The following is a 122,712-nucleotide window of genomic DNA, read 5'->3' on the forward strand; positions in this document are numbered from 1 at the left end:
GCAATATCAAAAAGCATACTCTCTCGTTGATTCTGTTTGCTCGTGCTGTTTGTAACCATCCATCAGCAAAAGTTGCTGAGGTCGTTTTTGATTTCCGTAAACGACACAGCCTATAGCCCTGTAAGTACTTCGTGTTGTCTCAATGGTTCCAGAAGGAGCGACAACAAATCTTGCAAATCAATGGTATCATTTGGCTTGCGCCCTTTCTTGTGACCGTGGCTGCGGTGGCGTCTTTGAGATGCCGGAGATAGCTAAAAACATTGACGTTAGCAGTTCTTGGTTAGAAAGACTGCCACCGTCTGTTGTTTTGTCATTACATCCATATGACGTCTTTAAAACAAGCCATTTAAAATATCAGTAATATGCTAATGTTCTAATCAATTATTGGACATCCATGAGTGCATTATCATGTTTTATAGACCTGAGACACTGATATTAACCGAGGTCAGTGGTCGAGGTCAATTTTATCAATTTTGTGGGTCCATAAAACATGATATTGCTCGAATTGTGGCCAATAATTGTTTTATTTCATAATTTAGAAAGAAAAAAAATATTTCAAATTCAACAGTAATTGAATCAGATGTAAAGGAGAGACAAAAGAGATTATGCAGAAGCCTTGCGTTATGCTCTCTCTGATTGGCTGAAAATGTTTCTCTCCTTTGAGTCCATTGGCTTAATCAACCAGGGTACCGTGTTTTAAGGAAGGTCATGTGACCGTTTCTCATCCAATGAAAATACAGAATAATCTGATGCTTATATCGGAAAATGAGTGAGTGATATGGCTTTTCAACCGCTTTCAACATTTGTATTATGGTGCATCAACTTATCGTCGGAGGAAAACTTAGATTGATGCTCGTCGTTGATAAATAGATAAGTACGATAAATGATTCAATCACGATTAGGTCTACTATATCTGCTATTTCTTCTGCTGAATTAACGCTGATAATAACTTGACAAAACGGTGTCTGTACATTTATTTGGTACGTGTACGACATTTCCAGACTCACATGGATGAATGATGGAGAAAAAAGGTAATTATCCTGGTCGATCTTGCGCCATTGGCTATATAAGCACTGTGCAACAGTTACGTGAAGACGCTGAAGATAAATTGTCTGCAAATGCGTTTACATAGTTTTCCAAGCCAGACTGATAGTGTTAAAGAGATCACTTATGTTTGGATCAATGTGTGGTGCCAGACAATACACACATAAGACGTGACAGCTCTACCACAATATGATGCATTAATAACGAAAGGTGCGTTTGTTCAGGTTGAATATATTTGTAGAATTACGCATAGACGTATCCAAGACAGAAATATCACACATCTTTTATCCCAATGTGCTCTATCCATAATGGAAAAAGTTTAAGTTTAGGACTCTTGCTGAGTATAATTTTCATGCTGTCTTTTGGGTGTAGTTAATAACAACAACAACAACAACAATAATAATAATCATAATATTAATAATAATAATAATAATGTTTTGTGCACTTTTGCACACATTAATTTGTCTAATGATCCCCCTGTGTAACACATCAAGACATGATGAAAACAAGGCATTCCACAGTTTTCGTAAACGAGCCAAGGATGTGGACATAATCTCAATATCAATATTGAATTTGTTGATGAATCTGCACTGCTGGGCGGTACAGAGATGAGTGCCAACCAAGCGAAGTGCCATATCAAATCAGTCCAGACTCAAGGACAGGCTATCTGAACGACCACTGCATCGAGTTTATGTGCAGTGTGTTGAGAAGGTAAGCAACCCTGCGAAGTCCTTCCCTTGGATGAAGTCGGCTGGCCTGAAAAGTGAAACAGAAGGCTTTCTGTTTGCAGCTCAGGACCAGTCACTTCCCACTCGAAATCGTCAATGTGTGATTTTGCATCAAAATGTAAATATGAAATGTAGATGATGCAATGAGTGAGTGAGTGAGTGAGTGAGTGAGTGAGGTTTAACGCCGCTTTTAACAGTATTCCATATATATCGCGGCGTGGGAGGAAAGCCCGAAGTGATGCAGGACTCAGAAGTATACAAGCCACGCTGATGGTAATGCGCTGCGCAACATGTGAGTTTCACAGTACCATCTCATCCAACCAGGTTCCCGTTCGCTGCCTGGTAAAGAGAGACAAATTTCGAACAAAGCAACTACCCAAAGAAACATTAATCAGAAGTGAAAGGATCGAAGTCATAGAAAGCATTGCTTATCTTGATTTGTTCGTTTTGCGTTGGACCAGGTGCCCCGGGGAATATAATGTTCTCTTAAACACTTACCAAACAACCAGTGCTCGTACATACAGATGGTCCGTAGGGTGAAATCATACAATTGAAAAAAACATGTTGTTTGACTTGCCTGTGCACGATTACAATGTAGACAAACGACAGGGGGAATTATAACTTGTGTTCCCCAATTACCTCATGGGTATAGAGCTTGTTAACACTTACATCATGAAATGTTTTGCACTTCCCAGGCCATTAACGCGTGGATATTGATGAAGCCTTACTAAAGCTTTCCTTGATTTTTCAGGGGAACAATTGGCTTCCCTTTGCATGTGTTTGTGACGGGTGCCACCGGTGGGGCAGGATACGCTCATCTTTCGAACAACTGGTATCATAGCTATTTGATGGTGATTCATAAACACATGCTCATGATATAGTCGGAATCGTATACTCGACTCTGCTTTGTGGAGAGATTACTATTGGAGTGAGTGAGTGAGTGAGTGAGTTGTGTTTAACGCCGCTTTTAACAGTATTCCAGTTATATCGCGGCGTGTCAGCTTAATGTGGGAGGAAAGCCCGAAGTGATGCAGGTCTCAGACGTTTATCACTTCGGTGAAACCCACGAGCACGGGTATGGTGCTGACAAACCTAGAAACATAATTGGGGCGAACCGGGATTCGAACCCACAATCATAGGTTTCTGGCGTGCCCAAGGGACGCAACTCTGCACAGCGAATCGCGGCGCCTTAGACGACTGGGCCACCCGTGCCCCCGATTACTATTGAATATAGTACGTGTTGGATCGCTTTATTAGGGGAGCTTCTTCGAACAATCAGTCCAGTAGATACTAATCGTCGTGGGTTGAAGGAATATCTCAGATTTTTTCAGCTATTCAGAAATATTGTATTGACAGATCGGTACCATGAGAAAAACCAGGATACTAACCTGTACGACACTTTCCATATAAATAATATAATAGATTATATCGACCTTCATTGGAGGGAAGGTTTACATTTAGTCTGCACAAGCTCTGTGGTCTATCCATATAGGTTTCACAGCTACGACAAATGGAATCTGTTGCGGCGGATAATCAAGACTGGCTATTCTCTTGCAATGACTTTTATATTTATATATGTATACAACTGAAAGCGTCCTGTTGAAGTGGAGACAAGTGATTGAAAAGCTTTTGATTATTAATAAATTCAAAGACTTTTTAAACAATCCTGCTTCAGTCGGAATAAAGTGACTAATATATTGGAATAACCCGTTGACACTCATTTACATTTCAGATGGACATAATCCTTTAAATTTGAAATAAAGTAAATCGTGTTAAGTAGCGGTCTTTCTCTCCACTCCGCTAAAAGTATCACCACAAATGACCACTGTGCACTAGCAGTTCACGCCAGGGAAAGACGATTTAGCAATTATACAGCTTTTCGTGTTATTTCCGTCAAAGACTAAGTGGTCAACTCACTGCCTAGACCTCCTGAGTTCAGATAAGTCTCGTCAGTATTTAAGCAAAATAACGACAGTATTTAAGCAAAATAACGACAGTATTTAAGCAAAATAACGACAGTATTTCAGCAAAGTAACGACAGTATTTCAGCAAAATAACGACAGTATTTTTGCAAAATAACGACAGTATTTCAGCAAAGTAACGACAGTATTTCAGCAAAGTAACGACAGTATTTCAGCAAAATAGCGACAGTATTTCAGCAAAATAACGACAGTATTTCAGCAAAACAACGACAGTATTTCAGCAAAATAACGACAGTATTTCAGCAAAATAACGACAAAAGCAAATTTCTGTGCGAGAGATAATTTTATTCGTATGTGTACAACAGTACATCATCATTGTTGTTAAAACATGATAAATGAAGAATTGAAGATTTAATCAAGATTTTATTTTCATTGCAATTGGCTATAGGCCTCAACAATTATCATCTTTTTTGACAATATAATGGGATCAATAACTTACAGTACATCTACCTACTACATGATACTCCAACAATATTTTTCAAACTCCAGAAAACCGTTGAGTGTATTGAAGTTAAGCTTGAATATTACAACAAAACAATTTAAACAAACCACACATTCCTCATAAATATATTGTCCTAATGGAACGTGATAATGGGACACAAAGTCTTTAGACCCGTGAAGATCCGGGGTAGAATAGGTCTTCAGCAACCAATCCTTGCCATTAAAGGTGACTATGCTTGTCGTAAGAGGCGACTAACGGGACCGGATGGTAAGGCTCACTGACTTGGTTGATGCATGTCATCGTATACCAATTGCGTGGATCGATGATCATGATGTCAATCACTGGATTGTCTGGTTCAGACTCGATTATTTACAGACCGCCGTCATGTAGCTGGAATATTGCTGAGTGCGGCGTTAAACAACAAATAAACCAACAAAGTCCTTAGTGCTAAGACCTTAGTGCAACGACCTTGTGTACTAGTAATCTTGGCCCTGCACTTATTGGATAAGCATTGTCATATAAGATGTACTTACAACGGCACCGGCTACGGAGTCTTCTAATGAAAATAACCATCGTGAATGATCTTCCTGTCTCAGAAGGCAATGAGTGATAAGCTTTGTGAACCAGTTCCCCTGCGTGTTCAGATTAGTGCTGATGTTTGTGAAGGATCTGTAGGGCTCTTCATGTGCTCGCATCCGGTGCCAGGTCAGAGTGTTCTGTGAAGATGATTTGACACATTCTCATTAGTTCCAAAAGGTCGCTCTTTTGAGACAGTCATCAAGGCACGCATATGACCCGGATGTTTTATAGTAAATCAGCCTTGGTTCACTTGATGCCTGGCCGCCTCCGTGGTCTAGTGGTAGAGCGTCCGCCCGGAGAGCGGAAGGTCCGGGGTTCGATCCCCGGCCGCGTCATACCAGAAGACGTTAAAAGATGGTACTTGTTGTTACCCTGTCTGGCGCTCGGCAAGAAGGGGCTAAAACAAGGACTGGTCGGCTCGGAGTCAGTATACTGTGTCTGAGTGGGGTATTCATGTTAAACTGCGGCATAGTATCTCAGTGAGCTAGCACTATAAATCGGCATCAGTCCGGACTAGTACAAGCAGCCACACACACACGCACACACGTACATGCACGTCGCTATATAAGTGCAATAATCATGAACGCGACGTTAAACCCAATTTCACCTCACCTCACATGATGCCTTGCGGTCACCAGTTTCATGTTTGCACGTCGCTACATAAGTGCAATGATCTGGACACGACGTTAAATCCCATTTCTCTGACGCCCTTTGCAATTCTTCTTATAACATAGAGGTTGTAGCTGTATAATTGTTTTAGTTTATCAAGAGTTGGACATGTTTAATAATATTTAGGAAGTACATGTTATCCGGGGTAGAATAGGTCTTCAGCAACCCATGCTTGACGTAAAAGGCGACTATGCTTGTCGTAAAAGCCGACTAACGGGGTCGGGTGGTCAGGCTCGCTGACTTGGTTCATGCATGTCATCGATCCCAATTGCGTGGATCGATGCTCATGACATTAATCACTGGATTGTCTGGTCCAGACTCGATTATTTACAGACCGCCGTCTTATAGCTGGAATATTGTTGAGTGCGGCGTTAAACAACAAACCAACCCTCAAATATGAGTAGAATGGCACTCGAGACAAAAGTGGAATTCAGTCTCTATATATGGCACAATACAAAAGGGACATAGGCGTTTTGGCCTTGGTATTTTATAATGCTTCTACCAATAAATTATGACTAAAACAGCTAACCTAACAAGTGTTGTTTGGCAGATGGCTTCATCAATACAATTGGTCAGATGTTCATAATTAAATCTTTTCTTGACAGAGCTACAATATTCCAGCTTAGAATAACATGTGACGTCTGCATGTTAATAGTCGAGGCTGGACAATGATTGATTGACACGTTATCAACCATTTACATATAATATTATTATTCTATATTACATCCATTTTAATAAACTGAAACTAGCAACTTCTAAGTATTAAATGCATTTTTATGATATATATGTACACCGTATTTTCACGTCTCGACAGTAATTTCCCACAGGAAGGCGAGGTGTCCGGATTAACGATGTCCGGTTGAACGAGGTTCAACTGTACAGATATGATTTATTTTTTTCGGGGTGGGGGGTGGGGGGGGGGGGGGGTGGGGGGGGGGGGGGGGGGGGGGCATATGAATCATAATTATTTCATGATAATGTTTGCTTTTCACGAGCGAGTTTCATAATATAAAGAAGGATGATAAGCGTACGAACGTAAAGATAAGCGACAAAACACTTTCCATAATACTAAAATATCCAAGCTGCTATTCAATCCTTAATGCAGAACAAACTAATATAATTCTCCTGTCTCGCCAGGTTGTTAGCCGCGTTGTAAATAATCTGGGTTTTTTCTCTCGCCTTCACTAACATACTTTCAATGTATTAATAATTAAAACCGACAAATCCCTTTTCCATAATCACATTTAGTTTCTGTCTCTGAATCAGGAGCAGGTTTATGAATCATTATCATACAGTAATCACAGCAAAAAAAGAGCAAGTTTCCGTTCTCCGGAAACCCTCCGGATACCTTCCCACCTTGGATCCGGCCCGGAAACCTTCCAGAAACCTTCCATAAAAAATGTCGAAATTTGGGGGGTGCATTTTGTTCAATTAAGTGTGAAACATATAAAAAAATGTGTCTGAAAATTACCAAGAAAATTGAAGGGTGCTGAAGGTATCTGGAAGGTTTCCGGAAGGTATCCGAGCCGGATCCAAAGTGGGAAGGTATCCGGAAGTTTCCGGAGAACGGAAAGCTGCACTTTTTTTGCTGTGAATTACACCAGATTTGGCACCCGTCACAAACGCACCCAAGACAAATGCACCGGACATCATTTTTGTCACTTCTATGTGAACACAATGTCCTCCACATTTCTACCATAATAATAATAAAGCGATCAAACACTTTCCATATCCAATAGACATCTCTGCATAAAGCAGAGTCGATTGTACAATTCCGACTATATCATGAACATATGTTTATGAATCCCTTCAAGTGATGATACCTGTTGTTCGAAAGGTTAGCGTATCCTGCCCCACCGGTGGCACCCATCACAAACACATGCAAAGGGAAGTCAATTATTCACCTGAAAAATCACGGAAAGCTTTAGTAAGGCTTCATCATTATTCAAGCGTTAATGGCCCGAGAAGAGCGAAACATTTGATGATGAAAGTGTTAACAAGCTCTGTACCCATGAGGTAATTGGGGAACACAAGTTATAATTCCCCCGTCGTAAGTCTACAATGTATGTAACCAACGACCGCGCCATTGTTTCGTTCATCAAAATTAAATCATATATGTCGCCACGCCCCTTAAGCGGTAGGCCTCGGTAAGCGCCCGTGCCCCATCCCCGACCGATCAGCTGTTCTCCATCTTCAACTGGTCAGATGCTGTCCCCATCGACGACTAGAAAAAATACCCCGGGAAAGCCATACCATAATCGCGAGAGCTGTGGGTACAAGTGGTCCAGGCCCGTGAAGAACCCGGGTAGAATAGGTCTTCAGCAACCCATGATTGCCCTAAAAGGCACGTATGCTTGTCGTAAGAGGCGACTAACGGGATCGGGTGGTCAGGCTCGATGACTTGGTTGATTCACGTCATCGTATCCCATTTGCGTGGATCGATGCTCATGATGTCGGTCACTGGATTGTCTGGTCCAAACTCGATTATTTACTGACCGCCGTCTTATAGCCATAATATTGCTGAGTTTGGCGTTAAACAGCATGAAACAAGCAAACAAACAAACAAGCGGTCCACAGTGCATGGTGGCGTCCGATAGGCGTGACCTGTGGTCAAGGTTCGATTCGCAAAGATATTGATCCTCGTTTTTAAAATTCTGTGACAATATAGTCAGCTACGCTTTCCAACAATAATAGCAATCATGGTATCTAACAGAGAAAAACATTGATGACCTTTGTGGTTAGTTGAGTCAATATGGAAGCGTGTGTTTCAACGCTGATTACATTCTTAAAGCATGAAGGAATCTGTGAAAGATAGACAGTTAATGTACCAATAAGATATGTGGGAGCGGGACATGTTGGAAATCTCGTCAGACAAATGTGTCCCATTGATCAGTTTGTTCATGTGATTCGAGTGACGTCCACTGAAAGATTAAACTATCTCGCTTCCCATCGCCACTCCAATCATTTCATAATTGAAAATTGATAAAGAAATTATTTACGTTGTTTGTGTTAACAGGTCCGCTTTGTTATCGCTGGAGTACCTAGCTGTAAACTTAAACAAAATGTGGATAACAAAGGGAGTGGGTGAGTTGTGTTTACGCACCTTTGAGCAATAATTCAGTTCAATAACGGCGGCCACGTTATGATGCCAATGTGGAACAATTCTAACCAGTCCACAGCAACCGACATGGATCAGGTGACCAAATGGATCTGGTGATCAGGCCCGGGGGCATGGCTGAAAACGTATCATCGTACCCCGATGGCGTGAATCGTTGCTCATAATATCGATCACTGGATTATCTGGTCCAGGCTCGGTTATTTCCATGCCGCCGTCATATAGCTGGAATATGCTGCAAATACGCTGCAAATTAATGCGTGAGGAAAGTCAACGGTGACTCAGGTCAAGTTCGTTTACCATTTTGAAGCCCAGGAACACTGGTATTGTGCAACAGAGATCAAAGATCAAAATCGGTGTGAATCTGAAGTTCAACCTCGGAGCCATCGGAACGAAGAAGTGACGTCACTCTACCAAAGACAAAGAAAGCAATGACATCTACAGTGAACTAGGGGCGGTCGGGTAGCCTGGTAGCCTGGCGTTCGCTCGTCACGCCGAAGACCCGGGTTCGATTCCCGACATGGGTACAATGTGTGAAGCCCATTTCTGGTGTCCCCACCCCCCGCCTTGAGATTGCTGGAATATTGCTAAAAGCGGCGTAAAACCGTACTCACTCACTCACTCACTACAGTGAACTGTAGGCACGATGAGCAAGCCACACCAATTTTGTATACGAATATAGAAATGATCAGACTTCGATTTTCGAGACAATCCCTCGGCATGACTGTCTATCCCACCCAGTTTAGTAGTCTCATTGGAACGCAAGGGGATTCTGCGACAGACTTGGTGCCTAAGAAGGGCTAATTAGATCACGTGGCCAGTTTCGGTGAATTGGTTGATTGTATGTTTGCGTGATTGCGTGTTTGCGTGAATCAGTAGTCATACATCACTGGCTTTACTGGATGACAGCGCGGTCGCCAATTGTCACCAACAGGGTATAGGTGAGGTGAAATGGGGTTTAACGTCGCGTCCAAGATTATTGCACTTATATAGCGACGTGCATGTACGTGTGTGTGTGGCTGCTTGTACTAGTCCGACTGATGCCGATTTATAGTGCTAGCACACTGAGATACCATGCCGCAGTTTAACATGAATACCCCACTCAGACACAGTATACTGACTCCGAGCCGACCAGTCCTTGTTTTAGCCCCTTAATGCCGAGCGCCAGACAGGGTAACAACAAGTACCATCTTTTAACGTCTTTTGGTATGACGCGGCTGGGGATCGAACCCCGGACCTTCCGCTCCCCGGGCGGACGCTCTACCATTAGACCACGGAGGCGGTCCAACAGGGTATATGTTGCCCTATTGTATAGTATTGTATTGTAGTGTATAGAGATCAGCTTGTGAGTGAGACTGGAGTGAGTGAGTAATTTGGGTTTAACGCCAGTATAAACAGTTATATCGCGGCGTGTCATCTTAATGCGGGAGGAAAGCCCCAAGTGATGCAGGTTTCAGACGCCAGTCGTCTCTTACGACAAGCATAGTCGCTTTTACGGCAAGCATGGGTTGCTAAAGACCTATTCTACCCCGGATCTTTACAGGTTCACTAGATTTGGAAGTCTCTGTTAGAAGCAACGCACCTTTAAATCCTAGAAAAGGTATCTATTCCCGATCTTGTAATTTCGCGTCTCCCACACAGTCTGGCCTATAAAATGAACTGCCGTCATTGTCGTTTCTCATTGCATGGAATAAAATGAGGCCGGTGTCTTGAGGATATAGTCCTGATTAATCCCTAAAACTAATAACAGTTGGATCTGTGACACCACTGTAGTCACATATATGTATCAACCGATATTGTGTCAACATATTCGTCTGTATTGTCTTTCTGACAGCAGTCAGTTTGTCAATAGCGGAGATGTACAGGTTTATTTTTACAGGTTTAATGTCAGAGTGGTAATTCATCAATTGATTTACCTTTAAGCTGAATAATTGGAGCTTCTAAATTGATAACCTGCCAGTGAAGATATTACTAAAGCTCAATCATCCTCCTGTACAGGGCATAGTAATACAATCGCGGGTTTTACATTAATCAAATACCTGCATCAGTGATACGTCTTGTGGACGTATAGTGAGTGAGTGAGTTGGGTTTAACGCCCCTTTTAACAGTATTTCAGTTATATCGCGGCGTGTCAGCTTAATGTGGAAGGAAAGCCCGAAGTGATGCAGGTCTCAGACGTTTACTACTTCGGTGAAACCCACAAGCACGGGTATGGTGCTGACAAACCTAGAAACATAATCGGGGCGAACCGGGATTCGAACTCACAATCATAGGTTGCTGGCGTGCCCAAGGGACGCAACTCTGCACAGCGAATCGCGGCGCCTTAGACGACTGGGCCACCCGTGCCCCCTATTAGTGTGTGGAAGGTTTTTTTTCCTTACTTATTAGGGTAAAGAAAACAAATCAGTCATATCTCAAACTTTACTTTTTATTTGTTGTTATGGTTATCACATCCAAAGGAAACTTCAGTTCCAAGGTTTAATTCAACTCTAAAAACCATCTACAATGATACACTGAAAACTATCAGTATTTATCGCAATAGTTGCTTGCAATATCAATAGTAATCGCAATAGTTTCTTTCAATATCAATATTTATCGCAATTGTGATTTCCAGTCCAATAGTCACCCCTACTGTGTAAACGTATATCGTCATAGTAGCCTGAAACTATCCACGGTCATTGTCATTGTCATTGTCAACCACCTCGTTGTGCACATCGTTGTACTGATGATTTCAGAAAACGCCATGTGAGGTGAGGTGAAATGGGGTTTAACGTCGCGTCCAAGATTATTGCACTTATATAGCGACGTGCATGCACGTGTATGTGTGTGTGTGGCTGCTTGTACTAATCCGGACTGATGCCGATTTATAGTGCTAGCTCACTGAGATACCATATCGCAGTTTAACATGAATACCCCACTCAGACACAGTATACTGACTCCGAGCCGACCAGTCCTTGTTTTAGCCCCTTAATGCCGAGCGCCGTAACAACAAGTACCATCTCTTAACGTCTTTTGGTGTGACGCGGCTGGGGATCGAACCCCGGACCTTCCGCTCTCCAGGCGGACGCTCTACCATTAGACCACGGAGGCGGTCAGAACGCCAAGTGATGAGGTTATATTTATTAGCTGGATATACGCTGAGTACGTTATTGCAATGATAAAGATTTGTGTTGGTGATTTATTCGACCATTTATCACAGGAATTTACAATGGAACCTTGTTATGCCAAGATGTATTTTCTGGACATGTCTTATTACCCGACGTAATTTAAAGGTCCTTGGGTTATCTGGAGAGTGTCCAGTGACACATTCATTCCGCCTAGATGAATTATTTCTAATCCAGAGACTGGCCAATTCTTCAATACCTTTATTCAAGACAATTACCAAATATGTCCTGTGAATGATAGATGCTACTAGAGTGTTTGAAATAGAAATGGTGAAATGGGGTTTAACGTCGCGTCCAAGATCATTGCACTTATATAGCGACGTGCTTGCACGTGTGTGTGTGGCTGCTTGCACTAGTCCGGACTGATGCCGATTTATAGTGCTAGCCCACTGAGATACCATGCCGCAGTTTAACATGAATACCCCACCCAGACACAGTGTACTAACTCGAGCCGACCAGTCCTTGTTTTAGCTCCTAAATGCCGAGCGCCAGACAGGGTAACAACAAGTACCATCTCTTAACGTCTTTTGGTATGTCGCGGCCGGGGATCGAACCCCGGACCTTCCGCTCTCCGGGCGGACGCTCTACCTCTAGGCCACGGAGGCGGTCGTGTGAAATAGAAGTGCTAACTGGACCAAACAAGATGATGCAGTATTTAATCCTTGATATCAGGACTCATTGCGGTTTGATACTAGATGTCGCTGTTCTCCACTATTAAACATGTTCCTCATCTTAAATACCATGTAAACTTTATGTTTGTGTTCCATATGTTTTACCCATTGTCAATGTACACTTAATAATTATATAATAATGTGGATATTTATAATGCGCCAAATTCACATCCTAAAGCATGTTCAAAGAGCTATATTATTAACATGGTCAATGGATGAGTGCGTACTCGATTTTTACTCTCAGCTCCCTGAGGAGTATCCAAGCCATGCCGTCTGTGAGGTGCTAGAAGGTAAGCAGTCATATAAAGATCCCATCCTACCGGGTACCCATTCACTGCTGGGTGAACAGAAGCAAATTTCGAACAAAGTCACATGACTAAAGAGACACCATATGTGCCACGAACGTAGTGTGCTTCGGTCTGGGGTAGGATCGAAGCCCTAGAAACTCTCATAAACCAAGCTGCCGAACGCGACCAACTATGCTTAACTCGCGATTCGCGATCTATGCGCCGTACACAGCATCGCATGTAACCACGTGAATTGTAACAGAAACTGTGCTGCGTTGCAATATTACGGTGGAGACAGGAGTGTTTGTTAGCGCCAATCCTTTTCTCGCCACCCGAGCTTCACTGATACAATGCATGGATCCAGTTCAATTTGTTATGTTGCCTTCGTCATTTCCCAGAAATTGATAGCTGTTATGAGATAATGTTGGGCTGACGTACAGAATTTAAAAAATTCACACCAGCGGATGATCACGCCGTACACAATATCTGCTTGACCAGATTCAAAAGGTCCTAGAAGGGAAAGAAATAATGACACTTATATGAATGTATCAGTAAAAAATCAATGGCGACACCAGATGTTCTCGAAAAGAGCAAACTTGTCCTGCTCTACCGGTGGTACCCTAACCAGGAGAGTTCGTGATAAGGTGAGTGAGTGAGTGAGTGAGTGAGTGAGTGATTTGGGTTTTACGCCCCTTTTAAAAGTATTCCAGTTATATCACGGCGTGTCAGCTTAATGTGGGAGGAAAGCCCGAAGTGATGCAGGTCTCAGACGTTTACCACTTCGGTGAAACCCACGAGCACGGGTATGGTGCTGACAAACCTAGAAACATAATCGGGGCGAACCGGGATTCGAACCCACAATCATGTTTCTGGCGTGCCCAAGGGACGCAACTCTGCACAGCGAATCGCGGCGCCTTAGACGACTGGGCCACCCGTCCCCCTCGTGATAAGGTCATTGCATAGGGTAACATCCCGAAGAATATTGACAGGCAACGTGTTATATTTAGTAAATTCGTCTCAATGTCAACCATTTAATTTCTGAAATTACTTATCCAGGCATTTGATATCAAATCCAAGATTGAAAATCTTAGTTGTAGTAAAATGTGTCTTTCCTTGAAATTTGAATAAAATGTACATGCTCTAAAGAACCCATGTAAGATAGAAATATCGACGCTATAAGCTTGAGCTGATGCCATATTGCCTGACATGAAGGTGACTAGGTTCTCGATTAGAAAATCGAAATCATCCCTCTGGTGCTGCAGCTTAGTACAGAGGTTGCCATCATTTTGAGATCTACTTTCCTCCTGGAAAATCCATCCGCCCTCAAGGGACAGACCGTCCGCCCGAACAATCCCTCACAGCCTCTTATGTTTGACCCATCCGACGTTACATACAACTAAGTTCCATTAGATGGAACCGTTATTGTTCTGCCAAAAGAATCTTTGAGGTTTTTTGTTTTGTTTTTAGAAACCGCAGAAACGAGCTGTATTCTTTTGTCTGATCTGCAAAAGAAGGACACTTTATTTTTTTCTTCTAAAAATGGGGCAAATCTACAAAATTAATACAATTGTACAAACAGAGGCTTAAAAAATCAAATTGCTCCCTCTCTCAATGGCAGACGCTCCCTCACCCAAGACAAAATGTCAGGCAACCTAACACAGACACTATTTCAATTTACAGCGCAGCTACCGCGTAAAATCTGACACATTAACTTTTCTCAAATTGCTTTCAGTGTCGCCGATTAATTCAGGTTTATGTTTCTATCTTATACATTTGATAGTAAATACGGAGATTTCTATTTCAAGATTAAAAATCATGTCATAAATCAGAGATACAAGACACGGAAAGCATAAGTAGATGTCCTTTAAGTACTCTGCCTGTCATAAACATACACGTCTATATTTGACATGACCAGACCAAAATAGTCATTTAATATCCTTACTATTTAAATAATTCATGTTTTCAATCTCACAGAGCATCAAAAGGTACTCCCCTATAAGCTACACGCGATATGATTACATTTATTTCGTTTCCGTTGGTTTAATCGTTTCTACATTTACACTAAAAAGGGATAAATCAATCGCTTTAAAACGGGATTGTCATGACAGGTTTGTAACCACATCTACAGACATGAATATATAAACATCAGTCCTTTAAACCTAGAAACAGGAGGTTTGCTGTGCAGTAAACATGTCTAGCTTGGCTTCGATCGCATGAATCATAGGCAACGGGAACTGCAATAGACTGAAATAAAAAATCCAACTGGTTTTTTTCTCAGACTCATTATTGATTATTTGCTCGGGTTTTGATATGTATGCTACACAACACTACGTGTCAAACTATCGCTTGCCCTTAATTATTACATAACCTGTTGTGATTTGTATAGAATGTAACAAAGACACCAGTGCTTAATACACCAGTGTTTTATATTTTATAGCAGATCGATGATGTTTCATTATTCTGGGCGAGATTTTAACTCTAGAACAGGGACAGAACCCGACTTTGTGGAAGACGACATTTTGGATTATCTTGAAGGTCGTGATAACTCGTCTGGGATTTCTTGATAGATCATTTTGATTTACAGAGATACTCTGCTGATAATATTTTGAAAATGTTTGGTAAATGTTTCTTAACATTTCTTCGCTGTCTTAAATAGTCAATTTAGTATGAATGGTCGTTGTGGCAGTGACGCTACAGAGGCAAGCTTAAATGACTATATTATTTCCACCGTACATTTGTTTGACCTCTGTAAAACATAAAACATAGATACACGTTACGAGTCGCAACATTTTCCATTAGCAATGTCTTTACGTACTGTTCATTCAGACATCGATGGTTATGATGACATCTTATGCAAGACTTAGTACATTTGGATTCAAATGGATAACTGATAAAGAAGAAATATTTCTTTGTAACGTATCTTCAGAAAAGTTTTATCGCTTGTTGAAAAAACAGTTGATGCCGTATGCACAAATATTGATGAAAGTATCGAGTTTATTAGAGAGGCACTCTCCTATGCTGATGACGAAATGAAGGAAGTAGTTCACATTGATGAGACAACACAACAATGGTTTGATTGGGAATGTCAGTTACTTACAAAATTGATATGTACATGCCTCAACAAATTCAGAAGAGATAAAGATTGACAGTCGTTAAGGGAATATACAAGATCTAGAGATCTTAACAAAACCACGTGCAGGAAAAGAAGATTATATTTCTTGAAAAGAAAAAAAACATATTTGGAAGATAACATTAAGTCGTCGAAAGAATTTTGGACAACCCTCGGAAAGCTAAATCCACAATATGAGTTTTAAAAAAATATTGAAATTGATGGAGCACAGGTCTGGGTTCATGCTGAATACAGAACTATTGAACTGGTCCACGTATATGCTTGTAAACGCATCCTTAGTGTAAAATAACTGTTGATCGAGTGTTATGGTATACCGAGTGTTGTGGTATATCGAGTGTTATGGTATATGATGAATGTCGACGTGTACCACTTTACATATTTCAACATGTTAGAATTCTCAAGTATTGGTTCAAGATTCTTAAAATGCCTATTAATAGGTTACCAAGAAAATGTTATAATATGATGTTATTGTATAATAACATGGAATAACATGGAATTCGCACTTGGGTATATGACGTAAAGTCGTCATTAAATGAATGCGGCTCTGTATATGTTTGGTATAATCAATGTGTATTAAACAATCCAGATTCGCATTTAATATCTACAGGCCAAAGACTTAAGGATATTTACTTACAAAAATGGTCATCGCATGTATTCAGTTAAAAAAAATGCAATTATTTCGAACTTTTTAAGACAACTATTTCCCCAGAATACTAATATTTGTTTGGTATCAATTTTAAAAGATTTAGAATAAGTTTTGCACAATTTAGATGCAGCTCTCATAGACTTAGGATCGAAGTTGGCATACATAGAAACAGAGCCAGAGAATTAAGAATATGTGAGCAATGTGGTTCAAATGCGAGTGAAGATGAGTTTCATTTTCTTCTAGTCTGTCCAAATTACGACCATCTAAGAAGTAAATATATTGAACTGCCTTTTTATGTACATCCCACTTAACAAAAATTTATATCGATCATGTCATCAACCGATAAAGATATTCTAAAAAACTATCAATGTTCATTTATCATGGTAATTAGAATATGACCTGTTAAACATCTGTAACCACTCCCGAAAACAGAATTGTACTATGGGCCTGAGGCCTTCCAGTGTGGAATAAAACTTATCCTCCCAGTGTTTGATTCGCTGTTAAATCTCATTATCCCTGTACACAGTTTATCTACAAAGTAAGCGTTGGCAAACAACATCCCTTCAGAGATACTGAGCGTGCCTCTGTGCCTTCTGTAGTGATCAAACTTAAAATACAGTAAACTACGGTTATAACGAACACGCTTATAACGAACTGACGGATATAACGAACTACTTTTTTGGTCCCGACTATTTGCTGTAGTTATGCTGTATATATGCTTATAACGAACTACGGTTAAAACGAACTAAAATTAGTAGTCCCTTTGAGTTCGTTATAACCGTACTTTACAGTACACGGAAAGACAAAAGAAAGTAACCACTTGATTTTGGAAGTGATAACTTTTACACTGTTAAGATTTTGTTTGTTGATCCCTTTTACTTGCTTTTCTCTTTGTTCCTGACCATATTCAACAAATAAAATGTGTTCACAAAGCTTTATTTCTACCAATTATATTTACTGTACTCTAAACAGTACCACGCTTGCCGTAAAAGGAGACTATGCTTGTCGTAAAAGGCGACTAACGGGATCGGATGGTCAGGCTCGCTGACTTGGTTGATGCATGTCACCGTACCCCATTGCGTCGATCGATGTCTATGATGTCAGTCACTGGATTGTCTGGTCCAGACTCGATTATTTACAGGCCGCCGTCGTATAGCTTGAATATTGCTGAGTGTGGCGTTAAACAACACACAATCAAACTTTTGAGCAATGTGATTGGCTCAATAATATATTGTGTGATTTGATTGTCTGACACGTTACGACGTCACTCCTTTGTATTTATTTATAATATTTATTTGCCATACATGTACTATCACTATGGCAATCGCCATGGTCAGAGTGTACCGTAATGACACAAAAACAAACAGTTTTTTGGGTCAAAAATGTACTTCCGTATTTTACTTTGAACAAAGATTAGGTATGAATCACAAACATTACTTTTGTCTTCATCTTTTATGTTCAGTTGAATCGTAGTCTAGCCGCCAACACCAGACTATAAATAAACAACTTTGTGATGGCTTCGCTGGTGTATTTTAGAGTGATATTTGTGTACATCGTTGTTTCACAGGACCGTTAAAATTGCATCCTCTTTCGTTCACCAGTTCAATGACCTATGGTCGTTACTCCAATCTACAAGAGGTCATTTGGTAGGATTCACCGGAGCTTTCCATCATCAGGAAGACGATGGCTTGTTACAAGACAATGGCATGCATGCTTTACGACCGAAGACTGTCAAAGTAGCAACAGCAGCAGACTCATTACACAATGGAAATGTCATTGACATTATACAACAGGTCATTCCGTCTGGATATCCTATGTAATTTATGGACTTAAAGAAATGAACCGACGTTTTAACAAAGCCATGCTTTCTAGGATAAATAAGACTGTACATATTGGTCAATGCAATTAAGCTTGATCATTTATAAAGTGGAGGGCGGCTTTTCTCCGAAGGGCACAATACGCCATGTAGAGTTGTACACCGGAATCTGATGATAGTTGATTTCGAAGGGCCAATTCGCCCGGATTAAAATCCAAAGTCACTAATGTTCGTAGGTTTCACGGGGCGGTTGGGTAGCCTAGTGTTAAAACGTTAGCTCGTCACGCCGAAAACCCGAGTACATGAGTACAATGTGTGAAGCCTATTTCTGGTGTCCCCCACCGTGATATTGCTGGAATATTACTAAACGTGTCTTAAAACCAGACTCACTCACTCACTCACTCGTAGGTTTCACGACATCATAATATCAATCACTTTTTCTATGGTCCAAACTAGACGTTTTACAAGCGATGACATAGTTCGATATAGTTCAAATAAAACGATTTAAACGACAAACAAAACAAAATACAATTATAAAGGCACTCACTGGCGCACAAACTACTTTTAAGCTATATAGCCGTTTATAAAGCGACCCCACGTATAAGGCAACCCCCTCCCTGTAGAAGCCTTTAAAATCGATGCTAATTTATATGCCCTGTCTATAACGCGAATCGGAATGAAGCACGTCACCAGCGCATACTCAATACCTACATTTGCAAAAAAACTTGGTCAATACAAATAAAATTTGAGATAAAACAACACTAGACATGATGATTTACCGATTAAGTTGTATTTCGTGTTCTGATAGGCATTGTTTTGTATGCAGAAATTAAATTACCGTGTGTATTTTCTCGTAAACAAAGCCGGAAGTAGCAATCAGCTGTAGGTTACACACAACCAAATGTTTTCCCATAGACTTCTATGGTAACGTTATATCTTTTAAAAAAATAACTAGGCATTCAACAGCCATTACATTTACATATATGCACAATCTGGCCTTAAGGCTGCAATAAAAACACAAATTTTGGCCAGGTCAGCCAGCTCCTTTTCCGAGTACAGGAAGCTGAACACACCAACCCCAGTTCCGCACCAAATGTCGCCTACTGGAAAATATCTCTGCTCACATAAAGCACAAGTCATCTTGTTAAAAAAGTCAGCACCAAATATTAAAAAATATGGGCAGTTTTAATTACTGGATGGATGTACATTTAAAAGACATAAAAATCTTACACAATATCATCCAATCACAGCCTGCAGATGTCTCTTGATCTGCACTGTCACAACCAGTTCTGATTTAGTGTAGTAGAACCTGTACACACTTTTCTCGGAATCTACCGGTGATTCGGTTAATAATTTACCCAACTTTAAAGAATTGTGATACAATGATCGAAAGAATTGTATCTGAAACTGTTATTTTATCAGGAATAATTTATTCCACACGTAGTTTAATATTTTGCTGTTGCTATTTGTAAAAGCATTGATGTATGAGTATACTATTTGTATGGCAGCATAATATCATCAACATGATGTTATAAAGATACCAGTGACAATGGCAACCTTCCTGTCATTCTACTTAACTTAAGAAACGGCGAAGATTTTGTCTTAACGAATTATGCAAGGTTTTCATCATTAAATTGCTGTATCCTGGCCACTTGGAGAATAGACCCGTGAAGATTCCGGGGTAGAATAGGTCTTCAGCAACCCTTAAAAGCAAGCCGTAAAAGTCGACAATGCTTGTCGTAAAAGGCGACTAACGGGGTCGGGGGTCAGGCTCGCTGACTTGGTTGATACATGTCATCGATGCCAATTGCATGGATCGATGCTCATGATGTCAATGATTGGATTGTCTGGTCCAGACTCGATTATTTTACAGACTGCCGTCAAATAGCTGGGATATTGCTGAGTGCGGCGTTAACAACAAACAAAGAAACTTGGAGAATATCCTGACTGGAATTCCTCGTCGTATATATGCAGAATCATCAGATTTGAACTTACTTCCTTCACGTTTACTTGCATAGTGGATAGAGGGTCTGCCCGGAGGTTGACCCCCTTACTTCCTAAATGCAAACGGTTGTAAAACACGGTACTTGTAAAACGTCAGCATTGTATCTTAGTTGTCACTATTAAACCGGCATATATCTAGGCTAGTACAAGCAGTCACACACACACGCACGCACGCACGCACGCACGCACGCACGCGCGTACAGAGCAATAATATTGAACGCGAAGTTAAACTCACTTCAATAAATTAGGTGAAATTGGGTTTAACGTCGCGTCCAAGATTATTGCACTTATATAGCGACGTGCATGTACGTGTGTGTGTTTGTGAGGCTGCTTCTACTAGTCCGGACTGATGCCGATTTATAGTGCTAGCTCACTGAGATACCATGCCGCAGTTTAACATGAATACCCCGCTCAGACACAGTATACTGACTCCGAGCCGACCAGTCCTTGTTGTAGCCCCTTAATGCCGAGCGCCAGACAGGGTAACAACAAGTACCATCTTTTAACGTCTTTTGGTATGACGCGGCCGGGGATCGAACCCCGGACCTTCCGCTCTCCGGGCGAACGCTCTACCACAAGACCACGGAGGCGGTCCTCACTTCAATAAGGAAGCAGATTTCGTTGTTTCGCTTGTTCTGCTTAAACAGAACTTAAAGGCAACCCTTTGGTACCATCTGCGCAGGCCACTCATCTTACTTCTTTCTTGGGGTCTGCTTCACAAGACACTACAGCTGTCTACCTCACTAATTGCATCAATTATCGAACATTATGTTCGTCTACAGGCGGTAATAGGCTGTGTCATTAATCTCCTACGAGCCCATGGCTATACAATGTAATGCGCGTCTTGAATAAGTCTTTAGGGTGCCTATTTCTGACACCAGTGCCATTGACAACTCTGAACTGACGAAAACAGCGTATTCTGTAAATGTATTTAGTAAAAGGTTCAAAGAACTGAAAGGTCCAATTGAATCTAAGTATTGTCGGTACAGATTGAAAAATCAATGTAAATGAGTGCATCATGACCTTAAGGAAGGAACGCAATGCTCCTGCCCAGCACAATTTGATACAAATCTCAAGCAAAAGCTCTCTAAACGGTAAAAGTTATCTCATCACTATTTAACTTGGGATTCGCGAACATCCGTTGATATATGATGAAAAGAAGCAAAAAGAAGAAAACAAAGTCTAATAGTGAAACTAAAGGTCGACATTCTTACAAACTGAATTATGGAAGCATAGTTGTGAACGAAAGGTGACTCTTATGTTTGCATAGATTGGGGTATGCATCTAAACCGGTCTCAAAGACACTTACAGGGGAGTCGTACATGTGATGGGGTTCTGTGCCTGTCCCTTTAGTTACTAAACGGGGGCATGGGTGGCCCAGTCGTCTAAGGCGCCGCGACTCGCTGTGCAGAGTTGCGTCCCTTGGGCACGCCAGAACCCTATGATTGTGGGTTCGAATCCCGGTTCGCCCCGATTATGTTTCTAGGTTTGTCAGCACCATACCCGTGCTCGTGGGTTTCACCGAAGTGGTAAACGTCTAAGACCTGCATCACTTGGGGCTTTCCTCCCACATTAAGCTGACACGCCGTGATATAACTGGAATACTGTTAAAAGGGGCGTTAAACCCAACTCACTCACTCACTCACTTAGTTACTAAACCCCAGTGGGGATGCCGGGTTAGAATTGGTCCCCGGAAACCTGTGCTTGTACGAACTAATAGGTCAAGTGGTCAGCCTCGGTGACTTTCGTGTCATCGTACCCCGACGGCATAGGACAATAATAACATCAGCCATGGAGGTGAGGTGAATGCGGTTTAACGTCGCGTCCAAGCTTAAGATTATTGTACTTTTATAGCGACGTGCATGCATGTGTGTGTATGTGTGTTTGTGTGTGTGTGTGTGTGTGTGTGTGGCTGCTTGAACTAGTCCGGACTGATGCCGATTTATAGTGTTAGCACACTGAGATACCATGCCGCAGTTTAACATGAATATCCCGCTCAGACACAGTATACTGACTCCGAGCCGACCAGTTCTTGTTAAAGCCCTTTAACGCCGAACGCCAGACAGGGTAACAACAAGTACCATCTTTTAACGTATTTTGGTATGACGCGGCCGGGAATCAAACCCCGGCCCTTCCGCTCTCCGGGCGGACGCTCTACCACTAGACCACGGAGGCGTCAGCCATCGAGAGTCTGGTTCACGCATATTATTGAATATTGCTCAGTACGGCATCATATAACAGAGATTGATGTCCCAGGGTGAGGGGACATCAAAACAAAACAGAAATAGGGAAAAACACCAGTTCATGTTTTTCTCATCCTATGTAAATAGAATGTTGACAGTGTTCTACAAAATGCATCCATTTGTTCAGAGAAACAGAAGTAGAGCGTCTGACATGGGAGTCTGGCAATACTGGGTCAATGCACGACGAGTGTTTCCACGGGGCCATTATCGACTCCATTTCATGAATGGCCTCCTCTGACAAATACCAACCTCCTCAGCAGATGAAGTGAGCCTGACTCGTACACCATCCCTTTATCCATTTGGAGTAGTGCTCGTGATGCTGACAACTGGACTCTATGGTCCAGACATTGTATACATGCAGCCGTCGTATTGATGGGGGCTGCTTTAGGCAACAAACAAACATTATGTATTACCCATTTATTATAAAAGTTGTGTGTGTACCTGTGCCAACCAGAACAGCAGGTGTGCTTACCCTGTTCGCGAACAACTGGTGTCATCACTGATTTCCAGTGATCCATTCATCACTTTTTTTTTCATCCCTATTTTGGATAATACGTACAGTAGACTCTGTTTCGACAGACTGATTTTTCTCTGGCGTTAACGTTTGGGCTCGGATCTTCCAGTTAACACACAGCTCATAGTGTTTTACCGAACACTGAATATATCTTCATTTCCTTCAACATCTCGGCATGTCGGCAGGGGTAGGAAAGTGATGCAGGTTTATGACGTTTACCACTCTTGTGATTCCACGAGAACATATAGGTAAGAGACAAACGTAGAAGATCTTATTCAGGTTTATAAATACGGTTATCAAAACCATGTTGCTGAAACATTTGAGGTGCTAGGGTCCTTTGGGGGTTGCCTCCCATTAGTCATACGCCCCATTAGTCATACGGGTTAAAACAACATATGGTATGGTTGAGTGCACCAACAACTACCTTTGTAATACCCACAATTAAAGTGGAATGATCCAAGAAACACAAATTACAAATTTTAATGCTTTTAATAATCTTTTAAACTCCTCAGCATAGCATATAAATTCATCACAGCACATAACATCATCAATGACCTATAATTTGCAGTTTCACATTTAGTGGTCAGTTGGATAAAGATAACCAGCAGCATCCAGAAACTGAACACAGTTTTTCTGACCTACTTGGAGTTGGTCCCACAATCTGATGAGTCGATTTTCCTTCTCGCGATACACTCGCTTTCTGCCTTAGGGAGCAGCACCAAAGTCAATTTGACGCATCTTGGCAGATTCAGACTTCTCAATCTGCTTGATCAGTTCAACAAAACGATAAATGTTTGGATGATGATGTGGCAGAGACTTGTTCAGTCGGTAGTGGAAGCCTTCCAGATTATTGTTCGTACAAGGTCCAATGTTTCGGTGGTGATTCCATAGAGGGATTGGGAATCTAGCATCATCATCAACCCAAGTTGTTACAATATAATCATTAAATCTCTGAGTGTAGTTCTGGCGTATCGTCCATGGCGTCGACCCAGGCATCTTGGACATCAGCTTCCGGTAACAGAGCCAGGAATGGGCTAGACTTGTCGGATTCCGATGTTTAATTGTTTCAACGATTAAGCATCAGATTGTCGTGGTCTAACCTAGCCTCACGTTGACGGAGTTGAGTAATAATGGAATATTTTGTTCTTAACGCCATCAACAAACACGTGTGTAATTTGAGCAAAGTGAAGCCAGAGAAACAAAACATTCTGAGAACTTTATTTTCTTTCTCTACACAAGTAACTACCAAGGCATCGTCTGTCTTCAATCACTTTCAACACTTTCTTGACTGACAAGATGCGGTTTTTAAGTTCAGGCACAACTGCAATAATCTCATCACTGTCACAAATAACTACATAAGGGAGAGGAAACTTCACGTTCTTTATTTGAAACAACTATTTCTGCTTTTTTGATTTACCAGATCCGATACAGTAAACTACGTTTATAACGAACACGCTTATAACGAACTGACGGATATGACGAACTTATTTTTTTGTCCCGACAACGGCTGTATATATTCTATACATATGATTATAACGAACTGCGGTTATAACGAACTACAATTATGGCTTTGAGTTCGTTATAACCGTAGTTTACTGTTCTAATATTATTTTTAACTGCAAATAAATGGCAACACTAATCATGTGACGGGTGCCACCGATGGGGCAGGATACGCTCACCTTTTCGAACACCTAGTGTCCTCACCAGTTTGTAGTGATTAATAATTCTTATAAATATGGAAATGGTTTTGTCACTTTTTTTTAAAAAAAATCAAAGACGAAGCTAATCAAGTACACATGGCACATTATTGTTCTGTTTGTTTATTGTTTAACGTCGCACTCAGCAATATTCTAGCTATATGACTGCGGTCTGTAGATAATCGAGTCTGGACCAGACAATCCAGTGATTGACATTATGAGCATCGATCCACGCATTTGGGATGAGATGACATGCATCAACCAATCAGCGAGCATGACAACCCGATCCCGTTAGTCGCCTCTTACGACAAGCATAGTCCCCTTTTACGATAAGCATACTCACCTTTTACGGCAAGCATGGGTTGCTGAAGACCTATTCTACCCCGGATCTTCACGGATCACATGACACATTAAGCTAACTTTGTTTCATTCTGGTAGACAATGAAAAAAGCACATTAACAGGGATCTTCTATGTCCGCTTCAACTTAATTGACAATTACTCAGTTCTATAGCATTACCTCAGAATGCATGTCACATGTTATGTTTCAATTCCTGTCAGAGTTTATAAATGAAGAATTATTGTGGCGTCAGTCACATCGATGTCCTCGCCGCTGATCACCTTCATATATATAGTGTAGACACCCGGTGGTCCAACACCAAGGATAAGGCGCAACCTCATCCCCTGCAACTTCGCATCACACTGTTTAAACAACCTCTCTTTCAAGATGAAGACAGGTGACTCTCCCCTCCCCATATCCAGGTTCTGCTACACCAAATCAGAACCAGTCGTTCAACAAGCAGTTTTCGTGGCCTTCAGTGCAGATTGAATCAGCTGGCAGCTGTGATTGGATGATTTTGTTTTATTTTTTTATGTTTATTAAATGTACATCCATCCAGTAATTAAAACTGACCATGTTTTTCTAAATGTAGTGCTGTCTTTTTTAACACGATGACTGTGACCACAGATATTTTCAAGCAAGTTACATTTGGTGCGGAACTGGGTGTGGGTGTGCACACATGTACAGGTAATAGCTGTTGAATGCTTAGTTATTTAAAAAATATATATAACGTTACGATAGAAATCGATGGGACAACATTCGGTTGTGTGTAGCCTTGAGGGTGACTTGTGTACCCCATTGTGGTACTGCAATAATTCCCAAGCATGCCTGACTGTCGTCCACTGGTACCGAGACTTCTCCCAGTGTGTGCCCCAGCTCCTATTAAGGGCGCATCAGTAGGGGGTACCAAGACTTCTCCCGGTGTCTGCCCCAGCTCCTATTAAGGGCGCATCAGTAGGGGGTACCGAGACTTCTCCAGGTGTGCTCCCCAGCTCCTGTTAAGGTAGCATCAGTAGAGGGTACCGAGACTTCTCCCAGTGTGTGCCCCAGCTCCTATTAAGGGCGCATCAGTAGGGGGTACCGAGACTTCTCCCGGTGTCTGCCCCAGCTCCTATTAAGGGCGCATCAGTAGGGGGTACCGAGACTTCTCCCAGTGTGTGCCCCAGCTCCTATTAAGGGCGCAACAGTAGGGGCACCGAGTCTTCTCCCGGTGTGTGCCCCAGCTCCTATTAAGGGCGCATCAGTAGGGGGTACCGAGACTTCTCCCGGTGTGTGCCCCAGCTCCTATTAAGGGCGCATCAGTAGGGGCATCGAGACTTCTCCCGGTGTGTGCCCCAGCTCCTATTAAGGGCGCATCAGTAGGGGGCATCGAGACTTCTACCTGTGTGTGCCCCAGCTCCTATTAAGGGCGCATCAGTAGGGGGTACCGAGACTTCTCCCGGTGTGTGCCCCAGCTCCTATTAAGGGCGCATCAGTAGGGGGTACCGAGACTTCTCCCGGTGTGTGCCCCAGTTCCTATTAAGGGCGCATCAGTAGGGGCATCGAGACTTCTCCCGGTGTGTGCCCCAGCTCCTATTAAGGGCGCATCAGTAGGGGGCATCGAGACTTCTCCTGGTGTGTGGCCCAGCTCCTATTAAGGGCACATCAGTAGGGGGCACCGAGACTTCTCCCAATGTGTGCCCCAGCTCCTATTAAGGGCGCATCAGTAGGGGGTACCGAGACTTCTCCCGGTGTGTGCCCCAGCTCCTATTAAGGGCGCATCAATAGGGGCACCCAGACTTCTCCCGGTGTGTGCCCCAGCTCCTATTAAGGGCGCATCAGTAGGGGGCACCGAGACTTCTCCCGGTGTGTGCCCCAGCTCCTATTAAGGGCGCATCAGTAGGGGGTACCGAGACTTCTCCCGGTGTGTGCCCCAGCTCCTATTAAGGGCGCATCAATAGGGGCACCCAGACTTCTCCCGGTGTGTGCCCCAGCTCCTACTAAGGGCGCTTCAGTAGGGGGCACCGAGACTTCTCCCGGTGTGTGCCCCAGCTCCTATTAAGGGCGCATCAGTAGGGGGTACCGAGACTTCTCCCGGTGTGTGCCCATGCTCCTATTAAGGGCGCATCAATAGGGGCACCCAGACTTCTCCCGGTGTGTGCCCCAGCTCCTATTAAGGGCGCATCAGTAGGGGGTACCGAGACTTCTCCCGGTGTCTGCCCCAGTTCCTATTAAGGGCGCATCAGTAGGGGCATCGAGACTTCTCCCGGTGTGTGCCCCAGCTCCTATTAAGGGCGCATCAGTAGGGGGCATCGAGACTTCTCCTGGTGTGTGCCCCAGCTCCTATTAAGGGCACATCAGTAGGGGGTACCGAGACTTCTCCCAGTGTGTGCCCCAGCTCCTATTAAGGGCGCATCAGTAGGGGGTACCGAGACTTCTCCCGGTATGTGCCCCAGCTCCTATTAAGGGCGCATCAATAGGGGCACCCAGACTTCTCCCGGTGTGTGCCCCAGCTCCTACTAAGGGCGCATCAGTAGGGGGCACCGAGACTTCTCCCGGTGTGTGCCCCAGCTCCTACTAAGGGCGCATCAGTAGGGGGCACCGAGACTTCTCCCGGTGTGTGCCCCAGCTCCTACTAAGGGCGCTTCAGTAGGGGGTACCGAGACTTCTCCCGGTGTGTGCCCCAGCTCCTAAATAAGGGCGCATCAGTAATGGCGCATCAGTAAGCCCCCCCCCCCCCCCCCCCCCCCCCCCCCCCCCCCACCAGCTCCTATGAAGGGCGCATCAGTAGGGGGTACCGAGACTTCTACCGGTGTGTGCCCCAGCTCCTATTAAGGGCGCATCAGTAGGGGGCACCGAGTCTTCTACCGGTGTGTGCCCCAGCTCCTATTAAGGGCGCATCAGTAGGGGGCGCCGAGACGTATCCCGGTGTGTGCCCCAGCTCCTATTAAGGGCGCATCAGTAGGGGGCACCGAGACTTCTCCAGGTGTGTGCCCCAGCTCCTACTAAGGGCGCATCAGTAGGGGGCACCGAGACTTCTCCAGGTGTGTGCCCCAGCTCCTACTAAGGGCGCATCAGTAGGGGCACCCAGACTTCTCCCGGTGTGTGCCTCAGCTCCTATTAAGGGCGCATCAGTAGGGGCACCGAGTCTTCTACCGATGTGTGCCCCAGCTTCTTTTAAGGGCGCATCAGTAGGGGCATCGATACTTCTCCCGGTGCGTGCCCCAGCTCCTATTAAGGGCGCTTCAGTAGGGGGCACCGAGACTCTCCAGGTGTGTGCCCCAGCTCCTATTAAGGGCGCATCAGTAGGGGGCGCCGAGACTTCTCCCGGTGTGTGCCCCAGCTCCTATTAAGGGCGCATCAGTAGGGGGCGCCGAGACGTATCCCGGTGTGTGGCCCAGCTCCTATTAAGGGCGCATCAGTAGGGGACACCGAGACTTCTCCAGGTGTGTGCCCCAGCTCCTATTAAGGGCGCATCAGTAGGGGTCGCCGAGACGTATCCCGGTGTGTGGCCCAGCCCCTATTAAGGGCGCATCAGTAGGGGCATCGAGACTTCTCCAGGTGTGTGCCCCAGCTCCTATTAAGGGCGCATCAGTACGGGGTACCGAGACTTCTCCCGGTGTGTGCCCCAGTTCCTATTAAGGGCGCATCAGTAGGGGCATCGAGACTTCTCCCGGTGTGTGCCCCAGCTCCTATTAAGGGCGCATCAGTAGGGGGCATCGAGACTTCTCCTAGTGTGTGGCCCAGCTCCTATTAAGGGCACATCAGTAGGGGGTACCGAGACTTCTCCCAATGTGTGCCCCAGCTCCTATTAAGGGCGCATCAGTAGGGGGTACCGAGATTTCTCCCGGTGTGTGCCCCAGCTCCTATTAAGGGCGCATCAGTAGGGGGTACCAAGACTTCTCCCGGTGTGTGCCCCAGCTCCTATTAAGGGCGCATCAGTAGGGGGCATCGAGACTTCTCCTGGTGTGTGCCCCAGCTCCTATTAAGGGCACATCAGTAGGGGGTACCGAGACTTCTCCCAGTGTGTGCCCCAGCTCCTATTAAGGGCGCATCAGTAGGGGGTACCGAGACTTCTCCCGGTGTGTGCCCCAGCTCCTATTAAGGGCGCATCAATAGGGGCACCCAGACTTCTCCCGGTGTGTGCCCCAGCTCCTATTAAGGGCGCATCAGTAGGGGGCACCGAGACTTCTCCCGGTGTGTGCCCCAGCTCCTACTAAGGGCGCATCAGTAGGGGGCACCGAGACTTCTCCCGGTGTGTGCCCAAGCTCCTACTAAGGGCGCTTCAGTAGGGGGCACCGAGACTTCTCCCGGTGTGTGCCCCAGCTCCTACTAAGGGCGCATCAGTAGGGGGCACCGAGACTTCTCCCGGTGTGTGCCCAAGCTCCTACTAAGGGCGCTTCAGTAGGGGGCACCGAGACTTCTCCCGGTGTGTGCCCATGCTCCTACTAAGGGCGCATCAGTAGGGGGCACCGAGACTTCTCCAGGTGTGTGCCCCAGCTCCTACTAAGGGCGCATCAGTAGGGGCACCCAGACTTCTCCCGGTGTGTGCCTCAGCTCCTATTAAGGGCGCATCAGTAGGGGCACCGAGTCTTCTACCGATGTGTGCCCCAGCTCCTTTTAAGGGCGCATCAGTAGGGGCATCGATACTTCTCCCGGTGCGTGCCCCAGCTCCTATTAAGGGCGCTTCAGTAGGGGGCACCGAGACTCTCCAGGTGTGTGCCCCAGCTCCTATTAAGGGCGCATCAGTAGGGGGCGCCGAGACTTCTCCCGGTGTGTGCCCCAGCTCCTATTAAGGGCGCATCAGTAGGGGGCGCCGAGACGTATCCCGGTGTGTGGCCCAGCTCCTATTAAGGGCGCATCAGTAGGGGACACCGAGACTTCTCCAGGTGTGTGCCCCAGCTCCTATTAAGGGCGCATCAGTAGGGGTCGCCGAGACGTATCCCGGTGTGTGGCCCAGCCCCTATTAAGGGCGCATCAGTAGGGGCATCGAGACTTCTCCAGGTGTGTGCCCCAGCTCATATTAAGGGCGCATCAGTAGGGGGCGCCGAGACTTCTCCCGATGTGTGCCCCAGCTCCTATTAAGGGCGCATCAGTAGGGGATACCGAGACTTCTCCCGGTGTGTGCCCCAGCTCCTACTAAGGGCGCATCAGTAGGGGGCACCGAGACTTCTCCCGGTGTGTGCCCAAGCTCCTACTAAGGGCGCTTCAGTAGGGGGCACCGAGACTTCTCCCGGTGTGTGCCCCAGCTCCTACTAAGGGCGCATCAGTAGGGGGTACCGAGACTTCTCCCGGTGTGTGCCCCAGCTCCTAAATAAGGGCGCATCAGTAATGGCGCATCAGTAAGCCCCCCCCCCCCCCCCAGCTCCTATGAAGGGCGCATCAGTAGGGGGCACCGAGACTTCTCCAGGTGTGTGCCCCAGCTCTAATTAAGGGCGCATCAGTAGGGGGTACCAAGACTTCTCCCGGTGTGTGCCCCAGCTCCTATTAAGAGCGCATCAGTAGGGGGTACCGAGACTTCTACCGGTGTGTGCCCCAGCTCCTATTAAGGGCGCATCAGTAGGGGGCACCGAGTCTTCTACCGGTGTGTGCCCCAGCTCCTATTAAGGGCGCATCAGTAGGGGGCGCCGAGACGTATCCCGGTGTGTGCCCCAGCTCCTATTAAGGGCGCATCAGTAGGGGGCACCGAGACTTCTCCCGGTGTGTGCCCATGCTCCTACTAAGGGCGCATCAGTAGGGGGCACCGAGACTTCTCCAGGTGTGTGCCCCAGCTCCTACTAAGGGCGCATCAGTAGGGGCACCCAGACTTCTCCCGGTGTGTGCCTCAGCTCCTATTAAGGGCGCATCAGTAGGGGCACCGAGTCTTCTACCGATGTGTGCCCCAGCTCCTTTTAAGGGCGCATCAGTAGGGGCATCGATACTTCTCCCGGTGCGTGCCCCAGCTCCTATTAAGGGCGCTTCAGTAGGGGGCACCGAGACTCTCCAGGTGTGTGCCCCAGCTCCTATTAAGGGCGCATCAGTAGGGGGCGCCGAGACTTCTCCCGGTGTGTGCCCCAGCTCCTATTAAGGGCGCATCAGTAGGGGGCGCCGAGACGTATCCCGGTGTGTGGCCCAGCTCCTATTAAGGGCGCATCAGTAGGGGACACCGAGACTTCTCCAGGTGTGTGCCCCAGCTCCTATTAAGGGCGCATCAGTAGGGGTCGCCGAGACGTATCCCGGTGTGTGGCCCAGCCCCTATTAAGGGCGCATCAGTAGGGGCATCGAGACTTCTCCAGGTGTGTGCCCCAGCTCATATTAAGGGCGCATCAGTAGGGGGCGCCGAGACTTCTCCCGATGTGTGCCCCAGCTCCTATTAAGGGCGCATCAGTAGGGGATACCGAGACTTCTCCCGGTGTGTGCCCCTGCTCCTATTAAGGGCGCATCAGTAGGGGGCACCGAGTTTTCTACCGGTGTGTGCCCCAGCTCCTATTAAGGGCGCATCAGTAGGGGCATCGAGACTTCTCCCGGTGTGTGCCCCAGCTCCTATTAAGGGCGCATCAGTAGGGGCACCGAGTCTTCTACCGATGTGTGCCCCAGCTCCTATTAAGGGCGCATCAGTAGGGGCATCGATACTTCTCCCGGTGTGTGCCCCAGCTCCTATTAAGGGCGCTTCAGTAGGGGGCACCGAGACTCTCCAGGTGTGTGCCCCAGCTCCTATTAAGGGCGCATCAGTAGGGGGCACCGAGACTTCTCCCGATGTGTGCCCCAGCTCCTATTAAGGGCGCATCAGTTGGGGGCGCCGAGACGTATCCCGGTGTGTGGCCCAGCTCCTATTAAGGGCGCATCAGTAGGGGACACCGAGACTTCTCCCGGTGTGTGCCCCAGCTCCTATTAAGGGCGCATCAGTAGGGGTCGCCGAGACGTCTCCCGGTATGTTGCCCAGCCCCTATTAAGGGCGCATCAGTAGGGGCATCGAGACTTCTCCAGGTGTGTGCCCCAGCTCCTATTAAGGGCGCATCAGTAGGGGGCGCCGAGACTTCTCCCGGTGTGTGCCCCAGCTCCTATTAAGGGCGCATCAGTAGGGGAGCGGGGCCCAACCCACCATTCGTTGTCCACATGACTTTCCTCGACCACTCCCATCTCCAGGATTCGCTCCACCCACCACACCCACCCTGTTGTCGGACCCCCAGTATTGTGGTGTGCTGGGGGCAGGAGTGACATAAGAGGAGGTCGGAGGAAGGTGGACCTGCACGTGCCCTTTATTCATCAACCCGACTCTGTCCTCGGGGCGAGTTGACAAGCTCACGTAAGTGAACCTCGTTTATGTTGGCTCGAGCAGCGTCCGGTGGTAGTTGAGGACCTGACAAAATATAGATTGTTTTGTGTCAAGTCTTTGCATCAGTCCAAAATGCCATAAGTTCCTCGTGATACCCGAGTGCAAAATCGGCACATCCGGAAGCCCTCGTTAAATCTCCAACATCATCATCGTCATCATCCTCGTGATAAATTCTATCTCTTTAATATTTTGTAGTTCATCAAATCCCCTCACTGCATATAACACATTTCTTAGTTTACAACACAGTGAGCTAAATGACTGGCTGTCATTTTCACCTGTCTACGAATTTCATCAATAGTGTTACTAAAGTAAGAATAATGGCACTGTAAAAATATTTGAATGGATATCCAACTTGATCTTTATTTATAATTATGTGGATTTCAAACCGCACTGAGAGTTATAGGACAGGTTTTTTTATCTCAATATAACCAAAGATCACTGTAGAAAACACAATCTTGAATAATTCACGGTTGCCTGTTAAACTAACGCTTACCAATAATTTCGGTAATATAATTGCCTTTTTTAAATCAGTTTGTTTTCAAATAACCGCCGCAACGAATCAAGTCGCCTATCAAAGTCCGAATAGCTTCTGTCATAATGTTGGGCACGGGTGGCCCAGTCGTGTTAGGCGCCGCAATTCGCTGTGCAGAGTTCCGTCCCTTGGGCGCGCCTTATTTTCCTGTGGTCGCGGGTTCGAATCCAGGGTTGGCCCCAATTATATTTCTAAGTTTGTCAGCACCAAACCCATGCTCGTGAGTTTCACCAACATTGTTATCGTCACAGGCCTGCATCCCTTGCTTTTACTCCCACGTTAAGCTGACACGCCTTGATATAACTGGAATACTCACTTTAAACTGGCGTTAAACCCAAATCACTCACTCTGTCATTATCGATCTGTTTTTCAACTTATGACTCTGTCACTTTAGATGAATTTAGCAAGTCCCAAGATGCGCTAAAGAATGACAAGTCCCTAGATCCGGTCCAGATCTTACAGATTAATCATTTCAAGACTTATTGCTTTCAACTATTTTTACTCTGTTATATTTCGACAGCATTCAGTTTTAATCCCACTGCAAACAAAGAGGGACGTCAGTTCACCTGACAATAACAGCTCTATGTCTCTGACAAGGAAAACTCTAAGCTTCAATTTTAATTAATCGGCTATCCCTATGGACGTACATGGTTACGAGATGAAATACACGGTATAAAAGGCACATAATCCGTCTTGATTATCTGCCGAAACATATTCCATTCGGTGAAAAATTCAAAACAGCTGTCAAAATATTTCAATCAACAAAAACCTGACTTGGGAAGGGTTCTTCAAGGTTGATCATATTTGGACCTTAAATTCAATTACACAAACATTATTTTCGAAGAATTTATGTAGCCTTTGTCGACTTAAAAAAAGCGTTCGATTCTTTTAAGTGTCATAACAGCTGTTAAAGGCGAGTCGGTTGAAATGGGGATATGACAATGTTACAAGGAGTCTATGATTGAATAAATCAAGAAGTGGTGAACTATTTAAACCGAGTATTTATTAGTGGCTATGAAAAGGGTTTCGTCGCTTCTATTTCAATAGGGGCGGTCGGGTAGCCATGTGGTGAAAGCGTTCGCTCGTCACGCCGAAGACCCGGGTTCGATTCCCGACATGGGTACAATGTGTGAAGCCCATTTGTGGTGTCCCCCGCCGTGATATTGCTGGAATATTGCTAAAAGCGGCGTAAAACAATACCCACTCACTCACTCTATTTGAATAACCATCCGATTCAGTGGATGTCTGCACGACGGTTTGGGACAAAATAAAAATGACTTGTCTGTCGTCAGTTTATCCTTCATTTCAAGCCCGATTTCCAACCATTAATTTTTTGACATCTCGCAATCATGGCGAAACCTTTGTTGCAAGTTCCTTTTACATAACAAATAATCACGCCATGTTTTCCCTGTGATTCGTAAGGAATGCTTCTTCCAATGTGTTTGGCCTTGGCGTTTTTAATTCAAAGTCATCAGATGAAGCACGCGTTCATGTTTCGTTTTAAATGTGCTACGTAAGTGTCTCTAGAAGTACACGGTCTTCCAAATGAAGAACGTGAAGAGTTCTATGAGCTCTTTCAACGTAATATCTTATTCATTTCCTGCTGCTCCGACTGCTGTCGACATCTGTGCGATAACAATTACAGAAAGAAATAATCACGCATCTCTGAACAGATGAAACAAACTTGAATGATAAGAAAATTATATCTTGCTCTTTTCAATTCCTTCAATTCCATAACTCCGAGCAGAATCCCATTATCTTTTTATCAAAAATGAGAAAGTGATTTTCTTGTCGGAATATCTTTTCTGCCGGGAGGATGTTCGAGACATGGATAACCTACATGATTCATTTCAATGGTGAATGGTGAAGTTTTAGGCTAGATGTTTATTCCGTTGAGAAATATGTGTGCGAGTTGGGTTAAGTACAGTTTTGTATAGCTTGTTATCACGAGTGTATAACAATATTCCAGTTATATCGCGGCGTGTCAGCTTAATGTGGGAGGAAAGCCCGAAGTGATGCAGGTGTCAGACGTTTACCACTTCGGTGAAACCCACGAGCACGGGTATGGTGCTGATTAACCTAGTAACATAATCGGGGCGAACCGGGATTCGAACCCACAATCATAGGTTTCTGTCGTGCCCAGGGGACGCAACTCTGCACACCGAATCGCGGGGCCTTAGAGGCTTGGGCCACCCGTGTCCCCTTGGTTTCCACGACGTGTCATGTCAATGTGTGAGGAAAATCCTCGTGTTGTGCCAAGAATCAGAACGAGGGTGAATCTGGGATTTCAACTAACGAGCAACGGATCCTGGACGTTTAAGGGACGCAACTCTGCACACCACAATAGGAAACCAAATATCGAAGTCATGATAGTACACTAACGTGTGTGTGTGTGTGTGTGTGTGCGTGCGTGCGTGCGTGGGTGCGTACGTGCGTGCGTGCGTGCGTGCGTGCGTGCGTGCGTGCGTGCGTGCGTACGTGCGTGCGTGTGTGATTTATAGTGCTAGCTCACTGAGATACCATGCCGCAGTTTAACATGAATACCCCACTCAGATACAGTATACTGACTCCAAGCCGACCAATCCTTGTTTTTAGCCCAGACATGGTAACAACACGTACCAACTTTTAACGTCTTTTTTCGGCCAGGAATCGAACCCCGAACCTTGGGAATTGCGGTTTAGAACTGATCTCCAGAAACTTATGCGGTTCGTAAGGGACCGACCATTTCATATGATATCCAGGGGCTGGTGGCTGTGTGTGAGTGCGTGTGCGTGTACGTGTGCGTGTGCGTGTGCGTGTGCGTGTGCGTGTGTGTTTGTGTATGTGCGCACACTTTCTGGGATTTTATCGGAAAATATAATTCGTCCAAGAAAAATGCATTAAAAATTATCGGGTTGATGGAAAAAAGGAATGTGTCTGCCACAAAAATACATTGTTTTTAAATGGGTTTTTAAAATCACACAATATTCAATATACATTCAATGATCAAGGTGCGGTTGGGTAGCCTTGTGGTTAAAGCGTTCGCTCGTCACGCCGTCGGACCGGGTGTGGTTCCTGACCTGGGCACAATGTGTGAAGCCAAATTTCTGGTCCACAATTAGCAAGGTCCTACAAGGCGTTTTACCATTCAAACGTAACATACAGATATAACGACCAAGCGAGTTATCACTGCTGGGGTCAAGAGTTCTCACGTTGACACGTTCTCTGCATACCAATCAGTGAACTGTTGTTGGTTCAATTATTTTATTGCCTTTGAACTTCCTTAATGCCAGTTAACAGAGTAAACATATAAACTGTGTGTTGTTTTTAAGAAAACACTGTTTATTGTTTTCATTGCACTACTCGGCTATTTGCTGGTGGCTGGATTAAGGTAAGGATGTGTATCATTCCACTTGGGATGGGGTTGGGGGAGTCGCTTTGATATTGAGTCATTTACAGACCGCGGTCATACAACAGGAATAATACACAGGAGTGTGGCGTTAAACAACAAACAAACAAACAAATAAACAAAACTTCCAGTTTTAAACAAAGTACTGAGGCTAGCAAGATACATACTAAATATTGGTCGCGATCATACACAGTTATGTGACGCCTTGTATTCAGGTATGCAGTCGTTCAGGTATGGTGAGCGTGCGCGCTACCACGGATGTTATCGTAAAAAATAATTCGTCCAGAAAATGCTTAAAAATTAATTATGCTCGGGCTGTTGAAAAAAAAAAAAGAGTGAGTGAGTGAGTATGGTTTTACGCCGCTTTTAGCAATATTCCAGCAATATCACGGCGGGGGCCACCAGAAATGGGCTTCACACATTGTACCCATGTCGGGAATCGAACCCGGGTCTTCGGCGTGACGAGCGAACGCTTTCACCACATGGCTTCCCGACCGCCCCTATTCAAATAGAAGCGACGAAACCCTTTTCATAGCCACTAATAAATACTCGGTTTAAATAGTTCACCACTTCTTGGTTTATTCAATCATAGACTCCTTGTAACATTGTCATATCCCTCATGAGTGAGTGAGTGGGCTTCACACATTGTACCCATGTCGGGAATCGAACCCGGATATTCGGCGTGGAAAAAAAGTGTCTGCCACAATAAGATATTGTTACCAGATGTTTTCTTTAAAACACATATATATGCTCATCCAGTCTCCATACAAAATCACTGGATTGTCTGGTCCAGACTCGATTATTTACAGACCGCCGTCATACAGCTGGAATATTGCTGAGTGCGGCGTAAAACAACAATCCAACCAACCATACAAAGTCTAAGCCAGCCCCCAACCCCCTCTATAAAACAAACGTTCTGCAAATTGTGTAGAACCGCCGCCATAGAAGTGGAGTATGGTGGAGAGCGGCGCTAATAACACGCACGCACGCACGTACGCACGCACGCACGCACGCACGCACGCACGCACGCACGCACTTTTTAATATTCAAGTACAAAACGTACTGCCAATCATGGAACATAACAATAGGCATAACCCCAATTTAATCCCCAGGAATTCAATCACTGATTAATTCAAAGGAAGAGTTCCAAAATAATTCAAATCTGATGTGCAAATATAATTTTGTAAACCCGAACTTAAGATCAAATGCATAGAGTGCTGAAATCTTTAATCGTCCCAGGAAAATCGAAACTCAATTTTGGAACCTTCGGGAGGACCTCAGAAATTCCCTTAATTTTTAAATTGCATCAATAATTCGACAGTTTTTATTGAAGCTTCGTCATTCGACTAAATGCAAATGTCCGCCTGTCAGGGTAGTCACAGACTTGACACAGAATTCACTCATTTTGATGACATGTCATGATGGTTGTTTGCATTGCAAGAACTCAATCATCCATCACGTTTGAGCGGCGGGAGACGAGGATCTAAATTGATTAGTAAAAGGATTTTATTTTGCAGATGGTCGATTAGGGTCTTGAGGGGACCTCGCCTGTCATATTGAAGAATATTGAAGTTTGTACAACAGAATGCTTGTCGTAATTGGGAAGAGAATTTGCCGAAGTCATCAATGTTATTCGTTCTGTGTGCTATGTCGTATTTTTCTTCATATCGAATAATTAATTAACTTAGCCTCACTCATGTTTATAACCATACGTTTATGTCCGCTATCCAAAGTGTGCACTGAGGCCGTCTTCCTGCTGATAGGACCCGTGAAGATCCGGGGTAGAATAGGTCTTCAGCAACCCATGCTTGCCGTAAAAGGCGACTATGCTTGTCGTAAGAGGCGACGAACGGGATCGGGTGGTCAGGCTCGCTGACTTGGTTGATGCATGTCATCGATCCCATTTGCGTGGATCGATGCTCATGATATCAATCTCTGGATTGTCTGGTCAAGACTCGGTTACTTACATACCGCCGTCATATAGCTGGAATATTGCTGAGTGTGGCGTTAAACAACAAACCAACCAATCTTATGTTTATAAAGTTACCAAATGAGATAGATTCCACGCCTGCCGGTGTGCTCATTGCGTCACATCATTATCACCCCGGTTAATGGATGAGTGTGCACTCGAATTTCATTCTCAACTCCTTGAGGAGTATACAACCCGAACTGTGAATATTAAGGAATGTGGTCAGGCTGTAGTTAACTTTTTTTGACGGGGGGGGGGGGGGGGAAATAAGATTATTCATTTCTTATTCAAGTTAACTTTCACAAGGAAAAAGGTTTTCTACAAAAGGCATATGATGCGGCAACGCTCTCACTGCACGGCCAGATGTACGTATTTTACTGCCGCTTCTGCGAGTTTTAACAGCGGGCTCGTACACAGGGATCACGACGCTCTTCGGGGTTGCCTGGATCCGCTGGTTGAGATTGGCATCAAGGATTATATAACAAACTGGCTTACAAACTGTGTTGCTTTCTCTGAATAAGTTTACTTAGAGATAGGGAATGGTGTGTAGCGGTCAGCTATATGCGGCTATATGAAGGTGGCCTGTACATGTTTATTGGATTATGCCGTGAGTGAGTGAGTGAGTGAGTGAGTGAGTGTGAGAGTGAGTGAGTGAGTGAGTGAGTGAGTGAGTGAGTGAGTGAGTGAGTGAGTGAGTGAGTGAGTGAGTGAGTGAGCAAGCAAGCAAGCAAGCAAGCATGGTTTTTGGCCGCTTTTAGCAATATGGGCTTCACACATTGTACCCGTGTCGGTAATCCAAAGGGGGATTAACGCTTTAACCACTAGCCTACCCGACCGCCCCTGATTATACCATGAGTGACTGGTAACCACAGCAGCATGCAGTAATATGCCTACATGTAATGTGTCAAACCCGCACACTAAGACATGCTCAAACGCTCAATTATAACCCCGTTCAATGGATTTGTGTGCTCTCGATCAGCTCCATGGGAAGTATAAAACCCAAGCTACCTGGGAGGTACGAAACGGTTAACCGACATATTACCATCTCATCCTACCGGGTACCCATTCACTGCTGGGCTGGGTGAACCAAGGCATAAGTCACTTGTCTGGGGAGGCCCCACATGACACGGGGACACCAGAAATGGGCTTTGTACCCACATGAGGAACCTGGGCCTTCATCGTGACGGGTAAAGTTTTAACCACTAGGCTACCCCATCTTAACTGATGATGCGCTATTAAGAGTGAGTGAGTGAGTTGGGTTTAACGCCGCTTTTAACACTATTCCAGTTATATCGCGGCGTGTCAGCTTAATGTGGGAGGAAAGCCCGAAGTGATGCAGGTGTCAGACGTTTACCACTTCGGTGAAACCCACGAGCACGGGTATGGTGCTGACAAATCTAGAAACATAATCGGGGCGAACCGGGATTCGAACCCACAATCATAGGTTTCTGGCGTGCACAAGGGACGCGACTCTGCACAGCGAATCGCGGCGCCTTAGACGACTGGGGCACCCGTGCCCCCGCGTTATTAAGAAATAAACGACTCGTGGTCGTTGTTTATCGTACAATAAAACACTGCAGGGAGAATAAACCATGAGGACCGCAGCCTGCAGTGTTTTATTGTAGATAAACAACGACCGCGAGTCGTTTATTTCTTATATGAGATATCAACATTATATACATCCTCTTTAATAAATGTTTACCCATATTTTTAATAATGATAGACTTGAACAATAGAATTCGACCTCGGGAATGTCGAATTTTCTTGGAAGCTCATGATAAAGGATCCAAATGATCAGAAACAACAAGGAAATTGCCAGGGGTTCCCCCAGGAATAAGAAAGTAGTCCGTCATTGTTTACGTCATTTCAAGAATACGGTCTTGTGAAAAAAATCAAAAAGTCAAAAGTCAAATCGTGTCGTTCATACACTTGTCATATTTCTAAAATTAGTATAATTAATCCATAATTTTAGTGGTCATATTTCAATAATACGTTTTGTATTTTTCTCATACATCTAGCCCAACCTAATGATAAACCTAGATAATGTTAGTCAGTTGCTGCCCACGTAACTGACCGTCACAAACCAGTGACTACCGAAGTCAACCATGCTGCCACGCTAGGTTTTATCCCAGGGTGTAACATGCTGTGCATGGCCGGACGCACCATCATTATATATCAGATAGGAAGAAGAAGAAGAAGAAGAAGAAAATTATTTTATTTTCGTGTCACACACTGTACAGCAGTGACAATAAAAATACACAAATAGTGTGTACAGTGTCCGGCCATTATGGCCTACGAGACACGCAGGACGTCACATACATATGAGTAAAAATGAGAAATATCACAGTACATACATATACATAAAAATGAGTTATCACCAGTTATCACCGGTTATCACCAGTTATCAGAACATTCTGATACTAAGATACATGGAACTAGGCTGGTAGAGACAAAAGACACAGTTGTCTTCGCTCATACATGTGGTGAAGAAGCGCGGCTAGGGGTCTGACCACCTTATTGTTCCGCATAAAGAACACGGTCTGATCGGCAGCGGACATCTGTATAAAGTTTGGATTTGATTGAGAAGCTAAATTCAATAAATAGGTAGGAATATAAACCTTAAGGATATTACGAGGTCGATGCACTCCGTAACGAACGAATAATTGTTATTAATACACCAGGCATTAGGCAGATTTAGATTATAGCCTTGATCAGTATTAGGTAAGTAACACTTAAATTCACTTAATTCACTTGTACATTAACTGTTGATATGCCAAATGATAGATAAAGCCGCACATTACATAGCATGAGATAGAATACATAGTGGTAAATACCCGCGGGTAATCTCACGTAAATACCTTCTCATGCGAATATTGGCCATGCGACGTCCCTCATTTTGGTTAAGCATTTACGGCATTGAAATTATACAGTATGTTAAATACATTTGTATGTAAATACATAAGTGACGCTAGAATGCCGTAAATGTAAATGTTAACAGTTCCTGTATGAAATGTCTTTGCTAGAATAACATAAAATACCTCCCAGTCGTTTACTATACACAATCCGGTTTTTGTAATTGTATTACCATATTTATCAAAACATTCATGTCACAAGCAATACACGTTCTACAACACTGTCATCTGAACAATGGTGTATTATTGAATGTACTGTTTACGAAACATATGAGTGAGTTGGGTTAAACGCCGCTTTTAACAGTATTCCAGTTATATCACGGCGTGTCAGCTTAATGTGGGAAGAAAGTATGGGCGGCCATTCGGTCAAAAAATACAAAGTTGAAAAAAAGGACAAAAGTACGTAATTAAGGTCAAATATTACGAATAAAGAACTAAATGTTACTACTTAAGGTCAAAATACAATATTAATAGTCAAATGTTACGAAAAGGCGTCATAAGAAAAGAAAGAACAATGTGTACGAAAGAACGTCAGTGAGCACGAAAGGAAGTTTTCAATAAAAGAACGTCAGATGGCGCTGCAATTTGTAAAACATTCCGAGTTTTATCGGCTTGTTCCGCCGTGTATAGTATATGATAACTGCATGCCGAGGTGCACAATGTATTACGTCATTCCTCGTGCACGCAACAGAGCCTGACCACCCGGCCTGTCCTCATTTCGGTGTCGTGCCGGGTTAGCGAAAAAATTTCCCTAGTATCAGTAAAGCGAAAACTCTAGTTGGGGTATTTGTCCAACGAAAGCGAGAAATGAGTAATGGCTATAAAAACACCGATTTACCGTAGTTTAGATAAGCGCCCGTGCTGTTACAAACAGAGGAGAGGAGATTTACTAGAGAGGAGATTTCGTAAAAAAATAATACAGTTGGAGAGGAGAAGAGATGATCAGTTTCTTAATTGAACAAACAATTAGTTTCTTAGTTGATATGGGTTATGATACCGATGGGTTAAGAGGAGAGTCGTTTCTTAAGAATACATGCAGTATGTATTTGATGGTATATATAAAGATTGCAACTTATTTATCTAACCCGTGTGCGAAATACGCATCATTTCGCCTACACCTCATTTCGCCTACACCCTTATCAAAACAAATTTACAGCTGACTGCACATAAGTCAAGTGCTGTGTTACCTCTAAGATAATGAACTGACATCAAAGAAGGTTAAACAGACAAGACAATCCTGAAGCTTCATACATTGTTTAATAGCTGATATTTACATTATGCAGTAATAATAATAATGACTCATGATTACTGTAGCTTTAGTACATATACAACGGCATCAAGAAAATGCATTACAGTTAAACAGACAAGACAGTCTTGAAGCTTCATACATTGTTTAATAGCTGATATTTACATTATGCAGTAATAATAATAATGACTCATGATTACTGTAGCTTTAGTACATATCCAACGGCATCAAGAAATTGCATTACAGTTAAACAGACAAGACAATCTTGAAGCTTCATACATTGTTTAATAGCTGATATTTACATTATGCAGAAATAATAATAATGACTCATGATTACTGTAGCTTTAGTACATATACAACGGCATCAAGAAATTGCATTACAGTTTTTCTTCCACCAAGAAGCTGTGTCTTTAGTCTTTCAATTCTTTCGTCCCTTTGTCTGTCAACACGAGCTCGGGGTCTGCATGATCCTCCAGATCAATTTGTTTCCTGGAGCGTCTGTCTGCCTTTTCAATCTTCTTGATCTCCTCCAAGAACTGATAGATGTTAGGGTGAGATCGGGGCATTCTCTTTTTCAGTCCACAGTGGAACCCTTCCAGATGGTTGTTGGATCGGGGACCGGTGTTGTCGTGCTGGTTCCAAATATGGGAGAGGAATCTAGCGTCATCATCTACCCATGTTCTGGTGACATAGTCGTTAAAATCACCAATCTGTTGATCATCAGGTCCTTGCTCCATCACCTCAACCCATGCATTCTGTACCTGGTCAAGTGGGAGAAGTGGCAGGGCTGCGGCACGTCGAACATGGGACTGAATTGCTGGATTGTTCGTGTATTCTCGTACAAGACCTCTCTCAACTACCTGACGCCACAAAGCTTGTGAATAGTGAAACAGACAACCCCTCACATAACTATCAGGAAAAACCTCTGCAATGGCACTTATGACTGCTGACTCGTAATCAGTCTGAAACACCTCTGGAGAAAGTTCAGTACCAGTTCTGGTTCCTACTGTGTCCTTCAACAACCTAAATAGTCTAACATATGTCTGTTTGGTCTTGTTAGGAAGCAACGAAAAAGCAACAGGATACATTTTACCATTTACAAGACAATGAATAATATACACTTGGAGCCAAAAGCTAGGACAAACAAAAAAAGTACCATCCATAAACAAACTGTCAGAGTCACTCATGATTTCTAACATCTCAGTGGTAGCAAACACCAGTAGTCTGTCGTCTTCCCCGTCATTGATGCACAGAAAGTCTCTTCCATCTTCTGTCTGTGTCCAAGTTGACTGCTGCTCTGGTTTCTGGAACTTGTGGAATAGTCTTGGCTCTGTTTCTGTACAGGGAAGCTTGAACACTTGCAAAAGAAGGGGCAGTCGCAGCTACTTCTTCATCAAGTTGATCCAGTTCTGCGTTGTATATCTGCTGTACAGCAGAAATGTCGATCTGGACACGCTGCTTAAGTCGACCAATGAGTCTGATGTGTTCTTCATTATCTACAGGGGGGTGGCTGTGAGGAGTTGTAGACACGACGTGTTCTGCAATAGTGCTGCATCTACCATTGCAACCTGTGTGGACACACTTCCAGTGAACAGCAACTTGACGCTTGACATTCAGTCTGTATCTATAGCCTGCATAAAGTACTTGCTGGCCACGTCTTTGTGATGTTACAAACTCCGCTCTCTGAAGATTTGCCATTTTGATGCTGACCTGTAAGCTTACTTACTTTGGAGATTTAACGTGCGCTTTCCGACTGATGCGTAATTCGCACACGGGCCCGGCCAGGTCATTTAATGTGTTTCCGAAAGGGGCGAAAGTGGTGTGTGCAACCCAAGAGGGGGCTTTAGGGGTTGCTTTTATAGAATTTGGGAATTTTGAGATTTGGAATAGATGCCGATGGGGTTGGGGAGGAGAACTAAGGGAGCTGGGTATGGTGGATGTTTGTTTGTTTATGTAATTTTGATTTGGTAGATTATAGTGTTTTTAGATGCGTTTTATTAGTTCCGTTTTGATTCAGAATACGCCTAAGGCCTTGAAGTTTTCTAGTTTATTTTTTGGGGTTTAGTATTGCTTCTAGAGTGAGAGCCTTGTTTAGATTGAGGGTGGTTTGTAATGCGGTTCGATGTGTTAGGTAGTGTGTGCAGTGGATGAGTGCGTGTTCTGGGGTTTCTAGTTGTTTGCAGTGTGGGCAGTGGTTATTTAGGTTGGTGTGTCCTGTTTGGAGTTTAGTGATTACTCTGTCGATTTTTTTTGATGGATGGAGAATTTTTGGTTTGGTTAGTGGTTTGCTGAGTACTTTTTTGATTTGGCTATTTGAGTTTAGAAATAGGTTATGCCAATTTTTTGGTGATTTTTTGCTTGTTTACGCTTTTAATTTCTGATTTTGAGATGGGTAAGTTTAAGCTTATTTCTGGGAATTTGAGGGATAGTTTAGCTGCCTTATCGGCGTTTTCATTACCGTATATTCCTACGTGGGCGGGTATCCACAAGAAGGTTATTTGTTTGCCTGCCTTAGTTAGGTCGTTGGAGCTTTTAAGTATTTGATTTATTAATTTAGGTCGGTTTTTGGTATTTTTGTTTTGGAGGGCTTGTAGTCAACTTAGGGAGTCGGTAAGTATTAGGATTTTTTCGGGGGGGGTTTGGATTCTTGATTATGGAGGGCTGAGGCCATGCCCATTAGTTCTGCCGTGAATATTGATTGGTTGTTGACCTGTAAGCTGATAGGTCAGGTACATATATACCAATGCAATATTAACAACAATAACAGTTCAACATTTGAGCAGACATCTAATTTCCTTTAATTAAACCAATACTAAGAACTAACCAATTTGTAACAATTACAAACAATGTGAGAAGCGATGATAGGCTTCTTTACACCTTAATTATTAAATAAGATTTATTTACTAAACAAGATTTACTTGCACATTCAAAACAACTAAGGATTAACAGAATGACCATGTCAAACAAGAGTTGTGAGAAGTTGTCATAGGTTGTAAACACTTTACTTTGAACCTCTATGCCGCTTGGATTAGATTAGAGCTTGGATTAGTTAACAGCCTGAGATGGACAATGCCCATTCATATAATAGGGGTGAGGCAATTAAGCATTTGAATTATTGTAGGCGAAATGAGGGCAAGCCGACCACCCGATCCCGTTAGTCGCCCCTCAAGCAGAGTCTCCTCTTCTTCTGGCTCGATATAGTTTATCTGTATCCGTCTATTGAAAAGTTCCGTTGTGTAAACAGTCCAGAGGTGTGGCCCGGAAGGGCAACACGCGATACCTAGGCGGTTTATCTCCCTTAGACTGTCTGTTAAGTAGGTCATGTGGCAACTGTTGACTGTTGATGCATGACTCATTTCGTTGGATGTATATTGGAGAGGATAACTTGGACCTGGGTAAGTAAACCATTTACTTCAAATCCTTACCACTTCCCATGATTGTAATGATCAATATTAGTTGTAGTAGTAGTAACTGAAGTTGTGTATCGACGTGCACGAGAATGATCTCCAAGCCATAAGGATTTCTTTAAGCTGACGGGATTTTAAAGAGAATTCATTGGCAAAGGATATATAATGCCGTGTTGTGGGTTTCGCATGTTATTCTATACGTTGTAATTATCATCCCTGTGGGGTGGTCCATGATATAGACTAACATCTAGTCTCTGAAATGAACATATTGTACAGATTATTGTGTAAATTATCATAATAAACATATAATGAAAAAGAGCCCAGCGACTCTCTTCATTTTCAGCCTGATACTGCAGCAATCTAGACTTGCCAAACATTATAGACTTGCATGGGCTGTATTTGACATGTTTGTATCGGGGTTTGTAAGACGGACAATATATATAATGATCAAGTGCACGGAAAGTTTGTGACCTGATTTAAATGTGCCGACGCCCATCCCTGCCGTTTGTTTGCATTCTATGAAGCATGTATGCGCTTGAAAATACAACTACATCTCTACCCTCTCGTTTCTTGGGGGAAATAACTAGAACGATAAGGCAATGTGTACACGCACCCGAGGATTGGCGTCACAATCACAGGACGGACACCCAGGTAAAACAAATTTTGTTTCAAGTGATCTATTTCTTATACTAACTGGGTAGGTCAAAGGTAAAACGTGACCTCTCTTGGTCACACCCACTCTCGGTGAAGAAGGAACAAATAAGCGTTTCTAAAGGCTGTCATAAAGTTTCTGAACGTGTATTTTCTAGGAAGATACGGAACCGAGACCAGGCGGTGACTATAGCAGGCAATCTGACACGCAAAATGGCACACGGGGTGCCAGAAGCAATTTGAGTTGTGAAATATGAAAACACACGACAGTCAATACCTGAGAAAGTGAGTGAGTGAGTATGGTTTTACGCCGCTTTTAGCAATATTCCAGCAACATCACGGCGGGGGACACCAGAAATGGGCTTCACACATTGTACCCATGTCGGGAATCGAACCCGGGTCTTCGGCGTGACGAGCGAACGCTTTAACCAGGCTACCCGACCGCCCCTTATACCCGAGAAAGATAAGACGCGACATCGGTAATGATTTTTTAACTAGCTGGACGAACGCAACAGACACAGCGACGAGAGTTATATGGTTATATAGACGTTGTAACACTCTGAACAAGCCAGTAAAACAGTCTGGTGAAGTAAATCTATCATACACATAGCTATAAATTCATTAGCTTTATTTCCTCCAGCGGTTTACAACTTACGAAAGGCAAAAAAATCAACAAGCGTTAAAAGTTAATATTCTCCCATTAGATACACACGAGTTCACTCAGTCAAAGTCTTCCTTATTCCCCGCACTTGTGATTATTAATATGTATGTCATATAGAAAACAGAACCAATCGTAACCGTCAGTACTCCTATATTTGTTTGTTTGTTGTTTAACGCCGCACTCAGCAATATTCCAGCTATATGACGGCGGTTTGTAAATAATTAATTCTGGGCCAGACAATCCAGTGATTGACATCATGACCATTGACCAATTGGGATACGAGGACATGCATCAACCAAGTCAACCAGCCTGACCACCCGATCCGGTTAGTAGGGCTGCAACGATACACCTAGGTCACAATACGATACGTACCTCGATACTTACATCACGATTCGATACGTATCTCGATACGCTACGATACACATAGTGACAAGAGAAGACAAGAGATGAATGAATTAAACATAGTTTATTAAAAATTAAAAATTAAATGAAAGTGAATGAATGTTCATGAGTCATAAAATATATACTGTAATGAGTATTTTAACTTAATGAATCATCTGCTATTTCCATGTAATGGCTAGCAAACACAAAAGTTACAGTCCTACATATTTGTGAGTTGTGACTAGATGGTAGGAGTAAATACTAAAAGTACCAGTGTCCAGTAACTAATGATTTGCCATTTTCATGTATAAAGGCAAAAAAACAATTAAAAACAATTAGATCTATAGCAACAACCATGTTATACACCATTTGAAAGGTCTAATCCTAGTGTTTATAAATATGAAAGTTATGTTTATCACATTATTTAAATAATGCATTGAAAACTTAATTAAGTTCGTTGTAAATAAAAAAATTGTAAGCTAACACATTCATAACGTCCAGATTAAGGACCAAGGAAGCGACAATTTGACGATTTGGGGCAAATATAAGTTTCAAAAGATCTAAAGATTTTCATTGTTTACGTAATTGGAAAATTATTTTAAAAAGAATTATGAATAGTATCTGTTTTCACTCATTTCCAGATAACAGCGGCTGTCCGCTTAGTAACATGAAGAAATACCTCCGTTTTCGAAAGTTTCGTATGAATAACACGTTCGTCGGTGGCTGACATATCACACCTCGCTAGAAAGCTTGTTTTTTCATCTACACGCTCGTAACATTGCCTGGAGTCTTATCGTAGCTATAACATAAGATTTCATTGGATAAAAAATGGTTTCTAATGACGCTTTCTTGCCGAAATCTGCTACATGGTTCATGATTGGTCAAATTTGAGCACGTGACCTGAAGCAGGCAATCAAATTACAAATCCTGGTCAATTTCACATTTTTACCATGCCATGACAGATTAACATTACCAATATGAAAGAATCGGATGATCCTTAACTTCTTTTGAGTAGTATAATACGGATATTTTTAATAATTTTGTTTTTGTATTTATCATATATACATGTATAGCTGGTTGTCTGCCTGCCTGCCTTTCTGTTAAGAGTGACCCGTTGCCGTTGGCCCCATTTGTATTGATATTTACAACTGGTAGGTCTCGCTGTGGGAGTGAACCCATCAGATATCCTCATCTCAAACCATCTTTACGGATGATTGTACAGTGTTGTATTCGATGATATTTCTACTTTGAAAAACCGTTTCACGCTTAGCCAGTTTCCGTCATGCTCTGACGGACTCAGAGGTGGACATTTGTTCACACCAGAAAACATAACGGTTCAGTGGACTAATGTCTGGTCCACTTGTTACCTTCAAGTATATATCATTCACTGACCCCCCGAGTGTTTTACCCAAAGCTGGAATCCATTATTTCCCCAAATTGGTACATGGATGGTTGGTTGGTTGTATTATCTACGAGGTCGCTGTGACCTTTTCGTCTGTGGTTTATATGTAAGTGTAAGTTTGCAGTCGGGGTTAATGGATTTGGGCATGTCGACAAGGCGTCAGTGCATTTGCTGACGGGGTTAACCTGTTTGGAAATTTGGACATCGGAAGGTCCCTGGTTCGTATTGCACCGAGAGACTGGGATATTTTGTGTCATTATGTACTCTCTTTCGATTCAGATATTTAATTTCCCACTTACATTTTTTGGTTTGCTAACCATGGATGTATAACCTCAAATATACTCACGTAAATGAAGACAGGATTGACTTATAAATGGATTGATTCTTTCAATAGTGAGTGAGTAATTTGGCTTAACGCCGCTTTTAACAGTTTTCGAGTTATATATATCACGGCGTGTCAGCTTAATGTGGGAGGAAAGCCGTATAACCGTAGTTTTTATTTTACTTGTATATTATGATTGATAAACAAAGCCTTTTGTATTGTATCATCGATGTTTTTTAGATGTATCATCGATGTGGGTTCGAAGTAGTGTCGACATAGTGTTGATGTAGTGTCAGTGTAGTGTCCATGTTATTCTTTGAAACTGCCACACCCAATGTACTTATCACATTGCAAAGTTCGAAGTAAGAACAAAATACTCATAACAAGCATAAATCAAAATGTGATTATTTAACTCGGGATTCCATTGTCATAGCTTCCTCGAATCGGCAAGGTGAGGTGAGGTGAAATTGGGTTTAACTTCGCGTCCATGATTGTTGCACTTATATAGCGACGTGCATGTGCTTGTACTAGTCCGGACTGATGCCGATTTATAGTGCTAGCACACTGAGATACCATGCCGAACTTTAACATGAATACCCCACTCAGACAGGGTAACATCAAGTACCATCTTCTAACGTCTTTTGGTTGACGCGGCCGGGGATCGAACCCCGAACCTTTCTCTCCGGGCGGACGTTCTACCACTAGACCACGGAGGCGGTCCTCCCTCTCAATAAGGAAGCAGATTTCGTTGTTTCGCTTGTTCTGCACAAACAGAACTCAAAAGCATCCCCATGGTACCATCTGCACAGGCCACTGATCTTACTTCTTTCTTGGGGTCTGCTTCACAAGACACTACAGCTGTCTACCTCACTAATTGCATCAATTATCGAACATTATCAGAGCTCAAGATAAGCTTTTGGTGTTGTGGGTATTTTACCCATGCATTTTAAAATCATTGGGTATCAGTAATTCTATCTTCGTATTCAAATTTCTGTTATCCACTAGTTTTTACACATGTGGGAATTTAAGTTAAATATTTAAAAACACTATTCATCTAGTCCCTGCAAACTGGTGTCGTGTGGGTTCGAGAGCTTTATAGGACTCAAAAATACCACGATACTTCCACAAGAAAGTGTGATGGCAAATGATCATGATGTAACTGTCATCGTGGAGTTGCTGATTTGCTAATCGAATACGCAGGGTTACTTCACAATATTTTGATGATACGCACAAGTTTTATTTTTGTAGCGTATCTGTAATGTTCGTTGCGTATTTGATACGCTTGGATTATATTTTACTGTGTATTTCTGCATTTCTGATGCGTATTTCACGCAGATACGCAGCTTATCTGGAGCTCTGATTATCTTCGTCTACAGTGGCATGGGAGTTAACTGACTTTAAAAGGCCAGTTTCCACTTTTAAAGTCAGTTAACTCCCTTGCCTCGGGAAGATGGTAAGTGACGTGGCAACCCAAGACTCGTCCCCACATCGCTTGACTCCCATTCTTTGTCAGTAACCGTATACTTATCGTGATGTCACCATCATCTACGTAGTGAGTGAGTTAAGCGTTAAGCTTACTTACCTACTTATACTTGGAGATTTTACGTGCGCTTTCCGACTGAAGCGTATTTCGCACACGGAAGCGTTAAGCGGTTTAACGCCGCTCTTAACAGTATTCCAGTTGTATCATGGCGTGTCAGCTTAATGTGGGAGGAAAGCCCCAAGTGATGCAGGTCTTAGACGTTTACCACTTCGGTGAAACCCACGAGCACGGGTATGGTGCTGACAAACCTAGAAACAAAATCGGGGCGAACCGGGATTCGTACCCACTATCATAGGTTTCTGTCGTGCCCAAGGGACGCAACTCTGCACAGCGAATCGCGGCGCCTCAGACGACTGGGCCACCCGTGGCGCCATGATATACGACACCGTGCGTACCTATGCGTATCTCGATCATTCGACTATGACTTTGATGGTAGCCATTTTGTCCTTCAGCATGTTTTTTGTCACGTGTTCATACAATGGATCGGAAAATCTAGTATAAACTTAACTGTTTTAAGACTGCCATGCTTAAAACCTTTCTGATCGTAGAAAAGAACACTAAGCTGGTTGTCTTGGTTACTGCAACAAGCTTCGACTGGAAACGTCGACCCTTTGCTGTCCGACCTCGTGTTTCATCGTACCTGAACGACCATCAACCAACTGTAATGCACGTGTAATAAAAAGATCACTATCTAGATATTACGTGCAGTCGAAGAACCGATTCCACTTTTCCGCGAAGTATTAAGAAGCAGAGAGGTAATTATTTTGGATAAATACATGCTTAATACGCGTGTAGCCACTTACAAGGTTGTAAAATTAATAATATCTAGTGTAAATTTAATGAGAATTTTTGTACTGCGTGTCCTTATAAAATAATAATAATGTCTTTTTGCGTTTCAACTGATGTATTAAACCAGCTGGTATAAAGTCGGGTAACTATATCGTAAATAATGAACTCACTTCTCTCTTACGTACTGGTACTTTACAATAGAAGCTGAAGATCAACCACTTTTTCTGACGAGTGTTCTTTAGCATCTTCTGAGTGGTATGTTCTTATATGGAGTGGGCTGGATTATTAAGCAATTTTGGTCTACACACAAGATAGGATTTGAACCAACAGGCATTCCTTCCATATACTGACTCAAAATCCAGAATATCTCTACCAACCTCGTCGTGTTATTAATGTATGTTTAATTCTTAATTAAATTTTATTTTCTTCCAAGGACATGTTAGCCACGAAGAGGAAACGGTTGTGGATGGCACTGGTGGCTTTGTGTATGACTTCAATATTGACAACGTTCCAACTGAGCTACAGAAAGTCCCCTCCAAACAACATCCTGGAAATGCCCACCTTGAGCCGGCACCTCAGAGGATACAGCAATTCTGGGTAAATATATTCACCAGATTTTAAAGCGCGTGTAGAATGTGCAGCCAATGGCTCGAGTTTTGAATGTCTTCCATGTTCGTACTGAGACCGCCTCCATGGTGTAGTGGACAGTGGCCTTGTGGATTCTGGCCGGAGAGCCGAAGGTCAGTGGCCCCAGATCACGTCATACCAAAAGACGTTAAAAGATGGTGCTTGTTGTTACCCTGGCTAGCGCTCGGCTTTAAAGGGATAAAACATGGACTGGTCGGCTCGGAGCCAATATAGGGTATCCATGTTAAACTTAATATCTCAATGACGTTAACCCTGGTTAAATTCAAAATATGTATCTCCTAATAACCAGAAATGCAATGGGGTTTTTTCTCTCTATTTGCTGCAGCGGTCACACAACGAACCGATGGATCGTGCTGGCCCTCGACTCTGTGTATCAGACAGACGTGTCGTACCTTGATGACGTCACAGGTTGGAACATCGTCATATCAGGTTACCTGCCAAACCTGAACGGCTGCAGGTATGCAACCTTAATCAAAACCAGGCGTCAAATAACTGTCTATTGTCACTACAGATAATTAGATTTTGGCTGTGAATGGCATTTAGTTGTGGTACACACAATGAAGAGAATTAATGGATGTCAACCTCCCTTTTGATAAAGAAGTCGACATCCATAAATTCTCTTCCTTAATATTTAGATTGTATCTTGATAGCCAAGCTACTTTGTTTTCAACTGGAAGTTTTGCTTGTCTATTTGTTGTCTAACGCCACACTCAGCAATATTTCTGTTATATGACGGCGGTCTGTAAATAATCGAATTTGAACCAGACAATCCAGTGATTGACATCATGAGCATCGATCCACTTAACTTAGATACGATGACATCCATCAACCAAGTCAGCGAGCTAGACCTACCGATTCCGTTAGTCGCTTCTTACACATCTGGAAGTGATATTCTGGTCAGGTTCTTATATGAAATTAATTACCGAGTGTGGTTTTAGGTGGCGTTTCGCAATATTGCAGCAATATCACGTCAGGGAACGCCAGAAATGGGTTCCACACTTTGTACCATGTCAGGAATCAAACCCTAGCCGACTGCGTGACGGGCGAACGTTTTAACCGCTAGGCTACCCCACCGCCCCTTGATCGTGGACTGTATGATGTACTGTTCGTGATTTTAACAGACATATTCAGACAAATATATAATTAGAAAGAGTGCGATTTCTTTAACTTTAAGTTGGCATTTTATAATTTTGGCCCACATCTTGTTTGAAAGGATGAATTCCTGTGGGGGGTTTCAGCCTCACCACAAAGGTGTATTGGGGCAGCAGTTTCGACACACATAGGAATAATCAACTACAGGTTAAATTTGATACAATTAAGTGGCTCGTTATCATTCTAAAACACATTTTTCCCCTCAAGAAGGGAACTCTTTATAGTAAAGAATATTTCGACAGTTGGGTTCAACATATACTGAAATATGCTAAGCTTGCAACTCTGTAACATTAGTTTTCAGATTATCATTTCCTGGTTTCCATTGCAGGAAACCAAAGTGCATCTATATTCATCCCGGAAATATCCAGACTCTACCGTTCACCTCAGTTAAGCATGTGGGAGAAAAAGGCTACCCTCTGAAGAATATAGCCTACCTCTATGCCATGTCACAATCAGCGGAGGTTATCTACGATTTGGAATATGGTGTCAAACCCATCCTTCCAATGAACAACTTCATCTACATTGACCACACTCATGGCCTCATCTACACCGGCAACACCACATTCAACCACTACAGACATTTTGGTCAACCGTATTTGCATCCCTTGGGATTCCCGGAATCTGTTAACGCGACACAATCTAAACTGTTTGACCTGTGTTATGTCCCTACACCTCCAATACAACACGGCATCATTAGTGGTGAAACGCCTCTTTATCATGACCAGAGAGAAAAAATATTAAAAATCAGCAGAGAAAAGACACTGGATCTTCAGTTTGATACAATGGCACCTCCGGCATTTGTTCCTCCGGGTAGATTCTCTGCAGTCACAACCGGAAACACACTTTTTACTCGTAAAGCATTCTGGTTAATGCTACTTCCGTTTTCTGGAGATTCAGTGTTGGATGGTGTGGTACGAGGCTATTTGTCTCAGAGGTTTCTGTGGGAAACTGGTGATTATACTGGCCATATGGGCGACACGGCGAGAAGTGAGAGCTATATTAACTTACAAAATACAGATATATCAGTATCGAATAAAATCAAGATGTTGTTAGACGAATTAAAAAAGTGGAATTGTGATCCCAATCAACCTTTACCAGGATGTTTCGGAGATCTGTACAGACATATCGTTGAAAAAAAAATCTTATCTGAAGCCAATTTTGAAATAATGGAATCGTGGATACAGGATTTAGATAGAATAAATGTCCTTCCCGACTCGCAAAGAATAGATTTTAAGAAAGTTAAATATTCTGAAGGTCAGAACTGTACTAAGATGCACTTTGCACCAAGTCAACACAATCATAAGATATATAACCTGACGTCAATGTCCGTGGTTGTACAGCTACCCTGGGATAACAAGCCCATCTGTCCTGAAGTGGATGAAGTCAAAGAAGCGCTGAGAAGTAGAGCTCCCGCGAAGTACTTGTTCACAGATGTGCTGCTTATTGTGGTGATAAACTACCCACAACTTTACAAAACCACCAGGACAGTGGAGATCCTCTATAGGAGATACTTCCCCAATTTACTCTTCTGTGGTCCGAGTATGGAATCGTTCCACAAGGACAGCAATAGTGAGTTGTCCCATGTGGAAGGCTTAACTGAAGGATGGCATTACATGTATGGCTGTATTGCATATGCCATGAAGATGAACTACCGAGCGAAAGGCTATCTTCATATTGGCGATGACACGCTTCTGCAAATTTGGAATCTTCATAAACTCCCGCGAGATCACGTGTGGTTTAATGATGAACTACGAACCCTAAACAGGACTGTGCTTGACTCCCCCTGGCGGTGGTGGATTGAACCAGAGGGGAGGAAGAACTGTGAACGCGTGTTGGACGAGCTTAAGGGCATATCTCAACAAGGGGGAGAGGGTGCAGAACTTGCTAACATATTCTACACCAATTATGTTAAGAACAGAGAATCATTGGATATGTTGTTCGGATCTGCATGTGACTTCTATTATGTACCCCAGAGACTGAGGGACATGTATGTGTTTCTGGTCTCACTTCTGAGGAAGCACAGGGTTATTGTAGGGGTTGGAATCCCCACAGTTCTACAGGGGATGGACAGGCGTGAAAACGTCGAGTACATTCCTGGAAAGTTGATCTTTGGAGAAGATAGGGGTAGAATGCAGGAGGTATTCAGATCGGACGACTACTTCTTTCACCCTGTGAAATTTGCACGTTGGTTAAAATCTGACAAAGGAAGAACATTTTTCTGTGAGAACCTCCAGCCTCTGTTTGAAGGAAGTGTTGGCTTCTCAACGAACAGAACTAATACCTACTTTTAATGCGCAAATCAATACCTCGACTGACTTCCCTGTGTACAGAATCAATCCACACTTGCAATATGCATGTTAAAACCTCGATTGCAGATGTCGGAGATTAACCTTGGTCGCCACTGCACATTATTGCTCTCTTCACTTTGTTCGTGATCTGGACAATGTATATGAGTATCAACAATGTAACCAAATTATTGATAGCTTGTGTCTCTTTATCTGGACTAACATATAGTGTATGAAATCTTTTATTACGCAATTCAATTTTCTCCACTATGTTTTCCTGATGCTGACATACAGAGTGGAATAGAGCTGCAAAACATTTTTTTAATAATCTTCTTGGTTTTGGTTTCATAAAGGTACTCCTGCACCATGACTGTGCAGGAATATCTTTTATCAGTCACCATCTAATATTCTGGTGAGGCCGGGTGTTTTGTTAGACACAGATAACGATTCCAGTCACTGGCTCAAGATGTATTTTCCTGAATAAATTGTCTGTGGTAAAATGCTTGTTATGATTGTTTCGGATTGTTTCATATTGTTCCTGTTATTCCATTAAAGCAGAAAATTGAAAAGATTCCAATGGCTTGTTGATCGATGCTGGCGATTTCACGTAGATAAATTAAACAGATGCTACACATCATCCATACTCCATATTCCACATTGTACAACGTCTACACAACACATCAACTACACAACACATTCCACACTGTACAACGTCCACACAACACATCATCCGCACTCCATACTCGACAATGTACAACTACACAACACATCAACTACACAACACACTATCCACACTCCATATTCCACACTGTACAACGTCTACACAACACACCATCCACACTTCATACTCCACACTGTACAGCGTCTACACAACACACCATCCAGACTGTACAACGTCTACACAACACACCATCCACGCTCCATACTTCACATTGTACAACGTCTACACTACACACCATCCACACTCCTTACTCCACACTGTACAGCGTCTACACTACACACCATCCACACTCCATACTCCACACTGTACAACGTCTACAAAACACACCATCCATACTGTACAACGTCTACACTACACACTATCCAAACTCCATACTCCACACTGTACAGCGTCTACACTACACACCATCCACACTCCATACTCCACACTTTACAACGTCTACACTACACACCATCCACACTCCATACTGTACAACGTCTACACTACACACCATCCACACTGTACAACGTCTACACTATCCACACTCCATACTCCATACTCCACACTTTACAACGTCTACACTACACACCATCCACACTGTACAACGTCTACACAAAACACCATCCACACTGTACAACGTTTACACTACACACCATCCACACTGTACAACGTCTACACTACACACCATCCACACTCCATACTCCACACTGTACAGCGTCTACACAACACACCATCCACACTGTACAACGTCTACACAACACACCATCCACACTCCATACTCCACACTGTACAACGTCTACAAAACACACCATCCATACTGTACAACGTCTACACTACACACTATCCACACTCCATACTCCACACTGTACAGCGTCTACACTACACACCATCCACACTCCATACTCCACACTTTACAACGTCTACACTACACACCATCCACACTCCATACTCCACACTGTACAACGTCTACACTACACACCATCCACACTGTACAACGTCTACACTATCCACACTCCATACTCCATACTCCACACTTTACAACGTCTACACTACACACCATCCACACTGTACAACGTCTACACAAAACACCATCCACACTGTACAACGTTTACACTACACACCATCCACACTGTACAACGTCTACACTACACACCATCCACACTCCATACTCCACACTGTACAGCGTCTACACAACACACCATCCACACTGTACAACGTCTACACAACACACCATCCACACTCCATACTCCACACTGTACAGCGTCTACACAACACACCATCCACACTGTACAGCGTCTACACAACACACCATCCACACTCCATACTACACACTTTACAGCGTCTACACTACACACCATCCACACTCCATACTCCACACTGTACAACGTCTACACTACACACCATCCACACTCCATACTCCACAATGTACAACGTCTACACAACACACCATCCACACTCCATACTCCACACTGTACAACGTCTACACAACACACTATCCACACTCCATACTCCACACTGTACAACGTCTACACTACACACCATCCACACTGTACAGCGTCTACACTACACACCATCCACACTTCATACTCCACACTGCACAGCGTCTACAAAACACACCATCCACACTCCATACTCCACACTGCACAGCGTCTACACAACACACCATCCACACTTCATACTCCACACTGTACAGCGTCTACAAAACACACCATCCACACTGTACAACGTCTACACAACACACCATCCACACTCCATACTTCACACTGGACAGCGTCTACACTACATACCATCCACACTGTACAGCGTCTACATAACACACCATCCACACTCCTTACTCCACACTGTACAGCGTCTACACAACACACCATCCACACTCCATACTCCACGCTGTATAGCGTCTACACTACACAACAACCCTCACTCCATACTCCACACTGTACAGCGTCTACACAACACACCATTCACACTCCATACTCCACACTGTACAGCGTCTACACAACACACCATCCACACTTCATACTCCACGCTGTACAACGTCTACACAACACACCATCCACACTCCATACTTCACACTGTACAGCGTCTACACTACACACCATCCACACTGTACAGCGTCTACACTACACACCATCCACACTCCTTACTCGACACTGTACAGCGTCTACACAACACACTATCCACACTCCATACTCCACGCTGTACAACGTCTACAAAACACACCATCCACACTCCTTACTCGACACTGTACAAGGTCTACACAACACACCATCCACACTCCATACTCCACACTGTACAACGTCTACACAACACACCATCCACACTCCATACTCCACACTGTACAACGTCTACAAAACCCACCATCCACACTCCTTACTCCACACTGTACAACGTCTACACAACACACCATCCACTTTCCATACTACACACTGTACAGCGTCTACACTACAAACCATCCACACTCCTTACTCCACACTGTACAACGTCTTTACAACACACCATCCACACTCCTTACTCCACACTGTACAACGTCTACACAACACACCATCCACACTCCATACTCCACACTGTACAACGTCTACACAACACACCATCCACACTCCATACTACACACTGTACAGCGTCTACACTACAAACCATCCACACTGTACAACGTCTACACAACACACCATCCACACTCCATACTTCACACTGTACAGCGTCTACACTATACACACCATCCACACTGTACAGCGTCCACACTACACACCATCCACATTCCTTACTCCACACTGTACAGCGTCTACACAAAACACCATCCACACTCTTTACTCCACACTGTACAGCGTCTACACAACACACCAGCCACACTCCTTACTCCACACTGTACAGCGTCTACACAATACACTATCCACACTTCATACTCCACACTGTACAGCGTCTACACTACACATTATCCACACTGTACAGCGTCTACACTACACACCATCAACACTCCATACACCGTCTACACTACACACCATCCACAGTGTACAACGTGTACAAAACACTCCATACACAACACTGTACAACGTCTACACTACACACCATCCACACTGTACAGCAACTACACATCACCCGATCCACACCATCCACACCTACACTCCACACCATCCACACTCAGCACCGACACGAGACATCATCCACTCAACGCCATCCACACTCAAAACCTCCTCTACACATCATCCACTCTACACCATCCACCTACAACCCACATCACCCCCTCCACAACTCATTTAAGTACAGTACAGAAAGATTCTCGTACTTTTTTTGGCCGAGTCCCACCCGGGATTCGACACTGCCACACCTAATCGCCTGCACACAAAGTCAGCGATCTAACCCATTCAGCCACCGGCTCCTACGATAATGAAAGTCGGACAACTGGTAGTCTAGATCACGTACTTTGTACGAGATTCTGTACTTTACTGAGAAATTGTTATCCCGAATATAACATTTGTTACATTTAGCCACTTTCTAAATGGCGTTGTGTGTTCATGCCATAAATGCAGGTTTTTTTTATAAAAGATGGTACAATAACAAATTACTTTTAGTACAAGTAGATGTCATCCGTTGGAATTTGGGTTGGCCTTCCCTCTTACAAGTGCAACTGTTCGCTTTTCTCACAAATTAATGCTCAATATTGAGTACGCCAACGACAGTCAAAGGTCAAACAGATTGTCCCCTAAAACAACATCTTCAATGAGAAGGTATTTCTCAGGATGTATGCTCGGTCGAGGCAGCCAATCAGGTATACATCTACCTGACAGGGCGGCTTGGGTGTTCACTGCAACAAAGGTTAACTGACCCAGTTTATTCGATGAAGGTATGTCATGGAAGAGAAATAATTGTCACAAACCATTCGGAACCTTACCGAGACTGTCAAAAGCTTGCATAAGACTATAAAGGTGTGGATTTAAAACGTACGTACAATGTAATAATGATTTGAGAGTCTTCTATATGATTCGGTGTCTAGTGTTTTGCAATTCTAATAGATTGAGATACAAAATCCAAAATTGAAATTTCACCTTCACCATTTGTATTGTTGTCTGTGTAACTATTTTAGTGAACATATTCCTCGGGTTTCCAGCGAGGCCGCAATTCCTGCATTCGTGAAATATTTTTATGTCAGTTACAACACCCCCAGGGGTATTTTACATGGTTCAACAAGTCAAGTTCGTCAATATTACGTTTATCGGATTAAATGCTCTTGATAAATAATCTTGTAGTGCTGGTAGATAAATGTCAATTACACAATGATTTTGAGTGGTCTTGGCGAAACTGGATTTAAGGATTTGCGATAATAAGCTGGGACGGGTACTCGGGTCGGGAGGGTACTGAGTAGGACCCGGGTACCCACAGGACTACCCGGACCCGTGGTTTGTAACGTGATATATTGTTTAATGACAAAAAGTATCTAAAACTCTATGTTTAAACTACAAGTCACTAATGTTCGCAGTTCTTCCTGACAACTACGCCCATTCCTTCTGACTTTTAAATGTTTGAATAAAATTAAAACTTCAGTCAACTTCAGTGTATACACAAGGCCGTTTCATAAATGTATCAAAACACATTTTACCAGAGCTACGGTCAAACTTTTCCCAGTCGGACAGTTTGTACCTACCTCTTGAGACCTACAGCGGGTACCCGGGTAGGGTCGGGTAATAGGGGATGGGTACCCGGGTAGTAAATTTGGACTCCTCCCAGCCCTTGTCACCCAAGATCTTATTACTTCGTTTGTCAGTCTACCTATTAATCTCCCAGTGTATGAAGGGAAGTACAAAATCCCATGTATGCATTCATATGTTTCCCGGTTCGGATTAACGCCACTTCGAGTGTTTGTTCCCCTCCGTAGATCTATTTAAATACAGTAAACTACGGTTATAACGAACTCAAAGGGACCACTAATTTTAGTTCGTTATAACCGTAGTTCGTTATACGCATATATACAGCAAATATACAACACATGGCCGGGACTGAAAAATAAGTTCGTTATATCGGTCAGTTCGTTATAAGCGTGTTCGTTATAGACGTAGTTTTCTGTAATTTGTATGTTTTTCTAGAGCATTTACGCGGTTTTGCACGACAATTGACAGAAATAAAGCATGACAGCTGGACCAAAGCTTATTAAAGTAATCTCTATTGCAATTAATGACGGAAGTATTCCTTGAGAACTTTTAAAATTCAGTGAGCTCCTTCTGTATAAATTGTAATTCTGGTGGTTATATATTATTTCTAATGTTGAAAATGATTCGTTGTGACAAATAATGATAAGGTTTAAAGGATCGTTTATTTTTCGATAAATAACCCCAAAGAATATTTCCTATGGATATTGTTATCGAATTTTTGGGTTTTGTGCGATATCCAAATTTCCATGTCTCGCCAGATGGAGCTCATTTTGTGGCATTCCCAAAATATATATATAAGATATTCTGCTTCATTAGAATAGTAGCTACATTTTGTACTGTCTGCGTATCGCATTTTATTTAGAAGACAGTTTGTTGGCAATATATGATTTAAAATTTGAAACTGGAACCATTGTAGTTTCGCCACCTTTGTGCACCTAAACGGGATAGAATTGATCATCTTCCTGTCTCTTTTTCAATATCGTGTTCGTACTCTAATTTAGCAAAATAACATATATTTTAATAAGTATTTTATAGAAATACTGTAAACCTTTTTTTTTGTTCAGATGATATATATGAAATGGGAAGAAGGGAGATTGTTGGGTTATGGTAAATTTTGATAATCGTTGGGCTCAACAGTATTGTTTCACAGCGAGAACAACACGCGTGAAGGTTAAAAAGTTGGTATTCAATTTGAAAACGGGTTTAAAGGTTTCGAATGACATGAATTGTCCGTTATTATCTAGAAGATCATACATGAAACGTGTCCCTTTCACAAACCATTCTTTATAGAAGATACAGGTATTTCCTATTTTTAAGTTCTCGTGAAGCCATATATATTGTGCTAGGATACCCTTGTTATTTATACGTTCGATGTGGGTGTTATCTATGAATTTCCACCAAGCCTTAATAAGGTCCTTATATTATTTATCTTGGTAATCATTTGTATGCATTGAAGGGTCCAGAAAGAGGTATTTTTAAGAAGAATTATCGACACCACTTTGATTTCGATTTTGATGCTCTACGTACCAATGCTATTTTTTGCGCATGTATTAATTCTAGTACTTTGGGACATGTTTTACCTCCATCTGATGTTTTACATACAATTTTACATCTCTTTACTTTGTCGGGTTTACCTCACCAAATGAATAAGAAACACCTTTTTTGAAAACATTCTACCATGGTATCTGGTTGATCTGGTAGAGATGAAAATAAATGGTTACATTTTGGCACAATTAGTGATTTTAACACGGTATTTCTCCCTGAAGGAGTAAGGTTTCTTGAAGACCAAATGGACATGAGTGTGTCACATTTTCTAAATGCACTATCATAATTCAAACTCATCATTTCGCCAAGAACAGTACTGAATGAAATATTTTGTCGTTTTTTCTCCTTGCCCTATCCATTGTGCCTTTGCCCGTACCATTAACCCTTTTGTTTTATGTTTTTTGATTTCTTCTAATTCTGTATTGACTATCATAATCTCTGCCAGAATTTCCTCTTTCACCCTCTGCTCCTGGGGTTCATCTAATTGTTTAGTCAGAAGAGTTTTTCTTCCCGTAAATGTTGCTTTTTCTTTTTGTAGGACGAGTATTGTATCGTCTTACCGCTTATCTTAAAAAGCAATGTTTCCCAGAAAAGTTGATTGTCTATATTAAATTCGGTTTCTATGTTATTATCTTCATTTTTATACTGCCGCTTTGTTTCTTCAATGGTAGCCTTGGAGAGTGTTACATAAGTTTCGTTTTTTAATTGAGAATTATTGAACTTCCAAAACCCCTTGCCCCTTTTTAAGATCTGTGAGTTTGAAGATCAATGATATTGGTGAGTGGTTCGATCCTTCATAACGGAAGGCAGCATATTGTGGGAAATTAAGAAGTTGTCCAAGCGCGCTTGTTTCAAAGGGGTGGATTATCGCCATGTATATCTCTTGCTGAAAGGGTTTTGTTCACGCCATATATCTATTAAATCCAATTCGTCCTTACGTTGTAGTTATGTATCTCTAGCTTTTGGGTTATTTACATTTTTGTAATTGAATGCATCATTTGAATATTTTGCATATTATATTCCAGTCTCCACACAAAACAATATGGTCACTTTCGAGAGATCTAATTGTCGTTTCTAAATTGTTATAGAATTCCACATCGTCTATATTTATATATATGGTCCATAAATAGTAACAATAGCTAGCTTGTAATCGTTAATGTCATTTCTACAATAAGCATAATGTCATTTACATCGCATATTTCGTTTTCGATCTTACAGTCAAAGTTATTGACAAACAGTATGGCTACACCCCTAGAATTACTGTTATAATGGCTAATAACAATCTTTAATTTGTTTCTCCATTCCTCTTCAATATTTTGTTCCGTAGTTTTTTTTCAAATGCACATCTTGCAAACAGTAGATACTTGCTTTCTTTTTCTAAAGAAATGTAAATGTAAGCATTTCTTTACGTTTAGTTTTATCATTGATACCTCTACAATTTTGTGATATTATTTTCAGTATGTCACCATTTATTAATTCACGACTGGTATACATATAGTTGAAGAATTGTGAGGCACACCAGTACACAGGATATGCAAATAAGTATATGGAAACAGTGAAAACGTTATTGTTAACGTTATTTGTTCTCGTTTAACTGAGTTGTGGTAAATGCATGAAATGGAGTATAGACAAAATAACATTAAAACATATAGATAAAAGTATATAATATTATCAGCCAAGTGAAGGCAACGCCTACCCACGGATTGCATGGGCTCGGATTTGGTCGAAAATTACCATCTTGAAATAGTATCGTTGTAAGCATGTATCCGATGCGACATATCCCCCCCACCGCGTTGTAAAAATAAGTTCTACTCACTCGACATGTCCGACGGAACATCCACATGGCAGGATATATATCCATTTTCAGAACTGACACAAAGCACGTCACATCACAGCACAAATGTTGCACACCAAACGTCACTCAAATACATCACTGTTGAAAGCAGAATATCCACATAATGTCACGTTATATATACACATGCATAAGTGTGTGAATAATCCATGGTTGAAGTGGTGGGGTAGAAGGCACACAGGATATTTCGTGAAAGCCACTTCCAAGCGCGAATTTGTGACCCCAAAGCAACCCAAATATGACATTGTTGAGTGCACGCGTGTCCCAAATGGACTGTTCCAGCGCGCAAAAAAACCGTGCAGCATTCTTTAGCGTAACAACTGTAAAAAGTTCAACGCACGACTTTTGAAGATATCATTTGATCCTGTAGAGACGACTGAGAAATAGCATATTCGTTAAACATATTTATAGTTAAATGCCCACATACGGTATGTGGATTCATTACCTCTGTTGAAGGCGTGAGGATTATATATGTGGACAAGACACTGTACAGATTCTTTGCATACCTTGTTGCACAAGACACACATTTTCTAGCATACGTTGAACATTGTCATTCCATATACTCATTTTTTCATTCAGTCATTCCATATACTCCTATTTTCATTCAGTCATTCTATATACTCACCCGTGCAGATCCGGGGTAGAATAGGTCTTCAGCAACCCATGCTTACCGTAAAAGGTGACTATGCTTGCCGTAAGAGGCGACTAACGGGAACGAGTGGTCAGGCTCGCTGACTTGGTTGACGCATGTCATCGTATCCCAATTGCGTGGATCGATGCTCATGATGTCAATCACTGGATTGTCTGGTCCAGACTCGATTATTTACAGACCGCCGTCATATAGCTGGAATATTGCTGAATGTAGCGTTAAACAACAAACAAACAAACAAACATTCTATATACTCCTATTTTCATTCAGTCATTCTACATATTCCTATTTTCATTCAGTCATTCTATATACTCCTTTTTTCATTCAGTCATTCTATATACTCCTATTTTCATTCAGTCATTCTACATATTCCTATTTTCATTCAGTCATTCTACATACTCTTATTTTCATTCAGTCATTATATATACTCCTATTTTCATTCAGTCATTCTACATACTCCTATTTTCATTCAGCCATTCTACATACTCCTATTTTCATTCAGTCATTCTATATACTCCTATTTTCATTCAGTCATTCTACATACTCCTATTTTTAACTTCAGACGCTGTTCCATCCGCGTTGTTTATCATTGTGTGTTTTACTTTCAGTTAAGAACGTGTTCACTATGCGTATGAGGCTGTTGTTTTTGGGTTTGCTGGTCGCTTCCACCATTTTCCTGGCAGTAATGCTACATCGGAACTACAGAACCTTCTTTCACGATTCCAACCCGGCACGGCCTTCTGTGAACCGACGCATCACCCGAAATAGCAACTGGGGGTAAATATTGTCAAATAATTCAAGTGTTGTGCACCACCTAAACGTATAACATAATCTTGTTTTGTGGCAGCGGTTGGCATGGAAACAGCTATGATTGCGGTGCTATTAACGGATCTCTATACTATTGATAAAAGGACCCACAAAAACACTCCATCGAACTCCTATCTGGTCCAGACTCGATTATTTACAGACCGCCGTCATATAGCTGGAACATTGCTGAGTGCGGCGTTAAACAACAAAACAACAACAACAACAACAACAACACAAAAACACTCAATTACACGTGTTGGTAAGCAGATAACGCAGCTACAGTAGGACAAAACAATATACAAACAAAAAACTACGCGTCGCGAAACCTCACCGTCACTACGCGTATGTCTGTTGAATGATAAACAGACGTAGTGAAACTCCATTTGCACATCTGTCTGCCGAATATGGACAATATACAATGGACAACTGACATTTATGTAAGCTTCATCATATTGCACCCCGAACACATCAAATCGTCTTCCATAAATGTGCGTGCGTGCGTGCGTGCATGTATTTTATAATATATATTTTTGAATTGACCGCCTCCGTGGTCTAGTGGCATGGAAGAGCGTCCGCCGGGAGAGCAAAAGGTCCGGGGTTCGATCCCCAGCCGCGTCATACCAAAATACGTTAAAATATGGTAGTTGTTGTTACCCTGTCTGGCGCTCGGCATTAAGGGGCTAAAACAAGGACTGGTCGGCTCGGAGTCAGTATGCTGTGTGAGTGGGGTATTTATGTTGAACTGCGGCATCGTATCTCAGTGAGCTAGCACTATAAATCGGCATCAGTCCGGACTAGTACAAGCAGTCACACACACACACACACACACACACACACACACACACACACACACACACACACACACACACACACACACACACACACGTGCATGCAATAATCTTGGACGCGACGTTAAACCCAATTTTACCTCACCGCACCTCTTTTTGAATTAAGGACTATGTATTTGTACTTTGTAGCCCGGATTACGGTTATAAATCTTGAATACTGAATTCTGAATCCAGACCGACTCCATAGCCATGAGTTCGTTAATCCGGCCAAATAAAATGGTAACGCTTCGTCCGGGTTAACGAGGTTCTAGTGTACATGTAAAATAAATTTGCACTTGCAATTCCATGACTACCCCAGAGCCATTGTATAACAACATATACGTTTTCAAACCTGTAACAGTGGCCGGTGGATCGTGCTGTCCCTCGACTCTGCCTACCAGACCGACGTGTCTTACCTTGATGACGTCATAGGTTGGAACATCGTAGTATCAGGTCCCCAGCCATATTTAGATGGGTGCCGGTAAGTAAAGTTGCATGTCGTAGGTGATGTACCATAATACGAAGCCATTAACATGTTAATAATGTCCGCTTTTGTAGAGCCAGAATGGTTTTGTTTATGTATGTGACGGTTATCTGGGATTAATTCAGTTAATACAATCGTTATATTGCATCAAATGAAGGGTCAGGCAATTTTAACGTTGTGAAATGGTTAAAAATTGATTTCATAGGGTAAAAGGGGACCCTTTCTGTAACTTTGTATCATTGGTTTTCAGTTTATCATTTCCTGGTTTACATTGCAGGAAACCGAAGTGCACCTATATTCATCCCGGAAATATCCAGACTCTACCGTTCACCTCAGTTAAGCATGCGGGAGAAAAAGGCTACCCTCTGAAGAATATAGCCTACCTCTATGCCATGTCACAATCAGCGGAGGTTATCTACGATTTGGCATATGGTGTCAAACCCATCCTTCCAATGAACAACTTCATCTACAGTGACCACACTCATGGCCTCATCTACACCGGCAACACCACATTCAACCACTACAGACATTTTGGTCAACCGTATTTGCATCCCGTGGGATTCCCGGAATCTGTTAACGCGACACAATCTAAACTGTTTGACCTGTGCTATGTCCCTACACCTCCAATACAACACGGCATCATTAGTGGTGAAACGCCTCTTTATCACGACCAGAGAAAACAATTATTAAAAATCAGCAGAGAAAAGACACTGGATCTTCAGTTTGATACAATGGCACCTCCAGCATTTGTTCCTCCGGGTAGATTCTCTGCAGTCACAACCGGAAACACACTTTTTACCCGTAAAGCATTCTGGTTAATGCTACTTCCGTTTTCTGGAGATTCAGTGTTGGATGGTGTGGTACGAGGCTATTTGTCTCAGAGGTTGATGTGGGAGACTGGGGATTATACTGGCCATATGGGTACCACAGCAATAAGAAACATTAATCCTAAGTTTAAGAAATTAGTGTTGAATAACATCAAGATATTGATGAAGGAATTAGAGAAGTGGAGATGTGATTCCTCTGAAAACTTACTTGGATGTTTCAATAGTCTTGTACGATCTATTGTTGCTAAAGCTATCATATCTAAAGCTAACATTGCTGCAATGGAATCGTGGATAAATGATTTACGGATTATGAATCTCCTCCGCGATAATCCTCGGATGGGTTTCAGTAACAGCAAACACTATTCTGGAGGTCAGAACTGTACTAAGATGCACTTTGCACCAAGTCAACACAATCATAAGATATATAACCTGACGTCAATGTCCGTGGTTGTACAGCTACCCTGGGATAACAAGCCCATCTGTCCTGAAGTGGATGAAGTCAAAGAAGCGCTGAGAAGTAGAGCTCCCGCGAAATACTTGTTCACAGATGTGCTGCTCATTGTGGAGATAAACTACCCAAAACTTTACTGGACTACTTGGATCGTAGAGTCGGTGTATAGAAGATACTTCCCCAATATACTCTTCTGTGGTCCGAGTATGGGCGCGTTCCTCAGATTCAGCAACAAGAAAATGTCCCATTTGGAAGGCTTACTTGACGGATGGCATTTCATGTACGATTGTGTTTCATATGCCATGAAGATGAACTACAGAGTCAAAGGGTATCTTCACATTGGCGATGACACGCTTCTACAAATTTGGAATCTTCATAAACTGCCGCGAGACAATGCATGGTTTAACAGTAAGCTGAATGCCTTCAACAGGACTGTGTTGATCACACCCTGGTATTGGTGGAAGGACGCGGAAGGTAGGCACAATTATGAGAAGGTGCTTCACGAACTGAAGGAAATATCTCAAAGAGGCACAGGAGATGCTGAATTGGCTAATCGGTTTTACACTACGTATATTCGGAACAGAAAGTCTTTGGATCTGATGTTTGGATCCACATGTGACTTCTATTATTTACCACAGAGACTGAAGGACATGTTTTTGTTCCTCGTCTCGTTGTTAAAGAAGCACAGAGTTATTGTTGAAATGGGGATTCCTACTATTCTTCAAGGAATGGATACACTCGAGGACATAGAGTACATTCCTGGGAAGCTGATCTTTGGCGAAGACAGGTACAGGTTCCAGGAACTGTTTACATCGGACGACTACTTTTTTCATCCGATGAAATTCGGACGTTTTTTGAATACTGATGATGGAAGGAGATTTTTCTGTGAGAACCTGCAGCCACTATTTGAAGGAAGTGTTCAGTTTCCAGTGAGAAAACCCGATGGTCATCCGTGATAAATACCCCATAAAACCCATGACAATGGACTGCCTGCTTTACGATGAAGTAGATTGTTGGTGTCCTCTACGTGTGGTGTATGTTACTGGAGAACAATCGATTTCCTAAATCTTTGCTTTGAGTGAGTGAGTGAGTGAGTTGGGTTTAACGCCGCTTTTAACAGTATTCCAGTTATATCCCGGCGTGTCAGCTTAATGTGGGAGGAAAGCCCGAAGTGATGCAGGACGTTTACCACTTCGGTATGGTGCTGACAAACCTAGAAACATAAATCTTTGCTTTGAACACCGTGCAGTGTAACATAATTACCAAAAATGAATAAATTTTATTTTTTATATTATGCGAGTTTTTCAGCCACAAACGAGGTTAACGCATGGGTGATAGGATCGAGAAAAATTCAATCGTATAGCACCAAGACTTTATTATTAGAACAATGGGAGATGAAACATACATGTACATATAACCTCCGTATAAATGCAAACTATTCGTTTATTAGTCAAAACTGTTCTTTTTTAAAACATGCAACTTACATTGAATCTCTGTGAACAGGATTTGTGTGTTTAGACTGGTTAAGACAGATATCCGGATCAGAGGGATTTGAGCAGTTATTTTTGTTTGTTTGTTTTTGTTGTTTAACGCCGCACTCAGCAATATTCCAGCTATATGACGGCGGTCTGTAAATAATCCACTCTGGACCACACAATCCAGTGATTGACGTCATGAGCATCGATCCACGCAATTGGGATACGATGACATGCATCAACAAAGTCAGCGAGTCTGACCACCCGATCCCGTTAGTCACCTCTTACGACAAGCACAGTCGCCTTTTACGACAGGCATGGGTTGCTGAAGACCTATTCTACCCCGGATCTTCACGGGTCTTGAGCAGTTATATTTCACCCGGTATGAATATGATAAATGATCATTGATTGAAGGAACAGGATGTGGGTGAATTGGATTTGAAGCTGCTTGTTACAGTGATCACGGCGGGTCGGCATAAGATGGGAGGAACGTAAATGCATGTGGAAGACGTGGCAAATATTTTTGACGCAACTCTTGTGTGCACCGTTCGGTTCTGACAGACCTGTAATCATGATCGGGGCAAATCTGGGATCCTGAGACCCCTTCCATCCGATCCGTACCATTATACATCTAATCCATCTCTCTCTGAGGGGGCGCTGGTGGCCCAGTCGTCTAAGACGCCGCGATTCGCTGTGCAGAGTTGCGTCCCTTGGGCACGCCAAAAACCTACGATTGTGGGTTCGAATCCCGGTTGACCCCGATTATGTTTCTAGGTTTGTCAGCACCATACCCGTGCTCGTGGGTTTCACCGAAGTGGTAAACGTCTGAGACCTGCATCACTTCGGGCTTTCCTCCCACATTAAGCTGACACGCCGTGATATAACTGGAATACTGTTAAAACCGGCGTTAAACCCAACGCACTCACTCACTCTATCTCCGATGCCACGCGGTCCCAAGTGACATTTTATAGACGTGTTTCGTGTACACTTCCGCAGCTGATCATCCATCTCGCCATGACTCGATGTACAGAGTTGCTTCCCGTAGATCTTTAAGGATCCGCCCGTCATTGTGGGCTTTCTCCCACCATTAATTGTACCTTGCTTGTTTGTCGATACCAGACACTCCAGTGAGTGTTAGTCGCCTCTTACGACAAGCATGGGTTGCTGAGGATCTTCTCGGGGTTTAACTGTAACTGTATTACTGTAATGTGAAATCGGCGTTTGACTCAACAACTGATCACTAAATCTGTTCATAATGTTTACAGTTGGTGTTCAATATGATTGATTTGGAATCAATTCATGCATTTCATTTTATCGATTTCATCTGTTTGAATCAGAAACCTCAGGACAAGCCTCCTTCGTTGAAAAGGAAATATGAATTGCTAATGAATACTGAACATTCGTTTATGCGAAACATCTCGCCCAGGGAATTTGGTGATTGATTTAACTCACACGTATGTATACTGGATACACGTCAACCGTTGCTCATTGAAAAGAATGTAGTCAAATCAATATACAAACTCTGCATGACCTCCCTTCATGATCATCATGAAATATACCTACACTCTTCAAAACAAGAAACGCACAGGTAGATTTTTGGTAAATTTATTGTACCTAATAAAGTCAATATATTTAATTTAATATCATAGATACAAATATGAAATTTTGGAACTCGATAACCACATGCTGTCGTTGTACAAAGGCATTGAAAACTGTTCATTGTCATCATGTCACATAAGGACACAAGGTTGCGCTGAACACAGTATCTCGTGTGACCGCCCCGGGCAGCAATCACGACTCTGCATCTCCTCGGCACTGATTGAATAAGTTACGAATTCTCTCATGCGGAATTCTGCTTGTAATGTGTTCTGGAGATCTCGACGGCCAGGGCAAGCCGTTGATTTTGACATTATGAAGGAGGTCTACCGTGGCACCAGCTGTGTGGAGTGGAGCGTTGTCCTGTTAAAACAAATCCCTCTGGCGGTCAATGATTGGAAGGTGAGGTTGAAGAATTTGATTCATGTCGCGATTTGCTGTCACATTTCCCTGAACCACAACCAAGCCAGATCTCCTGGTGTAGGATATGGCCCCACACACCTTGACACTACCTCCAACGAAATTGTAGAAGTTACGCACACAATCTTGGGCAAAACGCTCATTTCGACGAAGATAAACACGTTGTCTTCCATCTCGCCGGTGAAGAAGAAATCGTGATTCATCGCTAAACCACACTCGTCTCCTGTTTCTCAAATTCTAAGGCTGTAAGGCATGGCACCAACGCATGCGTCGCTGTCGATGGATCTGTTGCAAAACACGGACGATAATTGGTTTTCTAGGTCGGATTCCAGCCTCGCGAAGATGGTTCCTGACAGTCTGGTCAGATATCCTCCTCAAACCAGGGATGCGTCCTGCAGCTTCCGCAACTGTGGCATTGCGATGACGTAGATGGAACAGTCGAATGTATCGATCCTGTGCAGGGGTGGTAACTCTTGGTCAGCCGGTTCTCGGACGGTCTGCAGTGGAATTGAACTGTGTGTATCGGTCACAAAGGCGGCAAATGATGCTGTAGTGGACGTTGAAGTAGCGTGCAACAGAAGACTGCAATTCCCCTCTTTGGATACGTACTATGGCGATGTTCTGATCGGCAGCGCTGAGTCTCGGCATTTTCGAACTTGAAAGATTTTGACAATTGAATGACACATTATTGGTTTATGCTTGCCTATTTATAGCCACTACCATGAGTAACGAATGACATAACTTGCACGTGCATTTTGCTTTACTGTTTTCCTCCATGACATTTTTGAACAAGTGTGAAAACAATGCCGTTAAAGACATTGCAAATCGACAATGGCATATATCCAATTTTTATTTCCGGACTTTTTGTGTCGTCAGGTTCAGTGAACCACATACTACCTGTGCGTTTCTTTTTTTGAAGAGTGTATATAGTAATGAATAACAATGGACAGACAAAAGACAATGCTGTTGCTCTGGACTGGGACATTTTGGCGTGATGAACCGACACAGCTCAGGGGATGTGAGTGAGTGAGTTAGGTTTAACGCCGCTTTTAACAGTATTCCAGTTATATCACGGTGTGTCAGCTTAATGTGGGAGGAAAGCCCGAAGTGATGCAGGTCTCGGACGTTTACCGCTTCGATGAAACCCACGAGCACGGATATGGTGCTGACAAACCTAGAAACATAATCTTGGCGAACCGGGATTCGAATCCACAATCATAGGTTTCTGGCGTACCCAAGGGACGCAACTCTGCACAGCGAATCGCGGCGCCTTAGGGAATGATCAATTAAGGCAATAAATGTCATACTATAAATAACATTAATTAACGGAAAGTGATATGGGAGCCCAGGTTTGCTGGCAGTCGATATACAATGAAATGTTGGTGAGGATTAACAACGGGGATGAGCGTCTTATAAATAATGGCAATTAAGTTATGGAGACATATACATGCAAACATCTTAACTGCAAAAATGTCATAGAAGATGAGAAGCATGTCCTTTTATTCTGTCCCCTTTACGACGAAATACGTTTTAGCCTCATCAACAAGTGCAATAGTTTATGGATAGATTTTACTTCTTTGACAGAGCAAGATAAACATATTAGGATTCTATAAACTGATGACCTCACCTTTTACTGTCCAAGAACCTGCCATGATATTTTATATACCCGGAGGAATATTTTATATCATTGAGTCTTAAACATTGTATTGCATATTAATGTATGTATATTTTAATACACTCTCTCGAAAAAGAAACGCAACCCCTATATTTTCAAGATGTTTATCTCAATATTCAAGTTATTATAACACACTTATTATTGAAGACAACAACATGAAATTTGGCATGGTGGCAGTACAGTTATGCAAGTTTAAGTCCAGGCTTCGACAGCATTGCACCTCCTTGGAACAGAACGGATTAGACGCCGGATTCTTTCCTAGGGATTGCTCTCCACTCCTCCTGCAGTGCAACGGCTAGTGCATCCAACGTCTCGGGCGGCGGTGTACGTGCACGTACTCGTCGATCCAGATAATCCCAAAGATGTTCGATTGGGTTGATGTCTGGTGATCGGGAGGGCCATGGTAACACGTTGACGTTAGAATTCTGGAGAAAATTCACTGTTGCATGAACAGTGTGCGGCTGGGCGTTGTCGTGTTGATAGAGCTCCCTCTGTTGGTCGATAATCGGCAGAAGATGAGGCTGTAAAACGTCATTGATATAGCGCTGGGCTGTCAAATTGCCACAAATGATCACCAAGTCTGATCTTTGGTTGTAAGACTGGCTCCCCACACCATGACGCTCCCTCCACCAAATCTGTCGACCTGCCGAACACATTTCGGGGCAAAACGTCCGTTTCCTCTTCTATAGACACGCTGTCTTCCGTCACGGTGTTGTAAGCGAAAACGTGATTCGTCACTAAACCAGACGCGCCTCCAGTTTCTGAGGGTCCATATCCGAACGTTGGTGCACCACCTGAGTCGTTGGCGTCGATGTTGGTGGCGTAAAACAGGTCCAATAAATGGTCTTCTTGCACGTAGACCGGCCTCTCGTAGACGGTTCCTAATTGTTTGTGCGGACACTCTTCTCAAACCTGGCACCTATGTTGCAGTGACGGTAGATGTGGCTAGCCGATTACGTAGATGGTTGACCCGGATGAATCGATCCTGAGGTGGTGTGGTAACACTTTGCCTACCACTTCTGGGGCGATCTTCAGTTGCATGAAACTGGGTGTATTATTGAGGTGCCAGGCAACGTTTCCAAAGCTTTGTCCGGCCTCAATACGACAAATTGCGATATTTCGATCTGCAGCACTCAACCGTGGCATATTCGACCTTGCCTTTCGGTGAAAATGATAGAGTGAATTGCTAATCAACACGTGCTTTTATAAACCCATACTTCTACTGCTCTTTCCATGAATTGCACGTGCATGAGGCTTTTGGCATGGGCCACGTGAAAATTTTGCTCACTATGATAAAAGTAACAATAAAATGCCCTTGTGCACGAAAGTTAATGTGTTTGGGCGCTTACGTTAATAAACAGTGTACATGGTATACGTGCATATCAGAAAAACTGTATTTACAATCAACATTTTTCTCTTTGGGGCTTTCTAACATTTTCAGACTGGGGTTGCGTTTCTTTTTTGAGAGAGTGTATTTAGCTTTTGTTTCTTTTTTTTTACTATGTGCCTGTTTACAATGTACCGTCTCTCATAAATCGCTGTGCGATTGGTTGTATACAACTTTAATGTAACTATATTTTTAATTTGTTTTAACAAAAAGGTGGTATACAAGTGAGACGTTAATAAAATCTTCTTCTTCTACATGTCATGGCTACAGGGTATTTAGCCTTTGGAATTAAATGTTCTTCAGACAATTGTTGTCCCAAATCAGTCGCTATGACAACACCATCACAACACCTGCATCACCGAGCACCCATTCATCAACCCGCACCCATCTTACCCAAGCTAGCTACTCCTCTTCACCCAGTCCATCAAACCTCATTCATACCTTAACCCAATAACACTGACATTCAAGCTTGTTTTCATTCCCTAATATCCCCATATTTCCCAACATCATATATACCATACCAGTACTAGCAAGCTCACATACGCTCATGGGTGCGGTGGGGTAGCCTAAGCGTTAAAGCGTTCTCTTGTCACGCTGAAGACCCTGGTTCGATTCCCCATGGGTACAATATGTGAAGCCCATTTCTGGTGTCCCCCGCGTGATATTGCTGGAATATTGCTAAAAGCGGCGTAAAACCATACTCACTCACTCACATACGCTCATGCACGTTGTAATAACCTTGACCGAGACTTTATACCCTATTTCACCCAACCGCACGCATGGTCTTTAGCCATCGCTGTCCACGCTCACCTTGTTTAAAAATCATTTCAGCCCTGGATACCTAGGTCGTAATGACATCAACAGATTCCGCTCTGTTATCTTCACATTCAAAGTTGAACATGATCGATATGCTATTCACCAAGGGTAAATCGTTATCGATCAGGGCATGCTCATCTCCTTCGCAAAAGCCAACATGAGAGCGTAGCTAATTATCCATGGCTGTGACAAAGAGCTTTATCCTTGACTGTGATGAATCCACTGAAGCATTTCGTCAGCGTCTGATCAAAGCATAAATTGACGTACACATAGACTGCACAATATAATAGCTTTACTTAAGTTTCTTGAATCCATCAATTATGGAACGACACAGTTGAAGAGTACAGGACTACCAATGAGACTGTTTTGAAATTGTCTCTACCCAAGCTGATGGTGACAAATGTTGCAGTAACTCGTTATTGCCATTATGTATTACCTATGAGAAAGCTAACAATGTAATCGAACTTGGTTAGTTTTTGATATCTCCGTTGGTACACATTGAAGCATATTCATCGATCGTCAATAGATCACAAGTGGAAGGCGCCAAGGCAACGGGTTCCATGTGTTTGACTTGACTTTCAGCGCCGCCGTGCAGGAGTCAGAGACACTGACTACAGGCAAACACAGACAGACTGCGACGTCCATAAGAACATGGCGGATACCATCACCGTCAACGTGAGTGGACGGCGGTTCGAGATAGGACGGGATGTCTTGTCCAGATTCCCTGATTCTACACTTGGGCGTCTGACGTCATCCACACAGAAGGAAGTCTTCTTCGAGAGACCCATGTCTGGGTTCAAGTCTGTTCTTGGGTACCATCAGACCGGGCACCTGCATGTACCGGCTTCCATGTGTCTCGGTGCTGTACAGGTAAGTCTTTTTTTTTTTTTTTTTTATATATTTGTTGTTGTTTTGCACTCAGCAATATTCCAGTTCTATGATGGCGGTCTGTAAATAATCGAGTCTGGACCACACAATCCAGTGATCGATATCTTGAGCATCGATTCACGCAATTGGGATACGATGACATGCATCTATTAGGTCAGTGAGTCTAACCATCCGATCCCGTTAGTCGCCTCTTAAGATAATCAAGGGTTGCTGAAGACCTTTTCTAACCCGGATCTTCAGTGCTCTGTACAGGTAAGTGAAGGATGTGTAAGTCTGTGTTCAAGTCTGCCCTGGGGCACCATCAGAACAGGAACCTGGATGCACCAGCTTCTATGTGTCTCGGGTCTGTACAGGTAAGTGAAGGGTGTGCGTACGTCAGAATATATCACTCCTGGTGTACATCAGAACGGGCACCCGCATGCACCAGCTTCTATGTGTCTCGGGTCTGTACGGGTAAGTGAAGGGTGTGCGTACGTCTGAATATATCACTCCTGGTGTACATCAGAACGGGAACCTGTATTCTCCAGCTTCTATGTGTCTCGGGTCTGTACAGGTAAGTGAGGCGTGGACGTACGTCAGAATATATCACTCCTGGTGTACATCAGAACGGGCACCTGCATGCACCAGCTTCTATGTGTCTCGGGTCTGTACAGGTAAGTGAAGGGTGTACGTACGTCAGAATATATCACTCCTGGTGTACATCAGAACGGGAACCTGTATTCTCCAGCTTCTATGTGTCTCGGGTCTGTACAGGTAAGTGAGGCGTGGACGTACGTCAGAATATATCACTCCTGGTGTACATCAGAACGGGCACCTGCATGCACCAGCTTCTATGTGTCTCGGGTCTGTACAGGTAAATGAAGGGTGTACGTACGTCAGAATATATCACTCCTGGTGTACATCAGAACGGGCACCCGCATGCACCAGCTTCTATGTGTCTCGGGTCTGTACAGGTAAGTGAAGGGTGTACGTACGTCAGAATATATCACTCCTGGTGTACATCAGAACGGGCACCTGCATGCACCAGCTTCTATGTGTCTCGGGTCTGTACAGGTAAGTGAGGGGTGTACGTACGTCTGAATATATATATCACTCCTGGTGTACATCAGAACGGGCACCTGCATGCACCAGCTTCTATGTGTCTCGGGTCTGTACAGGTAAGTGAAGGGTGTACGTACGTCTGCATACATCACTCCTGGTGTACATCAGAACGGGAACCTGCATGCACCAGCTTCTATGTGTCTCGGGTCTGTACAGGTAAGTGAAGGGTGTACGTACGTCAGAATATATCACTCCTGGTGTACATCAGAACGGGCACCTGCATGCACCAGCTTCTATGTGTCTCGGGTCTGTACAGGTAAGTGAAGGGTGTACGTACGTCAGAATATATCACTCCTGGTGTACATCAGAACGGGAACCTGTATTCTCCAGCTTCTATGTGTCTCGGGTCTGTACAGGTAAGTGAGGCGTGGACGTACGTCAGAATATATCACTCCTGGTGTACATCAGAACGGGCACCTGCATGCACCAGCTTCTATGTGTCTCGGGTCTGTACAGGTAAATGAAGGGTGTACGTACGTCAGAATATATCACTCCTGGTGTACATCAGAACGGGCACCCGCATGCACCAGCTTCTATGTGTCTCGGGTCTGTACAGGTAAGTGAAGGGTGTGCGTACGTCTGAATATATAACTCCTGGTGTACATCAGAACGGGAACCTGTATTCTCCAGCTTCTATGTGTCTCGGGTCTGTACAGGTAAGTGAGGGGTGTACGTACGTCAGAATATATCACTCCTGGTGTACATCAGAACGGGCACCTGCATGCACCAGCTTCCATGTGTCTCGGGTCTGTACAGGTAAGTGAGGGGTGTACGTACGTCTGAATATATATATCACTCCTGGTGTACATCAGAACGGGCACCTGCATGCACCAGCTTCTATGTGTCTCGGGTCTGTACAGGTAAGTGAAGGGTGTACGTACGTCTGCATACATCACTCCTGGTGTACATCAGAACGGGAACCTGTATTCTCCAGCTTCTATGTGTCTCGGGTCTGTACAGGTAAGTGAGGCGTGGACGTACGTCAGAATATATCACTCCTGGTGTACATCAGAACGGGCACCTGCATGCACCAGCTTCTATGTGTCTCGGGTCTGTACAGGTAAGTGAAGGGTGTACGTACGTCAGAATATATCACTCCTGGTGTACATCAGAACGGGAACCTGTATTCTCCAGCTTCTATGTGTCTCGGGTCTGTACAGGTAAGTGAGGCGTGGACGTACGTCAGAATATATCACTCCTGGTGTACATCAGAACGGGCACCTGCATGCACCAGCTTCTATGTGTCTCGCGTCTGTACAGGTAGGTGAAGGGTGTGCGTACGTCTGAATATATCACTCCTGGTGTACATCAGAACGGGAACCTGTATTCTCCAGCTTCTATGTGTCTCGGGTCTGTACAGGTAAGTGAGGCGTGGACGTACGTCAGAATATATCACTCCTGGTGTACATCAGAACGGGAACCTGTATTCTCCAGCTTCTATGTGTCTCGGGTCTGTACAGGTAAGTGAGGCGTGTGCGTACGTCTGAATATATCACTCCTGGTGTACATCAGAACGGGAACCTGTATTCTCCAGCTTCTATGTGTCTCGGGTCTGTACAGGTAAGTGAGGCGTGGACGTACGTCAGAATATATCACTCCTGGTGTACATCAGAACGGGAACCTGTATTCTCCAGCTTCTATGTGTCTCGGGTCTGTACAGGTAAGTGAGGCGTGGACGTACGTCAGAATATATCACTCCTGGTGTACATCAGAACGGGAACCTGTATTCTCCAGCTTCTATGTGTCTCGCGTCTGTACAGGTAGGTGAAGGGTGTACGTACGTCAGAATATATCACTCCTGGTGTACATCAGAACGGGAACCTGTATTCTCCAGCTTCTATGTGTCTCGGGTCTGTACAGGTAAGTGAGGGGTGTACGTACGTCAGAATATATCACTCCTGGTGTACATCAGAACGGGAACCTGTATTCTCCAGCTTCTATGTGTCTCGGGTCTGTACAGGTAAGTGAGTGGTGTACGTACGTCAGAATATATCACCCTTGGTGTACATCAGAACGGGAACCGGTATTCTCCAGCTTCTATGTGTCTCGGGTCTGTACAGGTAAGTGAGGCGTGGACGTACGTCAGAATATATCACTCCTGGTGTACATCAGAACGGGAACCTGTATTCTCCAGCTTCTATGTGTCTCGGGTCTGTACAGGTAAGTGAGGCGTGGACGTACGTCAGAATATATATATCACTCCTGGTGTACATCAGAACGGGCACCTGCATGCACCAGCTTCTACGTGTCTCGGGTCTGTACAGGTAGGTGAAGGGTGTACGTACGTCAGAATATATCACTCCTGGTGTACATCAGAACGGGCACCTGCATGCACCAGCTTCTATGTGTCTCGGGTCTGTACAGGTAAGTGAGGGGTGGACGTACGTCTGAATATATCACTCCTGGTGTACATCAGAACGGGCACCTGCATGCACCAGCTTCTATGTGTCTCGGGTCTGTACAGGTAGGTGAAGGGTGTACGTACGTCAGAATACATCACCCTTGGTGTACATCAGAACGGGAACCCGCATGTACCAGCCTCTTTATGTCTCGGGTCTGTAAAAAGTTAAGGGAAGGGATTGTGTCCGTCTCTGGGTACCATCAGATCGTGCACCTTTCCACAAATCTGACCCGGGATCTAACCCCACATGTAAGAACCACGAGATGATTTTTTATTTTATATATTCAACAGGACGAACTGGCATTCTGGGGTCTCACGATAAATGACCTTGAACCTTGCTGCAAAAGAAATCTAAACAAATTCAACAAACTACAAAGGGACTTGGAATCTTTTGAAAAGTCAATGAAAGATGACCATGACACATTCAATAGTCGTGGATGTTGCCAGTTAACCGGATCCCGTCTTACAAAAGGAAGGCGGTGTCTCTGGAGCCTCCTGGATCAACCGTTTTCTTCAATTCTTGCGCGAGTAAGTGTTTTCATAAAACGATTAACATGCCATGACCAAATTTAACCCAAAAAAACAACACAGACATAAAGTTCTGCAGCCTACTGTTCATGCTGGGCCAACAAATGGCGTCAATTAATATAACTGCAGCGATAATTACAATTTTAGCTATTGTCAGATCTTATCTTCAGAGAGTCAATCAAGTGAATGGTTCAGTAGTGAAAGGGGTGGTAATTCGCCGTTCAGACGTGTGCCCCTTAGACGTGTAAGGATCCGATCAAATCCAGGATTTGGCCATTCTCTGCCACCTTATCATTTTCGCCCTCATTGAGATGACATGCCAAGGGGCGTAGCTGCCTTTTGGCGCAACAACCACGTGCCTACACTTGCATTTTCTACAAGAAATGAAATATCTTTTTTTTATTTTTAATAATATGTTATTGTGGCTGGAAATCAGTGTACTGTGGACAATGATCACCCTTTTCTTTTACGTACACAGAGACATTCATGTGAGAACTGAATGTGTCATTGAAAGAGATGCCTTGACTTCATTTAAGATTTTCATATCTTGATTTGAGTCTCGAAAGAGGACTCGCTTAAACGTGACTTTCGTAATCAGGACACCTTCTATGATTCTCTCTTATCATGTCTTCCATGTAGCCAAATAATTTGGCACCAAACCTACCAATAATAATACTTGGTATTCAACCAAGTCAGCGAGCCTGACCACCCGATCCCGTTAGTCGCCTCTTACGACAAGTATGGGTTGCTGAAGACGTATTCTAACCCGGATCTTCAGGAGAGGAAAACATTCCCCCAATCCCCGCAAGTTAACGCGAGCTTCGTGGTTTCACATTTACGGTATTCAAGTGGTGCCTGCACTTGTATTTAGTCCTAGCCACGCCACTGATGCCGTAATCCAACCCAACTCACTCACTCACTCCATGAACACTGGAACTTGAAATTATAATCTAATGTTCCGAAACTAAAACGATAAAAGGAATGTAATAGGGATAGTACATCATGACAATTTGTAACAGACAGCCGTGACAGAGTAACTATACTTCTTTCAGATATATTTCGCGGTGTCGTCGTTGATGGTGGTCCTGTCTGTGGTGGTGGTGTTTCTGCAGTCGATGGAGGAGTTCAAGAAAGACATGACCCTTGAATTGTGGAGGCTGTACTACGGTGCTCAGTTCCAGGAACATGAAGATCAGATTAGAGTCATGTTGAGTTCAAGCTCAGCCGAAATAAATGAACTCCTTGCACAACACAATCAAACTGCCGAGGAACTGATAACAAATTTTACTCTCCCTGATGATGTGCTCTTTGAAAATGAAGTATTTGACAACATCGGGATATTCTGCACATCCTTCTTCATGCTGGAGCTCCTCCTGAGAGTGCTGTCCTGCCCCAGTATCACCCGTTTCTTCAAGTCCATCATGAACTGGGTGGACATTCTGGCTGTTGCCTTTGCTTGCAGTAACGCGATACATCATCATGTCAGTCCGCCAGAAAGGTTCAGGGAAAACTCACTGGATTATCTCGGAGCGTTTCAGATACTCAGAGTCCTTAGGCTCTTCAGACTCGCGAAACATGTCACAGGGGCAAAGGTGTTGAAATACACCGTGTTCACGTCCTGCAAGGAGTTTGGTTTCATGGTCCTGTTGATAGTTATCAATACGATTGTGTTTGGTACTCTCGTGTTCACCGTTAACGAAGAGACGATGAAAGATTTGCCGTTTGCTGCCTGGTGGGCCATCGTCACCATGACAACAGTTGGTTATGGGGACGTCGTACCTTCGAACTACCCGGGCAGATTTGTTGGTGTGTTGTGTGCGGCTATGGGAATAATGACCCTAGCTCTGACAGTTCCTCTGCTGGTGGACAATTTTGTCACGTTCTACTCGTATGCTTCCGACTTCCGGGGCAGTGAAAAGGTGACCAAGCTGAAAAAGGACAAGGTGTCGCCGGTGATGGTAAGCGAGGATGACAATCCTACAACCAATCGCGATAAATGAGATATACACATCAAAAATAGTTAAGCATCCCCCAGTAATTTTCTGAAAAGTAAATAAGAATCACGAACATGATTAAATGGACAGAGTGACGTTGGAAAAGGCATTATTTTTGTAAAGAGCAACCATCTGAGAAAAAACAAAACAAAACAATTTTGAGCCAGAATGAAATTTTAATTGAGATATGGTTGCCCAAACACCGGCACTGTTTTTACCACAACACAACACCCTCTATAAGTATAGCACTGCCAATCTGGAACAACGATACATTATTTCACATAATGAATAAAATGTGTATTAACGTCCATTAATGACATTCGTGTGTCAAAAAGTTTAATAACGGGTGGGGCCATCGCGTGCCCGGATGACAGCCTCGACCCTTCTCCTCATCCCTCCAGTCAGACGTCGGATCATCTCGAGGGGAAATAGCGCCCATTCATGATGCAAAGCTGCTACCAATTCATCCGGATTGTGTGGAGGAGGGTCCATTGCCTGCACTCTACGCCCAAGAATGTCCCAAATGTGCTCTATGGGGTTACGATCAGGACTCATTGCAGGCCAAGGTAGAGTTGCAATGGCGTTGTTTGCCAAATATGCCGTCACAAGTCTTGAACGGCGGGTCTAGCGTTATCGTCCATGAACAGGTTTTGATGCCAGAGGGTAGTTGTAAAAATGGGGAACAACAACTGGTTCCAGAACTTCCCGGATGTAACGTTCACCATTGAGATTGCCCCGAATAGTCAGTCATAAGGTCCAGCTTGCAATCAAGGGATATGCACCCCCTTATCATCACAGAGCCACCACCAAACGGAACAGTTGGTTTAATGTTCCTGGGGGTGTATGCTGTACCCTGGTGCCTCCACACTCTCGTTCGGTCATCATTCACATGCAGCTGAAACCTGCTTTCATCTGACCAATGGATACGTCTCCATGTTCTGAGGTTCCACCCTTGGTGTGCCAAACGCCATTGTAATCGCAGTCCCCGATGGCGTTGTACCAGTAGGGGGCGTTTGATGACCTTCGGGCCCTCATTCCAGCAGCTCTTCAAAGATTCCGCAATGTTTGGTAAGACAGACGTCTATGGGGTAACCAAGTACGCCTCAGGAAGGTGCTGCCCGCAGTAATCGCAGTAATTTCCTGTTTTTACGTCCTGATGTCACAAGAGGGCGTCCTGTATGTGGCAGGTCCTTTACTGAATTGGGCGTGTTTTCGCACTAGTCGGCTGATTACTGAGTAATGGTAGCCCAATTGACGTCCAATCGCCTTAAGACATCACTGCAGCATGCATACCAATGATTCTCCATCTAAGTGCTTCACATAATCAGACATTTTCAGACTCGACGTTTACACAAATAAGTTTACACTGTTTTCAGTTCCAGTATTTGTTGCGTGAACTTACTGTCTTTTGCCGAATGCTAGGGAGGCATGATTCACGTGCAAAACACGGGAAATTGAGACGTCACCATCACGCATGAACCGTCACATTATTCGGACACAACAACATTAATATCATAATTAGTATTTGCTATGAACATTAAGTGAGTGAGTATGGTTTAACGCCGCTTTTAGCAATATTCTAGCAATGGGTTCCACACATTGTACCCATGTCGGGAATCGAACCGGTGTCTTCGGCGTGACGAGCGGACGCTTTATCCACTAGGCTACCCGACCGCCCTATGCTTTATGGTACTGTATTATGATACATAGCATTAGGGGGTGCTTACCTTTTTTTGATGTGTATACATTGTGCGGACATTCTGTTGGATACGATTGATATCATGTATGTTAAACAGGTTTTAAAGTGGAAGTACCGCGTATTGCTTTATGTAGTGGTTTGACATTACAGCTTTGCTTTTATTAGATTATTCTTTTTCACTGAGCCAAAGGGGAAATATCTGAGGTCCGTACATGTCCGTATCAATGGTAATGAATTATACAAATTCAAGATTGTGACTACAACGTTGGCGCCTGATCGATTGGGCTCATTCCCACTCAACCAACGTGTTGGAGGGATCAACAGACACCTTTTGTTTGGGATGATTATCACGCCTGACTGGCTTTGTAACAAAAGCAATAGACAATAGGAGTTAGTGGGAAGTCTCCCATGATTAGATTCCTCATGTTGCAATCACAAGAAGGCGCTAGACTGTCGTCATCACACTTCGTTTGAGCGTGGATCTATTTTCTTACCACTGTGACATTTTTCGCCTTTTGTGCTCTCCTTGCCTATACTACTTGGAAACATAGTCCATTAAGAAATAAATAATGAAATGGGTGTTTTCATATTGGCCATGTTACAGGTCTTCGGCCAGTCCTGTTTTGGCCATCGGCCAGTCCTGTTTTGGTCATCGGCGTTGCCAATATGACTGACCTTGGACCTATAACAAGGCCAATATGAAAGCACCATATAATACCATAATATTGATGTGGACAGGAGTACTTTATAACTGCCTGTGCTTTCAGCCATGACGACATTGTTGTTGCTATTGATTTTTAGCTTGAATACAATCTATTACGCAGTCCGGTTGCAGTTTCTGTCGAAATAATCCGCTATTTCCGATTGTAATTATTCGGGTATCACGAAGGATTCCCAGGAATTAGGTACCGATTCCAAGAATTAATGGACGTATTCAAAGAGATAAGGGATGTGGGGTAATCATGTTTCATTTACAAAGCAGAAACACGAGAACAAAACTTAATAAATAAATTGAAAACAACAAAACTTGCTTCTTAATTTATTTAGATGTATTCACATGTATTGTCCGAAACAACAACCTGAAACAGAGAGGAAATACTTCAAGGTGAGGCAGTCTAAACATCTGGGTTTGTTTTTTTTTGGTTCGGTTTGTTGTTTTACGCCGCACTCAGCAATATTCCAGCTATATGACGGCGGTCTGTAAATAATCGAGTCTGGACCAGACAATCCAGTGATCTACATCATGAACATCGATCCACGCAATTGGGATCGATGACATGCATCAACCAAGTCAGCGAGCCTGACCTCCCGATCCCGTTAGTCGCCTTTTACGACAAGCATGGGTTGCTCTTCAGGAGAGGAAAACATTCTCCCAATCCCCGCAAGTTAACGCGAGCTTCGTGGTTTCACATTTACGGTATTCAAGTGGTACCTGCACTTGTATTTAGTCCTAGCCACGCCATTGATGCCGTTATCCAACCCATAGTCGCCTTTTACGGCAAGCATGGGTTGCTGAAGACCTATTCCACCCCGGATCTTCACGGGTCCTAAACATCTGGGCGGTCGAGTGGTTAATATATAAAACTGCAGAATAATGAGTCTCGATTATCCACCGAAACAGGTTCCATTGGGCGTAAATTGCAAAATATCGGTTAAAATCCATATGACAGGATCAATGACGACACAAGGCGTTCGCGGGAAGGGTTAGCATGTCTTGCCAACTGGTAGCACCCGCCACTCGCACACGCACGGTTCAATCCTCACATTCATACAGTACTCATTTCTGAACACCCAGTAACTGCAGTCAAATACACAGATTTAAACACAAAGTGTTATGAATTTGGCAATAGGAATGAATCATCATGTTTGTTTTCTTACAAAATACAATAAATTTACGTTTCTGTTAGGCTAGTCCTCATTTTGATTGGTACCATATGTTCCCGTTTTTTTGTCAGACGAACAATTGACTTGCCTTTGCATGTGTTAATGACGGTGCCACCGCTGCTGCACGGTACGCTCACCTTTTCGCGAACACTTGGTTCCATCATAATTTGATAGTAATTCATAAACACATGCTTATGATTTAGTCGGAATCGTAATGAATTTCCTATGATTGAGGAAATGGTTTTGAGATTTTAATTAATACACACTTGTTTGTTCCCTGAGTTTATGGGAGCGGTCTGGTAGCCTAGTGGTTAAAGCGTTCGCTCTTCACGCCGAAGACCCCGGTTCGATTCCCGACATGTGTGAAGCCCATTTCTGGTGTCCCCCGCCGTGATGTTGCTGGAATATTGCCAAAAGCGGCGTAAAACCTTACTCACTCACTCCCTCCCTGTGTTTATGAGTGAGTTCGTGGTGTAGTTATAGTGTGGCACATCAGCTAATGTTGGGGGAGACCCTAAAACGATGCAGGCTGTACCTCTTTGATGATCAAACCCTTGAACACAAGTGTACTGTGGGCAAACTAAGGATCATTCTCGGGGCGCATCTACGATTCTGACCACGATAAGCGGATGCTTTTACAGCTCAACAATGAAACACAGAAAACTCGGATGCACCAGATCATCGTCTCTATCCCTGGTTTACACGAAGACAGTGTATGTTCACAAGATCCTGCTGCAGCGATGTACCCACCATTACGTTGGTCTCTCTATCGGAATATGAGCTCGCGTTCTTCATCTGAAATAAGACATTAAGCGACAGTGAGTGAAGTGGTGTGAAAATTCCCTATAAAGATCACAGCAAAGTGACATAAATAGTTTAAGGGTTCAGAAACTTAACATTTTGTTTGTTTGCTTGTTGTTTCAAGCCGCACTCTGCAATATTCCAGCTGCATGACGGCGGTCTGTGAATAATCGAATCTGGACCAGACAATCCAGTGATTGATGTCATGAGCATCGATCCACGCAATTGGGATACGATGACATACAACCAAGTCAGCGAGCCTGACCATTAGTGACCACATGGACCAGAGCATCTGTCTGACATCTTCTAGGAACGAGTTGAAGCTCCACCTCCCCCCCCCGCCCCCTTGATATTTTGTTCATACTAATCCCACCCGATATTGATAATGCGTACAACAATATTTGATCATTTGACATACCGTTATTATCAAGGCTTGGTTTTCCCTCTCTGAGTTTTGCGTCAAGTGTAAAGCCTTCATCGAGGTCTATCTCCGTTCGTGGCGCCTTGGTAACCATGGTTGAGGCTTCCTGTTTTGCTGTTCCAAAAAATAATAGAGATCAACAAAAGTTATTTTCCTTGAAACTGATATTTTGTGTGTGGACATATCCAAACATATCCAAACCTATGTCACGTAACCTATCACACAAATAACACAATAACCTGACACAATAATACCCTGTGTGCTGTAGGTCTGCCGCGAAAAAGAGAAACCTCAAACTACAAAACTCCTTGAACATGTTTGCCTCCTCCTTCCAGAGAGAACAAGCATGATTGGTTGGTTGGTTTGTCATATTCCAGCTATATGACGGCGGTCTGTAAATAATCGAGTCTGTACCAGACAATCCAGTGATTGATATCTCGCAATTGAACGAGCATAAAATACTCATATCCTCTGCCAAAATGACATGTCCGGTTGCTATGGAAACTTGAAAAATATTGTTTTAGAAAAATCTCAAACTATCAAAAGGCACAAGTTTACCACTAGGCCTATCTATTTGCCAAGTTTGGTGAAGACATATTGTACGGTTTTCAAGATCTGCCTCGGAAAGGAGCACTACCGTCATTTTCGGTCAGTCAAAGTCGTTGCCATGGATACTCGAAAAATAAAGTTCACCACTAGATTTATCTATATGTCAAGTTTGGATAAGATATATCGCCTATTTTTTTAGTTCTGCTCTCGAAACGAAACGTGACGGACGGACGGACGGACGGTAGGACGGAAGGGCGGACGGACTGCACCAATTCCCTGATCCGCCTTCCACTTCGTGGCGGGGGATAAAAGTAGAATTATAGGATATGAACTGAGTTGAGTTGGGTTTCTGCTTGTACAACTCCGGATATTGTGATAACCACTGAGATACCATGCCGCAGTTTAACATGGACACACCACTCAGATACAGTATACTGACACCGATTAATCCCGAGCACCAGGCAGGGTAACAAAAAGTTCCATATTTGAACGTCTTTTGGTATGACGCGGTCGAGGATGGTACCTTCCGGTCCCCTTGTTGGCGCTTTGTCCACTAACACCATGGGGAGTCTGCAAGTTGGTTAGTTTGTTGTTTTAAACCGCACTCAGCAATATTCCAGCTATGTGACGGCGGTCTGTACATAATCGAGTCTGGACCAGACAATCCAGTGATTGATAGCAAGTCTTGATGTAGTGACCGAAATCATATTCTGACCGGACGTCCAGGGCCCCGTTCCAAAAATCGATCTCAGCTTCATGATGATCGTAACTCCCATACTTTAACCTGGGCTTACGATAAGCATAACACTAAGATCGCTTTGTGGAATGGGTCCCAGCTTCCCCTACATGAATAACCTGATGAACAAAGTGAGTGAGTGAGTGAGTTGGGTTTAACGCCGCTTTTAAAAGTATTCCAGTTATATCGCGGCGTGTCAGCTTTGTGTTGGAGGAAAGCCCGAAGTGATGCAGGTCTCAGACGTTTACCACTTCGGTGAAACCCACGAGCACGGGTATGGTGCTGACAAACCTAGAAACATAATCGGGGCGAATCGGGATTCGAACCCACAATCATAGGTTTCTGGCGTGCCCAAGAGACGCAACTCTGCACAGCGAATCGCAGCACCTTAGATGAACAAAGTGCCCCCTTTGTGCCCCCCGTGCCCCCTTGATGAACAAAGACTTTGCCAACGTATTAAAAGTTTTCTTTTCTTGAAATGATACTATTCTCACCTTGATGCTGCTGCAACCATTGCTGTTTCTTCTTAGCTAGCCACCTTTGTTTCCACCCGTCGCCACCACCACCATGACCACCATGACCCCCATGACCGCCATGACTGTGACTGTGGCGTCGATGGTGATGAGTTGTCGCATCTGAAATTTAATTCTGAATTTGTATAAGCCATTTTCGGTTCACCTGACTGAAGGTCAAGTGGCCGGTTTGTCCATCGTATGTCGCCGTTGTAGATATTTTCATAGAAAGCACTGCGATGCTGCTGAAACGTGGCGCGTTTGTAACCCATTGGTTCATGATCAATAGGTGTAAGTCATATTATTAAAAGACCGCCTCCGTGGCCTAATGGTAGAGCGTACGCCCGGAGAGCGGAAGGTCCGGAGTTCGATACCCGGCCGCGTCATACCAAAAGACGTTAAAAGATGGTACTTGTTGTTACCCTGTCTGGCGCTCGGCATTAAGGGTGGCCTAAAACAAGGACTGGTCGGCTCGGAGTCAGTGTACTGTGTCTGAGTGGGGTATTCATGTTAAACTGCGGCATGGTATCTCAGTGGGCTAGCACTTTAAATCGGCATCAGTCCGGTCTAGTACAAGCAGCCACACACACTATTGCTATATAAATGCAATCATCTTGGACGCGACGTTAAACCCCATTTCCTTCTCAAAAATAATTAGCCCATTGATGCTGTGAGAAGCTACAGCATGTTGGAGTTATTGTAGTGGCTGTGGTTATAGATCTTCACTTTGATCTCCATAGTTAATGATTTTGTTTGTTTGTTTTTGTTGTTTAACGCCGCAATCAGCAGTATTCCAGCTATATGACGGCGGTCTGTAAATAATGGAGTCTGGACCAGACAATCCAGTGATTGACATCATGATCATCGATCCACGCAATTGGGATCGATGACATGCATCAACCAAGTCATATAACCATATAAAATAGAAAATGGATAAAATAAGGGGAAATATGCAATGAATATAATCGATCATACTAAAACATTGTCATTGGAATCTTTGGTGTGCAATAATATATTTATGTTGCTCTAACAAGAACATGATCAATATGTGTCCCGGTTTTTTATCCTCCAAAAAGCAGGCCACTTTTCCTTACCATGGTGTTCCGGGGCTGCCTCCTCTTTTTTCGGCGTCTCTGCGGCCAACCCGGATTTTCCTTCTTTCCAGTTTTGCCACAGGCCACGAAGATATTTCTCTTTCTCCTCATCTGAGTATTTGTCCTCTGATACCAATCAGAGAAGTGAAATGAAGTATGAAAATTAGGTCATAATAAATTAATGATTTTCGGACTCATTAACAGTGTACCGTGATTGTGTGATTTCGTCCAGGTTCTCACATTGAACCCATGTCGGGAATCAAACCCGGGTATTTTGCGTGATGAGCGAACGCTTTAACCACAAGGCTACCCGACCGCCCCTTATTTAAAATAGGGAGTTGGCTTTATTTTACCCTGCATTAAACAGCTTTTCAGTTATATAATGCCGAATATGGAACACAAGCACCCGACTTTTTGTTATTGTTTCATGTTTACCGCCGCACTCATCAATATTTCAGTTACAGTACTGAAGATCGATACTCAGGATATCAATCACTGGATTGTCGGGCCCAAACTCGATTATTTACAGATCGCCGTCAAAGAGCTGGAATATTGCTGAAACGGCGTTAAACAACTAATAAACAAATAAATACAGTACTGAGGCACATACACAGTCGAGACAAACCAGTGATTGATATTATGAACAACGACCCAAGCCGTCAGGGTAGGATCATACGCAGTCGCCCAAATCACATATACTGAAGACAGGATCTAAAGGCTCGTATGAAGGTATGTCACGTGTACTCCTGGGACCCTTGGGTTGGTTACGGAGTTTGGGACAATTTGGCAAAACTTAAAGCAAATGTCATCAGCAGTTAACTGAGAAAACAATATGTGAAATGCCGTATTTCCTCCAAAATGAAATACCCTGGGGTACACCTGTGCTCCCTATATGTGTACAATGCACAATATCAACCATATTAAAATAGCGAATCCGTCATGAATGCGGCATAAAACCAAATTCACTCAGCCACCTTGGCTGATACGTAAACACTGCCATGAGAAGAAATGTTGTATGACGCCGGTTTGGTTTGTTGTTCAACGCCGCACTCAGCAATATTCCAGCTATATCACGGCGGGGGACCCCAGAAATGGGCTTCACACATTGTACCCATGTCGGAAATCGAACCCGGGTCTTCGGCGTGACGAGTGAACGCTTTAACCACTAGGCTACCCGACCGCCCCTTGGACCAGAGAAACCAGACTAAGTGTAACTGAATTTTTAACGGCAACGCCAGAGAATCACCAGTCTCGATTATCCTCCGAAAAAAGACTCCATTCAGCCTAAAAGGCAAACTTGCGGTAACAATTGTATGAATTGATCACTGAAAATAAGGGATGACACCAGTTGTTTGCGAAAAGCGGAGGCATGTGAAAGTATAAAACTCGATCTAAACCGATGGGCAAAAGTATACACTTGAAATTTGGATTTAACAAATTAATTACAAATGTTATTAAATTGTTACTTGTCGCTGAAACAAAGCAAACTTAAGGTCCAAAACCAAACTATGATATCCGTATCAAATACATCACCATCGAATAACCATGTCGTGTTTGTTTCATTTTTAGCCCCCATCAAACATGTTTGTTTTTTTACCGGTAGTGTATGTCATCACGGAATGAGGACAAACTTTGTTGGTTTTGTTTTTTGTTTTACGCCGCATTCAGCAATATTCCAGCTGTATGACGCTGGTCTTTAAATAATCGAGTTTGACCACACAATCCAGTGATTGATGTCATGAGCACCAATCCCCGAAATTGGGATACGATGACATGCATCAACCATGTCAGCTAGCCTGACCACCCGATCCCGTGAGTTGCATCTAACGACAAGCAGTGTCGCCTTTTACGGCAAGCATAGGTTGCTGAAGACCTCTTCTACCCCGGATCTTCACGGTTAGAAACTAAGATACAGCGCCTGACCAACCGAAGCCACAATTGTATATGGGCAACGTTTATTACAAGTATGAGCTACATGGGACATACACTGACCCAGAATCTCAACAGAACATCTGAAAATAGCCTAAGCGATTGGGTTAAAACATGTGAAAGATTGGCATATTTACGCTTGTTTGCTATTTGCTTCTCCAGGGCGTCAATCTGACCAGGCAGCTTGGCGGCCCAAGCCTCATTTTGTTTTACTGATTTCAACAATTGCTCTTTGCCTGGAATAAATACAAACCAAAACAAGCTGTTCACTTGTAACATAAACACTATATACAGATTATATAATATTAGCCGAATGTGTTTCTGAATCGTAGATATAATATATAAGGAATAAATACTTTCTTTTCCTAATATATCATGTTCAGGATACGAAAATACACATAGCTATAATATCATTAGCTTTATTTGCTCCAGCGGTTTACAACTTACGAAAGGCAAAAAAATCAAGAAGCGTTAAAAGTAAATATTCTCCCATTAGATACACACGAGTTCACTCAGTCAAAGTCTTCCTTATTCCCCGCACTTGTGATTATTAATATGTATGTCATATAGATAACAGAATCGATTGTAATCGTCAGTACTCCTATATTTGTTTGTTTGTATGTTGGTTAACGCCGCACTGAGCAATATTCCAGCTATATGACGGCGGTCTATACATAATCGAGTCTGGACCAAGCAATCCAGTGATTGACATCATGCTCCAGACTCGATTATGTAGAGACCTCCGTCATATAGCTGGAATATTGCTCAGTGCGGCGTTAAACAACAAACAAACAAACAAAACCTTCTTTGCAGTTTATATACATTTGCATATTTATCGTATTGGTTTATCGCAAGCATGTATGTGATAAACATAAGAATTATATAGTTCCTGGTATCCGTTGTCAAAATATTCTTCATTTCTTTGTATGCCAACGCTAAACTTAACTTACCATCGTTGATCTCCTTGTTGATCTTCTTGGTGAATGCATAAAGTTTGGATATATAAGCATCCATCTTGTCCAACTCCCCGTTCATTTTTTCAATCTCCATGGCTAGTGATGGAATCGCCTCGCTCAGCATTTCATTCTCCGTCACTGTGGAAGGGAAGCAATGGGTGCTGAGTGAGCTGGTGATCATGAGTGAGTAAGTGAGTGTGGTTTTACGCCGGTTTTGGGAATATTCCAGCAATATCACGGCGGGGGACACCAGAAATGGGCTTCACACATTGTACCCATGTCGGGAATCGAACCCGGGTCTTCGGCGTGACGAGCGAACGCTTTAACCACTAGGCTACCCGACCGCCCCTTGTGATCATGAACTTTACATGTGACATTGTTACTCATCATTGTTGTATTTTCATATGAACAAGCATTGTCGCCTTTTTCGGCAGCAATATTCAAGCTATATGACAGCGGTCTGTGAATAGTGGAGTCTGGACCACACAAACCAGTGATTGACATCATAGGCATCGATCTACGCAATTGGGATACGATGACATGCATCAACAAAGTCAGCGAGCATGACCACCCGATCCCGTTAGTCGCCTCTTACGACAAGCATCGTCGCCTCTATACGGATTGCATGGGTTGCTGAAGATCTATTCTTTACCCGGATCTTCTCGGGTCCAAGTGTTTAAGAACCACTGTAAAATAGTGCTGATATCGGGTGTTCGCCAAAAGGGGGGCGTATCAAGCCCGTCTGTGGCTCCCGTCACAAACACATGCAAGCGCAAGTTCACCTAAAAACTCGGGAACATGTTGTACAAGACAAAATAGTAAATTGCATTAGTCATCTCTTTTGTCAATGATGCGTTAGAATTCGGTACCGTGTCCTTTAGTAAGTATAGTAATACTGGCTTGGGTTGTGGGGTAGCCGAATGGTTAAACCTTTTTCTTGTCACACCACACGCCCGGGTTCGATTCCCTTGGCGTGAAACAATATTAATTCACTCACAACATTTAAGTGAGTGAGTGGGGTTTTGTTTTACGCCGCATTTAGCAATATTCCAGCAAAATCACGGCGGGGGACACCAGAAATGGGCTTCACACATTGTACCCATATCGGGATTCGAACCCGGGTCTTCGGCGTGACGAGCGAACGCTTTAACCACTAGGCTCCCCGACCGCCCCCACAACATTTTAAAAGAGAAGGTATTCATGTATATTTTTTTTACTTACTGTTCTTTTCGAGGGCCGATATCCTGGCGTCCAATGTGGTAGGGGCGATGCCCTGGTCCTCGGTTTCTGGAAACAATTCTGTTAACACGTACAATACAGAATACCAACGATTTGCAAGGGTGGGTGAGTTTTTACGCCGCTTTGAACAGCATTCCAGTTATATCACGCGCTTTCTTTTGTTTTAGTATAAATTTGATCACAGGAGAAAATAACATAAAACATGAAATACGTCATATGGAACACAGTATGGGGATATGTGAACACCGTTACGAAGTTGTTCAAACGTATGCCTGAATATATTTTTCTTTATGCTTGGTCACTTCAAACTTTCGATGTGTCCTTTAATTCCAAAACCAATAATCGACTTCTTTTCCAATAATATTTCCAAATCTGTATTATTATTTTTAAAATTTGCTTTAATAGCTTGGGATTATTTAGTCGGTATGCTGTCTCTATAAAAGAAAAAATGCTAAAAATATACGAGTACTGTGTTGTAAATTGTCTCTGCTTTTCTTTGAAGATTTGTACGTACTGGTGTTTAATTAGGTTGGAGAAGGACATATTTGATTTTTAATGATTTGATCTATATTTTAAATTCGAATTCTGCCTAGCAATTTGTGTTCATATCAGGAGTTATGATGAAGGGAGATGTAAAAGGTATGTATAAAAATACAATTACATTATATAAATTCAAAAGTACAAATTCGATTCAATCCGAGAAATGTTTGGTTCATTCAATGGGTCATCCTGAAATGTCTATTTTCATGTCCTTTTTTAGTGCTAGCTCACTGAGATATCATGCCGCAGTTTAACATGAATACCCTACCCAGACACAGTATACTGACTCCGAGGTGACCAGTCCTTTGTTTTAGCCCCTTAATGCCGAGCGTCAGGCAGGGTAACAACAAGTACCAACTTTTAACGTCTTTTAGGTATGACGCGACCGGGGATCGAATCCGACAATCCAGTGGTTGATATTGTGAGCAACGGTCGGGGTACGATGACAGGCAATCAACCAAGGCAGTACCCGATCCTGACTACCCGATCCATGTGGTCATCTCTTACGACCAGCCGGACATCATTTCTAACCCGGGTGGTTTGTTGGTTTACGCCGCACTAAGCAATATTCCAGCTATAAGACGGTGGTCTGTAAATAATGGAGCCTGGACCAGACAATCCAGTGATTAATATAATGAGCATCGATCAACGCAATTGGGAACGATGACATGCATCAAACCAAGTCAGCGAGTCTGACCACCCTATCCCGTTAGTCGCCTCCTACGACAAGCAAAGTCGCCTGTTACAGATCTACCCAGGCTCCTCACGGGTCATTTACCCCGGAATTCCCACGGGTGTACAATGCAGGGACACATCTTAACACAGGTTATACAACCAAACTTGTCATAAGTAATATACTCACCATACTCCTCAACCTTGTCCCCGTGGACAAACGCCGACGTTAGCACGACAGCACACACGACGAGAAACTTCATCTTCTCCGGTATGTTGAGTTGAACGATAGGCACCGCTTCTTATATACCATCTATGTATTCGTGATGAAACACATCCCTTACAGAGTCAGGCACACATGACGCGTGGAGAAACGTGTTCGTCTTTGAAGCAATATTGGTTTCTTTAAAATCTATGGGAACAAAAAGTCAAATATTCTTTCAGGTGTAAGAACTATCAGAAGAGACCTTGCTAGAACGCTAAAACAAACAAAAATACTTTACAAATGGTTTTTTTATGTGACCATGCTCAAGCACGAATTTTCCTCGTTACTTACTATGCATTGTTAAAAACCTTTTGTTGTATGTTTCTCAATAAGGCTATATATAGCTGACTATACTTCGCAGAGCTATCGATTGATCTGTGCTTGCAAATATACAATGGTATATTCTGTTTGAAGTTGATTTTACACTAACACTGTGGCTTTGTCAGCAAAATAAATTAATATTATTTTATATGATACACAGATTACAACAACACTGCAGCAAATATGAATTTGGTGATCCTTGCACCGTAAGGCTGGTTATTACTATTATTTTTATTATTATCTTTATTTTTATTATTTTTATTATTATTTTTTTATTATTTATTTATTTATTTATTTATTTATTTATTTATTTATTTATTATTATTAAAGGTTAAAATAAAAAACTGAATCGAAGAGGCTGGTTTGGCTCATCATCAGCTCAGTCAGCGAATGGGACTTGTCCCTGGAAGCGCCGTCTTGTCGAACCTAGACAAACATTCAGTCCAAGAAAATCAGTTATCATATTTGAAAATATGTATCCACAAAATCCCAGTAAAATCCAAATGGAGCCCAGTCCAATGCTTAATTTCAGGTTTGCAAAATCATTCCAGACTTCAGTCGGATACGGGTTTTTTATATTTATACTTTAGGGTCTGGGCGACAGACAAAGTCGGCCTATCAATAACTCTACTGAGAGGTCCGTAGGTACCAAACCGGGGGCACCGGAAACAATGGGGCGTCGGACGACTGTATGCTGAGGATGCAAGTGAAGCATTTCAAAAGCGAGGTCCGCTTACTTCACCTGCTTTTCTTGCATTTTGCCAATCACGTTGCCAATCCAAGGGAACAGCAAATTCAATTAAAAAAATATCTGAAAAAAATCAACTTCTAAAATTTAGATGAAAATAATTAATTTTATTATTTAAAACATTCATTCATACATCCTATTCACAACACAGTATTGGCAGGTTAAGATTTAATCTCAATGTCAAAAGTTTCTGATGAACTCTGAATGAAACAGAACATTGGCCTGACACCGAGATTAGCGCCAACCCCTCCACCCCTGAATCTAAAATACCATGTAAGTTTTCACTCAAGTCTCATTTGCTCACCCCTGAATTTTGAATACTACTTGATAAAAATCTTAAATGCACCTGCTGAATTCAATATACAAAGGGATAAATTTGACCACAAAGACCAAGAGAACACGTTCCTCGGTCATTAAAAGGTGCGATTTGAAGTTAAATTACTTAAATAAGTATAAAAAGAAAGAAACATCATTTCTAAGAACACCACTAATGATGTTTATACGTTGAATCTTCATACGAGATACGATTTTGTTTTACGTCCCACGTACCCCCAATCGCGCAAATCAAAAGGGGGTTGGCAGGCACAAGGTTGGTTGGTTGGTTGGTTGGTTGTTTAACGCCGCACTCAGCAATATTCCAGCTATATGACGGTGGTCTGTAAATAATCGAGTCTGGACCAGACAATCCAGTGATTAATGTCATGAGCATCGATCCACGCAGTTGGGATCGATGACATGCATCAACCAAGTCAGCGAGCCTGACCACCCGATCCCGTTAGTCGCCTTTTACGACAAGCATAGTTTGCTGAAGACCTATTCTAACCCGGAATCTTCACGGGTAGTAACTGCTGTCACAAATGTTCAAACTGTTTACGGTCTGTAAATACTTGAGTCTTGGCGCCACAAGAGGTTTTATTCAATGCACAACCGACGATCTTCACCATCGGTGTCCAATGATCAAACTGAGCGAGTGAATACGGTTTTACGCCGCTTTTAGCAATATTCCAGCAATGTTACGGCGGGGGACACCAGAAATGGGTTTCACACATTGTACCCATGTCGGGAATCGAACCCGGGTCTTCGGCGTGACGAGCGAATGCTTTAACCGACCTCCCCTGATGATCAAACTGAACCCACCCGAACGAAGTTTTAGTCGGCTTCTTTAGCACAAGACAATGGTGTTCTGCCCCGGAATCCAGATAAGATGTCAAAAATAACAAATTCATAATTAATATGCTTTATTTCATATATATTTTGTCACATGTACATGGTAGTCCTCATAGAAGTAATATCATTGAATCGGAAATATTGCAGTTGAACACCATTTTGTCGAAATGGTGTCGAACTCGTGGTTGTGTTGAACTGATTGTCCGGTCAGGTCGATATTTTTATAATATTTCATGTATGTGAAAATAATTTCTACAAGCCTCAGGAATATTCACGTATCATAAATAACACAATAAATATATGCAGTGGAATTTCAACTCCTTTCTAAATATTGCCCATCAATACGTTTAACAAACATTTAAACAGAATTGTACAAATTCTAATTTATGGAAACGATGAGATATTTATTTATTTCTAAATATCTTTCTGAGTCACATATTTCATTGTTTGTGCAGGTATCACAATTGGTTGGATCAATATTACATTGTTCAGAGCAGAGAATACAACACGAGGTATATTTCTGTGCCAGTATAACTATAAAGTGTTCAAAATGCACAATGACATCACAACAAGATCCTCAGCAAACAAACATCATTATTATCATATAATGGCACAAGTGATGAGTTCATTATTAGACTTTGGGGCACACGAGACAGTGATGAGGTCATTGTTATATCAAGGCGTGTCAGCTTAATGTCGTAGGAAAACCCAAAGTCCTGCAAGTTTCAGGCATTTACCACTTTGGTGAAACCCACGAGCACAGGTATGGTGCTGACATTGGTTCATAGAATCATAGGTTTCTGGCGTGCCCAAAGCGCAACTCTGCACTGCGAATTTCGGCGCCTCAGACGACTGGGCCACCCGTGCCCACGTGTCTACAGACGGGTGTCCTCCTCATCATCATTGACGCCATTAACATACCCGTAATTAACTCTCCCGTCCTTGCTTTCTGCGCTTCTGTGATTAACGTCATCGACAAAGACATTATCTTCTACGTCACTGGTTTCTTCCAAGTAATACGTCGACTTCACTATGATGGGAGCAGGAATGGCGGACGCGTTCGACTGGATGCTTCTCATGGAATGGGTTGAAATAACGCTAACTTCTCGCTCAATGAGAACCCTGGGTGGTCCTTTTCTGATGGCGTCGTGACTGACTTTTCCATTTGTTGTGACATCCGGGTTACTTTTGTCTGGCGGATGTATTATGGCAACAGCAAGGCTCTTTCCCCACGGCTGTAACTCGGCACTTCCAAATATGACAAAGACTGTTACGCCGAAGACATAGCAACCAATTATCATGAAGAACACCGATCGCCATTCTTCCAGAGTGCCCTGAATACCATGAAACACAAGTTATGAATATCAGTGCAAGCCGCATTCTAAACTTTCATGTAAACTTACACTAATAAGGAGATGAAAATCTTCGCCACGATGATAACAGCGGCGGGGTGGAGAGGGTGGGGGTTTAGGAAGAGGCGAGGTGAAATTGGGTTTAACGTCGCGTCCAAGATTATTACACATATGTGGCGACGTGCATGTACGTGTGTGTGTGTGTGTGTGTGTGTGTGTGTGTGTCTGCTTATACTATTTCGGACTGATGCCGATTTATAGTGCTAGCTCACTGAGATACCATGCCGCAGTTTAACATGAATACCCCACTCAGACACAGTATACTGACTCCGAGCCGACCAGTCCTTGTTTTAGCTCCTTAATACCGAGCGCCAGGCAGGGTAACAACAAGTACCATCTTTTAACGTCTTTACGTGGTTACGTTTATTATATTGCACTCAGCAATATTCCAGCTATTTGACGGCGGTCTGTAAATAATCGAGTCTGGACCAGACAATGCTGAAATCGATATCATGAGAATCGATCCACGCAATTGGGATACGAAGACAAGCATCAACCAAGTCAGCGAGCCTGCCCACCCGACCCCGTTAGTCGCCTCTTACGACAAGCATAGTCGCCTCTTACGACAAGCATAGTCGCCTCTTACGGGAAGCATAGTCGCCTCTTACGACAAGCATAGTCGCCTCTTACGGCAAACATGGTCGCCTCTTACGACAAACATGGGTTGCTGAAGACCTATTCTAACCCGATTACGTTATTGTCATACTTACATCTGGGGTCAAGCTGGAGACGGTTATGGGTGCAAATATCGACACAAAGGCTCCAACCCCGACAAACATGCCCGTTATGACGCTCGCTAATCTGAAATTGAAATATCGTCATGCATTCGTGTCATGACTTTACCTTAAAACGCAAAGTGCCATTCAGCTGACAGCATACACATTCAAAATAATTGAAACAAACATGATTGTGCGACATGACCAGACTTATCATTGTCGTCATATAATTTTGTCTGATACAAGTATTTCATGACGTCATAATGCGTGATGACGTCATAATGTGCTGTGTGACGTCACAGTATGTGATGACGTCATAATGCGTGATGTGACGTCATTAATACTAATTATTGCTTCTCACGTCACAGTTGACTGTGTTAGAACTCATTATTGAAAGAAGGGTCTGCTGAATGTGGAACATTCTTTTTCACTTCCATGTAACATTTGTCAACGGAAGAACGGGTATCTGTTTCTACTACTTATACATAAGAGTCGCCGTCGTTTAGCATGAACATTGCTGAGTGCGGCTTTAAATAACAAACAACGTTCGCTCATCATAGCAAAGGTCTGGGTTTCGATACATCCTCATAATGTGTGAAGCCCACGTATAATGTCCACGTCAGGAATATTGCTTAAAAGCGGCGTTAAACCAAACTCAATTGATCACTTCTACATACGGAGTGGGACGAGTGGACAAGTGGGACGAGTGGACAAGTGGGACGAGTGGACAAGTGGGACGAGTGGACAAGTGGGACGAGTGGACAAGTGGGACGAGTGGACAAGTGGGCATAGGCTCAGCAAGTCTCTGTGAACATGTGCGTCCACTAGACGTGCAACGTCCATCCATCATAATCATAATCATCATAATCGGCCTCGTATTCGTGTTCACAAGAAAGGTTTGCCTATGATCTGCGTATCTTCCCTAAGGTGAGGGAAAGTGAATTGGGATGCAACGTCGCATTCAAGATTGTAGCACTCATATAGCGACGTGCCTGCAAGTGCGTGCGTGCGTGCCTGCCTGCGTGCCTGCGTGCCTGCGTGCGTAATAATAATAATAACTACAGATTTATAAAGCGCTGGTATCCATTTCAAAGAACTGCTCAAAAGCGCTTCATTTGAGTCTACAAAAAAAAGAGACATTACACAGCTAGGAAAACACAAAGCCTCAATACTCTAAGAAAGATTTGGTGAAAAGATAGGTTTTGAGTCTTGATCGGAACAAAGTTGGACTGTCAATGTTCCTAATATCCAATGGCAGCCTATTCCACAGCTCAGGGGGGTAATACGTACCTTGGTGCGATATCAAGTGGGACAATGGAGGATGCGGCAAAGGAACAAGACTGGAAGAACATGGTGACAACAAAGAGGACCACGCCCACAATTTTCCTGTCTTCGCCGATGTAACCAATACCTACAGTGATCGCAGCACAGGTCAAAAAGCCTGGCGAGACAAGAAAAAGACGGGATTATAATCAGCGATCGGCGTGACCAAGAATGCGCAGTGACTTTGTGTTTTGTTTTGTTTGTTTGTTGATTGACGCCTCACTCAACAATATTCCAGCTATATGACGGCGGTATATAATTAATCCAGTATGGACCACACAATCCAGTGATTGATATCATCAGCATCGATCCACGCAATTGGGATCGATGACATGCATCAACCAAGTCAGCGAGCCTGACAACCCGATCCCGTTAGTCGCCTCTAACGACAAGCATCGTCGCATTTTACAGCAAGAATGGGTTGCTGAAGACCTATTCTAACCCGGATCTTCAAGGGTCCTGTGAGTAAGTGAGTAGATTGAGCTGAAACAATGCGGATGCGACGGTAAAATATCATTTTAATTTTTTAACTATTTTAAACATTAATTTAAAAATCGAGGTCACAAGTGACATACCAGTTGATTGGATAACTTTCCTGTTGACTGTTGTGCTTATATTTCGTTTAGACATCTGGTCAGCCATGACACCCCAGAAAAGGACCCCGAGAAATCTTGAGGCAAAAGGGACAGACGAGACGATGGCATTCTGGAAAATAATCCAACAGTAATGAGTGGGTGAGTTGGGTTTAACGCCGCTTTTACGAGAATTCCTAATATACACAGCGTGTCAGCTTGATGTGAGAGGAAAGCTCGAAGTTATGCATGCCTCAGACGTTTACCACTTCGGTGAAACCCACGAGCACGGGTATGGTGCTGACAAACCTAGAAACATAATCTACTCAAAGTGATGCGGGTCTCAGACGTTTACCACTTCGGTGAAACCCACGAGCACGGGTATGGTGCTGATAAACATATAAACATAATTGGGGCGAACCGGATTCGAACTCACAATTTCAGACTAATAATCTAATATTATCACTCAGAACAGTCGCCGAAGCCTTGTTTGTTGTTGGTAGTGTTACGCACAGATGAGCAATGTTTTAGCTTTGTCATGTCGGGTTGCAAATGATCGAATTCTGGTAAAGCAAATCAAAGACTGAATGAATGATCAACTATCCGTCCCGTCCGGGCACACATACACCAAATAGAAACCAGACGCCTCTTGTGACAAAGAGGCGGTCGGGTAACCTAGGGGTTAAAGCGTTCGCTCGTCACGCCGAAGACCCGGGTTCGATTCCCGACATGGGTACAATGTGTGAAGCCCATTTCTGGTGTCCCCCGCCGTGATATTGCGGGAATGTCGCTAAAAGCGGCGTAAAACCATACTCACTCACTCACTCTTGTGACAAGCAGAAAAGTGCAGGGCCCTGTTCCACAAAGCCATCTTAGCGCAACTTGTAATACTGGTTTAGTGCCCCATTTCACAAGACCGCCAAGACACACACGCGCGCGCACACGCACACACACACACACACACACACACACACACACACACACACACACACACACACACACACACACACACACACACTATCTCACATGCACATATGCACATACACACACACACACTCACGCCAAACAATCACACACGCATACACACACTCTCACACACACTCACACTCTCTCAAACACACACATACACACTCTCTCTCAAACACACACATACACACTTTCTCACACACACTTGCATGCGCAATAATTTTGAAAGCGGCGTTAAACCCCATTTCACTTCACCTCACCTAATGTCAAGACGAAGTCTTAGCTTGGCTTCGTTGTCGTAAATCGATGCTAAACTACGGGTGTTTCGAACGACGGTCATACCTGGTGGCCTTATAAGAGAAGACTTAGACTGACCTGTTCTATTGGGAACCGGAGTACGTCTCTCATGTACTTGGGGAGGTAGGTGAAGAAGATGGTTGCACACCACATGTGTACAGTCTGGATACAGATGAACGCCCACAGCGGTACCGATGTCAGCAGGCTCTTGTAGGGGATAAATGTACTCTGTTGGGAAGATAAACGTGTCAGGTTAAGAATCATAACCAAAAGACTATAGGTTTAGGAGAAGATGAAGGAAAGAAGAAAGAGAGAGGGAAAGAGAGAGACAGGCAGACAGAGCGGGACAAAGAGAATTGGAGAGGGGGGGGGAGAGAGAGAGAGAGTGATGAGAGGGAGCGAGAGAGGGTGGGAGAGAGTGGAGAGGGAGCGAGAAAGAGGAGAGAGGGTGGGTGAGTTAGAGGAGAGAAGAGAGAATCCTATCTTTACCTTATCGGGAACGGTTCTGATGTTAGCTTTGATATACTTCTTTTCTGCCTCCGAGATCCACTTGTGTTCATCAGGTGTGTCATAGACCACTAGCCACCACACCAGACACCACAACAAGCTCAAGCCTCCTGGAAGACGTGCCGGGGATAGAATGAGAATGGGTGTGGAGGCGGAGGATGAAAATGGGTGTGGAGGCGGAGGATGAGAATGGGTGTGGAGGCGGAGGATGAGAATGGGTGTGGAGGCGGAGAATGAGAATGGGTGTGGAGACGGAGAATTAGAATGGGTGTGGAGGCGGAGAATGAGAATGAGAATGAGAATGGGTGTGGAGACAGAGAATGAGAATGGGTGTGGAGACAGAGGATGAGAATGGGTGTGGAGACGGAGAATGAGAATGAGAATGGGTGTGGAGGCGGAGAATGAGAATGGGTGTGGAGACAGAGGATGAGAATGGGTGTGGAGACGGAGAATGAGAATGGGTGTGGAGGCGGAGAATGAGAATGGGTGTGGAGACAGAGGATGAGAATGGGTGTGGAGACGGAGAATGAAAATGAGAATGGGTGTGGAGGCGGAGAATGAGAATGGGTGTGGAGGCGGAAGATGAGAATGGGTGTGGAGGCGGAGAATGAGAATGGGTGTGGAGGATGAGAATGAGAATGGGTGTGGAGGCGGAGGATGAGAATGGGTGTGGAGGCGGAGAATGAGAATGGGTGTAGAGGAGGAGAATGAGAATGGGTGTGGAGGCGGAGGATGAGAGTGGGTGTGGAGGCGGAGAATGAGAATGGGTGTGGAGGCGGAGGATGAGAATGGGTGTGGAGGCGGAGAATGAGAATGAGAATGGGTGTGGAGGCGGAGAATGAGAATGAGAATGGGTGTGGAGGCGGAGAATGAGAATGAGAATGGGTGTGGAGGCGGAGGATGAGAATGGGTGTGGAGGCGGAGAATGAGAATGGGTGTGGAGGCGGAGGATGAGAATGGGTGTGGAGGCGGAGAATGAGAATGGGTGTGAAGGCGGAGAATGAGAATGAGAATGGGTGTGGAGGCGGAGAATGAGAATGGTGGTAGAGGCGGAGGATGAGAATGGGTGTGGAGGCGGAGGATGAGAATGGGTGTGGAGGCGGAGGATGAGAATGGGTGTGGAGGCGGAGAATGAGAATGGGTGTGGAGGCGGAGGGTGAGAATGAGAATGGGTGTGGAGGCGGAGGATGAGAATGGGTGTGGAGGCGGAGGATGAGAATGGGTGTGGAGGCGGAGGATGAGAATGGGTGTGGAGGCGGAGAATGAGAATGGGTGTGGAGGCGGAGGGTGAGAATGGGTGTGGAGGCGGAAGATGAGAATGGGTGTGGAGGCGGAGGATGAGAATGGGTGTGGAGGCGGAAGATGAGAATGGGTGTGGAGGCGGAGGATGAGAATGGGTGTGGAGGCGGGGCAGGAGGAGCAGGAGGAGGGTAGGAGCATGACAATGAATATACTTTCCAGAAGCTACGACCGCCGTTGTCTGCTTAATTATGTAATGTTGATAGCTATTGGTCTCAGATAGTGTTTGTAGGTGAGGTGAAATTGGGTTTAACGTCGCGTCCAAGATTATTTCACTTATATAGCGACGTGCATGCACGTGTATGTGTGTGTGTGGCTGCTTGTACTAGTCCGGACTGATGCCGATTTATAGTGCTAGCTCACTGAGATACCATGCCGCAGTTTAACATGAATACCCCACTCAGACACAGTATACTGACTCCGAGCCGACCAGTCCTTGTTTTAGCCCCTTAATGCCGAGCGCCAGACAGGGTAACAACAAGTACAATCTTTTAACGTCTTTTTGTATGACGCGGCCCGGGATCGAACCCTGGGCCTTCCGCTCTCCGGGCGGACGCTCTACCACAAGACCACGGAGGCGGTCAGATAGTGTTTGTAACATGATGCATATGACTATTGTACATTTTATTCATAAATATTCATAAATATGAATATTGTGACTGAAGAATTTACATTTTATGCAAAAAAGAGTGAGTGAGTATGGTTTTACGCCGCATTTAGCAATATTCCAGCAATATCACGGCGGGGGACACCAGAAATGGGCTTCACACATTGTACCCATGTCGGAAATCGAACCCGGGTCTTCGGCGTGACGAGCGAACGCTATAACCACTAGGCTACCGACCGTCCCAGATGAATACCTTCACTTCACAAACGCAGTCATCGTATTCCATTCATTTTGTGCATTATCATCCTATGTTTGTAAGTGAGTGAGTGAGTTCGGTTTTACGCCGCTTTTAGCAATATTCAAGCAATATCAAGGCGGAGGGACACCAGACATCGGCTTCACATATTGTACCCATGTCGGGAATCGAACCCGGGCCTTCGGCGTGACGAGCGAACGCTTTAACCACTAGGCTACCCGACCGCCCCCTATGTTTGTGAATGTAAATCGTTCTTTCGTTATTGTGTACTTAGTGTATTACCAAACACATAGAAGACGAAAGGCCAGCCATTGTCTAGAGGGATAGTGCACAGGAACCCGGAAATTAGGGAGGACACCAGACTTCCGATGTTGACACCTACAACAGATAACTAGTTGTCAAGGTATGAGTAGAACTGGTTGTCAAGGCATGAGTGTAACTGCGTGTTAAGGAATGAATATAACTAGTCAAGGTATGGTGAGGTGAAATGGGGTTTAACTTCGCGTCCAAGATGATTTCACTTGTATAGCGTGCATGTACGTGTGTGTGTTTGTGTGGCTGCTTGTACTAGTCAGGACTGATGCCGATTTATAGTGCTAGCCCACTGAGATACCATGCCGCAGTTTAACATGAATACCCCACTCAGACACAGTATACTGACTCCGTGCCGACCAGTTTTAGCCCCTTAATACCGAGCGCCAGATAGGGTAACAACAAGTACCATCCTTAAACGTATTTTGGTATGACGCGGCCGGGGATCGAACCCCGGACCTTCCGCTCTCCGGGCGGACGCTCTACCACTAGACCACGGAGGCGGTCTGTCAAGGTATGAGTACGCTCTACCACTAGACCACGGCGGCGGTCTGTCAAGGTATGAGTACAATTCGTTATCATGGGATGAGTATAACTACTTGTCAAGGTATGAGTAACTGGTTGTCAGGGTATGAACATAAACATTGACAAGGTATGCAAACAGATCTAACGTTTACAGCCTAAAGTTAACACACAAAAGAATCAACCCTTGATCAAAAAATGAAAAAGGTTTATGATCTGCTCTTTCCCTGCTTTGGTTACAGTGAAACCGAAGTGCATGTGTGAAAACTGGTTTCCGCCAAATTCAGCATTATCCAGGAGGTTTGAACCAGGCAAATCTGTGGTTAAGCTTTGTAATGCTGAGGCCTGCATGGTTAATCAATTCTTGCCGGTTATGTAAGAGTGAGTGAGTGAGTTTGATTTTACGCCGCTTTTAGCGACATTCCCGCAATATCACGGCGGGGGACACCAGAAATGGGCTTCACACATTGTACCCATGTCGGGAATCGAACCCGGGTCTTCGGCGTGACGAGCGAACGCTTTAACCACTAGGCTACCCGACCGCCCCCTATACTTACAGAGGGTGTTGTGTTGTGGTAAAAACAGTGCCGGTGTTTGGGCAACCATATCTCAATCTAGAAATGTTCATTTTTTTTACCATCTGACATACACAAGAGAAAAACGTTCGATTATCATGTATCATACTTCTTCATCCTCAACTAGTGCAGCTCGTTATCTGGAATCATGGCTTTTTGGTATGTTTTGTTTGTTATCTTACCGGACAGTGTCCAGGACACAAGTTGCACCTTCTCTTCATCAGGGGCCCAGTGTCCCCACAGTTCCTGGGTTGCGGGCAGAATGGTTCCCTGGAACATACAGTAAACTACGGTTATAACGAACTACGGTTATAACGAACTCAAAGGGACCACTAATTTTAGTTCGTTATAACCGTAATTCGTTATAAGCATATATACAGTATAACTACAGCAAATAGTCGGGACTAAAAAGTTAGATCGTTATATCCGTTAGTTCGTTATAAGCGTGTTCGTTATAACCGTAGTTTACTGTACAGTGTGTCCAACAAGCTCCATAACCAGATGTACGTTATTCTACATTTGTGTGTTTTCTATTACTTGATCACGACATTTTCGCCGACCAATTGTATATAATAATATTCCTGCGACGAACTCGATCCACAGCCCTCTAAAATTACTATCCATTTAGAATGAGAATGTCATGAAAACTGACATCCCTTTTAGTCATTCAGTCTAAGACTTGGCATTTTGAAATTACTTTATCGTAGTAGAATTATATATAATTCCGAACGTCATTAGGAATAGATCAATGAATGAAAGCACAAATAATACATGTTAAATGAAACTTGAGACCCGGCACTCGTTCCGCAAAACGATCTCAGCGCTCAGGTGATTGTAACTCCATATCTTAACATATAGGTTTATGTAGCAGTAGTGGTAGCATCTCTTCATAGAAAGCACGTTGCAGCTAAAACTAAACACTAAGAGGTTCTTTTGAACAGATTCGTTTCATGCAAAGTATCAGGATAGTTTCATAGTCCATTTTAATTAATTTCAATCGATCCGGAACAGGCATAGACAGAAACAACCAATCATAAAGCAGCATACCGAGAAGCAACCAATGACGACCCTCATGGCAATGAGCAGGTACATGTGACCTCGGGCACCGAAGGGGGTGAGAAGGTTCATCACCGAACTTATGGTCATGCTGATTCCCACGACTTTCTTAGCTCCGAATTTCTTGGACATTAAGCCACTGATGGCAGGAGCCATGAAGCCGAAGTATAGGACGGAGGAGAGGATGATACCCTGGGTGGCTTCATCCCAGTCAAACTCTCCCGGAGGGGGGATCTGTGCCAACAAATTACTGTTTATACATATGTATAGCCTTTGGGGCAAAAATGGCATCAAGCAACGTAAACAATAATGAATATTATTAATAAACAGAGAAAGATGGTTCACATAGTGACTCTTCCTAGTGCTTAATACACTAAACAACGGTTCTAACGAAGTCAAAGAAACCATTAACTTTAGCTCGTCATTACCGTAGTTCATTATAATGATAAAAACAGCACAGTTCGTTATATCCGTCAGTTTGTTATAAATGTGTTCGTTATAAACGCGTAAGTGGTATAACTGATGAGTTCTGAGCTTCAAATGGAAGGAATTGCGTTATGGTGGAATCTTTTGTTGTGGTCATCAGATGATGTCAAAGAGGTACACCAACATAAGCCTGGGTCAGTTGAGCGAATCGTTTCGCAAAGCAGTAAAGTAAACCGGAGTCCGTGACCTGTGGAAAATGTGCAGCCATCGGGTACTCGAAGAAATGAGTACAACAATAGGGAAGGATGCCCCTTCCGATGTCACCATACAGATGTGGGTAGCAAACTTCAAGCGTGGCAGGGAGAGCCCTTGAAGACAACCACGAAAAGCCACGACATGGTAATGACCGGCCGGTGAATGACTGAGCGTCATGTTGCTCGTCCAGATAGATAGATATATATATATATATATATATATATATATATATATATATATATATATATATATATATATATATATATAAGGATCGGGTTTTCAGGGTCGCCGACTTGGTTGATGCATGTCATCGATTACAATTGCGTGGATCGATGCTCATGATGTCAATCACTGGATTGTCTGGTCCTGATTCGATTATATACAGACGGCGTTAAACAACAAAACAAAAAAACTAACATCAAAGTCAGATTTATCAAAATCTGTCATACCTGTTGAGGTTGACTTTCCTTGTTTAGCCCCACCGTTTGATCTTGTCTCAGGACCAGGACTGGGTTCGAACCCAGAGCATAATATCAGTATCTGCACAACACATTTTAGACACTTCTGGGTCATGTTCAAGTTGTCACTGACGTGGAGTGAAGAAAAGGTATCGCAAGATGATTCTGCATGTTGTTAAACTTCTGTCTGCTAATGGTTTGTCTGTATATATTTGAGTAGTTCACACAAATACATCATCACATGTCCTTCCACAGAGGTGGTTGCAGAAGTGGCTCCTGTTTTCGTTGTATGTAAACAAAGAACTTGTAACTGATCCAGACATTTTGCTGGCACAAAAAGCTTGAACAGCATCACAGAAAGATGGTGGCGGAATCAATGTGGGATAAATACACTTCAACCATGATGTAACCGTAAGACCTGAAGACCATACAGTCAGCAATAACGTTGTACAGAATACCAAGCGGTAAGACAGGTCAATCAGTAGCGTCCATTTTGAAGACGGCGAGTAAGGCAAAACGACTAGGTTTGGGTGAAGGTTCCAATTCATGCTCACCAAATGTCAATCGATACACCCATTATATGTTTGTATGTTCTGCATAACGTCAAACTTTGTGTGTTGAAATAATATTAACAAATCTTGCCCACAACCTGAAAAGCCGATCTCACTCACGCATCTGTTTGAAGCTGATCCAGAAGGTTTCTTGCAGCAATGTGTAACTCTGGATGAAACCTGGGATCACCACTTTCACCCTGAAGCCAAACAACAATCAAAACAATGGAAGCATTTGACGTCAACGCCATCAAAACTGCCCCGCCAGCTTGAAAGGCTATGGCCTCCGTGTTCTAGGATGCTGAGGTAGTCATCACTGTGGACCATAGCCCCAGTTCTGACAATAAACGGAGCTTAACTGTGCTGCGTGCTTCAGACAAATACAGGATAAAAGTTAGACTGAGGCTACAATACACAAGTTTGGCTTTGAACTGCTCCCACCTTATTCTCCTAATCTGGCTCCGTCAGACTTCCATTAGTTCCAAAACATGAAGACACACTCGGACACGAACAATGACAGCATAGCAACCGTGGAGAGCTTTTGTTTTGGACAGCCAAGATAAGGACTTCCACGAAACATGGATACAATCCACCCAACATCGTTGGTCAAAGTGTGTCAATGGTACAAAATATACCATATTAATGCCTTTAGGTCAAGTGAAGCTCAGAACATATCAGCCTACCTTGAAGCTAAATTTCTTTAACGGAAATTACAAAATAATTATGGTTAAGGAGGCTTTTGTTATCTAAAATGGGGATATTTTCTGCTGTAATTTTGCCAAGTCGTTTGTTAATCCTTTTTCATAAATTTCAATATTTTATCAAACGAGACCATCCATTTTCGCGTCCTTTTGGTTATTTCGGGTTACTGCAATCTTATGATGAACAGGTTTTGAACTGGTTTAACAATACAGAAAAATGAAAACTCCAATCACCGATTCGCTTGATGCATTTGATGTGACGTTCGTAGTGTACACCAACCGCTGGGTTAGATTCGCTCCCGGTCGGGGTGGGGGCGTACTTCCGGTCATGCACACCAGCGCCATGTTGAAGGAGTTGCGCATGAGGGTGCTGCTGATGAAGCCGAACCAGACGATCATGGATGTCATCCATCGCCATGATGAAATTTTCTGGCGGAAGGGCAGGGGAGCCTTTTTGGAGTTTTTACCATGGCTGTGTGAATTGTCTGAAAGACATATACATGTAGTAACATTGTATGTACCAACGGTTGCTAAAAGGACACAACAGCCTGAAAGAAAGGGTTTATCTATGTATAGCTTTCGCTTTCAAACTACCCGTGAAGATCCGGGATAGAACAGGTCTTCAGCAACCCATGCTTGCCGTAAAAGGCGACTATGCTTGTCGTATGCTTGCTGATTTTTATGAGGGTATTATGTTCACTGGTCAAACCGGTTTAGGGTTTCCTGAAAAAAATATTTTTTTGTTTAAATTGATTGAATATCGAAGAGAAATTGATTTTAATTTCAAAATATTCTTTTTCAAAAGCGTGTTTAGTAGCTTGTTTGCTTGTTTGTTGTTTAACACCGCACTCGGCACGATTTCAACTATATGACGACGGTCTGTTAATAATCGAATCTGGACCACACATTCCAGTGAATGACATTATGAACATAGATCTACGCAATTGGGACACAATGACGTGCATCATCCAATTCAGCGAGCCTGACCTCCCGATCCCGTTAGTCGCTTCTTACGACAAGCATTGTCGCCGTTTAAGACAAGCATGAATTGCTGAATACCAATTCTGGCCCGGATCTTCACTGTTTTAATGTTTATTATTCACACAAAAACAGCGCATATCCACGGCGATTTACATGTGTAAAAAATGTTAGAACGTAATAACATCCCCGTTCCACCTCCCTGAAGACCCGTGAAGATTCCGGGGTAGAATAGGTCTTCAGCAACCCATACTTGCCGTAAAAGGCGACTATGCTTGTCGTAAAAGGCGACTAACGGGATCGGGTGGTCAGGCTCGCTGACTTGGTTGATGTACGGTCATCGATCCCAATTGCGTGGATCGATGCTCATGATATCAATCACTGGATTGTTTGGTCCAGACTCAATTATTTACAGACTGCCGTCATAAAGCTGTAATATTGCTGAGTGCGGCGTTAACCAACCAACCAACCAACCAACCAACCAACGCTTTCAAAACTACGAGTTTTCATTAGCTATACGATACCGTATATATTTATGCAGGGGCACGTGTTTAATTAACGTAGACAGTCTTCGTGACTGAAGACAGACACCATTGAGTGAACGATGTTAATGTTACGAGTAACGTAAACTCTGAAATAGTTACCACTCGAAACCAGAGTTTCAACGTTCATGATTATATTTTTTGTTGTATTTCGTTTACCAGCGCATGAAAGTTCACAAACAAATACAACTTGAATGAACTTTATGAAGTAGCAAATGTAGCATTTCTAAAGAAAGCAATGAAACTCTTCAATTACCATTACCATTACAAAATTAGTTACATTACATAACTCAAGACTGAAATGGAGGTACGGTGACGGTGCACAGTGGTACCAGAGGTGGTGAGGTGAGGTGAAATGGGGTTTAGCGTCGCGTCCAAGATGATTGCACTTATATAGCGATGTGCATGTACGTGTGTGTGTTTGTGTGGCTGCTTGTACTAGTCCGGACTGATGCCGATTTATAGTGCTAGTGCTAGCTCACTGAGATACCATGCCCATACATGAATACCCGACTCAGACACAGTATACTGACTCCGAGCCGACCAGTCCTTGTTTTAGCCCCTTAATCCAAGCGCCAGACAGACTAACAACAAGTACCATCTTTTAACGTCTTTTGGTATGACGCGGCCGGGGTTCGAACCCCGGACCTTCCGCTCTCCGGGCGGACGCTCTACCACTAGACCACGGAGGCGGTCCAGTTGTACCAGAAGCAAACAGGGTGAGGTTTTATGGTGACCACATGAACGGAGGTCATTTCCACATTTGACCCATCAGTGACCAAAATGATGGCCAATGTACATAAGTCTGTATTTTAACTTGTACCAGTGTTCAGGTGAACACTTGACTTGCCTTTGCATGTGTTTGTGACGGCTGCAGCCGTTGGGGCAGGATGCGCTCACCTTTTCGCGAACGACTGGTATCATGATAGTTTTTCATAAACGCACGCTTATGATAAAGACGAAATCGTACACTGGAATGCTTATGGAAATGTTTTTGCCGCTTTTATTACACATTTTGTCCTCTATATACAGCTTTGCCAACGGTATTGGCCAACGACCTGGGATGTGTGAGTGATTATGACTTAGTGGCATGTAGGCAGTATTTTATACAGTTAACCACCTAGCTCACAGTTCTTGTATCTACAAGACACAGCACAAAATATTCCTTCATGTTGCTTTTGTTTTTCTGTCATGTCATGAGATTTGATTGTTTGTTTGTTTGTTTGTTGTTTAACGCCGCACTCAGCAATATTCCAGCTATACGACGGCGGTCTGTAAATAATCGAGTCTGGACCAGACAATCCAGTGATTAATATTCTGTGATTGACATCATGAGCATCGATCCACGCAATTGGGATTGATGACATGCATCAACCAAGTCAGCGAGCCTGACCACCCGATCCCGTTAGTCGCCTTTTACGACAAGCAAGGGTTACTGAAGACCTGAATCTTCACGGGTCTCATATCATGAGAGATTAATTATAGTAATATGAAAGAATCGCGTTGATTTCTTTCAAGTATTATAGATTGAAGACGCCTTTTGTCTTTGATGCAATGTTTTACGCCACATGGGGTCTTTGGCAAGATGTTTAACGGCTTATAGTCTAATAATATGCAAAATCCTTACCGCTTCAATCTATTTCATTAAATACCGTATACTTAATTATAAAGTGATTAAAACCACTCATAATCATGATGACCATACCTTCCCGTGTCAAGTTCCCAATCCCATTTTCCTGTTTGGAAGCCATTGTGAGTCTACACTAACGCTGAGGGGGAAGAGACGTCCTTGCCGGTTCATTCCTATGACTAGCACTGACTATTTCCCCTTGTCATCCCGTATCTCGTTTGGTGTGAGGACGCATACTTGAGGGCCACTCTTGACAACGTTACACGTTATTACATCAGAAACTTAAGAAGCATTGCACGTGCCAATCGGCCCAACTGTTCGACTCTCCGGTCGAGGTTGTGTGACTGTGAATGTTCACATTTCGTTATGAGATGATTCATGGTTTTGCTCCTGCCAACTACGTGGCGTTCCTGGTTTAAGGCACGAGCATCAGTTCCACGTGCATATTGTGTACGACACGCCCTCATCGTAGCATCAGGTTTGGGCAAAAGAAAGCATGCGCTTGAAAATTGGATTTGACTCCAAAATTACAAATATTATCAAAATCGAACAAACTTACAACATTAAGGCCCAAAGCACAGCTATGATACCCGATAGTGATACATCACCATCACTATCGAATAACTATATATAAACTGGTATACGTCAGCAACACACAAACACGTGCATGAGCGACCAATGTGAGTAAAACAATCTTGAACAAGGCGTTAAATCCTCTTTTTACCTCACCTCAATGGGAAATGATTGATTGATTGAATATATATATATATATATATATATATATATATATATATATATATATATATATATATATATATTCAATGATTGATTGATTTTTTATATATATACAATTTTTGATTGATTGAATATATATATATATATATATATATATATATATATATTCAATGATTAATTGAATATATATATATATACATGTATATACATTGATTAATTGATTGAATATATATATATATATATATATATATATATATATATATATATATATATATATATATATATATATATATATATATATATTCAATCAATCAATCATTTCCCAATGAAGTGAGGTAAAAAGAGGATTTAACGCCTTGTACAAGATTGTTTCACTCACATTGGTCGTTCATGCACGTGTTTGTGTGTGGCTGACGTATGCCAGTTTTTTCAGTGTGAATCCACTGATCATGAGTTATAACCAAGTTTAAAATGGACATCCAACTCAGGCACGTTACACTGACCGTGGCCAATCCTTGTTTTATCCTCTTCATGCCAGGCAGGGTAACAAGTACCATCTTTTTACATCATTGGTATGACAGGGTTAAGCCAGGGGATCAAACCGCATTCGTCAGCACTCGCCCCTTTCCGTAACCTGCAAGAAGACTCGTCCCCCTATCGATGAATGTTATGTGCGAAAACACGACAAACCAATCAGAATGCGTGTATGATTTCAAATTCCGCGTCAAAGAATCCCCCAGAAATATTTTTTGATTTTACATAACAAAATACCCAAGACACAGTTAAATGTGTTCAATCATACTGTATAAATTCGCATTTCCTGTCGTGCTTTAGATTGCGATGCTAAAACGGAACCCGGTCGCAAAAATGGCCATGAGCGGGACACGAGTCGCTATCGGCTCAGTCTCATTAAAATCAGATCTTAGTTCTCGCTATCGCTGAACAACGATCTGAGGACATCCCATTACGGGTCACGTCAGAACGACCTTTCATCCAACCAATCAGAGCGTCGCTTACCAGATCATGGTGGTGACGTGAAATGGGGTTAACGTCGCGTCCAAGATTATTGCACTTACCAGATCATGAAAGTGCCAGACGGAATGTTTTTTTCTAATCATGCAGCCTCGAAATATTTAACCGAGGGTATTCCGAACGACAATTACGGGGTTTGTGATTATATCCATACAATCTAGGCCATATGTAAGCCATTCCAGAATGTTCTTTTTAACAGTTTTATTTTTTTATAATTGAGAATACGTCAAAATATGTTTCGAAGCGAAGTCGCCAGTTTGGAACTAGCGTCGAGAAAGCTGCCTTCTGATTGGCTAATGTCGATTTCTTGTCAGTCATTTCACTGATCGGTCAAAGTCGCGAAAGGTCGGTCTGACTAAGATCTGATTTTAATGAGATTCCTATTCGGCTTGTCCCGGAATTACATGAGTTGGTTACGATTGGATCAAACCGGTGACCTTTCGCTCTGCTGACAGACGTCATATCCACAATACCACGGAGGCGGTCATTCCATGGAAACTGAAGCTTTAAATGTTCAATACCAGACATAGACCCCGCTTGGTATTGTTGCAGAGCCTCAGACGTGTCAAGAGTACGTGGTCATTAATGCGGCCATGGAATGGAATCCACATGCGGACAGTGTAATAATATAGGAATCTGAATGTAAATAATAAATATTTTATTATATGTTCTTACATATATTTATTGTCTTCTTGAGCGCCTCCGTGGTCTAGTGGTAGAGCGTCCGCCCGGAGAGCGGACGGTCCGGGGTTCGATCCCCGGCCGCGTCATACCAAAAGACGTTAAAAGATGGTACTTGTTGTTACCCTGTCTGGCGCTCGGCATTAAGGGTGTAAAAAAAGGACTGGTCGGCTCGGAGTCAGTATACTGTGTCTAAGTGGGGTATTCGTGTAAACTGCGGCATGGTATCTCAGTGAGCTAGCACTATAAATCGGCATCAGTTCGGACTAGTACAAGCAGCCACACACACACACACACACACACACACACACACGTACATGCACGTCGCTATATAAGTGCAGTAATCTTGGACGCGACGTTAAACCCCATTTCACCTGACCTCACCTCAACTCACCTCACCTCACCTCACCTCACCTATTGTCTTCTTTTCTGAACTACCTGAGGGGGCACGGGAGGCAGGCCGTCTGGGGTGCCGCACTTCGACGTGGAGAGTTGCGCTTTGGGCACGCCAGAAACCTGGGATCGTGAATTCGAATCTCGAATGTTTCAAGATTTGTCAGCACCATACCCATTCTCGTGAGTGACATCAAAGTGGTAAACGTCTGAACCCAACTCGCTCACTGTGAAATAACCAAGTAATCATGAACCACATGGAAATGAGTACAATGAAGTAATATATTATTAATGTACCGTCAATCATGAAATTAATGCGAGTCACGGTCCGCACCTCGCGTTAATAAATGGACGCATGTTTATCTCGACATACTGGAGTATTACTAAGCGCTAGATATACAGCTCCTCAACAAGATCGGTGTTTAATTCAGTGCATTAATTTAATGACGCATTAATTTCATGATTTACAGTATTACTGACCACGTGTACTCCTTGATACAAGCACTATTTGCTAAGTACATCGAAAGTTCATCCAGAAGTTTGTTAATGTGGACGATTTGAGCGTCACCGTCCGTGTCACTATCCTCATAATTGCTTTTTACTGAAACATTGATATTTTTCTGAACGAAAAATGAGACGGTCGAAATATTCACACATGTTCGACACAAACGGGCTTATAAATGGTAGGGGTGGGAAATGAAGATGTGAAGAAATTATTAATGGCACACTGTCGACAAATTAAACTGTAACAGACAAAAAACTAAAAATAAACAATATATCAGTCTTGACAAAAAAACACAAGAAGTATTCCAAATGTGTCGTTTGTAATCATGATATAAGCAAATACAGTAAACTACGGTTATAACGAACTCAAAGGGACTACTAATTTTAGTTCGTTATAACCGTAATTCGTCATAAGCATATATACAGTATAACTACAGCAAGTAGTCGGGACTAAAAAGTTAGTTCGTTATATCCGTTAGTTCGTTATAAGCGTGTTCGTTATAACCGTAGTTTACTGTAGACAGCAATGATGCTGAGTTCTAATTCACTGCCAGCGAAAATATAGGAACCACAAGGGCCACAAGAACATGGGGGTTTGCAGCAACTGTAAAAACGAGTTGAGATGTCATTCTGGATGGTCACAGTAAATATCGCAGGTGTCCCTGCTGGCGTCAAGGCACGCCCGCACACGACGTTTCAAAGGTTCATTAGACGTGAATTCGGTGTTTCGCTTCACTCCCCCGATTGTGTGTGTCAAGTCACGTGTTTGCAGAGGTTCTAATCTGACGTCCCAGGTGGCCCCGGGGGTACATTAGGAGACATGTCAGGGCAGCGAGCCTGACCACCCGATCCCGTCAGTCGCCTGTTATACGACAAGCATAGGTTGCTGAAGATATATTCTTACCCGGATCTTCTCCGTTTTTTTAAAACTATGATTAGTGGTAGTAAATATTACATTCAGCTACATTTATGTCACGTGACTATTATAGACAGAAGCAACAGACACCCACCCGACACAATGTGAATATTCACTCACGAAAACTCATAATGGGGCGAAATATTCTTAGAAGCGCCCCATAAATATATGTGGCATGGTGAAAGGTGAGGTGAGGGGAATTGGGGTTTAACGTCGCGTCCAAGATATATAGCGACGTGCATGTACGTGTGTGTGTGTGTGTGTGTGTGTGTGTGTGTGTGTGTGTGTCTGTGTGTCTGTGTGTCTGTGTGCTAGTACTAGTCCGGACTGATGCCGATTTATAGTGCTTGCACTCTGAGATACCATGCCGCATTTTAACATAAATACCCCCACTCAGACACAGTATTATAGCCTTTATTCATTATGTATTGTAGGCCACAGGCCAATTATACATTACAGAGCATACAGTGAGAGAGAAACATTACAATACAAAATTTTAGGTGATTTACACAAGACGTAGTTTCATTGCTTTGTAAATGAATACGGATAGATTTTGAATGATTATTACATTATTTGATGCCATTAAAATATAAAACGTATGTATGGAGGGGTACAGGTAAAACCTTTTGGGTATATATATTCGTCTTAAATGTACATATCGATCACAAATTATCATAAAATGAAATTCATCTTCAATTAGATTTTGATTGCAAGCTAGACACAACGTTAACCTTTCAGATTTTAACTTTTTTTTATACCCCCCAGTCTCATTTCGGGTCTGGTGACAACAACATCTTAATTGCACAAGGGAACGCCTATATTTAAAAATTGATAATTCTTTTAAATATGTTTCTAAGCCGAAATTTGTTTTGAATAAACTGTAAAGAGTTGATTTTGAGCTTGATGAAAGAGCTGCGTGCTAATTTTGTTCATAAGATAGTTTTAGACGGAGTATAAATTCCGACAGAAAGCTGGAGATATAACTTATAAATTGTTGTTCCCATATGTAACCAAAACCAGTAGAGAATAGGATGTGTTTTACTTTTGATGCCCAGTTAGTTTTACCATTACTACAGTCTAACAATAATAAGTTATAACATTTCTTTACCAAACGTGATTCAGGCATATTAATGATTTTCCACCAATACTTAACAATACTTGACTGCTTAACACATACAAATCTCTTACAGGCAAACATTTGTACAACTTCTATTTCTTCGTAATTATGAACACCCCAAACTTCAGAGCCATACAATAGAATTGGGCCGATTTTGGAATCAAAGATTTTTAAAAATAGATCATAAGGTAATGGATTTAACATATATAATGGTTTAAAAATTCCGCACAGAACCTTTTTGCCTGAGTTGATGCACTATTAACATGAGCAGACCACAGTTGTGATCTAGAGAATAATAATCCCAAGTATTTGTAGCATGAAACACATTCAAGCTGGTGCTCGTTAAAATACCACTTTTCGACTCTTGATAAATTTCTACCATTTTTAAAAACAACGATTTTAGTTTTTGCTAAGTTAACAGACAGGTGGTATTTACCACAAAAACAACTTAAAACATTAATTCGTTTTTGTAGCCCCTAGACAGTATCTGCAAAAAGGACGATATCATCTGCAAATAACAGCAAAAATACCTGTATGATATCAGGATGCAGTTGCACCCCTGGCGCACATGAAGATTCTATTTGTTCAGCAAGCTCATTTATAAAAATAGAAAATAGGAAGGGGCTTAACACGCAGCCTTGCCTGAGGCCCGAGGGGCAATCAAAACTTTCAGAGTGCATTTAACATTTTAGGTGAAACTCCCTGTATTTTAATATATACCATAATTTAGATCTGTTAACAAAGTCGAAAGTTTTTTTGAAGTCCACAAAGAGCGCATAAAACTTACCACGCTTTTTTGAAAGGTAGTGTTGAATAATAGTTTGTAAAATGAAAATATTATCTATTGTGCTATATCCTTTTCGAAATCCCGCTTGCGACTCGCTAATTTTGTCGTACGAATTTGCCCAAAATACTAATCTTGCATTAAGAACTGATGTATAAAGTTTACTTAAAGTGCTTAAAAGGGAAATACCTCTATAATTATTGGGATCAGATTTATCACCTGACTTATACGAAGGGACTATGCTACCTGTACTCCATGATTCAGGGAAATAAGATGATTCAAAAATGACATTAAACAACAATTCCATATATATCGGAGGAGGATTTGAAACATCCTGAGATAAGGGTATCTTCCCCTGGAGATTTATATTTTTTTAGCTTATAGATTGCTTCTTGTATCTCTTCTTGAGTGATCGGAGAATCCAATACACAGGCGGCCGTATCATCAGCATTATAGTCAGTATCAGAGTTTTCAGTCTGTTCTGGAAAATTAGCGTCACATTCTTCAAATAAGTTCTTGAAATACGAAAACCATTCTGATATATTTACATTGTCCTTTTTTGACGACTTGGTTGCATATTTCTTTAGCACAGTCCAAAACTCTTTTGTGTTATTTATATTACCTAGTAAAATGTCTCTGACAGATGTATTATATTGTCTCTTTTTGCTCCTTATTAGGTCATCATATTTATTGCGTTGAGTAATATATAAATGTAGTGATTCACTGTTCTTTGATCTTCTAAAATATTTCAGTAATCTCAGCGTTTCTGATCGATTGAAATCACATTCTGAGTCAAACCATGGTTGATCTGATTTTACAGGATAAGTTTTCTTCTTTTTCTTCACGAAGTCCGCAGCCTGGTGAATATCATCAGTAAAAACTTTAACAGCTTGGTCGATATCGGTCAAGGCAAGAGTGCAACAGTTATTAAGCATAGATGATATATCGGATGACAAGATATTGTCTCTAAATCTTTCAGCAAAATTATTATCCCATAGATATTTGAAACCTTCCCCGTCTCGGTGGGTATCAGCTGACGAACTGGTGTGGATTTCATAGTCACGTGATTGAAATATACAACTGACTGGCATGTGCGGTGACTCGGTCCGGGATCCGATATTAAAATCTGAGCACATTGCAAACAAATCACTTGACACAATGACATAATCTATTACACTCGCTCCTGTTGACGCAAGGAATGTACAGTCACCGACGGACGCATCTGGACCAGCTCGACCATTCACAATATTCATATTTAAAATAGAGCACAGATTAAGTAGTATTTTCCCATACTTATTAACAGATTTATCAGTTGAAAAACGTTTCATCTATAGACTGTATACTAACTCCGAGCCGACCAGTCCTTGTTTAAGCCCCTTAATACCAAGCTCCAGACAGGGTAACAACAAGTACCATCTTTTAACGTCTTTTGGTATGACGCGGCGGGGGATCGAACCCGGGACCTTCCGCTCTCCGGACGGACGCTCTTCCACTACACCACGGGCATGGTGAAAATATATATAATTCAAACTACGACGTTTTTCATGTTTTAAGTTTCTATAATTTATGAAGAAATCATCACTCGCGTCCCACCAATGAATCTTTGAATTAATTATAATCGGATAAACAACTGCATAAAGCTTCAGGTCTTCAGTAACCCATGCTTACCGTAAAAGGTGACTATGCTTGTCGTAAGAGGCGACTAACGGGATCGGGTGGTCAGGCTCGCTGACTTGGTTGACGCATGTCATCGTATCCCAATTGCGTGGATCGATGCTCATGATGTCAATCACTGGATTTTCTAGTCCAAAATCGATCATTAACAGACCGCCGTCTTATAGCCGGAATATTGCCGAGTGCGGCGTTTAACCACAAACAGACGATTTTGTTTAACCGTAAATGCCGCTGAAGTGATGCCATGGCTTGCTGAAGGTGAGGTGAGGTGAGGTGAGGTGAGGTGAGGTGAGGTGAGGTGAAATTGTACTAGTCAGGACTGGTGGCGATTTATAGTGCTAGCACACTGAGATACCATGCCGCAGTTTAACATGAATACCCCACTCAGACACAGTATACTGACTCCGAGCCGACCAGTCCTTGTTTTAGCCCCTTAATGCCGAGCGCCAGACAGACTAACAACAAGTACCATCTTTTAAAAAACGTCTTTCGGTATGACGCGGCCGGGGATCGAACCCCTGTCCTTCCGCTCTCCGGGCGGACGCTCTACCACTAGACCACGGAGGCGGTCCCCACGGCTTGCTGAAAATAAACGGTCTACGAGCCGGGGATATGCTGCCAATAGGAATGGCGCAAAACAAAGCTGCCCGACATTTTAATCGAAACAC

The 122,712-nt window shown here is 43.1% G+C and overlaps 4 protein-coding genes across 10 annotated transcripts; 2 read left to right on the plus strand and 2 right to left on the minus strand.

Moving 5' to 3' along the window:
• Positions 1–45,700: 45,700 nt before the first annotated feature.
• Positions 45,701–69,727, plus strand: LOC124139076 (probable glycosyltransferase STELLO1). 3 transcript variants are annotated; one of them, XM_046506069.2, is made up of 5 exons: positions 45,701–45,805; positions 52,000–52,163; positions 52,540–52,671; positions 53,695–54,620; positions 68,353–69,727. In XM_046506069.2, exons 1-5 carry the CDS (start codon positions 45,758–45,760, stop codon positions 69,387–69,389), a joined length of 2,307 nt encoding a protein of 768 aa, XP_046362025.2. In that variant the 5' UTR covers positions 45,701–45,757; the 3' UTR covers positions 69,390–69,727. The 3 variants fall into 3 exon arrangements, with proteins under 3 accessions (XP_046362025.2, XP_048250132.1, XP_046362028.2); XM_046506072.2 differs by lacking the exon at positions 68,353–69,727 and adding an exon at positions 51,326–51,532 and having other exon boundaries at positions 45,727–45,805; positions 53,695–56,166; XM_048394175.1 differs by lacking the exons at positions 52,000–52,163; positions 52,540–52,671; positions 53,695–54,620 and adding exons at positions 65,646–65,814; positions 67,033–67,152 and having other exon boundaries at positions 45,724–45,805; positions 67,433–69,727.
• Positions 69,728–76,065: 6,338 nt separating this feature from the next.
• LOC124139077 (potassium voltage-gated channel subfamily D member 3-like) lies at positions 76,066–83,066 on the plus strand. The gene is made up of 3 exons (XM_046506073.2): positions 76,066–76,672; positions 80,484–80,720; positions 81,773–83,066. Exons 1-3 carry the CDS (start codon positions 76,454–76,456, stop codon positions 82,718–82,720), a joined length of 1,404 nt encoding a protein of 467 aa, XP_046362029.2. The 5' UTR covers positions 76,066–76,453; the 3' UTR covers positions 82,721–83,066.
• A 2,373-nt stretch (positions 83,067–85,439) lies between these two features.
• Positions 85,440–96,080, minus strand: LOC124139078. Of its 5 annotated transcripts, none has more exons than XM_048394176.1 (9): positions 95,937–96,080; positions 94,517–94,594; positions 93,290–93,433; positions 92,477–92,575; positions 90,411–90,536; positions 89,299–89,439; positions 87,518–87,633; positions 87,048–87,096; positions 85,440–85,492 (listed from the first exon to the last, which is right to left on the minus strand). In XM_048394176.1, exons 1-8 carry the CDS (start codon positions 96,007–96,009, stop codon positions 87,064–87,066), a joined length of 810 nt encoding a protein of 269 aa, XP_048250133.1. In that variant the 5' UTR covers positions 96,010–96,080; the 3' UTR covers positions 85,440–85,492; positions 87,048–87,063. The 5 variants fall into 5 exon arrangements, with proteins under 5 accessions (XP_048250133.1, XP_048250134.1, XP_046362030.2 ...); XM_048394177.1 differs by having other exon boundaries at positions 87,021–87,096; XM_046506074.2 differs by having other exon boundaries at positions 87,048–87,092; positions 87,517–87,633.
• Positions 96,081–98,291: 2,211 nt separating this feature from the next.
• Positions 98,292–114,484, minus strand: LOC124139080 (uncharacterized transporter slc-17.2-like). The gene is made up of 11 exons (XM_046506082.2): positions 114,284–114,484; positions 111,293–111,543; positions 108,659–108,901; positions 107,794–107,881; positions 106,485–106,580; positions 104,023–104,150; positions 103,612–103,761; positions 102,274–102,403; positions 101,666–101,816; positions 100,370–100,460; positions 98,292–99,581 (listed from the first exon to the last, which is right to left on the minus strand). The coding sequence occupies exons 1-11, from the start codon at positions 114,327–114,329 to the stop codon at positions 99,123–99,125; spliced, it is 1,833 nt and encodes a 610-aa protein (XP_046362038.2). The 5' UTR covers positions 114,330–114,484; the 3' UTR covers positions 98,292–99,122.
• Positions 114,485–122,712: the final 8,228 nt, after the last annotated feature.

This window comes from Haliotis rufescens, unplaced genomic scaffold, assembly GCF_023055435.1.
Source record: "Haliotis rufescens isolate VD_foot unplaced genomic scaffold, xgHalRufe1.0.p SCAF_13, whole genome shotgun sequence".
Classification (NCBI taxonomy): Eukaryota; Metazoa; Mollusca; class Gastropoda; order Lepetellida; family Haliotidae; genus Haliotis; species Haliotis rufescens.

Bases quoted from the DNA above. Each gene is read 5' to 3' on its own strand.
- LOC124139076 (XM_046506069.2), top strand. From the start codon at position 45,758: ATGACTCATTTCGTTGGATGTATATTGGAGAGGATAACTTGGACCTGG. The intron at 52,164-52,539 runs GTAAATATATTC...TATTTGCTGCAG, and splicing joins AGAGGATACAGCAATTCTGG to CGGTCACACAACGAACCGAT. The intron at 54,621-68,352 runs GTCAGAACTGTA...ACTATTCTGGAG, and splicing joins GAAAGTTAAATATTCTGAAG to GTCAGAACTGTACTAAGATG.
- LOC124139077 (XM_046506073.2), top strand. From the start codon at position 76,454: ATGGCGGATACCATCACCGTCAACGTGAGTGGACGGCGGTTCGAGATA. The intron at 76,673-80,483 runs GTAAGTCTTTTT...TATATTCAACAG, and splicing joins TGTGTCTCGGTGCTGTACAG to GACGAACTGGCATTCTGGGG. The intron at 80,721-81,772 runs GTAAGTGTTTTC...TACTTCTTTCAG, and splicing joins TTTCTTCAATTCTTGCGCGA to ATATATTTCGCGGTGTCGTC.
- LOC124139078 (XM_048394176.1), bottom strand. From the start codon at position 96,009: ATGAAGTTTCTCGTCGTGTGTGCTGTCGTGCTAACGTCGGCGTTTGTC. The intron at 94,595-95,936 runs GTGAGTATATTA...ACGTGTTAACAG, and splicing joins GGACAAGGTTGAGGAGTATG to AATTGTTTCCAGAAACCGAG. The intron at 87,634-89,298 runs GTGAGAATAGTA...TTTTTGGAACAG, and splicing joins ATGGTTGCAGCAGCATCAAG to CAAAACAGGAAGCCTCAACC.
- LOC124139080 (XM_046506082.2), bottom strand. From the start codon at position 114,329: ATGGCTTCCAAACAGGAAAATGGGATTGGGAACTTGACACGGGAAG. The intron at 108,902-111,292 runs GTGATTGGAGTT...TTGTTGGCACAG, and splicing joins CAAATGCATCAAGCGAATCG to ATCCCCCCTCCGGGAGAGTT. The intron at 103,762-104,022 runs GTAAAGATAGGA...TCTTCCCAACAG, and splicing joins TCAGAACCGTTCCCGATAAG to AGTACATTTATCCCCTACAA.